The 144179-nt window shown below is 43.6% G+C and overlaps 1 protein-coding gene across 4 annotated transcripts; it reads right to left on the bottom strand.

The window, feature by feature from the left end:
- Nucleotides 1-63312: 63312 nt before the first annotated feature.
- TMEM260 (transmembrane protein 260) lies at nucleotides 63313-118916 on the bottom strand. Of its 4 annotated transcripts, XM_075614760.1 has the most exons (16): nucleotides 118537-118916; nucleotides 113087-113118; nucleotides 111318-111469; nucleotides 89703-89880; nucleotides 88440-88553; nucleotides 85288-85467; nucleotides 84329-84369; nucleotides 81513-81599; nucleotides 81171-81282; nucleotides 79623-79795; nucleotides 76605-76776; nucleotides 75002-75150; nucleotides 73030-73206; nucleotides 72649-72702; nucleotides 70519-70609; nucleotides 63313-65940 (listed from the first exon to the last, which is right to left on the bottom strand). In XM_075614760.1, exons 1-16 carry the CDS (start codon nucleotides 118700-118702, stop codon nucleotides 65668-65670), a joined length of 2151 nt encoding a protein of 716 aa, XP_075470875.1. In that variant the 5' UTR covers nucleotides 118703-118916; the 3' UTR covers nucleotides 63313-65667. The 4 variants fall into 4 exon arrangements, with proteins under 4 accessions (XP_075470875.1, XP_075470876.1, XP_075470878.1 ...); XM_075614761.1 differs by lacking the exon at nucleotides 85288-85467; XM_075614763.1 differs by lacking the exon at nucleotides 111318-111469 and having other exon boundaries at nucleotides 118537-118652.
- Between the last annotated feature and the right edge of the window lie 25263 nt (nucleotides 118917-144179).

Below are 144179 nucleotides of genomic sequence, written 5' to 3'. Positions count from 1 at the left end.
AAACCTAGTGTTCGAATTCGCCATAAAACCTGCATTTAAAAAAAAATTATTTGCTAAATCACTGGAGTTTGAAAAGAACGTTTTTTAATGTGTTTTTTTTTTTTTGTTTTTTTTAAAGAATTGAAAATGAGTAAATATCCCAACATTTGTGGAGAATTTTTTTTTGTGTGAATATTTAAAAATGTTATGTATTAAACAAATTGGAAGAAGAAAAAATGAAAAGTAAACACATTGGCAAAATTGGAGCATCTCACTTGAATTTTGAAGCTCCTTCAAAATATTCATGATTAAAAAAAAAATGTATCAAGAATTCGAGAGAAAAATTCATGAGAAGTGAATTTCTGTACATTCATTCTGATACATGTCCACTGCACCCTCTGGCGCATCGTACTAAAATTCGTCATCGTTATCGTTTCATTCAGATACAAACTTGCCATGTTTCAAACCCATCCCTGAACACCTGATCTGGCGGAGAAGATGTTTCCAACTCTCTTCTGGTCAAGACCACTTTGAATTCTTCAGAACTCCCTACTGGCATCCTAACCCAGGGGTGGGCCACTCCCGTCTTCAGGGGCCCCCATACAAGTCAGGTATTCAGGATATCTCTGCTTCGGCACAGGTGGCTCAATCAGTCCCAGCTTCAGCACAGGTGGATCAATCAGTCCCAGCTTCAGCAAAGGAAGATTGAGCCACCTGTGCTGAAGCAGGGATATCCTGAAACCCTGACCTGTTGGTGGCACTTGAGGACAGGAGTTGCCCACCCCTGGCATAAGCCCTTTGGATGTGCATTGGGGCGTCTTTGGTTAACATTGTATATTTGAGGTCACCTTCCCAGTAGCACCCCAGTTGGCACCATTAAATATAATAACAATAATAATACGGAACTGATTTTTGAGCTTGCAAAAATGGAGTGTGTCTAATACTAACCCAGGCTCTCGGTGATACTCTGTCTTTCCGATAATAAAGGTATGTTGCCCATCATACATGTTTATGTCCATTTTTATTTGCAATTCACTAGATTCACGACAAGGATACCAACGGCCATTTTAAATGGAAAATGAAGCGAGGTACTTCATTATGGATAGTTGCATTTCCTACACATCAATTGACTATGTGTCATTCCAGTAAAGCAAACATGACAATTAAACCCCACTTAAGAAACACCTAGTGATATCCTTTATTGTGATTCACCAAACCCATTGGCAAAGAGTCCCATTGTCTGTGTATTGAGTCACTTGAGAATCCATGGTATGGTGTAATTTCCAGATCAGTGCATTGAATGAACTGCAGGCTGTCTGTTCCATCTGCCAGGGGGAGCAGAGTGAGGCATAGAGAAAGGAGCACTCAAGCACCAGCACCTCTTTCTACTCGTACTCTTAATTAAATTGTAGTACTGCACCCTAGTCTATAGACAACTTTAGATGCAAGTAACAGAGCTTGGTGGTAGAGGTGGCAAACCCGTATATTTAATATCTGGGGAAAGATTATACCTTTTTGGAATCATATGTTTGAAATTGTTGCATTTTAAGTTAAATCCTTTCCTGATCAACTTTTAGCAGTTCCTTCCTTGCAATGAGAGGAGGGAGAGGAGGAAAAGAGAGGGAGAGGAGGAAAAGAGAGGGAGAGGAGGAAGATGAGGGAGATGAGGGAGAGGAGGGAGAGGAGGAAAAGAGAGGTAGAGGATGGAGAGGAGGAAAAGAGAGGGAGATGAGGAAGAGAGGGAGAAGAGGGAGAGGAGGGAGAGGAGGAAAAGAGAGGGAGAGGGAGAAGAGGAAAAGAGATGGAGAAGAGGGAGAGGAGGAAGAGAGGGAGAAGAGGGAGAGGAGGAAGACAGGGAGAGGAGGAAAAGAGAGGGAGAAGAGGAAAAGAGAGGGAGAGAAGGAAAAGGGAGGGAGAGGAGGAAAAGAGGGAGAGGAGAGAGGATAGAGAGGAGGGAGGGAGAGAGGAGAAAGAGGGAGAGAGGGAGAGAGGGGGAGAGGGGGAGAGAGGGAGAAAGAGGGGAGGAGGAGGGAGAGAGAGGGGGAGGAGGGAGAGAAGGGAGGGGGAGGAGGGAGAGAAGGGAGGGGGGAGAGAGGGGGGGAGAGGGGGGGAGGGAGAGAGGGGGAGGGGGGGGAGGGAGAGAGGGGGAGGGAGAGAGGGGGAGGGAGAGAGAGGGGGAGGGAGAGAGGGGAAGGGAGAGAGGGGGGGAGGGAGAGAGGGGGGAGGGAGAGTGTGGGGGAGGGAGAGAGAGGGGAAGGATAAAAGGAGGGAGAAGGGGAGGAAGGTTGAGAGAGAGAGAGAGAGAGAGAGAGAGAGAGAGAGAGAGAGAGAGAGAGAGAGAGAGAGAGAGAGAGAGAACGAATAAAAGGAACAAATGTTTTAAAGAAAGAAAGGTGATTCTTAGTCAATGTTCTAGTTAATGAAGAATATTAGTCACATATTACATTTGTACTATTTGATTAAAGCAATGAAAAGAATATGATGAAGATCTACTTGGTATAAAATAAAACACAATGTAAAGTGATGTGCAGAAGTTTACCGGTGGCTGGTGCCCTACACGTCGTGAAGAAGAACAAGTTAGACTTTGCTCAAATATCTTCATCCATCCAAGAATCGCCTATGGGATCCCGCAGAGATCACGTAAACAATACAGGAGTCATATAAGGTTTTCTGTGTAACAGCAGGAATTCCGTATCTGCCATGTGTTTGATCCTTTGCATTAAACACAGTATAGCAGCACTGTATGGTCTTTTTAAATCCTATCAAACAATGCATTAGATTGTGCAGGAACCATACACTTTTTTCTTGAATGTTATCTGCTGACATTAAGTGGAGAATATCTCATTGGCACAGACTGTGCAGTAAATAGCAGTGTGTGCAACTGGTTGTGCCACTGCAACAAGGGGTTCCTTTATGTAGTACAGAAAGCTTCCTTAGGTTAGGGCCGGGGTGCTCAACTCCAGTCCTCAAGCGCCCCCGGAGCCTCTGATCGAGCCACCTGTGCTGAAGCAGGGACTGATTGATCTACCTGTGCTGAAGCAGGTATATCCTGAAAACCTGACCAGTTGGGGGGGCTTGAGGACCGGAGTTGATCACCCCTGGGTTAGGGCACAGGAGCCGGGGCAAAACTGGGAAGATAAGGGCATTCCTTTAATAAAGTAAATAAATAAAGAAGCGAGACACAAAGTACTAGTACAGGGGTGCGCAAACGGGGGCGGCGAGATTTTCGGGGGGGGGGAGGGGGCACAGCGCTTACAGAGGCCCAGCGCTCTTCCCCGCAACATTTAAATGAAAAGCCGGGGGGCACGCTCCTACTATAAGCGCACGCGACGCAGTCAATGCATTTGTTTTGACGCCCATCTGCCCATTTCTACAAAATGTCCTTGGCTAGCAGATGACCTCCAGCGATCGCACTACACAGAAAGAACCTTCCGGATAGCTGCAATTAATACGGTTTCACTTAATGGAGCAATCCATGGATAACTCACCCACAAACATTTTGTAAAGAATTTATCGATTTAATTGTCTTCCCTAAAGAAATGTAACTGTGGTAAAAGAAAATGTTTGGCTGCTTTCATTTCCTCGGAAATGAAGCATTTTTTTTATTTTATTTGGGGTCTCTGAAATTGGAGGGGGGGGGGGAGGACGGTTTTTATCAATCAAATGTTCCCTCAACCCTTAACCTGCCCATAATTATCAGAGAGCCATTGCTTGCATCTCTGGCACACAAGGGGTTAAGATGCAATTGAAGGTAATCAACTTATGAGTTAAACGCATTTAAATCCATATTACAACTCGCCAGTTGAACACCTGGACAGCCAGACAGGTAAAGATAAGGTAAGGGCCCACCTTTTTAAGGGGTGCTCTGCCTACGACACTTTTCTGCTCATTCACGTGATGTCACATGGATTAGCGCTGCTTAGTAAATAGTGCCCTATATCTGTCGTTTAAAAAAAATTAATACCTTAAATCAATACTAAGATCATTTGAGAACATAAATTGGTTTAAGCAATGCAGTCATTATTTGAGTTGAGGTTTAAATAGCAAAGAATAACAAAGGACACTTAAGAGGGTGTGATACCCGTAATCTGCACAAGGATGGAAGAGGAAGAAGTGGGTTTGCAGGTGCTGATTGTTGGCTGCCAATGAAATAAATGTTCTGGCTACTGCAGGAGTGCTAACCTGGCAAGATAAAACTAGCAGCATTCATGTGGAAGGCGGTTTTTCCGAACATTATACGGCACAGTATTTAGTCAAGTTAGTTTCTACATCACCTATTACAGCTGAACGTGTAACTGCAGCAAAGATAAGAAAAAGGGTGGAAATAATTGTCAGAGGCGTCAGTATTGTAAACGAAAGCATGTCAGGCAATCGTCAACGCAGAGTTAAAAAATACCGCTACTGCGTTTCATTTAAGAAAACTAAAATCCAGATGATTCACTTGGGACTTTATTTGAAACGTTTATTCTACATTCATTCTATTAAACCACAAAGAGGGGGGTTCGCGCTAAAACTAAAACAAGAAGCAAGTCTATCGCTCGTGACGCGCGGATTCCGAGATCCTAGTAGATCCCGAATGCCGCTTTCTCTGCCCAAATGATGTAATGGAAAGGAAACACCCATAACCCCCTTATTTACACTGTGTCCCCCCCACCCCCCATCCACATTCCACCACCTTCCCTTCTTCATCCTGTAACACTCCCACACTACCGCATACCAAAAAAAAAACCCCAGTAAACTTTGGGTTGGAAAAAAAGGTATAACTGCTAGTGTTAAAATAAACTAGTAGTCCTCTGCTAGTAAATATAAAAACTAGTGGTCCATACCTCTAGTCCAGGGGCGGCTAACTCCAGTCCTCAAGGGCCACCGACAGGTCAGGTTTTTAGAATATCCCTGCTTCAGCAGTCGAAGGCTGAGCCTCTGATTGAGCCACCTGTGCTGAAGCAGGGATATCCTGAAAACCTGACCTGTTGGTGGCCCTTGCGGACTAGAGTTGGACACCCCTGCTCTAGTACCATCGCCCTTGGAAGACTGATACCAGCAGAACGTATGAGGTGAAACAAAGCTTGGCGTTTTACAAGGCAATTTACTGAAGTTGAACTGAAGCAAAATGTTGCAACAGAGATAAACACAAGAAGACAATTTGTATTGGTCCTGCCTACATCATAGTTAGAGTTTGGCTGTGAAATGCCACAAAATAATATCATTTGCACAATGCTTGCCGTTAACATTCTGGCTAACATTAATAGCTATGTTAATACACTGTTAGCAACTTTAAAATGGCAATGCAAGAACCAATTCTTAATGGGTCATAAACCAAAAGGTAAATTAGTCAATGCAATAGTAGAAGAGAGGCCAACTCCTATCCTCAAGGGCCACCAACAGGTCAGGTTTTAAGGATATCCCTGCTTCAGCACAGGTGGCTCAATAAAAGTCAAAGACTGAGCCACTGATTAAGCCTCCTGTGCTGAAGCAAGGATATCCTGAAAACCTTACCTGGTGGTGGCCCTTGAGGACTGGAGTTGGCCAACCCCCTGCAATAGTATTAGAAAAATGTGGACGTGAGTACAGGTATTATAAGTCAGATATTAATATTTCTTTCTGAGACCCAAGAGTTTGAATTCCACACATGGATAAGATTGTCTGTGGATAACGTATCACTCTAATGGGATGGTTATTTCAAGCAGCCTATCACGGAAAACTCCCTTTCACGTAAATAGGAGTTTTTAACCAGAATTAATAGAATCAGCCCCAAAGTTCACTAAGAACAAGTTATACATTACAAATATCCACATACAGTAGTTCCACAAAGATGTGTTTTAAATGGGATATAGTTAAACATTGGTTACCATGTCTCTTTTTCTCCACAGAAGGATTACGCTGAGTTTTAGTAGTAAAGCAACGTTTTAGTGGACATATTGGTTCTGGATAAGTGTAGATACGTTGACAACACGAGAATCTTTCATGGCTGTATTAGTGTCCGCAGGGTTTTTAGAACCTCTCTTCTTCATGTATACAGTTTAGCCGCCGGGAGACTTTAGTCAATCTCTTTAAACTCGGTTTTTAGAAGACACCCGCGTATCCCTTGAGAATTCCAGAGGTGACGTCTCCCTGTCATGTTATAGGTTAAATAGAATGTTATTATGAAAGTGTTCTGATTGGTTAGGTTAAAATATAGGGGCGGGCCTAATTGACAGTTGGTTAAGAGCCGTGAGGGCAACCATTTTGTATTAAACTTTGACTAGACAAGTTTCTCTCTCCCTCCCCCGTTATTTTCTTTAAAAACAAACAAATAAAAAACAAAACAAAATGTGTATTATATTATGTGTTATATTGGCACTACAGTGGGACGCCTTTCCAGCTGGAGAGAAGATGTTAAGAAATGGTGTTCGTTTGGCCCTGCTTGGGGCCTTTACAGAATAGGTTGCTCTAACCCAGGGGCGGCCAACTCCAGTCTTCACGGGCCACCAACAGGTCAGGTTTTCAGGATATGCCTGCTAGTGTGTGTGTTTAAAATGTTAATAAACACTGTGGCTGTTTACATCCAAAATGGGGGCGGTGTTTTATTTGGATTTGGGTGAGGTGGCCTTTCTTTACTCACTGAGCCGCTCCTTCTCCCGGGGTGGCATTTGGGTGAGGTGGCCTGTCTTTAAGGACTCCGACAGTCAAGTATACAAATACCCACAGCGCATTCACTGTGTTTTCTTGCTTTAAAAAATAAAATAAAAATGATTACCCTAGTGGAGAAAATTGTGTATGTTTTAAATTGATTGCTAAGCATTTTAACTCATCATTGCCTCTAACATCCAACTCCCCTCCCACTCCAACCCCACTGGGGCCAGCTGTGTGTCTGGACCAATCTCCACCCTATGTAACAATCACTCCCCCCCCCCCAGAAAAACCTTAATGGTTTCAGCTGTCAGACTGGGCCATATTCTAACCTTATCTATTCTATTCTATTCTAGCCACACCTTATCCCACAATGAGCAGCCACCTCACTGTACCTTGTTTCCACCTTGTCCCTCATTCCCTCCAGACTAATCTCTCACGAGCAGGGCCCTCATTATCTCTCTGTGTCTGTTTGTGCATGTTTGTCCTCACCTGTATGTAACTGTTCATGTGTTAGTAACATACATAATTATGCTGGCGCTTGACAAACAATAATAATAATACTATAATTGACAGAAACGTGCTAAATAAACTGTTACAGATAAAATAGTCCCCATTACTTTTCACCATGTCAGCAAGTACAGTGCAGCATTAATCTTCAGAACAATCTGTATAACATAATGGTTGGTCATTGGTGGCCGCCATGAATCTTCTCTCTGGACACAGGTAGCACAACCAGTGCTAATACAGTTACATACATGTATTCTTGTTCTGTGCAATAAATGGAAAATGGTCCCAGATGGATTGGGCAGGGGCTTAGTTCCGGGATTATGATGAGACAGTGGGTAATTATTGAGTGGCATTGCTTCAGCACTGATTAGTATCTGCAAGCTTGTTCCCTTCCTTCAGAGCAAAGCATTGATAAAGATAAACCATGCTGCTCTATCTCCTTCATGTAGCACAAAACAACACATTTCAATCTAACAGGATCAGCGCTCCACTTTGATCACAATCTGTTACCTAGATGTCTTTTCAAATTAATCAGTCCTGTTTGTTTAGCTGCAGTCAGTTTGTACTTCGAAATTAATAAATGTACCAGGAGCCACAGAATACATAATTACATTCTACAGTTTAATCTCTACATAATAATAATTTTGACCTTAGACTGCAGTCTCCGTTACAGCCGGTTCATGCTGAACAGGCACGGACCCACGCTACAGCTTACCAACAGTCCAACCTTGAATCATTACCCATGGCCGTTCTAATCAGTAGCTGCTAAGAGCAGAGCAACTGCTAAATGAGAATGTTTCATTATATCTATGCAATTTGCAAATGTGTGAGTATAAATAATGTCACTTAAAGCAGCAGTCCGAGCTGCCTTTTTTGTTTTATTCCCCCCCCCCCCACCTTTATTATGTGCATCAATACAATCCACACAATGATGAGCAATTAGCAAAGTTGCCGATTGATCCGTTCTCCTGGGATCGATCAGTGAAGATTTGGCTCGAGGGGTTCATTAAATGGCTGTCAGTGCCGCAGAAGAGGACCAAAGATGCAACGTTCTGTGGGGAAGATCATGTGACCATCACTAGATACAATTGGTGCACTGCTACAGAGAGGGCAGGGCTCAAAAAGGGGTGTGCCAGAGCATGTTTCAGAAGAGGAAGGGGATGTGACTTTATAAATGGTTGCTATAGAAACAAAAAAGGCTTGTTACATTATAATACATTAAAAATGTCATTCAGAGTTGTTGTTTTTTATGCTACAAATATTTTCTCATAGTACAGAACTGATTAAATAAAAAAATAAAAAAAACACCTGTAGGATATTGCTTGGTCTGCAGCTTTAAGTAATCATTCTTTGTGTTAGGTTTGGATCATAGAAATCTTGACATATATATTTAGGACACATTGGGGCAATGAATCAAAACAGGTTTTGGTATAAAGAGAATGTTCAGATTAAATAGGAAAATGCCGCTATTAAGCCCTCCCAATTCTAGTCCCCCTGTAAGAGAAAGGGGTTAACATCAGCACCAAGGTATAAGGTAAGTCAGTTTGGGCATACATGTGATATGCTGATGGTTATATGGAGCAATAGAAGGAGTTGGGGACGAGTTACTAGCTTCACTTGTTTTAACAATATGTGTCATTTTAGTGTGACTTCACTTTGCATAGGAATACAACTTGATGGTTGTCACTTTTAACACATCTGCACAACAATGGAATATTATTCCAGTAAGGGACTAGGTTTATTTGTCATATACTCAGCTCGGTATACAGTACACCCCAACTGTACCTTGGGATTTCAGAGCACAGGTCAATGGATTTTCTCCCAGTCCAACAGGAGCAGACTTTGTGCGTGGTTACTATTATCCCATGTGGATATAACTGCAGATAACACACCAATGCCTTTAATGAGCTGGTTCAACTCAACTGGATGGGAGGCCGGGACTTAGATGGTCCCTGAGGACAATATGGTTTATCTCCTGCAAATATAACAAATAGCAAACTGAAAGACACCATCAGGAAAGTGCTGTTTGGGGCAGATATACTATGTTGCAGTGAGAAGCTGGAGATCTGTAGCGCACCATGGGATCTTCTGTGGCCCTTGACACTGAGTCACAGTAGGCAGAGGAGGAAAACAAAGTTAAATACGGAAGGATGGGGACGAATAAACAACAGGCCCCTCAGACAGCTTAAAGAGTTAATATTCTTACACAGTAACCAGCATGTGACCAGGAACACCCTAAAGAAACTGATGGCGAACGGTTCGGCTCCTCACTCCTTGTGCGTGGAACCGGGGCCGGACCGAGACTTTATTGTGCCCGGGCAGACACAACATTTGGCGCCCCTACTCACCGCTGCAGGTCCAAGAGGCTGAGGATAACGCAGCTTGGAGGGGAAGCGGAGGTGGAGGATCGCGCCTTCAGCAACCCCTACCTGTTGTTTTGGCGCCCGGGAAAGTACCCAGCCAGCCCGCCCCTTAATCCGACGCTGAGTGAGAACACTGTGTGTATAATATTAGTGGTGTAAGACCTGCTGATTGGGTCTTTCTTGACGTGTTTGCAGGCTTGAAATGTTTTGACCAAAGGATTGAACTCAATGACCCATTCTTATGAGAAGAAAAAATAAAGAAAAACATAGTACAGCTCAACCCCCTTATAACGCTGGGCTTTGGGTCCAAAGAATCACATCGCGCTATAAGCGGATCGCGTTAGAAATAATGTACAATTGTATGCGTTGTACAATAAAGTATTTAAAACCCCAATAATCGTGTTGTAAAGTATTCATCAGTACGAAAATTGGGAGCTACGCTTACATCGCGTTATAAGCGGATTTGCGTTGTAACGGATCGCGTTATAACAGGGTTGAGCTGTAATGTACTAAATAATGTGGCATATTGGATGTGCGTCGGGGCTGGTTTGTTTATTGTAGTATACTTGCACGGTGAGGAATTCACTAATTTACCTGACATTCTCAATCTTACAAGCACCCGTTACGCACATACACTTTAACATCAGAAATCTCAAAGGAATCAGCTGTATGAGACCTATATGAATATGCTCTGATACATTATGCAAAATATTATGCAATATACACATATTTGGCTGCTGAAAGCCTGTTGTGCACATTGTAAAACGTATTACTCCCTTTTCTTATTCTGGCGGTACCTGTTGCAGCAAAGATTTCAATATATTTCTGTAAATACAAATTAGCGCTTCCTCTGAAAAAAGGCAATTACATTCAAGACATTAGCACTGAAACACACGGACCGCGGGTATTACTGATGGATAAACCTAATAAAAACATCAATCTTTCAGCTGCATTTGCAGAAAGCTTTTTACTTGCATTTTGGCAGCTTCAAAGAAAATGGTTAGCCGTTTTAATTTTGATAATAGGAGTACATTTAATAAGACAATATTAAGTATTTATTAACAAGAACATTGCCAATACAGTGGTTAAAAATGTATTTAAGGACCTTTTTTTTTTTTTAAACTTTTTTTTTCGATAGCTGCATCTCAATCGTATTAGTATTTGTTCTGCACTTGTGAATTTGTTTTCTGCGTGACTTTCAACAGCATTCTTGGCGGAGCCCGCGGAACCCAATGGAATCACTAATAATTAGCATGTCCCAGTGGTATATTACTTGTGAAGTGTGTTCAAGTAATGTTGAGTGGCTGTGAGAAAGGTGCTAAAGTGCATACAAGGTGAATAGTGACATTGGGAATAGGAACCCGGGATTAAGTGAGACAGAGACGTTCCTCTATGAAAAGAGAGGGGGGAGGGATAGAGTATATAATGGTGTATTGTATCTCTGTTTATTGAAGCCATCATGGGAGAGGGCGCTCATGTCTCTCTGCTTTTGTTTTTCTGTCTCCCTGGCTCTTTTATTTCCACTGGCTCGTTAGGAAGTAAAGAACATTAGAAAGTGAAGTACTTCACTCGCCATTAAACGGAGAGCGATAGATGGCAGGACAGAGTTGTGATGATAGCGTAGAAATGCGGGTGTCTTGTTTTTGGTTTTTGGATGCATAGTACTTGTGAGGTTATCCCTATAGATCCATATATATGTAGCCCCTTTCCCCTCTAATGTGAAGGGTCTACTAGTGCTGGCGGTACCTGTCGGCTCACAGGAATCTGAGCCTCCGCTACTGGGAGCCTGGTGTAACCAATATACTGAGTGGCAGCGCCTCTACCTGCACGGCTTCCCAATTGGATGGGATAACCCCGAGCAGGAACTATTAATAACAGCCCACAGATTATAAGAATAACAATAATAACATTTAATGTGAGCAATAACTATAAACCACATGCAGGCAATAGCAATACGAACGGTTACAGCTAAACCTCGCCCTGCAGGGCGTTGTCCCACCACAGTGTATCCCCACACCATGTCCACAGTACCAGAGGTGTCCCTTGGTCACTTCACCCAATAAGTGTCCCCAAAAGATGCCCACCCCTCTAGGCGTGATCAGCGCCTTATTATACCGGTATTGGTGCACGTTGGTGAACGGTACCTGCCGAGTGTGTCCACACCCGGGCGCGCTAACAACGAGAAGCAGGGGATCCGCCGATCCAACGATATGCTCCGCTGGATGGGATGCCTCCCTCTGGAGTGACTTCCGCAATGATGGTCGCTCCCTCTCTGGCAGTCTGGTCACAGACTGCAGCAGCAATAGTTCAAATGAAACCACTGTGGCCCTAAGCTGGCTAATCACTGAAAGGGCAGGATCCCTAACTGAAGGGGCCTTCCCTAAAGCAGCCAAAATCTAGGGTGAGTTGGGGCCTAGGGGATCTCTGCGCTCTCTTCCTTCTTATGTGCCAGAAACCGACATACGCCTGGAAGTGTTTCTAACCGTTTTTCTTGTACTATTAAAATGACATACTTCACTATGAGCCTTGCACTCTCTTCCTTCTTATATTTTCTTTAGTGTACCTTGGACCCTTGGGTTGGATCCTCAGAAGAGAGCTGCATCCTCTGTTATGGACTAAGTTCCTTTATTTGGATTCTCAGTTATGTATCTCTTGACTGTGGGGTAATAATAGTGTTTTTCCCAAACACCCTACTCTAAATACAATATTGTCAACTCCCCATGGGCAGGAGCGCTTAACTGACTCTTAATATTTGTATATGAGGCAAGGGGTTTCACTCCTTGTATTTTTAATTATTATTATATTGCATTATTTGCATCATTTACTATCAGTAAGTATTGTTGACTGAATTTGAACCCTCCAGAGATACTTACCTGCGTAGGTGCTATGTAAATGTCCCAACACGCGGGCCTATCGGAAGCTGCAACGGATGATGTCAAGACTTCCTATTGGCCCGTGGGACATTTAAACACTGCCATTTCTTTAGGCACACAGTTCCCTGGCTGCATAGATACCGGCACCCCCTACGGAGCTCCGGAGACACACTGCTTCCATCCTGTAATACAAAATAAATTAAAACTTAAAAAAACGAAACCTGGATTGGTGCTTTAAATAAAAATCCCACTTTGTCCAAATAACCCTCTTTTAATATAATAATAATAAACCATATCAACTTCTTTCCCATGCTGAGGAAGATTTAATTTCGTTCTATTTTAGAGAAATAAAGGCGCCGAATCATATTCTGATGACAAAAAAATGTCCGCAGTTTTAAATCTTCTGGTGAATTTACTTTTGAGCACTGCAGCGTTGAATTTGCTGCAGTATTAATTCCTCAGTGAAACTCATGAACATTTAGCAGACGCAATAAATGTATGTGTGTGTCGTGGTATTTTCTTGTACCCATTGCTATTATCTTAGCTAGGAATAATATAGAGCCATATTTACTAAGCAGTGCTATGCCACAATACCGCTTACGCCCCGCTCACTTGCTCGCTGAAATCAATCTTCCAAATGTTACAGACGGCGGGTGGAACATTGCTGAGGGTTTTCATTTATTCCAATATGCACCTCTGCGTAGCACGATGAGGGGAATTTTATATCCGCTGAGCGGCAGTTTGGGACGTTTTCAGAACGAAAATCCCAGTTCAAGACGATGGAGATTTTCGGCCAAAAACTACCTGGACCACTGCTTCAGCTGATATAGAACAGGGGTAAGTCAATTCCAGTCCTCCAGGGCAACCAACGGGACAGTTTATCAGGATATCCCTGCTTCAGCACAGGTGGCTCAATCAGTGGCTCAGTCTTTGACTGAGCCACCTGTGCTGAAGCAGGGATATCCTGAAAGCCTGACCTGTTGGTCGCTCAAGGACTGGAGTTTGCCACCCCATGCCCTATACCCTTAAATCCTCTTTTCCAAACAATCCCCCGATACGTTTTGAGAAACTACGGGTGAGTTAAGAACTGATCAGAATTGAAAACAAAGTGCAATATTTCGCCTCAAACCCTTAAGAAAGTTCCTCTCACTGGGGCGGTGGATTGTCAAACACGTAACAAGGACAAACGCTATTTAAAGTGCTACAAAAAAAGACAGTAGTATTCCAAAGAAGTGAGTGACGGACTGTTTTTAATTGAAAATAACATGGCTGTGGGTGCTTGGTACATGAATGAATGGTGAGAGAGTAGAAGACATGTTCAAGACCTTCCTTGATGTTTCGTTAGTAAAAGTGTATACGGCACTTAGGATAATTTATTAGGATCTCGCCGCAGGCCGTACATAGTGTTACAAAGTAACTGACTGGAGAAACGAAAACGGAACGTGAAAGTCAAAGGGTTCCACATCCGATATTTAAATATATTTGAAACGAGCGAAAGCCAAATTAGCAAGCAAATCGGCCACGCTTACACGTGCATAGAATCCACTGCTTAATATCATACCCTATCTCAAAGGTAAAATTGTAATTTATCCCTGAGGGTCAAGTGTTACCCATTGGAGCGGAGGTGATAATGTGCTGGAAAAATAAACCTCATATCAATTGTACTCGATTTCATTTGCTTCTGCAAGGGGCACGGTTTTAAATGCAATTTGCAGGGTATATTGTATATCTTTTACAAACAGGAGGAAACCGACCCCCGTCCTAATATTTATCAGACACACGCCGTCCATCTGTTGGGGCTAGGTCGAGCGGGATTTTCTGCTAATCCTCCAGGCCCATCTGCGGGGAGCTCGCACCGCTGACCAGAAATCTAAACAAGATGAGGTTTATTTAATTTGAAAAAAGAAAGAAAAAAAAAACTGCCCCAGAGGTTACTGGAAATCAGTCTGAAGAAGTAATAGCTTTTGTATAGCTGCGTTCTGGAATAAGGGGCAAGAATTGTCATGCATCACAATGTGATTTTTTTTTTCTTCTGTGCATCTTAGGAACAAACTCGATATAAGTGTGACAAGGGTGGAAGCCAGAAGGGCTCAAATCCAGTCCTCACCCCCACCCCCCAACAGGTCAGGTTTTAAGGATATCCCTGCTTCAGCACAGGTGGCTCAATCAGTCCCAGCTTCAGCACAGGTGGCTCAATCAGTGGCTCAGTCTTCGACTGAGCCACTGATTGAGCCACCTGTGCTGAAGCAGGGATATCCTGAAAACCTGACCTGTTGGTGGCACTTGAGGCCTGGAGTTGCCCGCCCTGATGCAGATCATGTGCCCACCTAGCACTCTAACTGCTTACACATCTAAAGAAATATGTCAGATCAGCAGGGGGTTCTGGGTCACCAAAATGCTATTTTAATTGAAAAAGTGGGGATTTGTATCTGCAAGGCTCCACAGAGGGTTTTAAGAGGCCGCTGATGTTAAACGTCCGTGATACGGACACCAGTGGGGCGCGTAACATAAAGGTTTAACACCTTCAGCGGTCAAAGATTTCTTATTTATAACAAAACATCCGCCTGGGCTTACATTGTGATGCTGTTCCCTTGTCCGAGCCTTTGAATCGGGGCTTATTAAACCCTTACTGTGGACATGAACTTCTCAGTCATTCACCCCCAGCCTGCCCAGGAATGATTCACGCGGAGATGAAATACAAGATTATTACTACCGAAGGTATGTTCAAGGCAGCACCCTTTGCCGCCGCGGTGCGCATACTTCCTGCGCTGTGCCCCACCCCCTGCCTGCTCTCCCCCTGTGTAATGCCCCCCCCCCTTTCCTCTAATGCAGCTTCAAATGACCCCATGGGGCCATGTGACGTCCCCTCATGTGACCCAACGCCGCATCTCCATGGCAACAAATGTCAAATGACTCCGCGGGGTCATATGACATCACGTCACATGACACCACGTTGCCATGGAGACGTGTGGACTAAAGCTGGGTAAGTAAGCCGTGCCCCCCCCAAAAAAGTCTTGCGCCCCCCCCAGTTTGCGCACCCCTGCTTCACAGTAGCAAAACCAAAAAAAAAGCTTTAAAAATAATAAATGGACAATAAACTGGAATAAAAGAACTTGACTGTGAACTTGTGAACCATGGCTTCTGCCTAAAATGTCATAAGCCGCTCTCCCCTATTGGCCATATTCCCACTGGAAGCCATATTATAGAGTCATGTTCCCACTAAGGGAAACTGTGTTATTATGTAACTTTTTCCATAGCTTCCCTCCTGACACACAAGTTCACGTAAATGTTATTTTATTCATTATTACTATTTCATCATGTTTAATCTGCAAAGTAGCGTATTCTTTCTTTCTATAACGCCAAGGCTACACATAATAAAGCCTGCACGTGGCAAGAAGAGCCACAAACACTATAATGACCACGTGCCTCCTCTTCCATGTAGATCAGTTCCCTAGCTCCCTGGGAAATGGTTAAGAGGGCATTTTCCCATTACAAAGATGGCCATTGGGCAGCTTCCTGCCGGTGAGCCAATCAGTTAGGACGACCTCATGAGTTGCCAGAGGGGGGCCATTTTAAGCTCCCGAAAATGCTTGTACAACAGAGTTGAGCATCTCCTACACTGGGAGCCTCCTGCTGGCGAGACAGTGGCAGTCCTGTATCAGAAGAGAGACGAGTTCAACCAATGCCCAGTACAGATAAAATATGCGCCATAGCATTTCAAAGATCTTAACATTGAACCCTAATAATTCTGGGTTTGATATACACTTGCATGCAGCCAAAGTGCCGTGCTACGCATGTTCCATAAAGGCCCCGTTCCCATACGACAATTCTTAGCAAAGCTGTAAGCAGTGAACATCGGCTTTGCGAATTCCAGGTGTCCCCAGTGAGTTGTGCATGAGAGGCGAGGGGAAGCAGAGCAGGTCACACACACCAATGTTTGTGTGGTTTGGAGGAATGTGTGATCAGAGGGGAAAACTGCAGCTTAGGATCTTCTGATGGACCAGTATTTGCCTGGGTGTAAAACAAACACTTTCATGTCAAATCAAATGTAACTTTCCAGAGATAAGGTTTGCCCTGAGCTGCCTTTGATTTCCCTTCGATAATCCCCCTTTAGTGTACTGCAAAGTGGCAACTGATTGACAGATATTGGGACATCTCCCAGGAGTGAGCAAGCTTTCGGTCTCAGCGGTGCATTGGAGCTTGATGCTTGCAGTGTATAATGTTAGGGGCAAAGGGGCTGATCAAAGCAGCGACACTGACATTTTCTGCAACATCAACAAATAAATAAAGGTTTGGTCCTCGTAATCTTTGCTATTTGTTTTCCATGCACCCGCTCATCATAGCAACACACGCCTAGAAACACAGACGAGAACAGCTGCAGGTGCTCCTACAGTATCCAAGCGGGTTTGGACCAATATTGGCCAAGCTTGAGAAATCTTTCCCGTTTTGCTTTGTCAGGGGTGTTCAACTCCAGTCCTCAAGACCCTCCCCCCCCCCAAACAGGTCAGGTTTTCAGGATATCCCTGCTTCAGCACAGGTGGCTCAATCAGTGGGTCAGTCTTTGACATTTCTTTGATATCCTGAGAACCTGACCTGTTGGTGGCCCTTGAGGACTGGCGTTGACAACCTCTGCTTTAAGTGAATGTATTCTGACAACCACCGAGGAACATCTCTCATAGGGGGCGATTCACTAAGCAGTGATAAATGGCTTTTAAGACCGATACTGCCTGCTGCGCTATTCACTAAGCAGTGATAACAGCGCTTTATCCGCCGTAGAAGGCATTTTTTCAGCCAGGGAAAAAAAATACATCTGATCAGGCAAAAAATGGCAAACACGCCGTATTTTGCCAGTCAGCGTGATTCACTAAGCAGTGATAAGTGAATCGTACCTTAAAAGCACGCCAGATTTTTGCACCAGCTAAAGGCTGCGCAAAAGAAATGGAGCCATGAAAAAAATCATTGTTTACTTTTTTACGCCACACAATTAATACAACAGGCCGGCGGGTGTCCCCGGGTGATCTCTGCGGGAGTCCGGGGCCCTCGGGTGATCCCCGCGTGAGTCCGGGGCCCTCGGGTGATCCTCGCTGGATTCCGGGGCCCTCAGGTGATCCCCAGGTGAGTCTGGGGCCCTCGGGTGATCCTCGGAGGAGTCCGGGGCCCTCGGGTGATCCTCGGAGGAGTCTGGGGCCCTCAGGTGATCCTCGCAGGAGTCTGGGGGCCCTCGGGTGACCCCCACGGGAGTCCGGGGCCCTCAGATGATCCTCGCAGGAGTCCGGGGCCCTCGGGTGACCCCCACGGGAGTCCGGGGTCCCCGCGGGCCTGCAGTACTAATCCTGTGCCCAATTAAACACAACAGCCAATACTTTAAAATAAATACGCCCCCCTACCCTGCACCTAATACATACAGTACAATAATGGTCAAAATGACTATTATCCAGATATGAATAATAATGCATTTGCCCATTAAAAATAAAATATTAACAAGCATAAATAAAGTAAATAAATCTTGCATTCACCTCTGCCAGGCTGCCACGATGAAGGCTGTCCTCATCCTCATCACCGTCCATGTCCTCCGTTGCCACAAACAATACAGTACAATCAAATATACAATCTAATGGCCCCTAGCCCTTAGTAACCACTATGGTAATTAAGGGGTTAACCCTCCCACTACCCACCCAGGAGATCTAACCACCCTCCCCAGGCAACTACCCCCATATAATATGGGCATGATTTAGCAAGAAAATGGTAAAGGAATAAAAAAACAGGCCCAAATAAAAACACATTACATTGCAAAATCAACACATTACTAATGCCAATCATTCAATTGAATGGCACAGTGGGTACATCATGCCCATATTATATGGGCATGATTTAACACTATGCCAGTCAATGGTCAACCTAAACAAAACAATCACAAACAAGAACCAATGCATTCCAAACAATCACAAACAAGAACCAATGCATTCCAAACAATCACAAACAAGAACCAATGCATTCCAAACAATCACAAACAAGAACCAATGCATTCCAAACAATCACAAACAAGAACCAATGTATTCAAAACAATCTCAAACTAAAAACAAATAAAGATGTAAACCGAACAAAATTACCACCAATTAGTTAATCAATCAAATCCAAAATAAAGACCAGAATAAACAATTAAAACACAAAAACAAAACCATGAATAAGTAAAATAAATATCTAAACAAACTGCACCATTCAAAATCAAAAGTCAAAAAAGAATCGAACATTAAAAAGCAAACACCATTCAAATGCCAGAAATTAACTATTTAAAACATAAAAAATAATCCTGAACACACTACATCAATATGCAATATAAATAGCATTTAAAATACTGTACATACAAGCAAGCATTTGCCAAAACAACCATTGCTTCTTACTGTATGTATGTATGTATGTATGTATGTATGTATGTATGTATGTATAGCCCTAAAGGGCCATACATAAATACATTTGGAATGATTGTGTAAAAAAAATGCTAAACACAAAAAAAAATACAATAAAAAAAACCTGTAAATTAAAATAACATACATTCAAATTTACATAGTTATATAGCAGATGAGGTTGAAAAAAGACTTCCGTCCATCAAGTTCAACCTATGCTAAATTTAGACAACAGATTCTTTATCCTATATCTATACTTATTGATCCAGAGGAAGGCAAACAAAAAAACCATAAAGGGGAAAAATTAATTCCTTCCTGACTCCAAGAATTGGCAATCGGATTAATCCCTGGATCAACATCCTTCCCATGTATACTTATTTGGTATATCCCTGTATACCTTTCCCATCTAAAAAGGATGTCCAACCTTTTTTTGAACAAATCTATTATATCTGCCATCACAGTCTCCATGGGTAATGAATTCCACATTTTAACTGCCCTAACTGTAAAGAACCCTTTCCTTTGTTGCTGGTGAAATTTCCTTTCCTCCAACCTTAAGGGATGGCCCGAGTCCTTTGTACTGCCCTGAATATATTTGTATATAGTTATCATATCCCGTCTTAGACGCCTCTTTTCTAATGTAAATAAATCTAATTTAGCTAGCCTCTCCTCATAAGTTAGAATGTCCATCCCCTTTATTAATTTGGTGGCTCTTCTCTGCACTTTCTCTAGTTCCATAATGTCTTTTCTTAGGATTGGTGCCCAAAATTGTACTCCATATTCAAGGTGTGGTCTTACTAATACTTTGTAAAGGGGCATAATTATGTTTACTTCCCTTCCATCCATTGCCCGTTTGATGCAAGATAAGATCTTGTTTGCCTTTGCAGCTACTGCATGACACTGGGCACTATTGCTAAGCCTGCTGTCTACAAGCATTCCTAAATCCTTCTCCATCAAGGATTCCCCCAATATATCTCCATTTAATTTGTAAGTCGCCTTATTATTCTTGTATCCCAAATGCATAACCTTACATTTATCTGTATTAAACCTCATCTGCCATTTACCTGCCCACGTTTCCAGTCTCTCCAAGTCCTTCTGAAGAGAAATTACATCCTGCATTGATTCTATTACCTTACACAATTTAGTATCATCAGCAAAGATGGAGACTTTGCTCTCGATCCAAACCTCAAGGTCATTAATAAACAAGTTAAAAAGCAGGGATCCCAGTACCGATCCCTGAGGTACTCCACTCACGACTTTAGCACAACATGAAAAAGTTCCATTTATGACAACCCTCTGTTGTCTGTCCTTTAACCAATTTTCAATCCAGGTGCATATATTATTACTGAGTCCAACTTTCTTTATTTTGTACACCAACCTCTTGTGTGAAACCGTATCAAAAGCCTTTGCAAAATCTTAGTAGACCACATCAACTGCATTACCCTGGTCTAAATTCCTACTTACCTCCTCAAAGAAACAAATAAGGTTAGTTTGGCAAGATCTATCCTTCATAAATCCATGCTGACTATTACTAATAATTTTGTTTTCATTAGGTATTCCTGAATATTATCCCGTATTAAACCTTCAAGTAGTTTCCCTACTATTGAAGTCAGGCTTACAGGTCTGTAATTTCCCGGTTGTGATCTAGCTCCCTTTTTAAATATAGGCACCACATCTGCTTTATGCCAATCTTGTGGTACTGAGCCTGTGGAAATAGAGTCCTTGAATATTAAATTTAATGGTTTTGCTATTCAATATTTTTCCTTACCTTTAGATGTCTTCACCCTCCGATTCCCGTGGTCACCGAAAGCTCTCGAACCAATCCACAATCCCAAACAGCAACAGGCCACAGGTAAAAAAAAAAAATCCAAAGTCCTTTTCTTCTTTCTTTTTCTTCATCTGTAAATTGTAATCCAATTTTGGGCTTCTTCTGGGGTCTTCCATCTTCTTCTTCAGCAGGCACGCCCTTGTATTCCTATTGGAGGAGGAGGTCCTCCCTCCTCGGCTTCTTGCCGGCAAATGAGACTGCAAAGGCTTTTATAGGTCTGTGACGTCACATTTGAGTGCAAATGGTTCACACACCTCTGATTGGCTGTGAAAACCATGTGTTTTTTTTTTGGTGATGTCATGTAACGAAAGTGAAGCCAGCCAATCAGAATAGCTGTGCTTCCTTTCCCTTTAACATGGCATCACCAAAAGCAACATGGCTGTCGTCACATGGTACTTCAGCCAATCAGATAGTGGGAACTATATCTCAAATCAGATTCGTTGGTGTACACCGTGACAGATTTTTTGGTGAAAGGATGTGACGTCATCCAAAGGGAGTCACATGGTCTACAACAACCAATCAGATTGGGGATACAGTTTCACAATCTGATTGGCTGAAGTACCATGCGACGGCAGCCATGTTGCTTTTGGTGAATTCATGTTAAAGGGAAAGGAAGCACAGCCATTTTGATTGCGTAGTCGGGCATTTTTTTGCACGCACCAAACGCACTTCACTTCTTAGTGAATCCCGCGTCTGGCTTCATTTTTTATCGTGGGATCACAAATTTCCCAATCAGTCGCAAAAGCGCACTGCTTAATGAATCGCCCTGTAGACGGACGTTCACAGAGGTACACAATTGGAAACTTTAGAAGGTGAAATTATAACAAGGCTTATTGTGCCTTTTCCTTAACATCAGGAAACCATCCAAACAAGGGGGAAACACAGCTTCTATTCACTTGGGAGTTGTTCTAGTGAAATAATATGCAATTCACAACTCCCTTAGTTAAGTATGTATCCCAGCCCCAAAACATATAGCATGAAATAAGCAGATATAAGAAGTCTCTTAAGAATGAAAGTCTTATCTATTCCTTGGAGGGAAAATCTCCTCTGTTCCTGGTTCAGCTCCCTTCCCTCAGGGTGTGTCAGCTTCAGGTTTAGAAGTTTTCCCTGTGTCTTGAAATCAGCTGTGCTGTGTCTTCTGGCAGAGCTCAAGACATGGTCAGCTCCAGAGATCTGTGTTCTCTTGGTCAGTCTCTCCTGGGAGACTCAAGAACCTCTGCTCTGTCTCCAAAGGTCAGCTCACATGTGAGCTAAGGAGTCACTTCCTGTCTCAACAGACAGGTTTTTGTAAGCAATCTAAATCAGGCAGGTGGTGTTTATTAATTGACTACCAGCAGTTAACCACCACACTGCTAGATTAAAGGCACATTACTTGAACAGGGATTACTCCCCTGTTACACGCCCCCATTGTCTTTAAGGAATCAGTGTTTTATACTCGATTTGGAGGAGAGAAAAATGGAAACAAATAAGATAACATCACATGGATTTTACTTTTTTAATCAGAATATGTGGATTAGCGTACTGTACCAATTCTATAGTGTGAAGTTGGCTTATGCACTTAATTATCAGTTATTTTGATATTTGCTTGCTGAGTAATTATGATGCCATTATTATTGAAACAGTTAAACGTTAGCAGCTGATTTGACTGCCCATTTATCTTCAAACGTCAAGAACCGCTGAATTAGTAGCAACATGTTTTTGGGTACAAATGACAGCTTTTACCTGATAATTATTTTTATAAAAAAAAAATGAAAAAAAGGAATGTCTGTTTTTTGTTTTACATTTGATAACCAATTAATGTGTAATTTCACGACTTTCCAATATACTGTACATTTTAAAATATATATACGCTTCAATACTTCTTCAGCAATAATATGTGCCCTTTACATTGGAATACGTTGGCTGCATTTACAGATAAAGACATTGCACGCTTGAAACGTATGTAAACACATTCTCCACCACAGCCATTTCTTTACTTGTGCCTTTTTTCCCTGTAGAGGTATTTCGATACGTGTGAAACACTAACCTGAACGCATTGTGTAACACTGCACTGCTGCCTTTCCTGTAATATCAAGTAACTCAATAGATCATATGACTTGGAACATTAACTATTAAGCACTAGTTCAGGGGGTGGCCAACTTCAGTCCTCAAAAGCCACCAACAGGCCAGGTATTAGGGAAATCCCTGCTTCAGCACAGGTGGCGCAATCACCTGTGCTGAAGCAGGGATATCCTGAAAACCTGACCTGCTGGTAGCCCTCGAGGACTGGAGTTGGCCAATGACTGAGCCACCTATGCTGAAGCAGGGATATCACGAAAACCTGACCTGTTGGTGGCCCTTGAGGGCTGGAGTTGGCCGCCCCTGTACAAGTTGAAGGCAAGCAAGACGTGATGTGTTTCCTAGCACTGCAAGATCAACTTTGTTCTAAGAGTGGATAACTGGGCATAGCAGAGTAATATTAGGGTAAGAGGGAGACAAATGGGACAAAAAGAACAGCCTCAAAAGCTTTGTTATTCTACAGAGATTAGTGCAATTACATTGGGCCAAAACCTTACAGCAAAAACGGGGGGTTGGGGGATTTTCTATGTGTTGCGAGAGAATCACAAATGGAAGGGCTCCTGGTCCTGGTCCTCTCCCAGCCTTCATCATATCGGATACCTGTAGAGCAGGGGCGGTAACTCCAGTCCTCAAGGGCCACCAACAGGCCAGGTTTTCAGGATATCCCTGCTTCAGCACAGGTGGCTCAATCAGTGGCTCAGTCAAAGACTGATTGAGCCACCTGTGCTGAAGCAGGGATATCTCTAAACCATGACGTGTTGGTGGCCCTTGAGGACCAGAGTTGGCCAGTCGAAGACTGAGCCACTGATTGAGCCACCTGTGCTGAAGCCGGGCTATCCTGAAAACGGGACCTGCTAGTGGCCCTTGAGACCTGGAGTGTGACGGCCTTGCTCTAGATGCTCACTGGGGCCCTCACATCAGTCAGGAAGGACGCTGGGAAGCGCTGGTTTATATTACTGAAGGTGATGGAAATGAAGTCAGCTTCATCTTCATTTTCCTTCATATTGTAATTTCAGCAGAAAAAATCCATTCTACCCTTTAACCTTCTTTTTTCAACCAGTCCAATTGTTCCCAAGTTATTCGTTTCAATAAGAAATGCTGACAGAAAACACATCCAAAAGGACTCTTACCCCCCATCTTTATTACCCCCCATCTTTATGCTGGGAGATACATACACTGTGTACATTGGCTCCGGCATAAACCCAGTTTCAAACGTCACTCCATACTGCATACGTATGAACTTTGGGCTCTTTAACCCATCAAGCAAATTATACTCCCTCTCCTTTATATGAAGTCCACCAAATAAGAGAATGAGCTGGAAGATTGGCCGCCGGCGTGACGCCCACATTCCTTGCATATCTCCGTAGTGTAGTCCATGTGCCATATCTGCCTTAACTTGAAGACAGTTGTACTATGTTGTTACTATGTGACTGTCACCTCTTCATTGGCTCTGGTTGGTTACTGTCACTCCTTTGGCTGAGAAGCCCATCATCGCCTGGGCCACTGACGCCTAGCCTAGGGGTACTCAACTCCAATCCTCAAGAAACCCCCAAGCCCCCAACAGGTCAGGTTTTCAGGATATCCCAGCTTCAGCACAGTCTTTGCAGAAGCAGGGACTGATTGAGTCACCTGTGCTGAAGCAGGGACTGATTGAGCCACCTGTGCTGAAGCAGGGATATCCTATAAACCTGACCTGTTGGGGTGGCTTGAGCGCCCCATGCCCAGCCTATGAGCTACATACTTCATAAGGTGTTACAGGCCCCTCTAGCAACAAAGGAGTACATTGGACATGTGGTATTTTGGTTGGAGAAGAACCTCAAGGCGTTAGTGGCGTAGTGCTAATAGAAACAGAGCGTGTTACCATTGTGCCAGATTTGCATGGCATTAGTCTAGCCCTGCTTCCCCTGGCTGCTCTGCACCCCAACACTCCTTGTGACACTGTGTCTCTCCTGACGACTGCAGGACAGGGGTGTGGTAGCAGAGCTGGGTTGACGATTTGTCTTTCCTTTATTCTGGCCCTGCTCTAGCCCCGGCTATTGTTGTTTTTGTAAATATGGCACGGACAGCTTATGCCCCCCAGAACAGAGCAATCTGCAGCCACTGGCCCACCAAGCTTACACCTTCATTTTTGGTATTTGAGGCACAGGGTGTTACAGCTGCAGACCAAGCAATATCCTATATGTGTGGGTTTTAAAAAATATATATAAATCAGTTCTGTACTATTAGTAAATACTTGTAGCATTTTTTTGTTAAACAACTCTGAATAACATTTTTAATGCATTATAATGTAACAAGCATTTTTTGTCTCTATAGCAACCATTTACAAAGTCACATCCCCTTCCTCTTCTGGCACACCCAATTTGAGCCCTGCCCTCTCTCTTGCAGTGCACCAATTGTATCTAGTGACTGCCTGGTCACATGATCTTCCCAACAGAACTTTGCATCTTTGGTCCTCTTCTGCTGCACTGACGGCCATTTAGTGAACCCCCGAGTAGAATCTTCGCCGACCGATCACAGGAGAACGGATCAATCGGCAACTTAGCTAATTTCTAATCATTGTGTGTATTTTATTGAAGCACATATTAAAGGGGAAAAATAAAATTCAAACAAAAACGGCAGCTTGGACTGCTGCTATAAAGTAACGTACTCATGTTCACAAGGAGAGCTGATGCTGGAATTCCAACCAGATTCACTCACTTCAAGGGCTGTGATCTTAAAACTAAATAATTCATTTAGTCTGCATATCGCTGGGCAGTGAGATCATGGCATTGTAGGACCATGTGTGCGTTTTACACAAATATATTGCCACGCCTGTATAACTTTAATGTCAATTAATTTGGAAGAAGTTAGCTAGAGGATCAGATATTCAGGACCCTTTAATATTTACATGGAAGTGATTTCATACGGTCATGATATTCTGTGCCACCACTGGGTATCGGCCAGCAGCTGCTCCCTCAGTACAACGGAGGCTTAACCAGAGCTTCAAATTACACTCCAATATTAAGTTTTAATCAGTGGGAACCGTTTATGTGTTTTATATTATGTTGTTTAAATAATTCCGAGTGACAATGCATTTAAATGCCGTTTTAATCTCACGCTAAAGAAAGGCTTCTCAGATCCTCTGAAATATATATATATATATATATATTTTTTTTAACTGATTTGGGACGCGCTTTAAAAAATATTGGATATTAATAGCATGGCCAAGTCAATAGAACAACTTTATGGATTCTCCATGTTTGGATTCAGCTAAATTAACAATGTGACCCAATTTCAAAGAGCACAAAGTCATGGTAGTTGGGAGACAGGCAGCTGTTGTGAAGCTAGTGTGGTGTTCAGCACTTTTGTGCAGTGTTTTTGGACTGAAAGGACTTGCAATAGGAGGTAGGGGTGCCAGGTGGCATCTCCAAAAATACTCGATACAACGGTGAAACGTGTGACATGCTTGAGCCACATACACACTGCTCTCACCTCTCTCTGCTCCATGTGTGCAACTACAACACACATCACTGCGAAATGCTCAAAGAACTAAGTTGGTCATCAACTAGTCTAGGCGCAAAGTTCACCTTTCCTGTCTCACCCTCAAATACTTTCTGGGCAAGCTACCCAGCTACCTGAACAAGCTCCTCACCCCTACCACATGCAGTACCTATCACCTGAGATCAGACTCCAAAAGACTATTCATGGTCCCAAGACTCAACAAAGTATCCGGACGTTCCTCCTTCTCCTTCTGTGCACCCCAAAACTGGAACAATCTACCAGAGACTCTCATATCCACCACCAGCTTAAGTTCTTTCAAATCTAAGGCTGTCTCACACTTTAATCTGGTCTGTAACTGTTTCATACGCTCATAATATATATCTTCTTTAACTGTGCATGCAATGTCTTGTATATAATGTACACCTTGTTCATTTATGTAACTGTATTTGTAACCATGTATTATTTGTCATCTTAACTCTGTGCCCAGGACATACTTGAAAACGAGAGGTAACTCTCACTGTATTACTTCCTGGTAAAATATTTTATAAATGTTGTTTCCTCCTCTCCTTGGCCCCACCCCCAGGCTCCTCACACCTCCACCTGATTGACGGCATTACCCAGCAGCAGCTAATCAAGTTGGAGGAAGCTGCCCAGCCCCCTAGCAGCAGCCCTGCTCTCTCCCTGCTCAGAGAAATCCCGCGGCCCCCCAAGCCGGTCAGGACACTATATCCAGAGAGGTAATATACATGTCCAGTATTACTTCTCATTTTTTTTACTGGACAGTGGCCAAATACACCACAGCCCAGTTGAATACTGGACACCAGGCAACCCTATGTTACACATAAAAATGACTTCAGAGAAAACAGACGCTCATCTATACCATTGCAATAAAGGTGAGAAAAAGAAATAACCAGTACGGTTTCCTAAAGCTCCCACATGTAATCTTTCACGTGTCGCTCTTTAGACTTGGCGTGATGTGGTTTGCTAGACTACGAGCTTCTGGTTCCTCTGCGGCTTTACGGCTCACGTTTCCGGCACAGGCTGGACTGCTGGAGTCTTGTTGTGGTCAACAACCATAATTGGCACAAATACAAGCCGTAGCGCAAAAAGGAGGGTTGGCACACCCCCCCCCCCCCTGTACCTCCAGATCTTGAATAAGGCTCAGAAGCAAGAGGGAAAGAAGTGCCAAGACTAGGTCAAATATTTGGAATAGCAATATCTTCCCCCCAACACCAGACTATGGTGCACATATGTGGGTATATTCAGAAAGCCTCTTCCACAGCCGAATACTTTGCCTACAACAGAAAAATGTTTCATGTTTCTTGTGCATGTGATACATTAAACAGAGGGCTCAACTCCAATCCTTAAGACCCCCCGATAGGTCATGCTTGCAGGATATCCCAGCTTCAGCACAGGTGGCTCAATTAGTGGCTCAGTCAAAGACTGAGCTACTGATTGAGCCACCTGTGCTGAAGTAGGGACTGACTGAGCCACCTGTGCTGAAGTAGGGACTGACTGAGCCACCCTGAAGCAGGGATAGCCTGAAAACCTGACCTTTTGGGGGGGGGGGGGGGGTCTTGAGGACTGGAGTTGAGCACCCTTGCATTAAAAGGACAAAGAACCAGAAAAGTGGCATTAAGAAAGGATTTATTTAAAACATAAATGAATACAAATCTATAATGCTGAGGCTGGCACTAAAACCACAAACTGATTAAAAGATGTGTATGTTGTATCATATGCGTGTAACACTCAATACAAATTTAAGTTATCAATTAAAAAATTTTAAAAAATGATGTAACTTTCGATACAAATATGAGTTTTGTTCCATAATTTACTTGTACATTGCAAATATAATTACGCTGCAAACCTATTGTGAAAAGTGCAGCATTATGCACTCTTTAGTCTATTCAACAATGTCTAAGTGTTTCCAATTATATTTTTAATTTCGCTTCTAAGTTTGTGTCTCAAGGTAACACATCAATGTATAGGACAGGAGTCGGCATGTAATCGCCCACTTCTTATATTGTACTAATCACTTAATTGCACGGTCATTTACAAGGTTATTACATCATTATATTTTCATTAAAAAGGTGAAGGAGGGACATTTCATCTCTGTAATTATTTATGAATGTGTGGTAATGAGAGACAAGTTGTTGTTAAACCTGCAATAACAATTAAAAGTATCCGATGCAGTCTTAGCGTAGGTAAAACACAAATATATTGCTGCATGGACAATTCCTGCCATAGACCTTACAGTCGTGGGTTGCCAGGAGACCTCCCCAGAAACACTGGACATACTGGTGAAAGGTGCGACGTGCTCGATGCACGCACACCTCTCTCCGCTCCATGCGGTTTCCTCCTCTCTTTGGCCCCTCCCATAGGTTCCTGCCACCTCCTCCAGATTGGCTGCTGCTGGGTAGTGCAGCCAATCAAAATGGAGGAAGCTGCCCAGCCTCCTAGAAACAGGCATGCTCTCTCCCGGCTCAGGGAAATCCCACGCCCCCCCCCCCCCCACCTCAAGCCGGTCAGGTCACCATGTCCAGAAAGGTAATACCGAACACATACATGTCCAGTATTACCTCTAATGTTTTACTGGGCAGAATGTCCAAATACAGGACAGTCTGGTTCAATACTAGACACCTGGCGACCCTATGTTACACATAAACATGATTTCAGACCAAGAAATGTTGATGCATTACAAAGATATGCATAGAGCAGGCTTTGGCCGCGTTCATGGTGGCAGCGCGGGCGCTACCGTGCGCACTCCTGCAGCCCCAGCGATCTGTGCGCTTGGCTGCAAGAGATTGGGGAAGCGATCCGGGGCATGGCTAGCGCGCGTCACGGAAGCGTCACGAAGCTGGTTCGTCCTCATTGGCTGAACCAGCTCACGTGACGCTGACGTCACGCGGCTGCAGCCTGATAAGACAAATTTACTTGTCTCCCAAAGCTGCAGCAGCATCGACGCGCCACATCGCTACCTTCAATAGAGAAGCATAGAAGCGTCCCGGAAGCGCGCATGCCGCGGCGATGCCGCTAGCAAATGTTGACAGGTACCAACCTACCAGTGCTTCATATCCATTTGAACTCATTTTTGTATTGTGCGCTTTATTCCTGGATAATTAGCCCCAAACTGAAGTTGACATGGCTACCAGATATCCCTGGACACCAAGGAACCATATCTGCAATCTCAGGGTAAGACAGTTTCTCCATTAAGCCTATTTGAAGTCTTATGTTGCCTGTTGGGGCGATGGTAAGAGGTTACATAATGCGTATTTAGTTTAATTCGGCATTGGTGCGTTGACTAAACTTTAGACCCAATAAGGAGGGCTCTATGTTTTTCGAGTGGGTATACATTCCACTGAAGATGTAGGCGGGAGCTACTCCTGAGGAAGCTGTCAGTTTAGAACAGCGAAACGCATAGAGTGTAGCTCATTTGCATGATCCGGAGAGAGAGGAGAGAGAAGCACCCTCTGACGCGCGCTGACGGACGAATTGGTGAAACCGGAAGTGACGTCGGAGGCTGTGACGTACGCGGATACGATCGTAGGCTCAGACTGACGAGGAGGTGGTGAGATCACTACTCACCACACTGAGATACCGTCTGCTATATCTTGCCTTTTGATCTTCACCTAAGTGTAAGGCTTCATTTGTGAGATCCCTCGATAAATTGTATTTTTAAGTTTGATCTTTACCATGGGCCTGTGTTTCTATCTTTGAGATTCACTGGAGCACCTGCATCGTACCAGTCAGAGACAACATGGCCACTGTTTGGGATTCTGCCTTAGTATTTCTGCTCTATTGTGAGTAGGAAATGTATAGGGTTGTTAATGTATAGGTGCTTGCATTATTGCACTATGTGATTTTTTTTCTTTTACATGGCTTTCACCACCGCTCCCCTATGGTCTGGAGAACAGAAGTAAGAGGTTGTCATGTGAACGCCCTACTGCAAGCTTTTGGCTTTTTAAGTAAAAAATGAACGTAATATCAAACACAGATTGGAAGGGAGAGGGGGGGAGGGGAGGGGCAAGACTAGAAATCTGCTTTTAAGGGTGTCACATTGAGCTCACTTGTAAAATAGATCAGTTTGGGGGGAGCTGCACCTTAAATTGGACTAAGTCACTGATTGAGCCACCTGTGCTGAAGCAGGGATATCCTTAAAACCCGCCCTGTTGGTGGCCCTTGAGGATTGGAGTTGGCTACCCCTGGGCCAGAAGAACTAAGAAGATAAAATAGAGAGGAACATATTACCTTAAACTGAATCGATTTTTTTTTTATATCATAATGAAAAATATTTCATCTTCGTAAAAAATTTATGGAGGTCTACACAGGCTTGGCCTCCTACAGTCAGAGGACCCCGTGGATTGAAAGTTGGAGTATGTATAAAAACACAGCGTACAAACACAGTCACCTGCTAATGTATTTTTCCAGCTACGCGGAGGCTAAAAATGTTATTCTTTCAAGCAACGATATATTAAAAGGCTGCATTATGCAGGTAGGTTCGGAATATGATTATACTTATTAATTATGGATCCCGGGGGTACCTTTCAAAATGCACTGCAACATTTTATTTTCATGTCAATGTTTCAGCCCAAATTAGACCTTTCATCAATCACTGTTTTTTAAACACCTACCATTTTTGCATTTTTTGAAAGGGGCAGATAAATAGTCCAGACTTGAAAACAGCTGCCTTTCCATTACCAGAAGTTACGGCATTGAATTAAAACACAAGTACTTTATTGCTCCGAGGTGGAAGCTGCTACATGTTGGCTTGTCGGAATGAAAAAAAACCCACTGGAGAACGCAGAGTACATACACATATATTATTATTAAAGGCTCTTTTCATTCTTTTCTTATTAGGTAATTATGGGAACCATTTTTGTAGAATAGACCCTTAATTAGCAGCTGGTTCAAATGAAAAAAAAATTGCATATCTTTCTTTCCATTGTACTCATTGGTGACATGTATAATTTTACTTTCGTTTTTCTGAACCAGTCCAATAATTATGAAGTTAGGGATATTGAAGTCCTGCAGACAGGTTAAGACATTAAATATTTGTAACGTCACCGCTAAGATATGCTCAGAGTTCACTTGAAACAGGAACTAGAATTACTTTGTCAACCTCTTTAACAGGTTGAAGAAGAAAAAAAATGAAATTCTGGTACCCAGATTGTGGAAGTCAGTGAAGTACTAAGAAAAAGTGCTGCTTACTGTATATACTGCTGCTTACTGTATATACTGCAATGATCCCGAAGTTCAACTTCTGCTCACTCGAACTACTGATGGAAGGGTCAGCACCGATCAAAATCTATATCCCAAACTGACAGATTTAGTTCCAGAGAGGCATGAAACATGTTACAAAGCCGCTCGGCGCTGGCTCTCACGGTTCAGAAACGTCCCCATTCTGTAAAAACATGGGGTGTTAAAACCCTTTATGCCCATATTAATTGGGGTTGTATATAACACTTTTACCAATTGGTATTTCAGTCGAACGGCAACCGACTTTTAACTAATTGAACCGGAAAATGGTAATATGTATGTAAACTATAAACACGAGAACTCATCCTTTAGCGACATGTAGATTTACAGTAATATGGCAAAGCTTTGGTGAATCTATAACAGTCAGCGTCTACTGCAACTGGATGGTTACAGAATGGAATGAATTAGATTATTTTACCTCTCCTATATTTTGTGTTATTTTTGACTAATGAGACTTTCAAATACCCCTTACTCATGAGAATACTGACATTGAAGTATGTAACTATAGTATGTATTTTGTCACATTGGATGTTGGATGTAGCATGGAGTATTTTTGTTTGTTGTTGTATACATTTGGTCACACTCAGTAGCACTCCTTTTGACACACACACACACACACACACACACACACACACACACACACACACACACACACACACACACACACACACACACACACACACACACACACACGGTTAGAGATTGCTGGGATTGTATGTTTATTAATTTTAACTAGTATCAGTTGTTTGTAGGTTCGTGGGCCCTCCTCCCAGGGTTTAAGCTCACCCCGCCCCACTTTTTAAGTAGCAGGTTTTTCCATGTTCCTGTGCAGGACGGGTCCACTGAGGTCCTTCTCCCTCTACTGCGGAGGTAAATGAGAATTCTCACAGGTAGTGTTAGGACCTGCATACTGGTCATGCCGTGTCGTGGCTGCATACTGGTCATGCCGTGACGTGGCTGCATACTGGTCATGCCGTGTCGTGGCTGCAGGCTTATAGCGCTTTGGCCAAAGGGTACGTCACCTAAAAGGGCTTCTACTTGGGTACTAAAACATCATAGTTGTGAATACTGAACTTTTAACTAAATGACCCTTATCATGAGAATACTGACATTGAAGTATGTAACTAAGTATTTTGTCACATTGGATGTAACTGAGTATTTTTGTCTTTTGTTGTATACATTTGCCCACACTCCATAGCACTCCTTTTGCATTATATATATGTAAGGGGGTCACCCCCGGTTCCCCTGATTTTCCTTTGCCCCCTGCCTTACCCCTGTGGCAGTGGGGGAAGGGGACGGCGACTTCTCCCGGCGGGCACCGCCCTCTTGGTTTTGGCGCGAGCTTCGCCCATGCACAGTAAAGATTGCGCACGCGGTCCCCATAGAAAAGAGCTTTGCCAAGGACTACAATTCCCAGCAGCCTCTGGGTACTGCACTTTCACCCTTGTCACAGGCAGCATTGAAGCCAATAGAGCTGGCAGATTCTCATGCTGCAGAGTTGCAACAATGTTGTGTGCAGACAGGGTTTTTGTCAGTTGCAGCACGTTAGGCAGTCAGGAAGAAGCAGAGCAAGGAGGCAGACAAGGGAAGGAGGTAGGGTACGGGAGAGAGGGCCCAAGATAGCTCTAGTTATCCCATATAGTGAGTGTTGCCAGGGATGCCCTAGAGTAAGGGACCCTGTCACTCAGGTTAGTCAGTTGTTAGTGGGAGTCAGGACTGGGCCTCGTTAGGGGAGTAGGCAGACGCTTAACCCCTTAGGCCCCAGATAGACTCTCCCTCTCCAGTGTATGGTGTATGTAGGATTGGTTGCTGTGTGTGGTTGCTGCATGTGCTGGGCGCAGTGTGTGCAGCGTGTGTGAATGTCTGCAGGCTGACGGTGAGAGCTGTGTGTCTGCTGCAGGCTGTTAGGAGTAGCGAGTAGCTAGATGTTAGGGAGGATTAGGGACTTGGGTAGCTAGGGGAGAGGGGCAGGTTATTACTCCGCAGGCCCTAGGAGATTTCCCCAAGCCACCCCAGGTTGCGGTTCATCAGGGACAGGCCCTAGGTTAGGGTTCCTGTCACGTTAGGGTTAGTTAGGGATAGATAGGGATAGCGGCGGTTGCTGTTCCCGTGATTCGGTTGCTGTTACCGTGAGACGGTGGGACCCTCGTTGGGGTTCCTGGAGAAGTACCTGGATAGGATCAGACGGATGCATCGCACGTCTGACCCTTTGAGAAGTGTTGCAGGCCCGAGCATCGGAGTGCTCGGAAGGTACCTCTGTATTATATGTGCACCAACAGGCCTATTAGTTCATAGTGACTGCGCAGTCACCCACGACCTCCGTAGGAGTACGGGACATTGGGTGTGGGGGATTACAGGACACTGGGTGGGAACGCCAGACATTGGGCCTGAGGTGATAAGGTTATGATGTTATGTAATGTGTGATATGTGTGTTAGTAAAGTCATATAGTTAATATACATGCTGTCGTGTAAGTGATTATTATTGTGATTGTCCTGCGAGGAACCACTCCCCCTCTGGTGGGAGCCATCGCAGGTGGAGGCGCTGTACCGAGAAGATGTTGTAAGTGATCACCCCTAGTATAATTACCCCAGGTTCCCCGTGGCGGAAGCTCAGCCCTCCTGTGAGCCAACAGGTAATGCACCACACCTATGGTAACACCGTATGTTCCTTGCACCCACATCAGATCTGCGATTGGGGGGGGGAATACCCGTTACATATATATATAATGTGGTCGGTTCTGGGAATAGAGATTGCTGTGATTGTGCGTTTATTGACTTTCAAATGGGTGCAATGGGTCTCCATTAGGGGCAATCTCTGTGGTTCTAAACTTATTGACATTAGCAGGAAACGTACAGGTAATACGCTCTATCGAAGCCTCTCCACGTCTTCAAACCCTTGCTGGCGGCACAGGTGTTAGGTGAATGCCCAGTTTCTTCTTAAACACAGAAGTTGTTTGTAAAACAATTTTTAAAGCTGCGGTGTTAAATTAGGTCTAAAAAAAATCAGAAAATAAATACAAGTGGTATTAAGAACAAATTGGGCGTGCATGAATGGAAGAGGCTGGAGGTAATTAGGACAACGTTTTCTTGGATCAAATGTTGTTTTTGTGAAATGTTGGCAGTGCACACAGTATATAAAACTTCAGTGTGTTAGAATCGTTCATATTGAGAAATAGCTGCATGCCAGCAAAATCTCCTCTTAACAGACGAGAGATAAAAGCATTATTAGACATGTACAAAGGAATAGAACGCTTCCTCATTAGTCTACAAACAAAACTGCTATTCAATCATATTGTAAGACACTGAATCTTGGTATATAACCATCTCCAAATGTAAACTTGACTTGTCCTTCTTACACAAAATAATGCATATATGCCACAAAGACAATACATACGCCATTCTTATTTCATTCACATCACACACCAAGTAGCTCATTCGCTGGCATGCAATAGGAACTCTTCTCTGTGTGTGAAAGTAATTTCAGAAAGTAATCTAGTTTATGGAAATCAAAAGGCATCAAAACACAAAAACACAGTTTCCCTGTAAGTGCTTTGCTTCAAATATTTGACATGGAAATTTGTATAATCCCTCTGGGCCCACATTGGTTTCACCAGTGTTAACATCTTTTCAAATGACTTTTACAAAATGTTTATTTGGAATGCCAGCCCCCACACAAATAACTTGGTGCATCAAGGCGTCTGATTAAATCCGTTGTAACGATGCCGATCTCAGATGCTTCAGGAGGTTAAAAAGTGTGAATTTCGACTAGATTGAAGCTATCATTTCCAATCAGTATGACCATGTGGAGGACAATGCAATTTTCATATTAAATACTTCCTTTTATTATTATTCTGCCGTCTGCATATATATGTGGGTAATCCGATGTATGATATGCAAAGTTATACAATAACATTGTCTACAAAACAACGACGGTTACAGAACCATCTGCCATTGTATTTTTCCATGGCTAGAAGAACATTTTAGACTTTCTTTAAACACAACTTTCCATAAGCGGTACTATGTTTTTTTTTTTATCATATTTACCTTATGACTTATTTCCCACTGTACCCATAATTCAATGCAAATCTAAACATGTGCAAGACACATGGACATTCTAAAGAAAGCAAAAATCGGCTAAACATAGGCCCAGAAACGCCTAACTCTGTTCAAGTGGAGTTAATATCGCTCCCGGTAAAAAAAAAAAAAAAAAAATTACGGGTTTAATTACCGCAAATTTTAAGATGGAATTCATCAACAGTGCAGTAATAATTTACAGTGCGCGATTGTCGGGCCAAAATCACGATACGGGAGTTAATACTGTAATGCATTAATTACCGCATCGCGATGACAGAAATACAATTTCTATCATAGGCTTCTGTAATAGCTATTATTTCGGATGCCTATGATCGAAATAACACAAACCTGTTTCATGCCAGGTATACCACATACATCTAAAGGGTTAATACTTAAAAAATAAGATTAAAAAAACAACAAAAACAGTACCTAAACTTATTGGCTAGCTTAGTGGCTAGTACAGCATTGTGTATTTTTGGGGTTAATGCCCAAAAGTACTATTAGCCACATTTGGCTAATAGGGCTATTGGACATTAGTCTAGAGGGGGGTGGGTAGGTTTCTTTGGGCGAGTAGGGGTATGGAATAAGTGAAGAGAGTAGTTGCCCTGGGGGAGGGTGATTATGCCTCCCGGGAGGGTGAGGGGGGGTAGAGGGTTTAACCCTTTGCTTACCTTAGCGGCTAATAAAGCATTGCATGGTGATGCGGTACAAGCCACTAAGGTGGCCAAGTGGGTTAGATAGTGTAGTTTTATGTTTATATTAACCCATTTGTGGTTAGCTAGTCATGGAGACCCATGACTAGTTGACCAGTGGGCTATCAAGGGGTTAATATGTACCGTAATGTATTTTAATGACTATTTTATCAACTGATTCACGTTGGTTTATCTATTCTTGTCATATATATATATATTTAAATCTTGGATGTGAGTGTCTGGAGACCATTTGATTGGTCCGTCCGTCCGCCCGCCCTCGGCTCTCATTGACCGGTGTGTCTTCTCCCCCTGTGTCCTGCCCCCCCACGGCTCTCATTGGCACCCCAGAGCACACACTCTCCTCCCACAGGCCTCTCCCTTCCCCCGGCTCTCACCCTTCCCCGGCTCTCACCTCCCTTCCCCCGGCGCTCTCCCTTCCACACACCGCTACCACTCCACATCCCCCCCCCCCCCCCACACACACACACACAGAGAACGCTCTCTGCGGCTCTCACTTCACACAGGCCGCTCCCCCAGCTCCCCATCCCCGAGAGCACTCCTCTGGCTCTCTCCACCTCTCCCGTGAAGGGCATGTTCAACGGCGGGGCACAGCACCTCCTCATCGGAGCGTCTCAGCCTCGCCGTGGGTCACGGACATGCTGAGGAGCCCGAGGTGGAGGAGGAGGAGGGCAGACAGTACCCGGAGGAAGAGGAGGAATGCGGCCGGGTGCAAGGTGAGGAAACGCAGGGGAATGGGTTCGTTCACGCGTCTCTGACTCCCCCCCTCTTCTCCCTGCCCTTTTCACCCCCCACCCTGTCCCTGCCCTTTGACCCCGCCCCCCACCGCCTCCCTGCCCTTTGCCCCCCCACCCCAAAGAATGAGAATGTTAGACTTTGCCAACCTGTGTCCTCTGGCTCTTTACTCTTCCAACAAATAGATGTATTTGTTGCTATGTCTGCAATAGCCGACTGTGATCTGAAGAACATTTAATGATTTTTCCTTTAATGATTCAGTCAATTATTTCCTCTTGGTAACCAGCAATTTGTTAGGTGCTGAGGACAAATGACCCTGCTATGTTCAATTATTAAACAAACCCATATTTTCTATAGAAGTATTAGAAAGGGGTACGGGGAGTGGAGTTACGTTTGATTCTTTCTATGATAAGCTGCTTTCTCACCTTTGTTAGCGTGTTACGTATTATATTTGTGAGTTAGGTCAGGGGTACTTAACTCCAGTTCTTAAGACATCCCCCCCCCCCCTCCACAGGTCAGGTTTTCAGGATATCCCAGCTTCAGCACATGTGGCTCAATCAGAGGCTCAGTCTTCGACCCACTGGTGCTGAAGCAGGGATATCCCGAAAACCTGACCAGTTGGGGGAGGGGGCTATCTTGAGGGCTGGAGTTGAGCACCCCTGAGTTAGGTAACGTCTTGGCTATGTCACGGGGAAAGGCTAAAATATCCTTCAGCACAATACAGGTGTTTGCAAGGGTTTGTTCAGTGATAGCACCCAGAGCAGACAAAGGGGGATATTCTAGTAGCTGCAAGTTTGTCCCGTTCAGAAGTTGCAGAATTTCTTTTGACAACAAGCCATATTCTGTAATAGAAATCGCATCTATTACATCGGGCCTAATAAAATTGTCATTCTGCATGTTTAAACAGCCAACCCTCGTGGATAGCACTTTGTTTTGACATGGAATTAACAGCAGCGCAACCAACAGCACGAAAACGGGTACAAACAATCGATAAATGTCAATATTGGAAATAACATGTTTTCAATAAATATTGCTTAAAACCATTGGAGTTTGTATTATATTTCCCTGAACATGTTCAATAAAAATCCCTATGTTTCACAACATAAAGAGCTTCATATTTAGATTGTAAGCTCTTCGGGGCAGGGACTTCATCACACCCATGGCTCCACAAAGAACTAGCCTGAGGACCAGCATCACCTGCATGATGGCTCCGCCAGTGCCCCGTACAATAGGCCTACCTTCCTTGCTCATCCAACGTTCCCATATATGCGAAACTTGGTGGGATCTGTCCCTTATACAAGATGTCATCCTTTCCATGGAGAACACATACCATGGTTTGTATTTAATGCCCATATCAGGGATTGTTTGTTTCCTCCAGAGAGCCGCCATGCGGCATCTGGCAGCCAGGAGGATGCGTGTCTTCAGTTGGCTGTACTATTTGGGCAGGTATGGTGGAAATCTTCCATACAGCGCTACCCAAGGATCCAGGGGAAGGGTTACGCCCAGCAGAGGACTCATCAGGGGAATACTTGTCTCCATAATGGGGCAAGCAGTGGGCAGTGCCACCATATGTGAGAGAGGACCACGATGTCCGCAGCCACGGATGCAGAGAGGGCATGTTGCTCTGTTAATGGCATGCAATCTTACAGGCGTCAGGCACCAGTGAAATAGCATCTTATAGGAGTTTTCCCTTGAGGTTGTGCAAATTGAACTCTTAGCCACAGTCCCCCATTACCTTCTCCCACTCTTCCAACTCTAGAGTCTGGCGTCTCCTAGTTCCTCCTCGCACGTCAGCATATACGGGCGATGCGCTACATGTTTATTGTAGATCAAGGTCCAAAGAGTTTTTATTTTTATTTAAACTATTGTATTAGAGCAGAAGTGGCCAACTCGTGTCCTGATGGGCCACCAACAGGTCAGGTTTTCAGGAATTCTCTGCTTCAGCATGGGTGGCTCAATCAGTGTCTCAATCGAAGATTACCCTGCTTCAGCACAGGTTGCTCAATCAGTGGCTCAGTCTTTGACTGAGTCACCTGTGCTGAAGCAGGGAAATCCTGAAAACCTGACCTGTTGGTGGCCCCTGAGGACAGGAGTTGGCTACCCCTATATTAGAGGAAACGCTTGATATGAAGATAATACCATGCAGTAAAAAAATAAATAAAATGGTTATTTTATTTCCTGTGATTTGCAAACTGTGAGATGGTAATCAATTATAAACGTATAATGAACATCTAAAGCTCGTGAGCGTACAAAGCTAATTAACAAGTTGTATTGCAGGCGAGAAATATAATCAAGTCTATTGAATGTGACATTCACACATTGTGAAAAAAAAAAGTAAAAACGAACCAAAAAAATGGGGCCAAGGGGTCTGGTCCGGGGAAGGGGAGAAGGTTTCTCGTTGCCACAAAAGGTCTACACTTTTATGCCATTTATAAATATTAACATGGAGCGCGGACAAAAGAACAATACACAACCATAATGAGAATCCTGGAATCCCATCACATCTGACACCAGCATATCAGCTTAAGGATTAACTTTACATTTAAAAAGACCCAAAACCGCTCAATGATAACATCCGTTATAAAAGAAATGATCCCTGTTGCCTGACTTTTTTTTAAATTTCTTTTATTTATAGGTTAGAGCAGGGGGGCTCAGCTGCAGCCCTCCAGCCGCCTCACTCCACCCCCCCCCCCCACGTCAGGTTTTCAGGATATCCCAGCTTCAGCACAGGTGGCTTAATCAGACGAGCCACTGGTTGAGCCACCTGTGCTGAAGCAGGGACTGATTAAGCCACCTATACTGAGGCAGGGATATCCTGAAAATCTGACCTGTTGGGTGGGCTTGAGGACTGGCGTTGAGCCCCCCTGAAATTAGAGGATCATTCCATGGTGGAGAGTGAAGCTAAGGCCTCGGCGGCGCCGAGCAGGCGGGCGCGCTCACGCTGGCCGCTATGAAACACATTGTGGCAATGTGTGTGGCCAGCGTGAGCAAGCGCGGCGCATTGATGCTTGCAGAGCAAGCAAGCTTGAATTTGCCGCCCGCAAGCGGTTCGCCCAATGAGGGCGAACAAGCTCCGTGACGTCGTGGCCGCGCCCCCAGACGAGCGCGCACCTAGCCGGCCACAAAATCGCCCGGCAAGCAGGGCGCGGCGCATGAGCGCCAGCGCACCCGCTCCCCGCCTGGCCGCAGCCTTAGTCAGCTTTCCTTCTCCGCTTTCCTTTCTGGAAGCTTTATTCTGCTAATGTTTCTTGTATTATCCTTCTAAACCCAAGTAACAAAAAAAGGCTCCTAGTTAAGATTGTACGTTCAGCTGCTTTTTTTCCTTCATCTCTTCAATGTATTTATTATTATTATTGTTTATTTGTAAAGCACCAACATATTTTGGAGCGCAGTACAATGGGGGGTACACAGTTATGTATATTACATAAACAGAATGACAAACCGAATAAGGACAGACGAGCGCAAACACATACAGGAGGGAATGAGGGGCCTGAGCCGGAGAGCTTACAGTCTAGAGAGCATGAGGGACAATGTTGGAACAAAAGGTAAAGTGGCTGCTCATTGTGGGACGGAGTATACATCAGGATGGAGTATAGTCCAGCCCAACAGCTGATCCCATTTAAGGTTTGTGGGTTTGGCAGTTAGTGTGGCGTTTGGTCCAGTCGCACAGCTAGTCCCAATGGGGTTGGAGGGCGGAGTTAGGGGTACACAGATAGGCTTCCTCGAAAAGGTGAGTTTTAAGGGAGTTTTTAAATGTCTGAAAGCTGGGGGACAGTCTGATGGTACGTGGGAGAGAAATCCAGATTGGGGGGGGGGGCAGCACGGGAGAAGTCTTGTAGGTGGGAGGGAGGAGGCAAGGCGGATGTAATGGGCAGAATGTAGGGGGCATTTAAGGATATGTTTGTGGATGAGGGCAGAGATGTAAGGTGGGGGGAGGGAGCAGCGTTGTAACAGCTTTGTAAGTAACAAGGGTTTTACATTTCATTCTAGAGGCTATAGGAAGACAAGGTAGGGATATGCATAGTGGAGCAGCAGAAGTGGAGCAGTTACAGGAACGGGCCAGTGTGCAGGAAGCGATGGTCAGAGACAGGCCGAGGTCAGAGGCAGCAAGCGATGGTCAGAGACAGGCCGAGGTCAGAGGCAGGAAGCGATGGTCAGAGACAGGCCGAGGTCAGAGGCAGGAAGCGATGGTCAGAGACAGGCCGAGGTCAGAGGCAGGAAGCGATGGTCAGAGACAGACCGAGGTCAGAGGCAGGAAGCGATGGTCAGAGACAGGCCGAGGTCAGAGGCAGCAACCGATCGTCAGAGACAGGCCGAGGTCAGCGGCAGCAAGCGATGGTCAGAGACAGGCCGAGGTCAGAGGCAGCAAGCGATGGTCAGAGACAGGCCGAGGTCAGAGGCAGCAAGCGATGGTCAGAGACAGGCCCGAGGTCAGAAGCAGGGTTGCCACCACTCCGGGTTTGACCCGGAGACTACGGGTTTTGGGCACATACCTCCGGGCTACGTCTGTATCCTATTAATCTCTAGGTGGCGGCAGGATTCGGCAGTGTCTCCGGCATCTCCCCCTGTAACTCCAGGGAAGATGGCCGACGCCGCATTGACATGACAACGGGACGCTACGTGACATCACGGCGCTACGCAGCATCATGTTGCCATGACAACTTGATCCCACGTAACGTCATGCCTTCACGTAGGGTCCCGTTGTCATGGTAACGCGTTATCATTTGCCGTTGCGCAGCCATGTTCACTGGCGTTGGAGGGGGAGATGCAGGAGAATGCCGGAGACGCCGCACCACCACGCCACGCCGCCCCAGGTAAGAGAGAATTTGTTTTTACATTTTTCTCCAGGTTGGCCTTCAGTAGAAGGTGGCAACCCTGGTCAGAAGCAGGCCGGAGACGATGGTCAAGAGACAGGTCTAGGTCAGAAGCAGCAAGCGATGGTCAGGAGACAGGCTGAGGTGAGAAGCAGTAAGCGATGGTCAGGAGACAGGCTGAGGTGAGAAGCAGTAAGTGATGGTCAGGACACAGGCTGAGGTGAGAAGCAGTAAGCGATGGTCAGGAGGCAGGGTGAGGTGAGAAGCAGTAAGCGATGGTCAGGAGGCAGGGTGAGGTGAGAAGCAGTAAGCGATGGTCAGGAGACAGGCTGAGGTGAGAAGCAGTAAGCGATGGTCAGGAAGCAGGGTGAGGTGAGAAGCAGTAAGCGATGGTCAGGAGACAGGCTGAGGTGAGAAGCAGTAAGTGATGGTCAGGAGACAGGCTGAGGTGAGAAGCAGTAAGCGATGGTCAGGAGACAGGCTGAGGTGAGAAGCAGTAAGCGATGGTCAGGAGGCAGGGTGAGGTGAGAAGCAGTAAGCGATGGTCAGGAGACAGGCTGAGGTGAGAAGCAGTAAGCGATGGTCAGGAGGCAGGGTGAGGTCAGAAGCAGTAAGCGATGGTCAGGAGACAGGCTGAGGTGAGAAGCAGTAAGCGATGGTCAGGAGGCAGGGTGAGGTCAGAAGCAGTAAGCGATGGTCAGGAGACAGGCCGAGGTCAAGTACAACAGAGGGGCAACAAAGTAGATGTCCAAAATAGGGTCTGGTGATGAGCAAAAACAAGCATTTTAAGAGTGAGAACCACAATAAACAGGCAGGGAGTAAAGGGGAGGTTTATAAGGCCTGGCTGGGGCTACGGAAACAGGCGTTGGTTATAAGTAATCAGTAGTTTCCAGACTACTCTCTGCAGGAACAGCAATCCAGCCTCTGAAGACGTAGTGGCAGATAGGTAGTGCACAGAGACCAGGGTTCACAGCCGGCCAGGGACATCCCTGACAGTTTATTTTGCTCCTAGGAAACATTAAGGACATTTGTAATAGATCAAAGCAGCAGAACATGTGATTATTTATTTTTTAAATAGGTGGGAACTCCGGAGCGGAACCCCATTAATTTCAGCTCCGGGGACCCCCTGCTCCCCGAGATACTTACCTCAGTAGGGGGTGCCTGTAGCGGTTTGGGAACCCCCTGCTTCGAACCTTTAATGCTATTTTAAAAGTAGCTGATTGGCATCTATAATATAATCATAATAGATAATATAATCGATAAAATAATATCATCATAATGTCTGTATTTAAAGGGCCATGTGACAGACATTCTTTGTAGTGAGCAAAATTCAAGTTAGCTGGTGAATTTATATTGGATAAGGAGTTGTCAACACTTGGGCAAAAATTGATGAAAATGTGTATTTTTTGCGAACTTATACAAAATGTTTGACACCTTACTAAGATGAATTAAATGTGCAATACTATTACAATGCTCTGAACTTACCAACTGTGTGTCAGGTTCAGTTCATTACAGAGAAGCATTGCAAACTTGTTTTGATATCAAATGCTTTGAATTCTTTGGCAGGGTGAAGGTATTCGGGGCGAGTGCAAGAGTTGTGGGAAAAAAACGAAAAGATGCAATACCAAGAGCAACGCACCTTTGTGTCATGTAGGTCATTAAAAGTACATGGAAAAGAAAGACGATATGGTTGTCAAAGGTGGTGGCAGGTATTGTAAAGGCTAAAAAGACAGCGGTTAGGTAATATAGGCAGACACTAAAGAATACAAGTACAGGACAATATCAGGTTAGGCAGAAGGAGGATAAGCAAATAATCAGGTTTGCAAAGGCCCACACAAGAGAAAATAACCCAGGGGGCAAAAAAATAAAAAAATACACCCACCCCCCAATACATATAAAATTCAAACTTATCTTGGGGATGTTCTCAGGTCAGACCAGGGGCTGCAGGGGGGTGGGGGGGCTGGTGGCTACAGGGAGTGGGGGGGCAGTGGCCGGTCAGAGCATTTGCCACCGGGCCCGGCTCTCCCCAAGATGCAGGCTCCCTCACGGTCTGTCCCACGCCAAGGTGTTTGATGGTGATCGATGGTCACATGCGTCGGGTCTCTCGGACGACAGCACGCGCTGGAAGCTGAGCCCAGCTGACTTCCAGCACGTGCCGATATCAGAGAGACCAGGCGCGCGTGGGCATCAGACACATCGGCGTGGGACAGACAGTGAGGGAGAAGACTGCAGCTGGGGGAGAGCCGGGTCCAGCGGCAACTGCCCTACCCGGCTGCCAACCCCCCCCCGCCCCGCAGCCACCAGGACGCTTGTCCCGGCACTGCATGTTCGGAGAGAGGTAATACCGGACACATATGTCCGGTATTACCTTTCATTTTATACCGGACGCAGGGGCAAAATACCGATCTGTCCGGTTCAAAACCGGACACCTGGCAACCCTATCTCACAGCTGAAGGTGGAGGGCAATGTTAGGGAACATGAATAGGCATGGCAAGGAGGTGGGCATGGGTCCATTTACAGAGGAGAAAGTCCTAAGGGCACTTACAGAACTAAAAGTGGCAAAAAACAAACAGAAAGGTTCCCTCATGAATGCACTCAGATAGATATAGTGAAATTTGTGAAATATAATTAAAATCAATTTAATGAATAATAAAAATATGTTTGTACAGAGGGGCGTGGTAAGAAGGCCCAAGACCACCCCCTAATGACATACCAAAAGAAACTTCCACATCAAGTCAGTAGGGAAGAAGACCTAAGGAAACACTACAAATGGCCATATGGTATATAGGCTATAGTATGTAAGGATTAGTTCCAACAGAAAAAAGTACCTGCGTACAATGACGCAGTACTATTATCTAAAACAAAACGGCAGTGTAACAAAATATTATCTAACGGTACTAGAGGAATATAATTAAATAGCACAAGATAAATACCAAAAAATGGCCAATCTAAAGTACAAAGCTAGTGTCACATATTAGTGTAAATGTATAACGGCGTATAGTCACAACACAAGCACACAACTAAAAGTGGACAAGTCCGTGCAGCCAGATGGGATACATCCACGGATATTGGGAGAGATTAGGGGTGTGCTGGCGACGTAAACAACAGAACTATTTAACCAGTTCATATTAGTGGGCGTTGTTCCAGATTACTGGAGAAGCGCAAACATAGTCCAAGTTCACAACAGCAGACGTAGGGAACAGGCGGCTAACTACAGGAAAATGGGCTGGACAATGCATCAAAATACTGTTGAAAGAAATATTTGTTTAAAGCTGCAGTTCAAGCAATATCCTACATTGCGTTTTTTAAATTAAATCAATTCTGTACTATGAGAAAATACTTATAGCATTTAAAAATAAATAATTTTAATAAATGTTTAATGTATTCTAATGTAACAAACATTTTTGTTTCTATAGCAACCATTGACAAAGTCACACCCCCTTCCTGTTCTGAGAAACCCCCTTGTGCCTTCTCTCTAGCAGTGCATCAATTGTATCTAACGCCTGCCTGGTCCCATGATCTTCCCCACAGAACTTTACATCTTGGGTACTCTTCTGCTGCACTGATAGCCATTTAAAGAACCCCCGAGCCGAATCTCCAGCGACTGATCACAGGAGAACGGATCGATTGGCAAACTTAGCTAAATCACTTATCAGTGTGCAGATTGTATTGATGAAAAAACAGAAAGTGAATCCCTGTGCTTCTCCCATTGGGCTAACAATAAATAAATATACATAGTGCAAACTAAATCTGTAAGACAAAGGAGACTTTTGGTTACATCCTTTCATCAAATAATGCCAAGCCTGCTAACCAACGTCAAAGTAAGTCTCAGTAGCAGGTCCCTGTGCTAAATGCATACAAATGTTCTGTGAAATATACCCTGAAAGGGTTAATATACTAAGCATAAGCTATGTAACTTAGTGCAGTTAACAACTGGTATATACAGTACCAGTGAAGCTACTTACCTGTAATCAAGTAGAGTGAAAAGTGAATTTGCAGGGACCTTACTGGGAGATGATATACCTTGAAAAAGGAGGGACCGGCCTCCCACTAGCTGCTCAATAAAGCAGGTTCAGGTGGATTGGCGAAATACATTATTCACACCCTAATAGTGGTGCCCTCTAGGAGCGTGCTGCTAAGGACATAATTCGGCCCAACAGCAAATGTAAAACAAATATATATTCACCGCGCTTCTCCGTGTTAGGAGCATGCAGCTGGTGAAAGGATTGGCCATACATGTGAAAAAAAAACAGAAAGTGAATCCCTGCGCTTCTCACTTTGGGATAGCAATAAATGGAGAAATAAATATACATAGTGCAATCTAAATCTGTAACACAAAGGAGACTTTTGGTTACATCCTTTCATCAAATAATGACAAGCCTGCTAACCACGTCCAGGTAAGTGTCAGTAGCAGGTCCTTATGCTAAATGCTTACAAATGTTCTGTGAAATATACCCTGAAGGGGTTAGATGTACATCGTGCTTAACACTATGATAGGTCGCGGAGGGTAACACCCATAAGACCACGATTGGCTGCTTCATGTCTTACAGCATTATTTTATTTGATTGTATTCACCTGCGCTTTGGCGGGGTTTTTTTTCCTCTTTAAATTGCATGTTGAGTCTTCTGCTCCCCACTCCTTGACTAAGCGCCCCAGCGTCGTGAAACGCGTAGGAGGGAGAACATGGGGACTGCTCGTCTCGCTTGTGTTTTTCAATAAAGGTTTCTTTCCCTGACCGGGAGGTTTTGACCATCAATCATTGCCGTGTCCTTGCTGTGACTCCGGCTGCCTCTCTCGTCACTGGATACCTCGGGGACCTGTACTGGGACCAGTGCTCTTTAATATCTTATTAGTGACATTCCACGTGGTCCTCCAGGGAAAGGATGCCTTTCTGCAGATGACACAAAGATCTGGGTTGACACTCTTGGGGTTAAATAATGTTTAATGATGTAGGGAGATTAGAGGAATGATCAAGTGTGGCTACCACCATTTCATGGCGCAAAATATTCAAAATAATGCAGAATACAGGATTAATGGCGCTAGAAGGTCAACTAATATAGAGGAAATTGACGTGGGACAGCAGACTTAGGTAAGCAATGTAACAGAGCTATGCGGAAAGACAGCGGGGTGTTAGGGTGTATAGGGAGAGGTATTAGCAGCGGGGTGTTAGGGTGTATAGGGAGAGGTATTAGCAGCGGGGTGTTATGGTGTATAGGGAGAGATATTAGCAGTAGGATGTTAGGGTGTATAGGGACAGGTATTAGCAGCGGGGTGTTAGGGTGTATAGGGAGAGGTATTAGCAGTAGGGTGTTGGGGTGTATAGGGAGAGGTATTAGCAGCGGGATGTTAGGGTGTATAGGGAGAGGTATTAGCAGTGGGATGTTAAGGTGTATAGGGAGAGGTATTAGCAGCAGGATGTTAGGGTGTATTAGGAGAGGTATTAGCAGCAGGATGTTAGGGTGTATAGGGAGAGGTATTAGCAGCGGGATGTTAGGGTGTATAGGGAGAGGTATTATCAGCGGGGTGTTAGGGTGTATAGGGAGAGGTATTAGCAGCGGGATGTTAGGGTGTATAGGGAGAGTTATTAGCAGCGGGATGTTAAGGTGTATAGAGAGAGGTATTAGCAGCAGGGTGTTAAGGTGTATAGGGAGCGGTATTAGCAGCAGGATGTTAGGGTGTATAGGGAGAGGTATTAGCAGCAGGGTGTTAGGGTGTATAGGGAGAGGTATTAGCAGCGGGGTGTTAGTGTGTATAGGGAGAGGTATTAGCAGCAGGGTGTTAGGGTGTATAGGGAGAGGTATTAGCAGCGGGATATTAGGGTGTATAGGGAGAGGTATTAGCAGCGGGATGTTAGGGTGTATAGGGAGAGGTATTAGCAGCAGGATGTTGGGGTGTATAGGGAGAGGTATTAGCAGCAGGATGTTAGGGAGTATAGGGAGAGGTATTAGCAGTGGGATGTTAGGGAGTATAGGGAGAGGTATTAGCAGCGGGATGTTAGGGTGTATAGGGAGAGGTATTAGCAGCGGGATGTTAGGGTGTATAGGGAGTGGTATTAGCAGCGGGTTGTTAGGGTGTATAGGGAGAGGTATTAGCAGCAGGATGTTAGGGTGTATAGGGAGAGGTATTAGCAGTGGGATGTTAGGGTGTATAGGGAGAGGTATTAGCAGCGGGATGTTAAGGTGTATAGGGAGAGGTATTAGCAGCGGGATGTTAGGGTGTATAGGGAGATGTATTAGCAGTGAGGTGTTAGGGTGTATAGGGAGAGGTATTAGCAGCAGGGTGTTAGGGTGTATAGGGAGAGGTATTAGCAGCGGGATGTTAGGGTGTATAGGGAGAGGTATTAGCAGCGGGATGTTAGGGTGTATAGGGAGAGGTATTAGCAGCAGGATGTTAGGGTGTATAGGGAGAGGTATTAGCAGCGGGATGTTAGGGTGTATAGGGAGAGGTATTAGCAGCGGGATGTTAGGGTGTATAGAGAGAGGTATTAGCAGCAGGATGTTAGGGAGTATAGGGAGAGGTATTAGCAGCAGGATGTTAGGGAGTATAGGGAGAGGTATTAGCAGCAGGGTGTATAGGGAGAGGTATTAGCAGCATGGTATTGGGGTGTATAGGGAGAGATATTAGCAGCGGGATGTTAGGGAGTATAGGGAGAGGTATTAGCAGCGGGGTGTTAGGGTGTATAGGGAGAGGTATTACCAGCGGGATGTTAGGGTGTATAGGGAGAGGTATTAGCAGCAGTATGTTAGGGTGTATAGGGAGAGGTATTAGCAGTGGGGTGTTAGGGTGTATAGGGAGAGGTATTAGCAGCGGGATGTTAGGGTGTATAGGGAGAGGTATTAGTAGCGGGGTGTTAGGGTGTATAGGGAGAGGTATTAGCAGCGGGATGGTAGGGTGTATAGGGAGAGGTATTAGCAGCGGGGTGTTAGGGTGTATAGGGAGAGGTATTAGCAGCGGGGTGTTAGGGTGTATAGGGAGAGGTATTAGCAGCAGTATGTTAGGGTGTATAGGGAGAGGTATTAGCAGTGGGGTGTTAGGGTGTATAGGGAGAGGTATTAGCAGCGGGATGTTAGGGTGTATAGGGAGAGGTATTAGTAGCGGGGTGTTAGGGTGTATAGGGAGAGGTATTAGCAGCGGGATGGTAGGGTGTATAGGGAGAGGTATTAGCAGCGGGGTGTTAGGGTGTATAGGGAGAGGTATTAGCAGCGGGGTGTTAGGGTGTATAGGGAGAGGTATTAGCAGCGGGATGTTACGGTGTATAGGGAGAGGTATTAGCAGCGGGATGCTAGGGAGTATAGGGAGAGGTATTAGCAGCGGGATGTTAGGGGGTATAGGGAGAGGTATTAGCAGCGGGATGTTAGGGGGTATAGGGAGAGGTATTAGCAGCGGGATGTTAGGGTGTATAGGGAGTGGTATTAGCAGCGGGATGTTAGGGTGTATATAGGGAGAGGTATTAGCAGCGGGATGTTAGGGAGTATAGGGAGAGGTATTAGCAGCAGGGTGTTAGGGTGTATAGGGAGAGGTATTAGCAGTGGGATGTTAGGGAGTATAGGGAGAGGTATTAGCAGCGGGATGTTAGGATGTATAGGGAGAGGTATTAGCAGCGGGATGTTAGGGTGTATAGGGAGAGGTATTAGCAGCGGGATGTTAGGGTGTATAGGGAGAGGTATTAGCAGCGGGATGTTAGGGTGTATAGGGAGAGGTATTAGCAGCGGGATGTTAGGGTGTATAGGGAGTGGTATTAGCAGCGGGATGTTAGGGTGTATATAGGGAGAGGTATTAGCAGCGGGATGTTAGGGAGTATAGGGAGAGGTATTAGCAGCAGGGTGTTAGGGTGTATAGGGAGAGGTATTAGCAGCATGATGTTAGGGTGTATAGGGAGAGGTATTAGCAGCGGGATGTTAGGGTGTATAGGGAGAGGTATTAGCAGCGGGATGTTAGGGTGTATAGGGAGAGGTATTAGCAGCGGGATGTTAGGGTGTATAGGGAGAGGTATTAGCAGCGGGATGTTAGGGTGTATAGGGAGAGGTATTAGCAGCTGGATGTTAGGGTGTATAGGGAGAGGTATTAGCAGCAGGGTGTTGGGGTGTATAGGGTGAGGTGTTGGGGTGTATAGGGAGAGGTATTAGCAGCATGATGTTAGCGTGTATAGGGAGAGGTATTAGCAGCGGGATGTTAGGGTGTATAGGGAGAGGTATTAGCAGCGGGATGTTAGGGTGTATAGGGAGAGGTATTAGCAGCGGGATGTTAGGGTGTATAGGGAGAGGTATTAGCAGCGGGATGTTAGGGTGTATAGGGAGAGGTGTTAGCAGCATGATGTTAGGGTGTATAGGGAGAGGTATTAGCAGCGGGATGTTAGGGTGTATAGGGAGAGGTATTAGCAGCGGGGTGTTAGGGTGTATAGGGAGAGGTATTAGCAGCGGGATGTTACGGTGTATAGGGAGAGGTATTAGCAGCGGGATGTTAGGGGGTATAGGGAGAGGTATTAGTAGCAGGGTGTATAGGGAGAGGTATTAGCAGCGGGATGTTAGGGTGTATAGGGAGTGGTATTAGCAGCGGGATGTTAGGGTGTATATAGGGAGAGGTATTAGCAGCGGGATGTTAGGGAGTATAGGGAGAGGTATTAGCAGCAGGGTGTTAGGGTGTATAGGGAGAGGTATTAGCAGTGGGATGTTAGGGAGTATAGGGAGAGGTATTAGCAGCGGGATGTTAGGATGTATAGGGAGAGGTATTAGCAGCGGGATGTTAGGGTGTATAGGGAGAGGTATTAGCAGCGGGATGTTAGGGTGTATAGGGAGAGGTATTAGCAGCGGGATGTTAGGGTGTATAGGGAGAGGTATTAGCAGCGGGATGTTAGGGTGTATAGGGAGAGGTATTAGCAGCATGATGTTAGCGTGTATAGGGAGAGGTATTAGCAGCGGGATGTTAGGGTGTATAGGGAGAGGTATTAGCAGCATGATGTTAGCGTGTATAGGGAGAGGTATTAGCAGCGGGATGTTAGGGTGTATAGGGAGAGGTATTAGCAGCGGGATGTTAGGGTGTATAGGGAGAGGTATTAGCAGCGGGATGTTAGGGTGTATAGGGAGAGGTATTAGCAGCGGAATGTTAGGGTGTATAGGGAGAGGTATTAGCAGCGGGATGTTAGGGTGTATAGGGAGAGGTATTAGCAGCATGATGTTAGCGTGTATAGGGAGAGGTATTAGCAGCGGGATGTTAGGGTGTATAGGGAGAGGTATTAGCAGCATGATGTTAGCGTGTATAGGGAGAGGTATTAGCAGCGGGATGTTAGGGTGTATAGGGAGAGGTATTAGCAGCGGGATGTTAGGGTGTATAGGGAGAGGTATTAGCAGCGGGATGTTAGGGTGTATAGGGAGAGGTATTAGCAGCGGGATGTTAGGGTGTATAGGGAGAGGTATTAGCAGCGGGATGTTAGGGTGTATAGGGAGAGGTATTAGCAGGAGGGTGTTAGGGTGTATAGGGAGAGGTATTAGCAGCGGGATGTTGGGGTGTATAGGGAGAGGTATTAGCAGCGGGATGTTAGGATGTATAGGGAGAGGTATTGGCAGCGGGATGTTAGGGTGTATAGGGAGAGGTATTAGCAGCAGGGTGTTAGTGTGTATAGGGAGAGGTATTAGCAGCGGGATGTTAGGGTGTATAGGGGGAGGTATTAGCAGCGGGGTGTTGGGGTGTATAGGGAGAGGTATTAGCAGCAGGGTGTTGGGGTGTATAGGGAGAGGTATTAGCAGCGGGATGTTAGGGAGTATAGGGAGAGGTATTAGCAGCAGGATGTTAGGGTGTATAGGGGGAGGTATTAGCAGCGGGGTGTTGGGGTGTATAGGGAGAGGTATTAGCAGCAGGGTGTTGGGGTGTATAGGGTGAGGTGTTGGGGTGTATAGGGAGAGGTATTAGCAGCGGGATGTTAGGGAGTATAGGGAGAGGTATTAGCAGCAGGATGTTAAGGTATATAGGGAGAGGTATTAGCAGCAGGATGTTCGGGTGTAGAGGTAGAGGTATTAGCAGCAGGATGTTAGGGTGTATAGGGAGAGGTGTTAGCAGCATGATGTTAGGGTATATAGGGATAGGTATTAGCAGCAGGATGTTAGGGTGTATAGGGAGAGGTATTAGCGGCAGGGTGTTAGGGTGTATAGGGAGAGGTATTAGCAGCATGATGTTAGGGTATATAGGGAGAGGTATTAGCAGCTGGGTGTTAGGGTGTATACGGAGAGGTATTAGCAGCGGGTGTTAGGGTGTATAGGGAGAGGTATTAGCAGTGGGATGTTAGGGAGTATAGGGAGAGGTATTAGCAGCGGGATGTTAGGGTGTATAGGGAGAGGTATTAGCAGCGGGATGTTAGGGTGTATAGGGAGAGGTATTAGCAGCGGGGTGTTAGGGTGTATAGGGAGAGGTTTTAGCAGCAGGGTGTTAGGTTGTATAGGGAGAAGTATTAGCAGCGGGATGTTAGGGTGTATAGAGAGAGGTATTAGCAGCAGGATGTTAGGGTTTATAGGGAGAGGTATTAGCAGTGGGATGTTGGGGTGTATAGGGAGAGGTATTAGCAGCGGGATGTTGGGGTGTATAGGGAGAGGTATTAGCAGCGGGGTGTTAGGGTGTATAGGGAGAGGTATTAGCAGTGGGATGTTAGGGTATATAGAGAGGTATTAGCAGCGGGATGTTGGGGTGTATAGGGAGAGGTATTAGCAGCAGAGTGTTAGGGTGTATAGGGAGAGGTATTAGCAGTGGGATGTTAGGGTGTATAGAGAGGTATTAGCAGCGGGGTGTTAGGATTTATAGGGAGAGGTATATTGAGAGAGGTGTGCGAGGAATGGTGCCAGCGACCCCAGCGTCTAAACAAACAACCGAAACCTTCCGCAAAGTGAGATTCTGTTGATTCTGCTGTATACCATTTAAAGCACACGCCTGTTTGACTTTACCATCATGTGAGTGTGATACCAACCTCACAGTGCTCGGAGGAAAATACAAACCAATATCATACCATGGGCGTTCCTCTGGTGCTGGGGGGGGGGGGGTGGGTGTGTGTGTGTGTGTGTGTGTGTGTGTGTGTGTGTGTGTGTGTGTGTGTGTGTGTGTGTGTGTGTGTGTGTGTGTGTGTGTGTGTGTGTGTGTAACTTTCTGAGACATCTTGGACATAAGTTATTGTGTTATGCACATAATAAACCCTTTTTATGTTTCACAGGCCATCAGTGTATCACAAGCTTTTTCAGCATTGAAAGTGTTACAAGCTCATGGTTTTAATCTTACAAATGTGGGGAGTTTGTTTACTGCTAATAACTGGATTCCCAGCATCATTACAGCTTCGCTACATTGAGTTCTACAGCAAGTAAATCATTTATGCTGCAGCTTAAAAAAAGTGTTAAAATATTATCTTTATAAAAAGGTAATAAAGAATATAAATATAAATTAAATGTGCATCTCTGTGGGGAACGATCCCTGCAGTTTCGCTACTGAGTTTGAAACTTCTAAGTAGAAGGCTTTTTTCAGGTCATAAGAACAGTAAGTCAATCAGTTCGTCTTTGGATATTGATTGTACGGTTTGAGGTCATGCTTACTTGTAATGATGAGTTAATTGCATAAATACAATTAATCAAGCAATGTCCTTCCTTCTAACAGTGGCATCGTATATTGTTGATGAGCAAGGGTCTTTGAAACATGCACGTCTTCAAACCTTTTAGCCCTGTTCTACTTGACCTTCATTCTAGGCAGTAGTTCACTCAATTCGCCTCCTCACTTTTAAAGCTTTACACTCTTCTGCCCCTCCTTACATCTCAGCCCTAATTTCTCGCTATGCACCATCCCGAATCTTTCATTCTGCTCAAGGAGGTCTTCTCTCTACCCCTTTTATATCTAATGCCCTCTCCCACCGACTGCCCCGCACCTCTGGAATGCCCTTTCCCTCAATACCGGACTAGCACTCTCTCTCTCCACATTTAAGACTCATCTTAAAATCCCCCTCCTTAAAACATACGAGTAGATCTGTGGCGGATACTGTACACCTCATACATTGACCGTGGCCCCTTGCAGATGCACTTACCAGAACAGCTTCCTACTGTCTTTGTACGTTCTTCCTACTTACCAATTAGATTGTAAGCTCTTTAGGGCAGGGACTCCTTTTCCTAAATGTTACTTTTATGTCTGAAGCACTTCTTCCCATTATGTTTTATTTATATTATTTGTTATTGATATGATTATGTCTCTTATATTACCGCTGTGAAACACTATGCACATTAATGGTGCTATACAAATAAAGATACTGTATACATACAGTGAATAAAAGGACAGTGTAGCGCTCCTACTAAATTAAATAATAACATGGGTGCCATTACATACATAGAGTAGTTAGGTTGAACTCCAGTAATCTCACCGTTGTAAAGGCTGCTTCTCCTACACTAGCCATGGCTGATTTTCAGATGGCAAACAATTCCAGCCATCACTTACACTAAAACAAGAAATGGATTCAGGTCAAATATCTTATCCAACACTGACTTACCTACAGCCAGATCGCAATCCCTCCGGGGCCAGGAAAGTCCATACCATCTTTCCCCCCCTTTGTGCTGTACATTTTTCACATCAGTGGGTAGTACGCAGTTGGGCTGTAGTACTGTATATTCAATATCTACATTGGTAAGTTTCATTTTCCTGTAATAAGAATAGCTGCTCGTCGTCGGGATCAGAATCTTGGATTTTCGGCACACCTGCTTCATGGAGCATGTGACTGATACTGTGCACAATAGTGCGGCAGCCTTACACAGCAAGCATACACCTCTCAGTCTGCAAACATATCTGTGCAATGCATCGCCTTATTCATTTCATGTTTATTTTTTTTTCACAGAATGAAGCACAACAAAGATGTAATTTTGAATGTAGAAAGAACCGTTTAAGTCCACCATTAAATATGCCGTAAAGCCATCTTCCCCATTTAAATCTTCCCAATCTCCACCACTTCCTTCATTCGATAAAGTATTACATGGCTGAATGCATTTAATTTATCACAGGGGGTAGGCAACACCAGTCCTCAAGCACCACCAACTGGTCAGGTTTTCAGGATATCCCAGCTTCAGCACAGGTGGCACAATCAGTTCCAGCTTCAGCACAGGTGGCTCTGTCTTCGACAGCCACTTGTGCTGAAGCAGGGATATCCTCAAAACCTGACCTGTTGGTGGCCCTTGAGGACTGGAGTTGCCCACTCCTGCTATAGCTGGTTATCCTTCTATTTGATCTGGACGATACCCACCTGACAAGAACATTTCTGGAGGTCTTCTCTGCCTTGCACACCTAGAATGAGTCCTGTCTACCAAGTGCTATGATGTCCGGTATAAAGAACTGCACCTACAGCTTAATGTCTGCAAAAAAATTTGAGTGCTGCAAACAATGACCGTTTTTGTCGTCTTAATGCCCCCTGTATGCAACCGAGTGGAAACGCTACTTCCATTCCTAATCTAGAAACGAAATTAAAGTTGGTGAAAGACGCATGACAAGCCTGCACTTGTGTTCCTCGCAGAACAGGAATAAAATTGAAACCGCGCAACGTTGCAGCACATTTACTAAGTTCCTAATTAACTCTGGATAGATACCACTACACATTCTAAAACACCCTTTAAGTGTACAGTATGCATGAACAAAATGTAAAGCATTGGAAAGCAGAATATTAATTGCAGTATGTATCCAATATCAGGCCACACTCTTAGAAGAGAGACCTTCTTTTTCAGTGATGCAGAAGAGGCACGGGTTCAAAGGCGGCTTATAGCTGTGGTGGTGGCAGCACCAGTCTACTAAGGAGAGGGAGTCAAATATGTTCGGAAACCTGCTGCCAATTGGCAGGAATGCAGTGTTGGCTAGAAAAACACAGACCCTCTTGCCAAAGACAAGGTCATGAAAAGCAGTTCGGATAGAAAAGGGCAAAAACACAAAGGCCTGGGTTATACATCATATTTCTATGTAGAGGCGTGAGACTTTCTATGCCGTGCTAATCAAACAAGGTTTTCCTTTTCTAGCTCTTTTGATGTCGGCAGAAAATTAGGTGTTCTTACTGTGTATATACAACAGATTATACCAAACGGTTTCTGTTTTACATGCTTGGAGCAATAAAAAAAAACCCCCACAGGTTTGGAAGTATTATTGAATGCTTTAATGCAGGGGCGCGAGAGTTTTTTTTTTTTTGGGTGGGGGCCCGGCTATTAGAGGCAGCCGCGCTCTTCCCCAAGGTATTTAAATTAAATGCCGGGGGACCGCGCGAGACCTCCTCAACTTCTTACCGTGACACAGTCAGCTTCAGCGACGCGTCGCCACAGCAACGCGGCATCAAATGTCACGTGACCACGCGGCATCATTTGACGCTTCTGACCAGGTAAGGGGGGGGGGGGGGAGAGCAGGCAGGGGAGCGCAAGGCAAAAAGTTTGCACACCCCTGCTTTAGTGGCAAAGTGTAACACCATTGGGTTCCAGGTATCAAAGCAACATCAGTGTAATACTGCAGCAAATAATTCCTAATATGTACCAAATACAAAAATCCTATTGTTTCCAACACGTTTCTGCCCGAGGATTACTGGGGCAGAAATTCCCCATACGTTCTGCCCACGGCATCGGCCTTTCCTCCCACCTTATTACCGCCTCACTCACGGCTGCAACACTGCTCCCACTTTGTGGAATTCCCACCCACGCACCACAACTCTGTACCCACACGGCAGAATATGTTGGCGCTTCACAAATAAACGATGATAATAATTGCTCCAGTTTTGCCGTCACCATAGATCCCCTTTGACCTAGTTACGATGTAAGCCAGTTACAGGAAGATTATGGTGGGTACACTAGTAAGATCTGCCTCTGCAAAGTACAGTGAGAAAAGGCAATTAGCCAGCCTGTTTCAGACAATTAAAAAGAAACATTCTAAATGTGTCTCCTACTAAATGTAAATAGTGGTTTGTTTATTATTCAGGAGCAAAGAGACAGCTGTGCACCAACACCAAAGGTTTGATCTTGGTTTCCCCCTCTTCATTTTCCACCCACACCCCCCAGTCACAAAAAAAGAAAAAATACATTACATATTACAAAAATACATTAGCAGAAATACTTATAGAAAGAGAGAAATGGTGAAACAAGGAGAGGATGGTGAAACCGCATCACATTACAACATGAAATCCACAGATGGGCGAAACATTTGGGAGTGAAATCGGGTATCTGTGCATAGTTTTGCTAACCGCTATTTATTTTAATTACCGCGGTCTCTGCGGAAATGCATCATTAGATAATCCTAAAATTACAATTGAATGTAGTCTCTTTTTTTGTGTGTGCCGGTGGTTTCGGTAGCAGGGTTGGTTTTTCCTTCAGAGTATACTTTTAAAGTTGTTCTTTCATCATCGTTAATTTACACTATCAACGTTTTGTCAAAATTTATTTCAAATGCACCTGACCATGTAAAGTTTTTATTTTCATGTACCATTATAGGATAGTCCAACCTGTCAGTTTGAAAGTAACACTAATGATGAGAAATGTCTCCTATGTAAATTAAATGTAATTGTTGATCAATTTCATTACTGCAAAACACTACCAAATATGGTAAGTTCGGCTGCCAGTATCTCCAATATAACCTGTACTGTCGTTTTGTGGAAATTAACAAATATGGAAATATGTGCATCCACCTTGGGTACCTTCTAACTCTTCCCCCTCTCTTCCTGGTATTTCTGCTAGTTGTCGGTGTGAAAATTTGGTCCGTACACCCTCTTCCTGGTCTAAACCCAGCCTGTTCTTCCCTGCAGTTCAATTCTTTGCGTTTAAGTAGTCTGCTCCGGATAATAGACGTCAAAAGCTTTGCAGCTGTTGATAGCAAGATTATGCCCAATCCACAATCGACTAGTACATTAAGCGACAAAGACTTAGGTGGTTTGGCCGTGTGGATATCACCAGACTACCATACCAGCGCCTCAACACCACACGACCCATAAGCTGGAAAGTGGACAGAAATGCTCCAAAGAAAACGTGGTCGAACTAGGTGGCGCAAGATCTCAAACCGCTCCACTTCACAGTAGCCGAAGACCAAAAAGCCGCCCTAAATTAAGATCAATGGCGCAGAAATCACTAGAGACGTATTGAACATCCTGCCGCTGGCCTCCACAACGCATAGCTCACCTTATAAAAGAAGCAATGTCGTTTACGGAGTATATACCATATTCTCTTCCTTGGACATCCTCAGTTTCCTTGAACTTGTCAGCCTGTCTCCCTCTCTCCTATTACAAAAGCTCATCGCATCAGCTTGAGAACCTGGAACCTTTCTTGTATTCCCCTTATTTCTAAAATGTTTTAGCAGGAAGTAATACATTAGTTACCTTTCGTTTTCAAGTATGTCCTGGGCACAGAGTTATGATGACAAATACATGGTTACATCAAATGAACCGGGTTATACATTATGTATAAAGACATTGCATTAACAGTTTAACTGTTTCATATGCCTAAAAGATAAAATATGTTACAGACCAGATTAAAATGTGAGACAGCTATAGTTTTGAATGCACTTAGACTTGTGGTGGCTTTGAGAGTCTTAGGTAGATTGTCCCAGGTGTGAGGTCCACGGTAAGAGGAGGAGCGGCCGGATTCTTTGTTGAACCTTGGGACCGCGAAAAATCGCTTGGAGTCAGATCTCAGGTGATCAGTGCTGCTTGTGGTAGGGTTGAGGAGCTTGTTCAGATAGACGTGTACCTTGCCCAGAAAGAAGGCAAGATGAACTTTGCGCCTGGACTCAAGTGATGACCAACCTAGTTCTTGGAGCATTTCGCAGTGATGTGTGCTGTAATTACATTGGAGTTCCAGTGGCACTCTTGAGCACAGGTAGCAGTTCTGTCATCCAACTGCATTGGTCATATACTATTATGATAGCCCAGCAAAAAAATGGATGTAATTTTCACATAGTGGGGAAAAAAGTTGATCGCAATAAAATAGTAATCAAATTCACGGTAAGGAAAAAGTAACAGAAATATCAATGAAAAAAACAATTAATGGTAATTAAGGCAAGAGAAATGTGACTTCTCTATCAAAGAAACACAATGCCCCCATCATGTTATTGTTTGCCCGTTTTCACCCCTCTAAATGAATATGGAATATTTAATGTAGACACAAGGATAAAGACTGCGGATTATTTATTTGTTTGAAAATATTTCTATGCCTCAGAATATTTCAGCACTGTATTATTAATAAAAACTCATTTGTGCAAAGAACAATTAAATCCAGCAATTTAAAACATTGCATTCATAAACCGGAAACCTGCAAATACCCCAAAGACTCCAGTGCATTGACAAGGCCAAAAAAATCCCTAAAGTTACAAATCTAAAACCTACATTCTGAGCCACATTCCAAAATGTAAATAAAAGCCTGTGCATGCAGCTACATATTTTTACAAACAAACCTTATCGGTCTCTTAGAAGTCACAAATGCACACAGCACCTCATCTGCTATGCCCTCTGCTGGGTACAATACACAAGGCAAGTCAGATTATTTCCAATTAAATGTTGGCATCATCAGACTACATCTGTTTTAGGAATGCAAAGCGTGAAAATTGTTGTAGCAGGTTTAATACTTGATTCAGCCAAAAATCTATATATTGCTCGAAGGATTTGCCTTTGGTAATGGTTTTCAATGCCATGCATACTTGTTAAGTGGTCAAGCTGAAAATCTGCTACCAAACTCCGTACGTGCCAAGAATAATTCCATGCTATGAAAGAATTTTTAATTTCTCATCCTGTAGGAGTAATTACTTAGCATAATACCGCTTTAAATGTATTTTAGAGTCGAAATGCTAATGAAGCAATAATAAATTCCTCAGTCGAAAGAAACCACACGGGTTCCATTGTCACATGAAGAAAATACTAACCAGATATTGTATGATGTTACTATTAAAATAACGCCAAAACAGTTATTTCCTTTTCAAAATATTTTTTTTAAGTTCACAACAAGAAAGTCAGAGTGTTGAAATCAGACTAGCTGAAGTCATGGTGGTCAAGAGCAGGGGTTCTCCAGTTCAAAGGCCAACAACATGTCGGGTGTTCAGGATATCCCTGCTTCAGCACAGGTGGCTCAATCAGAGGCTCAAAGACTGAGCCTCTGATTCAGTCAAAGACTGAGCCTCTGATTGAGCCACCTGTACTGTAGCCGACAGGCATTGCCTTAAAACCTGACCTGTTGGCGGCCATTGAGGACTGGAGTTGACCACTCCTGGTCGAGGTGCCAAGTGAAGACTGGTTTAGAATACAATCGGAATCAATAAAATAACAGCTCTTCTTCAGGAAAAGGCCTGCTAACCCCTTAGAGTCGCAGGTGTTGGCAGAAGCAGCTTGTACTATGTGCAAGGTACACGGCCTCTGGGGATGTCATTAAGATGTGCCTACTATGATTAGTGCCTACCACAGAATATCAATGGGGATTTTATATTTATCAGTATTTTCAGTGTAAACATCAAGTTGTACCTATTCTGTCATTACCAAGGTTAGTTAAGGAGCATATGAACACATACGGTTGGTGAGTTTTTGATAAATCTTTATTTTTTTTCCAGGATAAAGTCTTTATTTACAGCTTTCTGTGTTGTCACAATATTTGGTATAACCATTTATTCTCCAAAATACCTTAAAGGAGCAATTCAAGATGGAATTTAAAACATAATAATAATAATATAGAATTGAAGTAAGTAGTCTCCCCGGATCTGAACCCATTAATTTCAGCTCCGGGGACCCCCTATTTCTGGAGATATTTCTCTGAAGTAGGTGCCGGTAGCTGCTCCGGCTCAGCAACAGGGCTTTCAAGTTTGAAGCTCCCGCGTCACATGGGTCAATAGGAAGCTGCCGCACCGATGATGTCACAGCTTCCTATTGGCTCGCAGGCCGGGAATGATCTGAACAGAGGACATATTGTGAACCGTGGTAGCTGAGGAGAGCGGCTACCGACACCTAATTCGCAGCGAAGCATCTCCGGAAGCAGGGGGTCCCTGGAGCTGAAATTAATGGGGGGTTAAGCTCCGGAGACCCTCTGCTTCAACTAATTATATATACAGCTCAACCCTGTTATAGCGCGATCCGTTTATAACACGGTCTGAGCATGGCTCCTGGTTTTTTTTGCATAACATACAAGCTCCACACACCCAGACACATAGACACAGAGCATGACTTCAGCATACCCTGGTTGGTAACACATTGTTCCATATCATGACACAAACTTTAATAGCAGAGAGAGAACTACATGTACAGTGTTCTCCCTATGCTGCTTCCAATAAGTGGGAACACAGCTTTAATGTAAGCATAGGGTGGATACCGCTCAGCCTCAAATACTGATAATGTACTAGAGGGGTTGCTCAGGGAATGTGCATAACATATATACAGGCAAGAGAAAGAATCCCTATAGAAAGCACTCTTCCGTTACTAATTTTAATGATAAGCAAACAGAGAAAAACAAAAAGAAATATACTTCTTAAAACCTAATTGACGCTGGGTGCTATATTGATATCTGCTTTAAGGTCCCACAGCATGTATTGGTTACTGCGCATGCGTACTGTTGCGCGCGTCCCTCAAACCCAGCAATCTCGATCACAGACTATAGCGCATGCGTCATGTATTTCAAACTGAAATAGTCCATTGAGGCCTAAACATCTTAATGCGTTGTCCGTACTTGCGCAATACAATTAAAAGTACTGCATCGTGCCAATGCAATCACAGAAATAAAGGAACTGGGTCTATGGGTGACAACTCCTCTTAACACAGCCTTGCCCTGAGAGTGAGGTAGTCAGTCAGGGTGTAGTGAGTGACAGAGGCTGAAGCCCATATATTAGGTCACATCTAAGTGCTCCTTGACTCTGTAGTCTGGTGTTTCAACTCCCACTGGACACATTCCCTGTAAAAGGAAAAGAGGCATACCTAATACCATATTACACTGAAAAGAACTAATGCCTGCCACCAAGTGAACCAGCAATCAATAGATTGCAACCAAACCATGAACAATATTAAAAACCTTGTAGAGCACCTGTATATAACTACAGAAGCTTACTATTAAAAATTGTATAACTGAATCGAACAGAACATTACACCATATTTAGCATTGCGTCATCTGCTAAGGAAACAAAACATATCCAGAAATCAAAGTAGAAACAGTATGACACAATCATCCCAGTTGGAACCCATCATAACAGTCCTATCTAATAAACATATCCAACAGGAAATGTGACTCACTGGAGTTCAGGTGTCCATCAGAGTCTGTACCAGAAACAGGGAGCACCAATAGGGGTGGTAAGTACCAAGTGACGTCTGTTGTGGTCAATATATAGTGTGTCTAAGTGTCAACAACCAAGCCAATGTCACGGTACTACATACTCTTACCTGTACGTGGGTGAGTATATGAAGGACCTTTCTGCACATTCCCACACTGAGCACATGCTAGACAAGGAAATGTCCCACAGATAGCTGCCCCTTTAAACCGTGACTCTGTAGGTTTTCCAGAGCCCAAATCTGACCTGACCAGGGCATCCCTTATCTACATGTTCTGTATTACCCTTCAGAGAAATAATGCCTCTTGAATTTTTAGAATCTACACCATTTTTGTTTCAAGCTTGGGGGACCCCCAGTTTCTGATATACTTACTGGTTTAAATCTCCCTCAGACGAGACAGGTCAATAAGCCGCAAGATCAGTTGTGGCTTCCTATTGGATGTCCATTGAAATCCACAAAACCAGGAAGTAATACCGGAAACTTTATTAGTATCTTGGAAACCAGGGGGGGTCACTTAAGTTGAAAATGGGGTTCAGCTCTGGAGGAGCCCCTGTTTCCAACCCTGTATAAGAAAAATGGAGAATAGGTAGGGTGGATTGTTCATTTAATCAACACTTCTAGAAATGGGCCAAACATCTAGGGACCCATTTCCTTCACATCCTCGGCAGAAGAGCAAATCTTGTACCTTGTTCCTCAAAGTCTCCCAAACAGGGGTTGCTTTCCCACCTCGAGAGCGGCTACATTCAAATTACTTGGCGGTCAAATGGTTATGCGGGTTTTCTATCTAACCCGACTAGGATTGTGAATAGTTCAGTGGTGGAAGTAAAAATCGAGCACATATCAAATCTGTACCAATTCCAGTTCTAGTTTTTATAACCACACATCACATCTGCATCTATTGTGGGCGAGTTATGACTCCATTCAACCACCTATTTTATATTGATCCACGCTCTTTTCTGCCCTTTCCGGTGCTCGCTATACTTCCATAAACTGGTATTAATTTCAGTTTGACTTGCCATAATCAGTAGGCTTCTGTTCACATTTATTGGAGTCTCATTTGTCTTTGTTGCCGCTCAGGTTTACTTTACATTATTTTGTTACTCTCCCTCCCATGTAATGGTCTTTTACAATGAGGTCCTACTTATGACACTTGGGTATAAAAATAACCCCTAAACCATGTAGGTTGCCTAAACCTGTATTTGCCATGTCACTGGCCAGTAGTAGCCCCAATATTTATAGTTTTAGTTGTCTTCAATAAGTAACCGTCTACAAAAGACAAGTCGTGACCCCAAATGTAGTCAAAGTATTAAAATGAATACAACCTCATTTCCAAATCAAGTAAGATTAAATCAATAAATGCTGGTAAGCGGTATCTGTTTATATAGTGTACATTTATTGATATAATTCTTGTGGCCGTGATTACATTTAAACAATCCTCAATAAAAGGGCAGGAAATAATTAAATGTACAATGGTCTCCATGGTAAGGTAGCAGCTGTTTCTCAGCTGCCATGATCAAAAACGCAACAACCTGTCAGCATGAAGCTCCGTTTTCCAACTAAGAGTTTTTGTTTTTCCTCCATTTCCCATATCATATTTAACATTTGATGTGCCGGGGGAATGTATACTTAATGCACGCCCTGAGATGTGAGGCAGTTCTTAAATGCATTCTCAGAATTGTACACTCCGTTTGACAGTCAATGCTTTTGTTTTAAAGGGAAACCATATTTTTTCCTCTTCCCTGTGGTGAAATTACTTTCAAGTCAGTGCAAGTCTCTGGCCTTTCAATAAAAGTCTTTGCCAATTAGTACTCAACAACTTCTATCCATTTTTTTCTTTGCTTTAAGATGAGTAGCAGCCTAATAAGGCTGTGATAAAAGGGCAAAAGGCACCAAGAGCCAAAAGGGGATTAATGAGCTCCTCCATTTATTTGTCTTCCTAACAGCTGAACTGTTACAACTATTGACACTCATCAAAAGGTCCGGCTCTGAACCCTGTCCAGGCTCTGCAGGCTCCAATGGACATCTTCAAATCCAGAGAATGGTAGGGCAAGAGCTTCCCCTGTGTGATGCCAAAACCAACAAAGGACCGTGGATCAGGTAATGAAACTTCAGCTTTTTCCCCTTTGAGATTTATTTACTGGCAGCTGACAAGGGGCAAATTCAGATCGAATAGTGCAGTCAAAGCCTTGTCAAACCTTTAGAGGCACCCTCGTCTTGAAGCACCTACATGACTGGCATTTCACTCAAAAGCCCTCGGCACTGGTCCTTAACAGCTTATGACATCACAAAGGACACTCCAGACAGATGCCTACATGGCATCCTGCAGCATTTTAAAAGAGAATTAGTGGTTTTAATTATGGTCGTAGTATGAAAGGGAACCATGCAAGCTCCACAGGAGACCTTTGATCGGGCCTTTTTGCTAGTACAATGCCACGGAACTGTGACTATTCCTAGTAAGGGGCCTTTTCTTGCTGAATGACTCACCAGTGATCTTTGAATGCAGACAAGCTTCTAGCCCTCCCTCTTCATTAGTGAGCATTTCTATACAGGGCCTATACAGTGCTTGGAGTCTAGGAGCTATACAATTGGGGGGAAAGAATCCCTACAGATTCTGTCCTCTACTTAGGAAGTGCTGAAGGACTCGGAGTGACTTTATTCATTAAAACAGGTTGCTATTAATTAACTGTCATAATAAAATAAAGAACTATTATTTGCATTTCTCTTGTACGTTCCCTTTAGTCGTACGTATAAAAGATGCCTGGAAAAAAAAATGATTGTAAGAGAGCCTCAGAAGTCTCCTTTTACATTAAGGCAGCAGGAGCAGACTAATTATTGGAACTAGATCAACAAAAGAACAAATACGAATAAAAGCATAAATATGAACGTAATTAAGAAAAAGAAAAAACAAAAAAAAATGGTTTACTTGGCAACAAGTTCATGCAACGGAGATGAACAAACACTAACCCCCGACTTTTCTTGTTTGTTAACGAGTGTGTACCATCTCGGTACCAACAATAATCATTGCACTCTGATTACCAGAATTTGCTATCTTGTTTTTTTCCTAATGTTGATAGGAATCTAAGTTTGCCCAGCATCTTTATCAATAGCTCAGCACAGCTGTTTAACCCATTTAACTCTGTACGTTTTCATTCTTCTGAATTTCAACATCTTCAAAGATCCATGAAAACACTTCTCCTAAAAATGTAATTTTATACAAGATCAGTGATTTTGGCATACAGTATGGAGAGAGAGAGAGGAGAGAGAGAGAGGAGAGAGGAGAGAGAGTTTCAGGGAACATTGACAAAAGTAAAAATAATTGTATCCGTACATGGTCAAACATTATTTTTTTTATATAGTAAACCAAAGTATAAAGCAGGGCGCTCAACTCCGGTCCTCAAGACCCCCCAACAGGTGAGGTTTTAAGGATACCCCAGCTTCAGCACAGGTGGCTCAATCAGTGGCTCAGCTGAAGACTCAGCCACCTGTGCTAAAACAGGGATATACTGAAAACCTCCCCTGTTGGGGGGTCTTGAGCACCTCTGTTATAGTCTGCACATTTCCACCAGGCAATGTAGACATTGCAGTAAACTACTGTATATAACAGTGAACTTAATCTGCTGTAACTGGTGTGACATAATTCCCTGACAAATGAAACCATCATAGCGTTTGAGGAATTGACCTTTTCAGTGCAGTGAAATCTCATCACAGAACAATGTCAATGCAATACTGTTATGTGTGTTCCCCTTGCAGGCTTTTTTTCATCTTTCTCAGTCTGAGCAGTTCCTCTCGCAGGTGGGTCACTGCTTGCAGTATTGCATCTCTCTGGTTGTCCTCATTTGCGTTTGCTGCGTACATGGTAAAGTGTTTGATAGTTTCAGTAAGAAGCACTTCATGGTCAATGCCTGTTCTTTGTAGGTGTAACATTCTTTCACAGGCAATGGCATAGTTTTTGTGCCAGTTCACTGGGTGATTCTCTTGAGCGTTTATAACATCTTTGTACAACTGAAAGAGGGGGATAATGATACATAACATATCAGGGAAAAGGTATAACAAAACTTGATGCAGAATCAATAGGGGTTCAAGTGCAGTTTGCAAGGCGACATGTTTGTGCTAAAGTCTCATGTATAGTAATGTGTAAACTTTTTGCTAAAGTTCACGAAGCAGGTGAAATTTTCCCTTTTTTCGCAGAAAATGTCAAAAGTTAGAGTGGGTAAAAAAGGGACTAAATCTCAGAAAGGTCTGCCATCCTGCCTTTCCCCATTATCGCTTAGCACACAGTGCTTCCACTGCAGCCAGGGATTCTGGGTAATGACATGCAAATGAGCACAGTGTGTCACTCTTTACTTCTTATCCCTTTAAACATGGATGAAAATCTAAAAAGCCGCAAAAGACATTAGCTAAGTTCCATGACCCTAAATTCAGGTCACATGCCCATTTATATACTGACATTTTTGCTTGACGACTTGAAAATTGGCGAAATTTCAAGCAATAGGAACATTTGCAAAAAATGTACGAAATTTAAGGTGAGAAAAAAAATATATATATTTATATTTCCCGAAGCACTTTGGACGACATAAGCACTTCTCTAATCATGATATAAACTTTGTAACTCTTCGTAAGACCGATATCATGATCATGCCTGAACACCTTCACAGGCGCAGTGCAATGTGCATTATTACCCCCATTGTCATCGTTGTTTATTTCACACCTTAAACATTTTAAATGCAACATCAAAGCAAAGTATCTGGACCCCCATTTTTATCTCTGTGGCAAAAATCAATGAGCATCTCTATAAAAACCTGAGTCAATATACATTTGTTAACTACTAAACTACAATATATAATACAAATACTCAAAATATGAAACATCTAAAAGGGAATTTGTGAGCATATCTGAGATGCAGGAAAGCGGCAACGATGAATTATGTTTCTATAATTAGAGTTAAAGCTGCAGACCAAGCAATATCCTATGTGTTTAAAATAAAAAAATCAGTTCTGAGAAAATACTTGTAGCATTTTTTTAAACCACTCTGAATTACATTTTTTATGTATTATAATGTAACAAGCATTGTTCATTTCTATAGCAACCATTTACAAAGTCACAGACACTGAGTCAATACTCCTCAGCAGTCATTTAGTGAACCCCAAGCCGAATTTTCGCCGATCGATCACAGGAGAATAGATCGATCAGCAACTTAGCTAATTACTTATCATTGTGTGGATTGTATTGATGAATATATTAAAGGGGAGAAAAAATAAACAAATAAAACGGCAGCTTGGACTGCTGCTTTAAGTTCACTACTGCTTGTATAGGATATAAGAAATAAAAACACAATATAAACATACAGGAAACTATACAAGAAAAAGAAGGTGATTAAAGTGACTGAAGGAAAAATGACAAATGAATTAAAAAAAAATTAAAAAATGGATTTTAGGTTGTCCATATACAGCTCAACCCCTTATAACGCGATCCGTTACAACGCGAATCCACTTATAACGCGATGCAAGCGTGGCTCCCAATTTTCGTTTTCATGAATACTTTACAACACGATTATTGGCATCTTAAATACTTTATTGTACAACTAGCTGAGAGACCCGGCGTTGCCCGGGATGTAAATGCGTAATAGGTAGTATTATTTATAAATTGTGGAACAATAGGTGACTGTTTGTTGTAAAGGTTGGATAATAATATTGAAAAGAAAGATGGAAGAAAATGTAATACGATGTTGTATAAAAATGGTTTATTGTAACCACACCACAGTACAATGTATATTTTGGTGCCATAAGTGATGTAAAAATCTGAGTCGTGTGTCCTGCTAGGGTGTGAGGCGGCGGGTGGCGCGTGGGTTGTGAGTGCTGTCTGTGAGTGGGGGTCCTGCTAGGGTGTGAGGCGGCGGGTGGCGCGTGGGTTGTGAGTGCTGTCTGTGAGTGGGGGTCCTGCAAGGGTGTGAGGCGGCGGCTGGCGCGTGGGTTGTGAGTGCTGTCTGTGAGTGGGGGTCCTGCTAGGGTGTGAGGCGGTGGGTCAGTGATGTCAGGGGGTAGGGGCGGGAGGCAGCAGGTGTGTGTGGCGGCAGGTATGTGTCGAGTGTAGCGGGTGTCTGTTGAGTGCGTGCAGCGGCTGTGAGGCGGTGGGTGAAAGGCAGAGGCGGCCGGAGTAAGGGCGGGTGAAAGGCGGGGGTGGGGAGGCGGTAAGGCGGGCATGAAGGCGAAGGGCGGCGGGAAGGGGAGGAGGGGGGCAAGGGGTGGAGGAGGGGGGCAAGGGGTGGAGGAGGGGGGAAGGGTTAGAGGAGGGGGGGAAGGGTTAGAGGAGGGGGGGGAAGGGTTAGAGGAGGGGGGGGAAGGGTTAGAGGAGGGGGGGGAAGGGTTAGAGGAGGGGGGGGAAGGGTTAGAGGAGGGGGGGGGAAGGGAGGGGGGGAAGGGTTAGAGGAGGGGGGGAAGGGTTAGAGGAGGGGGTGGAAGTGTGGGAGGGGAAAGGGTAAAAAGAGGTGGAGGGGGGGGGGAAGAGGAGCGGAGGGGGGGGTGGAAAGGGGAGCGGAGGGGGGGTGAAGGGGAGCGGAGGGGGGGTAGGGGAGCGGGGGGGGGAAAGGGGGGGAGGGGAGAAGTGGTGGGAAGGGGGAGGAGGGGGGAGGTGGTGGAAAGGGGGAGAAGGGGGGAGGTGGTGGGAAGGGGGAGAAGGGGGGAGGTGGTGGGAAGGGGGGAGGTGGTGGGAAGGAGGAGGAGGGGGAAGGTGGTGGGAAGGGGGAGGAGGGGGAAGGTGGTGGGAAGGGGGGGAGGTGGTGGGAAGGGGGAGGGTGGAGGTGGTGGGAAGGGGGGGAGGTGGTGGGAAGGGGGGGGAGGTGGTGGGAAGGGGGGGGAGGTGGTGGGAAGGGGGGGGAGGTGGTTGGAAGGGGGGGAGGTGGTGGAAAGGGGGGGGGGAAGGGGTGGGAAGGGGGAGGAGGTGGGAAGGCGGGGGGTGGGAGGCGGAGGGAAGGCGGGGGGTGGGAGGCGGTGGGAAGGGGGGGTGGAGGGGAGGTGAAGGTGGGGGGTGGAGGGGAGGTGAAGGTGGGGGGTTGGAGGGGAGGTGAAGGGGGGGGAGTGGAAGGGAGGTGAAGGGGGGGGTGGAAGGGAGGTGAAGGGGGGGGGTGGAAGGGAGGTGAAGGGGGGGGGGGTGGAAGGGAGGTGAAGGGGGGGGGGTGGAGGGGAGGTGAAGGGGAGGTGGTGAAGGGGGGGGGGGGTGGAGGGGAGGTGAAGGGGGGGTGGAGGGGGGGAGGTAAATGGGGAGGTGAGGGGGGGGAGGTAAATGGGGAGGTGAAGGGGGGTGGAAGGGAGAAGTGGAGTGAGGGGAGGTGAAAGGGGGTGAGGGGAGGTGATGGGGGGTGAGGGGTGGTGAAGGCCGCTCACTCACCCGTCCGGCAGGTCCCACGTGGATCTAAAGGCGGGAGGCAGCGTGTTGTGGCCGCTCTCCCGCTGTGTCCCGGGCGCTCGCTCGCTCCCCCGCTGACTGTAGCGGCGCCGGGGGGGGGGGGGGTATCGGGGAGACACTGACACTGGAGGGGAGGTGGAGGGGAGGTGAAGGGGGGGTGGAGGGGAGGTGAAGGCCGCTCACTCACCCATCCGGCAGGTCTCACGTGGATCTGAGGCGGGAGGCAGCGTGTTGTGGCCGCTCCCCCGCTGTGTCCCGGGCGCCACCATCTTGGGCACTCGGCGCCGCGAGGCAGCCTGCCTGGCCACTGGCTGTTCCCCCGCCCGGGTAGCGCCGGGGAGGGGGGGGGCATGTATATGTGTGGGGGGGGAGAGGTGGGAGATATAGAGGGGGGGTCTCGCACGGCCGCTGACACTGGGTGGGGGGGGGGGGGGGGCGCTGAAGGGGTAATAATAGTGTGTGTGTCCCGCTGAATGTAGCTGCGCCGGGGGAGGGGGGGGTCGGGGTGAAAGCGCGGGAGACACGGGGAGAGGAGGAGGTGCGCGCGGGTGCTGCTAACTGTGAGCCCCGCTAATGTATGTAACAGTGTGTGTGTGTGTGTGTGTGTGTGTGTGTGTGTGTGTGTGTGTGTGTGTGTGTCACTGTGTGTGTGTGTGTCACTGTGTGTGTGTGTGTCACTGTGTGTGTGTGTGTGTGTCACTGTGTGTGTGTGTGTGTCACTGTGTGTGTGTGTGTCACTGTGTGTGTGTCTGTCTGTCTGTGTGTGTGTGTGTGTCTGTCTGTGTGTGTGTGTGTCTGTCTGTGTGTGTGTGTGTGTCCCTGTGTGTGTGTGTGTGTCCCTGTGTGTGTGTGTGTGTGTGTCTGTGTGTCCTTTGGCCCGTCACTCCGCCTCAGGCCAATGAGAGGTGTGCGGGGGCGGGCCAAGGGACCAATCAGATTTCCCCTAGGGACACCGGACATCCAGGCAGGCAGGCAGGCAGGCAGGCAGGCAAACATACAGTGCTTTCACTAATATAGTATAAGATACATACAATGGTACATTATTTCTAACGCGATCCGCTTATAGCGCGATGTGATTCTTTGGACCCCAAGCACAGCGTTATAAGGGGGTTGAGCTGTATTTTGCATCAGCGTGACACTATTCTCTACATAAACCAAAAGAAACTGAAAACATTTTACCTTATACGAAAAAAGATACAGTTGAGTTCTCACAGCTGGAGACACATCAGCAGTTTCTGCCAATGTAAAGATGAAGAAAGCGGTCTTTATTCTAAAATAAATCAAGCATGACAATGGTGAAATACCTGTACCAATTTTTCTTCAGCGTACCAAATTGTAAGAAATTCTAACAGGAGCCTCCTATGTTTAGGTGTGTATATTATGTCATAAGCAGTCAGCTATGATAGGTATGTACATTACAGAGGGTGCAAACTATCTACCCACTTGGAGATATTGTTGCTAGAATGAGTGCGCAAGAGGACTCTAAGGTTTCAGAAATAATTCAACTTTGTCCTGTAGCAATAAGCCAGGTGTGGCCAACTCGGGTCCTCAAAACCCCCTCCCCCCAGGACATCAGGATGTCCCAGCTTCAGCACAGGTGGCTCAATCAGTGGCTCAGTCAAAGACCGAGTCACTGATTAAGCCACCTGTGCTGAAGCAGGGATATCCTACAAACTTGACCTGTTGGTGGCCCTTGAGGACTGGAGTTGGCTACCCTGCAATAAGCAATATGATGATTGAAATCCAAAATGGGTGCACCTGACTGCAGGACCACAGTTTGAGAGCACAATAATCTCTCTTTATCAGTTAAGGACAGGTGTGTGCAGCGCGTACAGAGGCCCCGCGCTCTTCCCCATAGCATTTAAATTAAATGCCATGGGAGCGCGCAAGGCCTCTGTTTCCTTACCTTGTCTCCGGTGGCGGAGACTTCTGGCGACGCTTCGCCATGGCAACGCAGCATCAAATGACGCTGCGGGTCGCATGACGTCGCTCTGCCATGGCAATGCGGGGACACAACGTCAGAACGCCAGAGACTAGGTAAGGGGGGGGGGAGAGCAGGCAAGTGGACGCAGGCAAAAAAGTTTGCGCACCCCTGAGTTAAGAGACCGCAGGAAACAAGAGTTGGGAGACTGATAACGAAGTACATGAGGATCTGCTGAAGTGGATTTTTCTTTCCGACAACACCTGCTGAGAAAATGGCTCGGTTTGGGTGCTCAGTGAGACTGTGAGCATAGAGAGGGAAGCTGTATGGACAGATGGAAAGGCAATCTAGCTGAACGAAGAACAGGTGCGAGTTCTGTGAGGATCGGGAGAGGTGAGCACTGGGAGATTTGTAAGACGCAGCAAGACTGTGTGGAGAGCACTACTGAGAACAACAAAAGGAATCGGGGGTCAAGAAGACCACAGAGATATTGTGAGGGAATACTGAGAAGTAAAGGAAGCCGAGAAAACAGAGCGTGCGCAGGAACACAAGCATGAACTAGGGAATAGAAATACTTACATGGAAACCTTTTGAATACAACCACGTAATTCTGACATGCAGACTGTAGCTTGCAAGTAGCAACCCACACTAAACGCGCCTGCAGCAGGAGCAGCACGGTCACAAAGCCATGCTGGAATTATTTTTTAAAAAGCGGTTAACTACGGCTATAATAAATATACATACCTGTAGGTTGTGCTCCATGATAAAATACCAGTGCAGGACACTTTACAGATCTGGATTACAATTGTATTCCAGCCTTTAAAGAGACAATCCAAGCCCCCCCCCCCCCCTCCTCATTTAAAAAAAAAAAATATATATACAAGATTGAAGTAAGGGGGCTTTAGCGCTGAACCCCATTCACTTCAGCTCCGCGGATCCCCTGCTACCAGCGATGCTTACCTTCGTAGTGGATGACAGTAGCCACTCCAGGGCTCACATTATGGCCGATTATCAAAGCTCCCGTGCCCTGCGGGCCAATAGGAAGCCGTGAGGTCATCAGGTTCGGCTTCCTATTGGCCCATGTGACAGGGGCTTTAAAGTGCAGAGAAACCAGCGCACCCTACGGAGGTCAGCATCTCTGGAAGCAGGGGGTCCCCCGAGCTGCCATTAATGGGGTTCCCCTGCATTTAAAAAACGGCTTTGATTGCTCCTTTACGTCCACAATTTTCATCAAAACTACCCTGATAATGAAGATAGTTTAAATCTGAACCACAAATATAGATAGATAGGATATACACACGTTTTCTAATACATCTATTTCTTAAATAATCTTCATCAGAAACAAAACGAACAGTGCTGATGTATCTACAGAATGAAAGGCCACATACCTTGCTTCCCACATCTCTTCATTTGCTATTGCTTCCCATGATGAAGGATCAAATCTGTGAAAAAAATTTCATTTTATTTAGTCACACAATATGCATTAAGATTAGATGAACCAAAAACCAAAGTTGGAGTGAAAACATCAAGATAAAACACTGAAACCTTATGCTTCGTGCTCACCCAACCTCAGTGAAATACTCAGATTTCCTTTACTATTGATTTTGCAATATGATTGCCATTCAAACCTCAGATTTTAATGATCGCACCCTTCAAGAGTTGGCCGCACTATCCCTTTTGATGTATGCGACCCAGGTGAAAGCCCGATGAAAGATCAGATTTACGGGAAAGGCTGAAGCGCTGCACACAACGTTACATGCAGTATATACCTTCCGTATTCTTCTGTCCAGTTATACAGGTTTCCTGTGAGCCTAATCCATTCGTCTGCATTGAAAACTGTATTTTTAGGAACCAGTTTCTCACAAGATCCCCACGGCCATGGTATATGGCTTTTTTTCCAGGTTGGATCTCCTTCGTGCAATCCTATGCAGACAAATATTTCCTTACTGTGGAAATCAAATAATATAGTATTACACATTAACGCAGCAACACTGCGTTCCCCCTTTCTTTGCTTTTCTTATTTGTCTATGTAAGGCATGTGACTATGTATAATTCTACATTCTCACCTAAACTGGCAATCGTATGGTGCGCCTGTTACACATCTGTAGAAGTTCTGATTGTGTGGCTTACATAATGGTCGCCTTTCAGTTTCAATCAATCTTTCAAATCTGTGTAACTCAGCAGCTACAATGTATCCCTGTATTACTAAGGTAACATTGACTATTGTTACAGGTTACAGTTTAAACTGCTGAAAACATTAACATTAAATTATCACAAACGGGAATGTGTCACAAAGATCTTGCACTGCTGGGGAGGTGGGCTAAAGCCTGCTATAGAAATCAAAGGATGCTCAGTATATTAAAAATGGCATTAAGAGTTGAATAAAAAATAAATTAAAAAGGCCACTATTATCTAATATAGGTTGGTAAGGGAATAAACCCTAAAAGGGTGCTTCAAATCGGTGTCGGTTGAGGACCGTTATCACAGTCTTCAAGGAATCAGTGCTTTATTATATTTCATGAGCAGTGTGAAAGGTTCCCCCATTTGAATTCACCAGTTCATAAAGACAGATGTATGGTGTATACTACTCAGGCACATTTGGGGTTAACCGCTAATGGGGAACGCGTCAGAGAATTGTTCTGTCTTTTTAATCAGGGCTTATATGCTGCATTAAAGTTTTTCTGTTGCACGCTGCCGCCAGCCTGGTATTTTTTACTGCAGTGCTCCAACCCCCCTCCCTCCTCTTCACTATTATCTAATACTACAGAACTAATATGTAAAAAAAAAGGGGGGAGGGGGGGTGAGGGATGGACTGGGCGCTTCCCAAGTGATTAGTAATACACAAATACACCTTACACCAAAAAAGCGAATAAGTGAATAAAAGTGTATATAGCAGCTCAACTTCCTCTGGTGGGACAGTTCCAAGCCCCAGGATATGGAGTTTTCTTTGCTTGGAGGGGAGGAGGAGCGCAGGAAGATACCGTGGTATATATGAAAAAAATAAAATATATATAGTGCAGACTGTAATCACTGCAGTGATTACAGTCTGCGCTATATATATATTTTATTTCTTTCACATATACCACGGTATCTTCCTGCGCTCCTCCTCCCCTCCAAGCAAAGAAAACTACAGAACTAATGTCTTACAAAATAAATAAAAAACTATACAGTAAGATTTCACACGTTTCTCCGCTTTAATACGGTACACAACTTTATGCTATATGCTCTACAAAGAACTCTGTCCAAACAAAATACCAGCAAGGTAATGTTTAAGTAGAAACGGCTCATATCGCCAAAACCAGTTTATCCAGCGGAGACAGAAAAAGGCTTACTCCAATTTTGTGACCATTTGAATCCACTACTTCATAAGATATAGATATAATAAATGCAAATTTATTTTTGTTGTTTGAGCACCTTTCTTATGAAAGGAGACACATTACAAGCTAAACAGAACTTTTATTCTTACAGCAACATAACAATAGCTATTTACGTGTTCATAATTATTTCTGTGCCCTGATAGCTCTGAAGAATTGTTACGTTTGAAATGTTTTGTTAATTAGATGAATGGGAATTGTTAATAGGTTCACGCTATTCATACAAAAGATCCTAATGTGATAACTTTGCTCTTATTATACTTGAAATTCTATAAAGCACGTTTGAAATGAACAAATTACAAACAAACAATCATTGAATGCAGAAAAATGACACGTTTTTCACATCAAGAGCGCACACAATGCTTACTGTTCATTTACTTTGATAAAACGATGAAGGTTAAAGGTGACTGTTCCATCAGGAAGTTCTGTTTCTACTGGATTCCAGCGGTTCCCAGGAAAATATACATTTGGTATTTTCTTTGCAACTTTTGGTAAATACCAATCATATGTCATCATCTGCACAGCAAACAACGGTAAAATGTCAAACAATGACAAATATACTGATTTTAAGGATGTACAGTAAAAAACGAAGTTTAGCAAGAGGCCAAGCAACGAAGCTTCAGAGAATAGAATCACGGATGATATGAAAAAGTTCCTCTCTGCAAGTGTGGTGGATGCATGGAAGAATCACCTGGTGAAGATTGAAGGAGACAGATATTGCAAGTATTACAGGAAAACCCTAGAGGTTATGGAAGGGTATCAAATCAAAGATTAATTTATCGTAACCCTTATTAACATCTCTATGCTCATAACCTACTCACTCCCGCCTGAAACCTTAGTCCGCGTTAACGCCCAGTGATCTGAATAGCAGTTTACCCCGGATCAAGCTCCAATTCACCTTTCTAAAGCTTAGTAAATCCCCCCCTTAGGACCTCTCGGAGGCTGCACCACACTTGTCGAATTTGCTTTCTCTAAACATCATACTCTCTAACACCCTTCAGAAATGTAAATGTGGCATGAAAGCGTAATTCTTGACGGAAGTGTCGGCACCATCGTCTAGCCATGGGGTGGGCAACCTATTTTTCAATGTAGCCACAGGTGTGGCGAATCAGAAGTGGAAATAGCCACACCATGAAAAAATTGGAGGTACAGTATTATGTTGCGCATGCGAAAATTTTAAACACACACTGTTTGAACAAGTTTATAAATTCTCAGACTGCAACCCCCCTCATCCTGACCCCCCCTCATCCTCCTCTCACCACCACTACCCTCATCTCATTTAACCCCCCTCATCATCATCTCCACCAGAACCCTTCATCTCCCTCTTCCTGCACCCTTCATCTCCCCCAGTCCCTTTCAGCAGTCACCATCATCATCAAGCCACCCCCCCCCCCCATGCCTACTTGATCGCGGCAGTGGCGGCAGAAGAAGCGGCGGCGATGGAGAAGCGGCGGGCCTAGCCAGGAGGAGGGGGAAGGCGCGTCATCGTCTGCTGCTGGAGCGGGCTTGGAGGGGAGGGAGCGCGTCACACCACTGGAGCGTGCTCCTTCCCTACCAAGGAAGGGAAGGGGGGGGGGGTTGAGAGGGCCGTCGCGGGCCGCACAGGGAGTCCCGGTGGCCCTGTATGTTGTAGTTCCTTCATTCGCCAGTTTCACTGCCAATTCACCCCAAGTGGCGAATGGCGAAAGGGTTGCCCACCCTGGCTCGAGCTTCTGTAAACCCCGCGCCCCCCGCAGTCAGTTTTGCGCCCCCCCCCCCCAAGTTTGCGCACCGCTGCTCTAGCCTCTGTTCTGCCTCCACCATAACACCCACTGCCTTTTACAAATGTTGAAGCGGTCTAGCACTATTTTGGTTATTGGTTTGATCTTTTCAAATCCTTTTTCAAAATCCGTTTTGCACTAGAATAAGTAAAGATTAACAGCGTGTCTGTAGATTCACTCCTATTGAGGACTTGCGTGACATTCGCTTACCTCTTGATCCACGAGAGCAAGGTCAGGTCTCAGTCCTTCACAGTAATGAAGGTAACGTAATGAATTGCCTGGCAAGTCCCCTCTCAGCAAGACGATTGCATTAGTCGGCATTGAGAACAGAAGATTCCTTGCAAATTTATCAACCACATAATTGTTGCTTTGATCAGAAATGCTAAAAACAAAGCACCAAAGACGACATCACTGTTTTTGCTTAAGAAAAATACTTTGCTATGTGCTTTTCATAAGGTAATAACAGTTAGCTAAATTGTCCAAGTATTATCCCACTTCAAATTATTGTTACATTGAATAAATATATTAGCAATTTAGACTATTGTATGTTTGGGAGACTAACAGGTTTAAATAAGCAATTCAAGTATCTTAAATAAAACAAATTAAATATATACTTTTTTTTGTTTTAATATATGCAGCCTTTGATTACCTTTATTTATCTAAGCTGCCGATCGATTGGTTCTCCCGTGATCGATCAGCAAGATCCTGTTTCCCAGGGTTCACTACATGGCTAAAGACAAAAAACAAGCGCAAAACGCAAATCGTGAAGTATATCAAAATCAGTTTTAGTGTTAAAAAAGGGTAAGTATTCTGCGTACATCAAAATAATAAAACATAAGCGTTTCGTGTATCAATACACAAGTTACCACACAGCTGGCATCATAGTTGACGATAGGAGTTTCCCCAGGTAACTGGATCTCAGCACTCTCCAGATGTCATCTGATTTCGTGCCTGTGGTTCGTCACCAGTGTCCCGGTCGGCTCCCGATCACGTGTTGCAGGAACTCTGTTGGCGCCTCCGTGGTAATGGTAAAGAAGTATCTTACTTCAAAAGACACACTACGTGTGTATAGAGACACAGTTTCTGAGTCCACTCAAACAAAGTATCAGTATTCGAGGATACAATTGCGTGTTTCAGGCGTCTGTGCCTGAGAGTCCATCAGCGGACGCGTTTCGTAGCTAGATGCTACTTCTTCAGATCCCTGAAGTAGCATCTAGCTACGAAACGCGTAGGATTATTACTTTTATTGGTACCTTTTATGCCTATTACTATTATTCCCTAACAGTTTTGTTGCTTAGTAATCAGCACAAACCCCATTTTTTCGTGTATCACCGCTATACCGCTCGGGTGTCCCCTGTTGGAGGTACGCCCCTCGTATGACGTCACACGTATGCGCGTAGCAGAACGTCCCTGTCAGCAGACGGACTCTCAGGCACAGACGCCTGAAACACGCAATTGTATCCTGGAATACTGATACTTTGTTTGAGTGGACTCAGAAACTGTGTCTCTATACACACGTAGTGTGTCTTTTGAAGTAAGATACTTCTTTACCATTACCACAGAGGCGCCAACAGAGTTCCTGCAACACGTGATCGGAAGCCGACCAGGACACTGGTGACGAACCACAGCCACGAAATAAGATGTCATCTGGAGAGTGCTGAGATCCAGTTACCTGGGGAAACTCCTTCTATCGTCAACTATGATGCCAGCTGTGTGGTAACTTGTGTATTGATACACGAAACGCTTATGTTCTATTATTTTGATGTACGCAGAATACTTACCCTTTTTTAACACTAAAACTGATTTTGATATGTTTTTTGTCTTTTGTCTCTAGTTCTTGGGAGTGCTGAGCCACTCTGTCACTGTAGCAGCATACGCAACACACCAACGGTTATGTATGGTTTTAAATAATTTTTTGTCACTTCCACAGTAGGGTTGTGCTTGAAACCATTGTTTGAGTAATTTATAAAGGAGGGTTCACACCAAGTAGTGGTATTATTTTTGATATTGATCTTTTAACACAATTGGGTTGTTTTTGGGTTGCGCACTTTATTTTATTATTTACTGTTCACTATATGGCTGCCTTTCAGTTTTAAACACATGTTTTAGTTAGTGTAACTCAGCAGCTACAATGTATTCTTATATTTCTAAGTTAACATTATCTATTGTTACAGTTTGCAGCTCAAACTGCAGGGAATATTGGCAACAAATTATCACAAACAGGAAGTTGTTGCAAAAATCTTGCACTGCTGGGGAGGTGTGCTAAAGCCTGCTATAGAAATCAAAGGATGCCCAGTGTATTAAAAGCTGCAGACCAAGCAATATCTTATATGTGTGTTTTTTTTTTTTTTTTTTATAAAATCAGTACTATAAGAAAATACTTGTAACATTAAAAAAAAATCAACTCTAAATTACACTTTTTATGTGTTATAATGTAACAAGCATTTTTTGTTTCTATAGCAACCATATACAAAGTCCCATCCCCTTCTTCCTCTGAAACAGACTATCACACCCTTTTTGAGCCCTGCCCCCTCTCTAGCAGTGCACCAAGTGTATCTAGTATCTGCCTGGTAACATGATCTTCCCCATATTTTTTTGCAATCTTTGGTCTTCTGCTGCACTGCCAGCCATTTAATGAACCCTCCCAGCTGAATCTTCACCGATTTCAACTTAGCCAATTACTTATTGTGTGGATTGTATTGATGCACATATTAAATGGAGTTTATTTCATCGTGCGTCTCTTTGCGTCAATATATCAAGGTCTTTGCCCCAGTGTGTGTGTTAAGTGTGTCAGCTTGCGGTTGGGGGATTGTCAACAGGGGAAGTTAGGGAGGAGTTAGGGAGGAGTTAGATGACCCACGGATTACAATAACATGCATCAGGTTCTTAGTCTCTGTGTAGAAAGTTTTATTTTGCATTTGCATCAGAAAGCTCTGCCAAGTCTGAGGTGGGGTAAACTTTTCTGGCTAACAATTTGCATCCCACGGAGGTCTCTCTTACATTGGACGTTAAGGCAATTAAAACAAAATCAAGCAATGCGTTAAAAGAAATGTAGTTCTGCGCTTTGTCAAATACCATACAGGGGGAGATGTATCGACACAAACAGATAAGAACCGGCTTGGGAAAGGGGTGCAATGCAAATGCATAAGGAGCAAGTATTTTTTTTGTTTTCTTTTACATAGAGTCAAATCAAGTATACATTATATCGTATATAAAATTATTTGTTACCTGTAGTTAACACTAACTTGGTTAACAATGACCACAGCAGTAAAAATCCATTCTATATACTGGGCCAAGTGATCGTTCTCCAAATGTCTTTTAAGATTGCGGGTGAATGAGGCCAGACCGAGGCCTGCCAAAACCGCAACCACCGCATTGCTCTGCATCCAAAATCTCTCCACCTACAACACAAATAACTTGGCACATTCATCCCACTGCTGTGGTGCAAAAGGATATATTGTTTTAGTTGAAGCTCCCGGCCACAGGAATCTTATTTCCAATAAACAACCTTCTCTCGCTCACCTCTCCATTCTGTTGGCTTGTTGTTAAAGTTCACGTAGCTTACAAGGTTCTCATTCGCTTCCAAATGCGGACCCTTTTCTCGGATCTCACTTTTTATAATCTGCCCATGTAAACCCACCAGTTATTTACACTTTGGGCCTGATTAAATATGGCCTTGAATGGCAGTTTTCAGGGGATTGAGGTACTAGATGAAGCCCCGTTCCTCGACCTTAAACCCCAAATCAAACATAGTAGCTCTTACGAATGTATAGGCATTTACAACATGTTTAGGTGGGTCACGGACAATTTATATTAATTAGATTAATATTTATTAATTTACTGGTAATTGAAATTGCATTATCGTTCCTTAAAGGGATTGAAGCAGGGGGTCTCCAGAGCTGAAATCAGTTAATTTCAGCTCCGGGGACTCCCTGCTTCCATAAATACTCACCTCCGAAGGGGGTGCAGGTATCTCCTGTGAATTCTGCAATTTAAAGCTCCCGCGTCACATGGGCCAAAAGGAAGCTACACCGGGTGACATCACGGATTCCTATTGGCTCACAGGCTGTGGGACCGTTCAAAAGCGGCCATAATGTGAACCCTGGAGTGGCTACCGGCACCTACTATGGAGGTATGTATTTCCCTGGAAGCAGGGGGTCCAATGGTTCAGCTCCCGAGACCCCCTGCTTCAATCTGCATTCAAAATAAAATTTGAACAAATGCATGGATTGTTGCTTTAACAGCTATTCCAAATTAATGACTACAAACAAGCTATAACAGCTATCACACTTTAGTGAGGATTTCCTGTAGCAATTTGTGTTAAGAATGTAGTTTGTGTCAGAATACAGCAGTACAAAGTAGTGGGACTGCGAAGCACCACCAGTAATGGCAAAGAGAAAAATAATGATCGAGGGGACTCCCATAAAAAAGTATCTTTATTGGATCACAGGACCCCCAAAGAGGTAAAAAAATAAAACACACCAATGCATTGCACGCACAATGCGCTTTATCAGGGTGTGTCAGAATACACACAGCTTCTTTAAGTGGGAGCGATTTTATTATCATTTTGGACAAATATTCCTCCTTAACACATGCCACGCTGCTCGCTATGCCCTTATTCAATACGCTGTAACCTGCTTCCCTGTGCTGGAGAACATTGTAGCTGCCCTTTTCAGAAAACCATTTCAATGAGTTCTGCGTCTGTGTATTTTACTTAAAGGGCATGTCAACAGTATAATAACGTCATAAACATCATTAATACAGTAAAGGACTTACCACACCCAGGAACAGTGGTTTGGTGATATCTAAGTTTGCCCTCCAAGCGAAGAATAAGGAATAGCTAAGAAGCATTTTGGTAAATAAACATACCACTGACATCTTCTTGTCTCTGCAAAAAGTCAGTTATTTAATGGATGGTTTACAAACTATGACAGAGGTTAGAATTTTCTTCCAAAGCCTGTTTTCTTAGAATGCACTCAATTTCTATTAGCAACATATATACTTGTCAAAACAAAGTATTTTAAACTCTTTCAAAGCAATTGTTCGACACCATTAAGTTGTTTGCTTTGGGAACGTTCAGTCCTGCTATTTTAGAAAGGGAAATATACGGCTACTTACCGAGTTATAAAGCAGAGCAGTAACGCTAGAAGGGTTAGGCCTTGTGCCAGAGGCGTAAGTTCTGTTTTCATGTGATTTATTTGAACACTGTGAATAAAATAATGTATACAGTATAAGACTAGATGACATGATATATATCCGGTATATGCGTCCTTAAGCCTCTTGCTGCCAATGGAGCTGCAATGTGTTGCAGTCCCTACTGGTAACCAACAGCTTAAAACATGGCGTGCTGTTTAGGGCAACGGTGGCTAACTCCAGTCCTCAAGGGCCACCAACAGGTCAGGCAGGATATCCCTGCTTCAGTACAGGTGGCTCAGTCTTTGACTGCTGAAGCAGGGATATCCTTAAAATCCAACCTGTTGGTGGCCCTTGAGTACTGGAGTTGACCACTCCTGGTTTAGGTGTTTACTAGTACCAAACGTGTGCTGCTAGTAAGGGTTTACTCCAATTGGTCTCAAAACCGCCTTCTTTTTTAAATACTTCCCACTTTTAGAATTTTCAGATGAGTACAGTACAAAAATGTGTATAACATGTGCATGAGTTACAGAAATATAAGTATATTATGGGTGTATGTATACATGATCAGTTCATATACTATTAACTAAAATTCCCTGTGTAATCCCCGACCACCACTTTATTGCAATTCATGCCACAGTACATCTCACCACTATACTAGTGATGTGCCTTCTACCCGGAAATTACCCGGTACACCCGGCGCTTTTTCAGCTACGCGGAAATTACCCTGACCCGGCAGCTGGGGGCTGGGACCGGCACTGGGTCGGAACCGGTGTCAGGTAATTTCAGGGCAGCTGAAAATAGTCCAGCACTTACCTGCAACCGGCGACAGAAGGTGAGGAAGACCGGTGAGGAAGACCGCGGCGACATCTGGGAGCAGCAGCAGACGTCCTGGTGGCGGTGGCTGCAGCCGAAGTCCTTGTTCAGCCGGCGGGAGCAGCAGGATCAGAGCAAACAGCTGATGCCTGTGGGAGCCGGGGAACCATGTGACTGGAGCAGGAGCGTTCCTATTGGACAGCCAGGGAGGAGCCGGCTGTCCCATAGGAACGCTCCTGCTCCGGTCACATGGTTCCCGGCTATCATAGGCATCAGCAGCTTGCTCTGTTCCTGCTGAATAAGTACTTCGGCTGCTGCCACCACCACCAGGACGTCTACTGCTTCCCCCAGATGTCGCCGCGGTCCTCCTCACCCTCCGCAGTGGTCTTCCTCAACCTGCAGGTAAGTGCCGTCCGGGTAAAATTATTCATTTTGCCCGAGTACCCGTTACCCTGTTTTAGGAAAATATAGGACCTGGTACAACACTACTCTATACCAGGGGTTCTCGTGAGACTTTTTTTTGGGAGGGGGCGCAACTCACTTGGCTTCAGTCCCCGCGTCTTCATGGCAATGCAGCGTTAAATTACGCTGCAGGTCACGGCCTGTGACGTCAGATGACCCTACGGCGTTATTTGACGCCGCATTAAAGGTAAGGGGGGATGCACCACACAGGGGGAGAGAAGGCAGGGGGGCTCAGCGCAGGAAGTCTGCCTACCCCTTGCTCTATACCTTTGAGACTCGCATAACAATTTCAACACTGAATGTGCATTGGAGCTTCTGTGTTTATTGTAACAATTTCAACACAAGAAATTAAAAAAAAAAAATCCCACAAAATATATTTGTCAAATTATGTCAACACTGAACTCCAAATAAAAGTACAGATTGATGTGACTGATCAAAGCCATATGACGTTTGTGTGTGTATGTGTGTATGTGTGTATGTGTGTATGTGTGTATGTGTGTGTGTGTGTGTGTGTGTGTATGTGTGTGTGTGTGTATGTGTGTGTGTGTGTATGTGTGTGTGTGTGTATGTGTGTATGTGTGTATGTGTGTGTGTGTGTGTGTGTGTGTGTGTGTGTGTGTGTGTGTGTGTGTGTGTGTGTGTGTGTGTGTGTGTGTGTGTGTGTGTGTGTGTGTGTGTGTGTGTGTGTGTGTGTGTGTCCTTTGTATTGAAACATTGGTGCAGCGTCCCACACATTTTTGGTTGATACATAGCAACAGAGTAAACAAAATGAACAGGTTTTATGATTTTTGCCAGGTGCAAGTTAGCAGATGATTTGGACATCGCAGGTTCAACTCTTTTTTGGGAGCATAGATACAATTTTTTTTTAGTATACACTTCCTAGATCAGGGTTTTTGAACCAAGTTTCCAAGGAATGCGTGGGTTCCCCAGGCATCCCTAACGGGTTCACTGCAATTTTCAGGTAATGTTTAAAATTGTACCAAGTACAGAAGAATTTACAATACATCTGATCTAAGACGCGCTATTAGAGAGGGTTGGGGTTCCTCAGAATTTCACATAGGGTTTCGTAACCAAATCAAGTTGGAAACCACTGGCTATATATTCGATTATAACAATCTTCTGTAGCCATCCTTTTCAAAAAGTAGTCTCACAGCAAAACTTTATTTATTTTTAAAAACAGAAGTACAGATTTTTACAATAAAATTTTTTTTTAATTAATAATGTCTGACTATATACAAGTTGATATATATTCGACTAAAACCCCTTTTTGATGCTTGGGACGCATGTGGAGAAATAAAAAGTTAGTGCATAGGCGCATGCAAGCACAATATCATTTCCGTGCGGCAACTTTACGCCAATACCTAGGCCCCCCCAAAAGGAGTAATTCTAAACACACTGAAACGGACGCACATGCCTTTATTGAGCAAAAATTCCAAATTGAAGTCACTAGGGACATTCGTCCGAAAACGGTCCAAAAAACCGCTTTAGATTACATAAAATGTAATAATTTAATATTTACTTACATTAACACTTCTGTCATGCTGGATCCAGTCTCTGATTTTGCCTGATTAAAAAAAAAAAAAAAAAAAAAAAAAAAACTTGTAAATGTTTCTCTAAACACAATTAATGGCAAAATTAAAAACATGATTGCCAATAAGAAAAACAGATTGTGGAACATACTTAAAAATACAAAGCACAAAATATGAAAAAATAAAACTACTATTCAATTCAATATAAATTTAATTCAGGTAAACAAAAAAGCACACAATTGCAAAAGATTTTCACTAAAAAAAATGTTTATTTTTCCTTGATTGATTCTTCTCAAATAAACTGCTAAAATACAACCAAGGAGCATGCAAACATTTACCAACTCGGCATACAAAGGGAAAATGCTACGGATTCATATGGACTATGCAAATAACACTATAATCCTTTATTCATTACACAGCAATACCGCTTCCACTGGACAAGATTGCAGTGCCAATCATATTGGCGGTTTCACAGCATACAGAATAAGCGCCTATACCACAAAACCAGAATATCTGCATCTGCATGAAACTATACAATAGATGTAATAATGCAGACCCCTAGCAGTTAGCCAAGTATTATGTTCAATAAAGATGTGCAAATGTTAGTGAATATACACCCAACAATAATTGTGCGCTCAATTACCCAATAACTAATATTCTTCCTAATAAACAATCATAAAAAGGATTCCTTCTATTTTCAACAACAAACCTGGATGCATATTTTGTGAACATAATGGTTTACTAAAGGACGTTATTGAAGCGGTCCTTAGACACACTTTATTTACAGGCATTGCCCATCAAAGGTAAGATCTGGAGTACGGATTTGTGTCCAGCCACTGTATTCAGCTACTTATCAGATTAACCACTTGAAATAATGTCAGAAATTCCATTCATTATTTCATCTAAAGTTCTCTTGAACTTTGAAGTTCTGTAAACAAGAGAAGGCAGTTTACCAGACTAAATGTTCCATACTCTTCTCGAAGTAAATGCGTAAGAAACCCTTGAAAAGTCGTCTGGTCTCCCCAGGTCCAGCGTGCTTGACTGAAGTATGCCGAGGCAATTAGGTATAAATATGGCAACAAACCCGCCACGAAACATACCCCTAACTTCAGCATGTAGCCCAAGGACAGCTCCTGCATCAGAACAGAGCATGTGTTACTTCTAACTCACCAACTTTTATAACCAATACAGAAAAAAAACATCAGAAACATGTTACACGAAGAGACTATCCCAATTCGTAGCATATCCCTGCACACACGGTCAAATCTTGTGAGTTCGGGGATTAGTTAGAAATTGCTACTAATTGATCTCTTTTGCAAGGCAGAGTGAAAATGTAAGTGAAGCAAATAATATTAGCGATGACTGCCTAGTATCATATTCCCGACGCCTCTAACATTTAAATCGCTTCATGACATGGATAGGTAGGTGGTGCTCTGCAAGACGAAGATAACCCATTCGGAAAGGATCAAAAAAGAAGAAATTGGCTGATATTACACTTTGCAAAATATCCTGCAGCCACTCATCAACAAAATTAGGACAAGATTATGTGTGTGTGTGTGTGTGTGTGTGTGTGTGTGTGTGTGTGTGTGTGTGTGTGTGTGTGTGTGTGTGTGTGTGTGTGTGTGTGTGTGTGTGTGTGTGTGTGTGTGTGTGTGTGTGTGTTTAAAGTGGCTCAAATTGATATACAGAGCTGTGGCATCAAGTACTCCACAATTTACAGTTTAATATTATTATAGTGTAACGTACATTTCATATAAATAGGAGGTCGTTTGAGTGGATAAGCAAGCAAGGATGCCAAACAACTGTTTGAAGTTAAATCAGTTCCTTCATTTAAATACAAGTTTGAAGAAAGTTCTCAGTTTTTTTGCCAGAGTAGGTGTCACTGCAGAACAGGGGCAGCCAACTCCAATCCTCAAGGGCCACCAACCGGCCAGGTATTGGGGATATCCCTGCTTCAGCACAGGCGGCTCAAACAGTGGCCCTATTCAAGATCCTGTGAAGTTGTTCTCCCCACGTTGGAAAATGTCCCTTTTGCTTAAATAAATGGGACTCAAACCTTCTGCAGCTTAGGGAAGACTATCACAGCATAATTAATGGGGCCTTGTTCTTTAACCCTCCGAGAGTGCTGTGGTTGGAACATGACAGAGTCTATCCAGTATTTTTCCTCCAGTCCAAGTGGATAAGTAAGCAGCACTTATGTTTTAAATGCATATTGGAATAAAAAAAAAAAAAAAAAAAAAGATATAGCAAAAAGTAAAGGAATTTAATGAGTAGCAAAAAAAGGTAATTTTAATGACTTAAAGAAGTCACAGTAGCATCCAACGTTTCGGTGCATACAAGCACCTTCATCATCCCCGATCCCTGATGAAAGTGTGTGTATGCACAGAAACATTGGATGCTACTGTGACTTCTTTAAAGCCGCAGTCAAGCTTCCCCCCCCCCCCCCCTTTAATATGTGCATCAATACAATCCACACGACAAGTAATTAGCCAGGTTGCAGATCGGTCGGCGAAGATTCGGCTCGGGGGTTCACTAAATGGCTGTCAGTGCAGCAGAAGAGGACCAAAGATGAAAAGCTCGGTGGGGAAGATCATGTGACCAGGCAGTCACTAGATACAATTGGTGTACTGCTAGAGAGAGGGCGGGGCTCAAAAAGGGGTGTGCCAGAGCCTGTTTCAGAAGAGGAAGGGGATGTGACTTTGTAAATGGTTGCTATAGAAACAGAAAAAAATATTACATTATAATACATTAAAAATGTAATTCAGAGTTGTTTTAAAAAAAATGCTACAAGTATTTTCTCATAGTACAGAACGGATTTATTAAAAAGAAAAAAAAACACATGTAGGATATTGCTTGGTCTGCAGCTTTAAGTAATTAAAATTAATTTTTTTGCAACTCATTGAATTCCTTTACTTTTTGCTGTGCTTCACTCCATTTTTCTATGACTACATATCTTGACCAGATTGTTTTTGGCATAGCACCTACAGTATTTTTGTTACCTGACATTGTCTTACTCCCCTGCTAAAGGCATCTCAAGCTGCTGGATCTGATCCTATCTCTGTGAGAAATTCAGGAGCTCATGCTCGTCCTTAGAATCTGGGTATTTCTAAGTTAATCCCAAATCGTTCAACATTACAGAAAAGGACATGGAAATGGGATGGTCCAAATTAATTTTTTTGCTATTTTTAAAGCTGCAATCCTGCCCAACTTGGTTTATTATTATTTTTTTAAGCACTGGAACGGGGGGTGGTTGGGGGGGTGCCCCTCCGGGCTCAACCATGATAACTCTCCAATTCCTAAAATACTCACAGTGGAAGTAACCGGTGTTCTCTTGGCATTTCAATAGCCTTCCAATAGGAAGCAGCAACAGATGACATATGGCCTGCATGACTCGCGAGTTTTGGTAGCCATTTTGATATCCGTAAAGGAGAGGAACACAACGGTAACGCCATCGGTGAGTATCGCAAAAACTGGGGGGTTGCGAGAGCTGAAAATAACACAGCCCAGCTCCATCATACATACATTGTAAGCTCTTCCGAGCAGGGACTCCTTTTTCTAAATGTTACTTTTATTTCTGAAGGACTTCTACCCTTTATGTGTTATTTGTATTATTTATATGATTGTCACGTGTATTACTGCTGTGAAGCGCTATGTACATTAATGGCGCTATATAAGTAAAGACACACAGGCAGAATTGCGGCTTTCAGCTTTGCAGAGATTTTTTAAATGGTTGCCATTTTATATTCATTTGATGCGTGTGTGTGTGTGTATTTTATATAGTATGCAGAATATTTATACAGTACCTACATAACGCGGGTTCTTCTAAAATAAGATGTATTTTGCTAGTTCTCACGGCTTTGTGGAGCACTATATTGACCAAAAGCGGTTTAGTGCTACAATCTTCCAAATTCCACACAATACTTTTCCCCCACATCATTTACTTCTATAAGGATGCTGCTTAGAAATAACACAAATATGGTACTGTATCGAGTTGTAAAAGCATATTTAATTGTGTGACGTGCAACAGTGGGGTGGCCCCGAGTGGTATAATACAGAATGTTTCACATCTAGGTATAGAAGTGTGTACGCATGTACAAAAACAAACCTTTGCTTTAAACTGGTGGCAGAAAACCCACAACACGATGCATATGATGTAGAACACAATGGTGTGCTGATTACACAGACTAAGTCCACAGCAAAAGGCACCGACCTGAGATATCTGAAAAGAAACAACACTGGCCGGTTACTGCGGGGCAGACCCCGAGCCCATTCTGTACGTTGCCCTTTGTGCCGTCCAATCACAAGGATGCTTGACTTCTATTGCAAATGTCTCTGACAGGTCAATAACTATATACACCAAGGAAAAAACTATAAGGTAGAGGTTATTTCTGTTTGAAATCCTCCAAAACAGGCAGAGGCAAAAAAAATCTATTGCCAAGGCAGTGTATAGTGCTGGCATACTAGGACAATGAAATAACTGGAGAAAATCAACCGTATGGAAACTTGAGACAATCAGCGTGTCTTTTCAGTACAGGGCTCTGTTTAATGCAGCAACCCCATCCCCTTTTTTTGGTTGGGGGGGTTGGAATTGGGGTTCCTCCGGACCTGAAACGCGCTAATTTTCAGCTCATGGTAGCCCCCAGATAATTGCCGGTGAAGTTACTGTTATTACACCCTAGTTTTTTAAAAGGGAATACTAATGGCCGTCCAATAGGAAGCTGCAACTGATGTGGCCGGAGGTTTGACGGCCATTTTGTTTCCCTGGACGGAGATTGAAACCCGGTAACTTCACCAGTAAAGTCCCTCAGGAAACCAGGGGGTCCCTGGTGCTGAAAGTTATGGTACAGCTCCTTAAAACAATGGGGAGGTGAGGGGGAAAAAACAACAAGAAATTAATAGGGGGCAGTGGGATTACCACCTTATGTCATGGAACAGGGGCGGCCAACTCCAGTCCTCAAGAACCACCAACAGGTCAGGTTTTAACGCTATCCCTGCTTCAGCACAGGTGGCTCAATCAGTAGCTCAGTCTTCGACTGATTGAGCCACCTGTGCTGAAGCAGGGATATCCTTAATACCCAACATGTTGGTGGCCCTTGAGGACTGGAGTTGGCCGCCCCTGCGAGGTGGCTCAGTCACTGGCTCACTCGTTGACGACACACAACAGCTTGTGGGGCATACAAAATAAATATACTTTGTCATAGAAAATAGAGGTGCAATGTATTTAACTTCAAGCAGTTCCGGCATTTCTTTCTTTTTCCTTTTAACCATTTGTATGCACTTTCTGCATTGTGAGTCCATCAATATGTAGAGAGAAATATATATGAAATTTCACCTTACAGTGTTATTTATTTAGTCAAACAAAGGTTACCTTTGCTCTGTCTTTTGCAGTCTTTGCCTCCTCATACTGTACTACAAGAGCCATAAGCAGCGCCACAAAAAGATTGTTCAGGCTGAAAACCTCGGCTGCAATGGACCACTGCCATGTTAGACGGGAAAACGAAAACAGCCCCGAAGCAAGGATTCCTGCAGCATATGAGCCAGAAAGCCTGCAAACACAGATAACACCAAATCTCCTTTTACAACGAAAAGGGTCTACTTTGTTGTGCATTTTTATAATATAGCAAAAATCATTAGTTACCAAGAGCCACCATATTGGGGGAAGTCATATTTCCACACACAGTTTTAAGGCATACAATATTAATTAGGTAGGTACAGAAAAGTGGGTAAGGGAGAGCAACGGTTTCATATTCTATTACCTTCGGTATTCTTTGCAGGATAATAAGAGGATCTCAGTTCTTGCAGCTTTCAAAACACTTACCAAGTTAAATGAAAGCATCAGATACAGAAACAAGAATAGAGCATAAATACAGGAGTAATATACTGTAGGTCACAATGAGTAGTAAAACTGTAGCTCAGGATGAAGAAGAAAGCCAGTAATTCAATGAAACCGATCACCCTTACAGTATGAATTTTAGGTAGATCCGTTGTAGGTTCTGATGGCTTTTAGCAGACTAACATGAGAGATCTCCATAGATTAAATAATAGCATACAGAGCCGTCTAAACCTCACAAGTTTCATCTTCTAGTGAATGGTCTCTCTAAATTACGGCCACAAATGATGGTCTAGGGCAGTGGTGGTCAACTCCAGTCCTCAAGGGCCACCAACAGGTCAGGATTTAAGGATATCCCTGCTTCAGCACAGGTGGCTCAATCAGTGGCTCAGTCAGACAGCCACTGATTGAGCCACCGGTGCTGGGGCAGGGATATCCTTAAAACCTTACCTGTTGGTGGCCCTTGAGGACTGGAGTCGGCCTCCCCTAGTCTATAGATTTAGACCATTCACTTTTGGTGTAGACTCATCCACAGACTACACATTTTACAAATTCATTAGTATGTTTCTCCTAAACAATCAGCTAAAATCATGAAAGTGTGCAACATTAAAGCCTGCTCCACTTAGTTAATCTACCCATACGATTGAAATCTTTGTTCTGTTCATACCAGAATTGTATTATGATGTAAAAAAATATGTTTTCCTATAACTCCAAGACTAAAGAAGCCTAATGCTTCCAGATAAAAGAAACTGATTGATAGATTGATAGAGACAAAACCAAAAATACTTATTTTTAGGAGGGGAAGGGGGGGGGGGGAGGAAATCGACAAAATCTACAACATACCAATTGTCTCTGTTGAATTCATTTAGAATTTATGGACATGGGTTATTTTGATCAATTAAGATTACCAATCTGTGCATTCTAAAATGACATTGGATTTTGAACTCTGATTTCTGAAACGTGACAGTTACACAGTAATAATTCCCAGAGGGCTGCACATGGGTTTTATTCTTAGTTTTCCCATTATAAACCATTGAGTATGGTTAATTTCTTTCACAGTACTCAACGCTAAATGTGGCAGTAGGAATCCTCAAGGCCATTAGTACTTGTATAGCTCAGATGTGGTCATCTGCCAATGTTCACTTTCTATGGTAAGGTAACCTATGTTCAAGGTTGAGGCAAAATGTAAAAATAAAAAAAATTTAAAAAAATAAAAAATATGGCTCAACTAGGTCATACAATATGGTGGCTGGTTAACTAGGTCATACAATATGGTGGCTGGTTAACTAGGTCATACAATATGGTGGCTGGTTAACTAGGTCATACAATATGGTGGCTGGTTAACTAGGTCATACAATATGGTGGCTGGTTAAACTGAGCTTTGAAGCAGCTTTTCATAATATGTAAGGTGTCAAGTGAACCGTTTAGATAAATCCTGGCTAGTGCACATCCCCGAATGCAGAATCTGGATTATTATTATATGCACATACACACATTATCACGAGTAAGACTAAATTTGTAAAGCTTCCAGTGACTGAGCTCCTGATTAGAACCAACGCTACCACCACCCTAACACCTGTCACTAGTTTTAAATACCTGGGCTTATGGTTTGACTCCCACTTAACATTCGGGATGCACATTGATACCCTGACAACCAAGACCTATGCCAAACTAGGGGTACTTTACAGGAACAAATCCTCCCTAAGTCTCCTGGTCAGAAAGCGTATTGCACAGCAGATGCTAATGCCAATTATTGACTATGGAGACATAGTATATGGCTCGGCTCCTCAAACCCACCTTAGCAAACTTGACACCCTCTACAATTCAATTTGTCGTTTTGTTCTCCAATGCAACTACAACACACATCACTGCGAAATGCTCAAAGAACTAGATTGGTCATCACTAGAGTCTAGGCGCAAAGTTCACCTTTCCTGTCTCACCCTCAAATACTTTCTGGGCAAGCTACCCAGCTACCTGAACAAGCTCCTCACCCCTACCACATGCAGTACCTATCACCTGAGATCAGACTCCAAAAGACTATTCATGGTCCCAAGACTCAACAAAGTATCCGGACGTTCCTCCTTCTCCTTCCGTGCACCCCAAAACTGGAACAACCTACCAGAGACTCTCATATCCACCACCAGCTTAAGTTCTTTCAAATCTAAAGCTGTCTCACACTTTAATCTGGTCTGTAACTGTTTCATACGCTCATAATATATATATTTTCTTTAACTGTGCATGCAATGTCTTGTATATAATGTATACCTTGTTCATTTATGTAACTGTATTTGTAACCATGTATTATTTTGTTTTACTCTGTGCCCAGGACATACTTGAAAACGAGAGGTAACTCTCAATGTATTACTTCCTGGTAAAATATTTTATAAATAAATAAATACCGGCGCAACACTCAGATAAAAGAAAAACATACATTTATGTCCACAATGCAAACTGGACTGAAACTTTGGACCTGTGTGCATTTTGGACATAATAAATGTACCTCTCTCCTTTATCCGAGTGTTGCGCCGGTATTATATATCACTCGTGATCTAATCTGACTAACCCTCATCTCCTTTACCACGCACCACGACTGCCTCCCACTGTGTGCTGCAATCTTCTAGATATAGATATCTAACACTTTGGTTACATTATTTTGTACACATTAACTTATCCATTGTACTAAAAGTTGTATTTCATTTTTGGGGATCTTTATTTATTTTTATTTTTTAGGAAACCTGCATAACAAACTAAAATAAACACTTAGCAGTACATAACTGTGCTAGTTATCACACTACACACACTTGTAATCTTGTGAAGTACTTGCAGTACTTGGAGGAGAAACCTTTTTGGAAGGACAGATCCTTGTCAGGACTGCCAAGGTGTCACTCCTCTGCCCTTTCTACCCTCTGCACTCTAACACACACTATCCCATGGGGAAGAAAAGAATCACAAGAGCAGAACACTCATTGTCACAGAAGGTTGTTAATTATTTCCAATTCAATAGGATCGTTCTATGATTTTGACTGGGCTGAGCAAGAGGCCGGTCTGTACTAGAGATGGAGAGACAAGGGTATTAAGAAAAGAAAAAGGGACACAAAAAGGAATGGAGGTCAGCTCTTTTAAAAGGTTGCATTGTTGACTACAGCAATGAATTTATCATGCGCCAATACTGTGACATCCTGCTGTCATTAAAAATCAGAAAGGTGCTTATTTCCCTTGTTTGTAGATATCCCTATTGTTACACAACACAGCATGTTTCCACACTGAGGTTCGACGCCTCAGAACATAATCCAATGTGTTACACAGGCAGTACCAATATAAAAATTGGTATTAAATTTAAAAAAATAAACACCTTGACAATGGTTTTATTGGCTTCTTTAGAAAGAATATTCACCATAGAAGTAACAAATGCACTTATTTGAATCGCAAGACACAAGAATATGGGTTCCTTTTGTCTGGGTATGCTGAACTTATACCCATCGTCTACTTTTGTTTATCTGTTTGACGAATGATCACTTCATATTTCATTTACAAAGAACAAAAAAGTTAACTATATATTTCTGAGGACTGACACGGTCGTATCACTAAACTTTTTTTTTTTTTTTTAAAGATATCTAAAGCTTTTATTAACAGAAATGTTAATTAGTTTTGCCAATATTTGTACATTGAGACACACACACACACACTTCAGGGGGCATCACAATACTTTACAGTTAAAGAACAAATTCAAGTGCTATACAATTATTTTTTAGACAGGAAATGCCAGAAGAAATAAGTCTCTTACACCGTAACAGTGGGCAAACGGATATACACCTGTGCCCTGGCGATACGGAGTTCCAGACCTCTGAGGATGCACACAAGGCCCGCCCACCCAGCAGAGGGTGCGGTACCATTGGCACAGAGGGGCGGTACCATTGGCACAGAGGGGCAGACCTCCCCTCCCCCCAGGACCACAGACCATAGCCAGCATCCCTCCGAGGCTTCAAAAAAAAGATAAAAGATCATAGGCTTGGTGAAACTGTTTGTTACTTTGAGCTCATGCTGTTAGAATTAATGCAATATGTATTTGTGCACCAAAACAAAACTGTAAATGCACAAATCTCTGTCTCAGCTATAATGTGCCCAATTTGTTTTATGGAAAGAAAAAAAGAATCTTACTATTGCATGTCTGAGATCAGATGCATTGTAAGGAACCCCAGCCTCGCTAATTATTTTGTATTTGGTATAGTTTCCAAATGACCTGAAAATTGCACTGAACCCTTTAGGGATGTCCGGGGAATCTAAGGGTTCCTAGGAACCCTGGTTGAAAACCCCTGCTTGTAGCAGAGAGAATGAGGGCATGCTTGTGTGCTCTTCCAATAACTAGAGCTGGAGAGGTTTACGAGGAATCTCCTTTGTACTGCAGCCTGCGTTACTGAACCCAGCTTCAGGTTCAAAGTTCTATTGGCGGTATTGGCCCAGAAGACGTCTCAATTCACTGTTGGTTGTGGAATCTTTTAAAGGGATGAACGTTTTTCATAGTTTCTCAAATCTATGTACTGTACACTACAATACCACCTAAATAACTAATTGGTTCCTAAAATGCATCACAACCTACAATTAATCTATACTTCCTGTGCCATAAAAAAAAATGTAGTGATCCTGTGGTCCTAAACTTCAAAAGATAGTAAGGATAACTCAAATATTTTATTTGTATGTATATTGCATCTCCTTAAGTGGTAACACGCGTTATCCCTTATTTAATAGGCCGTGGAGCAGTCTTCCTCTCTCATTCAATTAAACACAGTTTTATTCTGCACTGTTTCACAATGTCTTAAATGGGAGTGTTTAATGCAGGGGTACCAAACTCCAATCGTCACGGGCTACCAGCAGGTCAGGTTTTCTGGATATCCCTACTTCAGCACACGTCGATCAAATCAATGGCTTAGTCGAAGACTGCATCAACTGTGCTGAATGAAGGATATCCTGAAAACCTGAGCTGCAGCTAGCTCTTGAGGACTGGAGTTGGCGAGCCCTAGTTTAATACTACCATTTTAAAGTTGGAAACTGTCTTAACTCACACACACATTTGGTTCACTTCCCCTCACTTTCTATTCATTGAACTGAATGTTGTAATTGAAATAGTTCTATTTTAAACAGCAATTTAAAGGCTGCAAAATGTGGCTGAAAATAGAGATTAGTCTTTTTCCCCCCGAACAGAATTTAAAGCCACTAGCAGCACTGCAAATTCTGAACAAGCCCAGGGGCTTTAAAAAAAATAAAAATGTATTTATAGATTAACAATTAAAAAAATCTTTTCAAAACATCAGCATTTATCTCCATTACTACCATCAATAGTGTACAGTTCCAGTAGCAGAAAACTCTGCAGGGAACAGATTTAGCAATTTAAATGTTTTATAAGTTTTGGTAATTGAGGAAACTTTTCATAATCTGACATTTCTTAAAACCACTTATTAGAAATTATGCAGCACAGTAGCTGTGGAAATATGAGCTCACTTCACAATTATAAAGTCAGCCTGTGCAGCCCTTTCCTATTGTATGAAGTGGCATAAACCCCACGGCAGCCTATCAGCTAACTGGCAGGCAGGGGGCTGCTCTATTCAAAGTGAGAGATACAAGCTGCAGGGCACAAACCTGGCAGCTCCCATCTGACCCCACAATCCCCTACTGGTGACAGCTCCAAGCTCCATAGCAAATTAGGCCTTCTCATATTACAATTGGAGAAGACAGATTCCATTAGCAGTATCTGAAATTGAGTGGAGAGCTGCACTGTTATCAGACTTGACTCATAAGCACTGCTATTAATCAGAGCTATGATAGCATTTATATATTTCAAGCTATCTGCAGCCACTGTGATATTCTGCTACAAAGGGTTGATGGGACTTAGGAAAGGGAACAATGAAGCTTTCGGGAAAAGCAGAGTAAATCAAGAAAGTCTATGACTGCCGCACATTCTGAAGGGATTGCGGTTTACATAAATTTTCTCCCCATTGGAGATTGAGCTCTTCCTCATCTTACACATGGGATTTAGTTGTCACTCAATGGTAACAGCTGTGAAAAGGTGAAGCGGCCCACCGCTCCGAATATTGCCTTTGCTTTTAAAGCAATTAACCCATGAACAGGAGGATACCTGGTGATATCAAAGGGATTAGACTAGGCAGTGCATTATTAACATTTCCTTGAACTAATTCTAACTCTGACTAGCTGTCAGAAAAGACTCGGCATTTCTAAAGCATTTGTATACTACATTTTTTTTTCCTTTTCTGCAAAATTAAGTAGTGATATCAGCATGCAAGGAGTATACTGTACACCGTTATGAAAATGAACTGAGCTTTCAATGTCGTCAAAGCAGATTTAATGCAATTTTAATACAGGCAGGATATGAAAATGATTAATTAGTTAGGGGCAATGAAAGATACTCTTCTAAATGGAGATTAATTCGTACTGTAAGTGTGTTTTATTCTTCCCTTGCTGCACCAAAACACAGTAACCATGTTATTTATGCTACACTGCTGTTAATATTCATGCTATGATATAAGGTCATTATTCAAGGTAATTTCCAAAGTTGCTGTGCAACGCATCATCAAGTCACTTGGGCAAGAAAGATGTTAATTAGGGTAATAATGCCTTTTTTTTTTAATAGAGATTTTTACATATTAAATGTATTCAACACTTATTGTTTTGAAGATACTTTCACCTAGTTTGCCACGATTAACATTTAGCTAGTTAAATAAGTATGATTTGTTATTTTTAAAGATTAATATATAACATAGTATAAATACAGTTTATTAGGAGATATATAGATATATCTATATATCTATATCTATATATCTATCTATAGATAGACTAAACTGCGCGATACTTGCTCTAGACAGCAACAGAGTAATAATTCATCAGTAATCCATCTTCAGAGCTCCAAATTCTGATGCAAGATAGTGATGTTTTCTCCAAAAGGCAACCTCTATACTTAAATATATATTGTACTGTATTTAAGTTTATCCAATGATTTGTATAGTCTTTATTAGTACAAATTTACTTTTACCACAAATAATTTGAAATGTAAATAAATATACTTTGTAGCAGATGTAAAAAAACAGCAATAGCACTGCTAATGTGTGTGAATAAACACATAGAAAAGTGAATACAAAACCAGTTCAGCACAAAAAGTGCAACACACACACACACACACACACACACACACACACCTCAGTACAGGATAATACCTAGCTATTCTACTCTAATCTAATCTCATTTTGTTTCACCGGAACTAGTGCACCAAAAACTCAAATAAGCACAACGCTACAACACGTATTTACAGGCTAAGAGGAGCCAGGTTGATGGCAATTCGTATCACTTCGGCATGTTGTTGGAATCTGTGTATGTTTCCATGTATTTTTGTTTGCCTCATGCACACAGTGCAGCACAGAACATTTAGCTTCTGATGTGAAAGACGGCGTATAAGGAAGTAAAAAATGTACACACACCCACACACCCACACACACACACACGCACGCACACACTTTATACTTGAATAGAACTCATCAGCTGGGCCAGGCTTGGTTGTACTGAGGACACATCTAACACCATGGAGCTGTTAGGAATCATAGTTATGATACAATATGACAATACAATTTTTTTTAATCCTTCACTGTAATGTCTACAGCAAACGTGCCCTGCTGGTGCATTTATGTTCACAGTAGAAAGGTCTCGGAGGTTAAGTTCAGGTCACAAGACAAATTAAATTGTAACAACCCAACTGACATTGTATAAAGTCTTCTTCCACTCAATCAATAGGGCACTGTTAGCCCTATTACCATAGAGATGGCTTGCTCTTTACTGAAGGGTGTCTTTTGTTTGACAAGACAGATTTGCCACTTGAACTGTGATGTTCCCTAAGGACATGTACTTCATCAATTATTTGTATTCTGCATATTAAAACATTTTCATATTTAAATCTGTAGGATGCATAGCGTGAGCAATTGTTGTCGGGATGGACAAAGGAAGGCTTTCAGATAGAACACCAAATTATCTCAACTTCTAATAAACGGTGCTTTGGAGCACGTTCAGATACACAAAAGAAAGATGTTGTTATGCCAGTTAATGTAGATTGAAATTCTGCTACAAAAATATAGAGGCTTCTCTATGACATGTGGGCTCCAGAGAGCCCTGTTAAACGTTTCTACAAAATTCAGATGATGCAGAACATGACTGTATATTACAGGTTTCAATTAAAATATTACTTTAGCAACAAACTATTTGTGAAACTTGATAACAAACCACCCTAAGGCTGCGCTTATAGTACGTGCGACGTGTCAAAACAAATGTATTGCCGCCGTCGCGTGCGCTTATTGTAAGCACAACGCAGCGACGGGAGCCGCAAAATTTGGAAGCCGGTCAAATTTGATTTTTCAGAGGCTGTCGCCACATGTGACAGCCTTAGAACCAATCAATGGCCAGGTCGCTTGCGACGTCGCTGCAAAGCGAAACACAACTTTTGCGGGTGGCGACGGCTGACGTCATCCGTCGCACGCACTATAAGAGTGGCCTTATGTAGAATAACCATTTTTAAAATATTCTTTGCCTTCAAAATAATATACACGCACGCATGCAACCCCCACCCCATCCTACACATTGTCAAAAAGTATTAATAACATTCATATCAATGAAAATAATTTGCTTGTATGTCAAAACAGTGTGATTTCAGTTGTATATGTAAAATCTCACCCTTCATAAAATACAGTAACATGAGTATTACAGGAACACGCTAGCAGTTTGATGTTTAATTTGTTGCATCATGACAATTTTGTAACTTATTTTCTGCAGTGGTAAAATAAAATCATACATTACAAATGAAATATCTGAATGGAAACTGCACATTGAGTCCTTAAAGCAAGGTTACCCGTACATGCTAAAATAAATATATAAATGATACAAGATTCATGCATTCTGTTATAATCTATGTCCTACTTTCCTCAGCGAAAAGGAATTAGAAATTGTTTGTATCTTGCGCTATAATCCTTTCAAATACGGGTCAGACTAAGGTTATGAGTCTGAAGATCTTCCACATCAAAGCTGAGCAAGGTTAACAAAATCCCAGGAACATGTGATTCAAATTGTTTTCTTTTTCAGGGGTTAGAGGTCCATTAAAAAAAAAAAAAAAAAAAGAAAAAAAAAAGGAACAGTTTTCCTAAAGGCGAGACAGACCGAGCCACGCTGAGAGCTAATGAAACAGTAACGCAGCACCACACATTGCAAGAAAGATAAACGGACCAGAAGGAAGCAAACAAGGGGGAAGATTTAGAGTTGGCCAACGACAGTCGTAGCGCAAACTCATGGCACAGGTGCTCTATGGCGTCTTGCGTAAGGGGTTGCCAGGTGACATCTCCAAAAATACTGGACACAATGGTAAAATGTGCGACGCGCTAAAGAAAAGTCGGTGCATAGGTATGTTATTAATAAATTATCTGACGTTAGTGTTTTTTGTTTTTTTTATATATAGATTTCACTCCAAGTGTGCACCGTTTCATATTCTATTTGATGAAAAAAATTCTGGGGACTGAGCACCCTCTCCAGAATTGACAAAATAGAATACGAGATGGTGCCAATTGGTGCAATTTAGAAAAAAATAACGTAGCGGTCAGATCATATATAAATAAACCTGCTGTCATACTCAGCCCCCCCCCCAATACTTCTCATTTTCTCTCCCCCTGAGAACAACGACAGTGCGACAGACCCCACACAGCCTCCCCTCTCTGCTCCATGCTATTTCCTCAAACTTGGCCTCACCCCAAGGCTCTTGACACCGCCTACTGATTGGCTGCTGCTGTGTAATGCAGCCAATCAGGATGGAGGAAACTGCCCAGCCCCCTAGCAACAGCCCTACTCTCTTCCTGTTCGGAAAATCTTGCGGGCCCCCCTAAGCCGCTTAGGCCACTAAGTCCAGAGAGATAATATCGGACAAATTCATGTCCAGTTTTACCGCTCATTTTTTTTTTTTTACAGGCCAGTCCGGTTCAATACCCGACACTTGGCAACCCTTAGTCTTGCACCTTGTAAAAAAGAAGACCCCGATTTAGGGGCTTATTTTATATCCGGTGATGCAGCCGAATGGGCCATTTTCAGTTGAATTCCCTATTAGCGTCAAAGGGGAATTTTGTCTGAACACGGCTCTATCGGCCGCTTTGGCAGGTATAGAATAAACTCCGTAGAGTTGGCCAAAAATAGGCACAAAACAGTATTTGCGTTAGGCAGCTCGGTCGAACGACCCAACCAGAGCAGTGGCGTCTGGCAAATTTATTTAAATGACCCCTACGTGGGCGTTCACATGTTAATGAGCACACGCTTTTACCTAATTATGTGCCAACAGGTTCAAACTTTGCTACGCTATAAGAACCCACGATATCAAGCACTTTTGTTTTTGGAAGCCATGGCTGCAATCGCGGCTTTTTTTTCCCCGATACGTGGGCGCTACCTGCCAATGCTTGGTCACTAAGGAAAAAAAGACATAGATCTTGCAGAAGTAGAGAGATCAGTTATAGTGTTAGAATTAAAGTATTTGGTATCTAAAAGAAAAACCAAGAGCTGGAGGAAACCCAAGACCCTCCTTTTTATTGGTGCATATGATAAGTTTATGAAATGGAGAGAACATTCAATCTTATAAAAAAAATTAAAAAAAGGAGTCCTTTATAATAAAGAAAATGAAATGACTAAAAGACCTGGGAACCGACCATTCCAGAGTACGATAAAAAGCCTAGAAAGTATTACATTCCAATGCTTATAAACGAAAAAGTTTGCGAACCCTTTAGGATTTTCACGTATTTCAAGCCTAACATGTTATTAGATCTTCATCCAAGTCCTAATAATAGATACAGATAACCTGATCAAATAAATTACACACAAACATGATGCTTTTTCAACATTTATTTATCCACAAATTAGTCAACATTCAATAATACCCATGTATGAAAAAGTATGTGAACCTGTAGATTCAGTACCTGGTGACGCCCCCTAGAGCAGCAATGACTTCAGCTAAGTGTTTTCTTGCATGGACAGCTGGCTTCAGGTCCTGCCACAACATTTGACTAGGCCATTCTAAAACGCAGAATTTCTTCTTCTGCAGCCAATCTTTAGTAGATCTGCTTGTATGTTTAGGATCATTGTCTTGCTGCATGACCCACTTTCGATTCAGCTTCAGCTCACGGACGGATAGCCTGACATTCGTCTATAGAATCTTCTGATACAATGCAGACACATGGATGTGTCAATGACCGAACGCCATCCAAGTCCTGAGGCGGCAAAGCAGCACCAAACCAACACACTCCCCCCACCAAACTTGACAGTTGGGATGAGGTTCTTCTATTTGAACGCAGTGTTTGGTTTTCGCCAAACAATGTTTCTCATTGAGACCAAAAAGTTCTACCTTTGACTCTTCTGTCCAGAAAACATTGTTCCAGAAGTCTTATGGATCATCTACAATAGGTGCTCTTTGGTGAACTTCAGACGGGCAGAAATGTTCTTTTTAGAGTCCAGTGGTTTAACCATTCTTGTTCAATCTTTTTCTGATAGTTGAGTAATGAACACTCACATCAACCAAGGCGAGAGTGGTCTGCAGATCCTTGGCTGTTAATCTGGTTCTTTGTGACTTCCTGGATGATTTTCCGGTTTGTTTTTGGAGAGATTTTGGTAGGACGACCGCTCCTAGGTAGTGACCGTGATCTTGAAATATCTCCATTTGTAGACTGACGGTGGAGCTCCAAATCCTTAGAAATGGTTTTGTAAATCTTTCTAGACAGATGAGCATCAAAAAGTGCTTTTCTGAGGTCCTCAGAGATTTGTTTTGATCGTGACATGATGTGTTTCCACAAACCTGTATGTTAAAGATCAAACTCAAAAGTTTCTGATTTTTATATAGGGTGGGGCCTCCCAAACTCAACCTTGTAGATATACCGAATTATTTAAACACGATTCTAATTATCCCCTTTAATTTAGCTGATAAAACCAGGGTTTCACTTACTTTTGCACATACCCAGACTATTACTCATGGTTTATCTAATTTATACATCGTTTGGTTTCAAAAGACATGGAATTGGTTAATATAAACCCTATTGAATATTTAAGACTGATTTTGATTCAAATGAGGAAAAAAAGGGTTTCAAGCACACAGACTGTTCAAGTGATACACCTAGTGAACACTCTAGTGATAATAAAATTAAATATATTACATATGGGAGTAGTGCAGCTCCAGAAAAAGGACTCACTCCGAAGTCCAAAACAGATACACTGAAGCAAAGGATCAAGAGCACAAATACTCCCCAGGTATGTGAAAAACAAGAACCACCAATAGTGCAATTTCTTTTAAACCAATAAAGTGTAATTACTGTTAGAAAGTATCTCCCTCACAATTGTGAAGATAAATAAGGGCGGTGCAGTTATTTAGAGTCACCAACTCATAGAAGATTTCTTCAGGTGTTTGTTGAAGGGCAACCCTCAGGAACAGGATAGGAAGGATGGGGAGGTTCCCATAAGTCAAGAACAGAACAGAGAGGACACAGATAGTGTAGATTGTTTTATATTGATAAAAATCAAAGTAACACTTACATATGTGCAGGCATGTGGACCACCCTGGGTCAGATAGTGGATAAGGATAGTGTCACTTCTTCCTGATAACACCTTTGGTGGCTGTCCACAGGAAATGATGTCCAGGTACAGGAAGGGGAAAAAAACAATAAGACTTGGCTCACGATCCTCAGAATAGTTCTCCACACAACTGCAGGAGGCTCCAGATGGTCTGCACACTCACCCTACGCATTTCACTGAAAGAGCTTCCTCAGGGGTCAATAGTTTTGATTCAAGAAGTTTATCATGGAAAAACGATGGAGTTTCTGTAATTATTGGAGGTCGTGTGTGTATACTGTATATACATACTGCCGTATACACTAGAATGATGCACTGCTCCAAATATCAATTTTAATAGCAATCAGCTCTTGTGGGATCAGACTACTGTGATACTTGTAGGTCTCTCCAATGTTACTTGGCAGGGAAAGTTCATATGTGCCACATATAGCATTTATATATGCCAAATACTTAATGCAATGCTCTCTGCTAATATTAATCAGGGCACTAGATGGCTGTGTTATGAACTTTCCCTGCCAAGTAACATTGGAGAGACCTAATAGTATACAGTATACTGGCTTGCATCCTACAGGAGCGGATGGCTATTAAAATTGATATTTTGAGTAGTGTATCATTCAAGTGTATACTGCAGTATATATACATAAATGCACTTTTTTTTTCCTCTCTCCATACTCAGGGAGGGTTTCCAATAACCATCGTTTTTCTTTTAGATGCAACTTTACCCAACTAGAGGCATCTCCCCCATTCTGGGTATTAAGTGACATTTGGCAATTTGATTAGGGAGTCTATTAAGCAACTCCTATGTTTCAAAAGGTAAATGTATTTGGCATGCCTGATGTACTCAATGAGAACTTTAAACTTCCTCTCTGTTTTATTTGTGATTTATTTTCCTCTCTGGCTGCTTGTTTCTGCTATGCAGACTGAAGGGAGAACCCCAAAAGTACACTAGAGCAGGGGTGCCCAACTCCAGTCCTCAATTGCCAACAGGTCATGTTAAAGATATACTTGCTTCAGCACAGGTGGCTCAATCAGTCCCAGCTTCAACACAGGTGGCTCAGTGACTGAAGTAGGAATATCCTGAAAACCTAACTTGTTGGTGGCCCTTGAGGGCTGGAGTTCGCTTCTGCTGCCCTAGGGGCATGTACTCATTTCCTGAAGCGCTATTATAAAACTGACAATTAATTTGGTAGAAATGCAATGTTTACGCACAAACATGATTACAGATAGTTAACGCTGTTGGTTAACTTGAGATCTCATTGTAGAGGGAGAAAGGGGGTGGCCCGGGATTAAAGGGGTTACACCCCATTTGGCCATCCCCTGACCTCACCCGGGAGTCAAAGGGTTAACTGGGCTAAGACCCAGAACAGTGATTTAACCCCTGTAATGACATGTACATGTGTATTCCCCTGTTCCATTGTAATGTCTGGTTTAATCAGTGTCTGCATCACACACACACTGGAATCCATCCGGGAGCACAAGGGTTAATAGTCCTTTAATGATTATAGCTCTTTGTGAAGTTTTCCCGCCTTTTCAGGCACCATTTTGCAGGTCCCCATTGGCCGCCATTAGGGCTCCATGCATTCTAATGGAGAATCTTGTTGTTTTAGTCCTGTTTCCTGTAAAGACCAGCAGGTGGCGTCCGAGAGGGAGAGCAGCGGTTTCCCATTGAAAGTCAATGGGCCCATCGACTTCAATGGAGGTTCCTCGAGGTAACTTTCGAAGAACAAGTTGGCTGCCGTCCAGACCGCAAACCGCAAAGCGGATACATTTTCAATAGGAGTGCTTTGATCACTTACAAGTCAAGGTCAACGTCAAGTGGCGTGGGAATAAACAGTTCTAGGGCCCCTAGGAATAAAATTCTTTTTGCCCCTAGTTCCTAGGCTTCCCCCCACTCGACCACAACCGGGTCCCCAAATCCTGGACCCCCGATAAGGGTCGAATCGAGAAGAACGGGTCGCGTCATAGGCTTTGCCGGCGGCGGCAGAAACGGCTCAGAAAAATGACTAAGTGTGAAATGCTGTATTTTGGTACTACATATCTCCGGTTCCGGAGGGCCCAGCGGATCGAGGCTTGGGGTGTCTGCAGTCACTGCTCCGGCATCACTGCAGAACCATCCTTGACCCTCCTGGACCAACCCGACGGAGTATGGACCCCCTTGAAGGTTCGGGACTTTTCCCATAGACTTCAATGGCGGAGAAACCCCATTGACCTCAATGGTGGCAATTTACCATTGAAAGTCTATGGCGGAGAAGCCCGTTGTTTTCAATGGGGATTTAGTGAAAAGCTGAGATTTCTTTTGTAGCGGAGATTGTTGTATTAAAATGAAAAATGATTTAATGTGCATTTGTGTACTCCGGTTCCATAGGTCGTAGCAAGTCGCTTTTTGGATCATATGGTGTCCCAGTTCCGGCCATGACAACTGGGAAGTTTGGTTCTGCTAGACCCAATAGAACCGGATATTTTAATACGTTTATGTTTTATGTTTGATACTGTGTCCCAAGGTATGGACAAAGACTCAGAGAAATTCCTTTGTCTACCAGGATAGCAGATGGCCCCAGAGGCGCCCTAATGTCTAGGATTTAAGTATTGCTCAAAGGGTCTTGTCACCCTCCCTGATGATTTAAGGGCGGAGGAGGCTCAAACCAGAGCATTCTCCAAGTGTCCCAGTTATCACCTTCCAACAAAGGTTATCTTGCTAGAGATCCAGATGGGTAGACTGGCTGGCATTCCATTTGCCTGTGGGGGGCTACAGAAATGAGACCCCAGAGTTCTACTGCGCATGTGCCAGCTAGCAGGGGGGCCTGTCCTAAAATGTGTTCCCCCATCCAAGATTGGCTGGAGATAATTGAAAACCAATCACAGGTACTTAAGGTTAAGGATAGAGGGACAAAAGATATATAAACTGCTGTTCCCCATATGTCCTTTGTTAGTCTTCGTTCTTCGTTTGCTGATATGGTTACCTGATATCACCTGAATGATTACCTGATTGCTGAAGAGAAATGCTACATCTAACTTCTCATTCCCCAACCCCTAAGTAAGTGTATTTCTTGTCTGTTACTGTATTATCCGTGTGTTCACCTATCCTAAGGAATAAAATCACTTTATTATATCTAAGACTCGTTTCAGTTCAGACCCAGTGATAAATATATATCATCTGTTATATATATTTATGTGACCTTATACAGCCCGCCATAATCTCACCGTGACACTCATTACTATTATTTTTATGTATTTTTTAAGAATGGATGTTTGACTCTTTTGTGCCAAAATCTAAGTCTGCTCTGCCATCAGTATTTCAGAGATTACTGTCCTACTTACGACAACGCATTATATATATTTATTTATTTTTACAACTGTGTGTAAATTGTAAATTAGGCCCAATATTCACCTATATCTAATGACTGTGGACAGTGAATATCATGTTTAACAACAAGGGAACAGTTTTGTGGGACACCCCCACCTCCCTTGCTTGCTGAGAGCAGGGGCATCTCCGAGTTAAACGGCTGCTACTGCATCCCCTGGGGCTGCCCTTGCTCAAGAGATAAACACAAGGAAAATCATCCCTGGCATTATTGCCTTTATTCCTGGTTGTAAGACCCAGTGACCTTGGGAAACCACTATCTTCCTGTTCCTTAGATGCTATAAAATTAAAATAACAAGGTCTTTGGGAATTTAATTTCTTGTGAAGTACAGGACATACAAAAAAAAACCAACAGAGAGAATCCCAACAGAGAATGAAAGCATATAGGTACCTCCCATTCGAAGAGTAAAATTATACCACAAAAAGCCTGGTACCCCACCTAAGCCCGCTCTTCAACCACGCTTATAGTCCCGGCGACGTCGCGTCAAAACAAAAGTATTGAATCCGTTGCGTGCACTGATAGTAATAGAGATGCGACGGAGCGACGCCTTGGTCACGATCGCTGAAAGTCAATTCAATTTGATTTTTTCAGCGACCGCAGCGTTACGTCAGGGTCGCCGTAACAAGGACTAAGCGCGGCCTTACCATGCACCTCACAACTGGAACAATCTACCGGAGACTCACAGCCGCCACCAGTCTAAGTTCTTTCAAAACTAAAAGCTGTCTCACATTTTTATGTGGTCTGTAACTTACATATGCCTATAATATATATTCTCTAACTGTGCATGCAATGTCTTCATATATAATGCAGAACCCTGTACATACATACATACCAATTTATGCTTTCACAGCAATAATCTAGCAAATATAAAAAGATATGGGAACAAAAACTTGTCATAAAATCTTATGGTAGATGGTAAAAAGGAAATGTATGCAAGTATTTATTTATATAGCACACAGTGTACTCTTTACAAAACAGACAATACAGTACAAGAAATTATAATACAATAAGGAAGGAAATCTCTGCCCCGGAGACCTTACAATATAAGTGGTATGATGGAAGACTTACAGAGACAGCAGGTTAGGGAATAAGTGCAGTAGATGGCAGTGCTTGGCTATAATGGTTGGTAGGAGTGACTGTGGGTGTGGGACAGTAGCCATGAGTTTAGGCTAGTGCAGTGGCGCGCAAACTTTTTTTGCTGTCATTTGACGCCGCGTTGCTATAGACACGAGTGACGCCGGCAGAGTCCAGGTAAGTTTTAGAGTTGTTGGGGCCTCTCGCGATCCCCCGGCATTTAATTTAAATGCCTCTGGGAAGAGGGCCAGGCATCTGCAACCACCCGCGCCCTCCTAGACAAATCCAGCCCCACTGGGGGCACGCCCCCCACTTTGCACACCGCCGGGCTAGTGAAATGCTTCATTTAAGAGGTGAGTTTTTAGGTTTGTCTTCAAGTTGGGCAAAGCACAGCCAGCCGCAGCAGTTGAAAGCAGGAAGCCCCAGGACAAAAATGTGTCTACTGAGGGGTCCACCCAGGAGACAACTACCCAGGCCCAGCAGCACAGCGGTTAAGATCAGCACGCCAGTCCCCCCTCTCCACCATGCAATCCCCGGACGGAGGAGATAAATGGACTGTGTGAGACCGGAAGAATCTGCTAAACATTTGCTTTTGTCATATCAGCACCAACCACAATAAATCAGGCAAAGTCTTTTTTTAATTACACAAAGTTTTTTATTGTCACATTGTATATTTGTGCATGCTATAACACAGCGGTGCGCAATCTGTGGGGCGCGACCCCCAGGGGGGGCGCGAGACTGCCGACGGGGGGTGCGGGGTTTACAGAGGCCCCGCGCGCTTCCCGAAGGCACTTAAATTAAGTGCCGGGGGAGCTGCAGGGCCTCTGTAAACCAAACTTACCCGTGGCTCCGGCGGCTTCCTCCCGGCGTCGCCATGGCAACGCGGCGTCAAAATGACGCTGCGAGGTCATGTGACGTCACGTTGCTATGGCAACGTGACGTCATTACGCCGGTGCGAGGGTAAGTTGGGGTTGGGGGGGCGCGGGAGTGAGGGGACAGCCGGCAGGGGGGCGCAGGGAAAAAAGTTTGCACCCCCCTGCTATAACATTGCCATTTTTAATATATAATGGCACCTTTATTAATTGCTCCTTTGCACATCTCTATATTTTTTTCTCTTTGAGCCATATAAAGTGTTGCTTTTCCGTTGTTAGTTTGATTTAATTAGAAAATCAGCTAGCAACCAGCACATCTGATACAAAACACTGAGAAATATTATAGTACGATAAAGTTCATAATATCTTGACTATATAGTGAGTGCTACAGTGTAAGCAACACTGTTCATATAATTTTTCACTCAAATCCCTACTCCATAGAGCTTACAATCTAATTTCGCTGCAGTTGGAACAGGTATACTGCCACAAGGGCAATGAAACTTGATTTAGCCACTTCAACGGTAACGTTTTCACCAGACCACATCTTCCTATACGCAATCTACAATTAGGTTTTTTAGGATTGTGGTATCATATGAAAAATGCTGCAGCTATAGCAGTTACACATGGAGTAAGGCCGTATCCATACTGCAAGCGACTGCGGAAGCAACAGGCCGCACCTCTGAGGCAGGCCATAGAGCGTGCAACGGCGGTTTCAGGAGACAAGTGAATTTGTTTTTGTTGCGATGGCAGAGTCACGTGAGCGGTTCAGCCAATGAGACCGAACCAGCCTCGTGACATCACAGCCACGCCTCCCGTCACTGTGGATCTCATGCCACAGATCGCTCGGCCGACAGGCGCACGTGAGGCCATGTGCTCCGTCACGCGCGCCCACTTTATCCGAGGCCTAAGGAAGATACAGTGTAGGAAATCAGTATGCTACTTCAGTGTGTCACAATAACGTATGTGATCAGTGTCATGCACAATATGCAAATAAATTAATCCCCCAAATATTATTATTAACGTAAATGGCAAGGAGGGAAGGTATTGCCATATGCATTGTAGAAGGAAGAGTATGCATTTTGTCCTGTACTACTTTACAATCCATCAATTAAAGGCATTTACTGTTATTCTAGTGGGTGGCCAAGTTCAGACAAAGTTTAAAAAAAAAAGTTCAATGAGAACCATTTTTCATGGGTCAGAAACTGTGCACATCACGAAGACATAAAAACAAACTGGCAGTCCTCTTGGCTTCTAAGGTTCGGTTGCCTGGAAGTTGATATAACCATCAAAGGTGCAGGGACAATTAGTAAGGCTTGTTAAAGTTGCAATAGACTAATGTCTTATCTGCGGTTTGTAACGCTCTTGGTGTTCTCAGGTATGTGTATATACGTTTTCCAAACTGATATAACTCGGAATGTGAAATCTACACTGCTTTGAGTAAGGACATTATCGGTGTTACACAGGAGAAAATACAGCAGCAATTTCTACACTAGGATTATGACAGCGGTGTTTTACAGTGGCAATTCAAGGCTGCAAATTTGTTGGCAATTTGTTTTTAAGCAGAGGGTCTCAAGAGCTGAACCCTGTTCATTACAGCTCCGGGGAGCCCCTGCTTCCGGAGATACTTACCTGCGACTTAGGTGCAGGTAGCAGCTCTCCTTGGCTACCAGGGTTCACAATATGTCAGCTGATATCTCAGGGCCAATAGGAAGCCGTGATGTCACCGGTGCGGCTTACTATTGGCCCATGTGACGTGGGAGCTTCAAACTTGCTGAGCCAGATGATGATCTTCCCGCAGTAAAAAAAAACATTCTGCCTGAGATCTTGTAGGTTATTTGACTTTAGGTAACCAACAATTCTATTTTTCAGCAATGTTTCCATTAATTTCCAAAAACTGATGTATACACATGATGTAAAATCAAATAAAAATCGGAGTAAAAATAAAAGTAATGAAGAAATTCACAAGGCAGCCTAAGCAGCACTTCTTAAAACAAAGTTTGTTTTTAAAATATTTACAGCCTTTGGTTACCTCTATTGAAAACTAAATACCTAAGCTATCGATCGATCGATTCATTCTCCCGTGATCGATCAGCAAAGATCCTGCTTCCCAGGCTTCACTAAATGGCTTACTGTCAATCTCAATCAATCCTTCAGTCAGTGTAACTCAGCAGCTACAATGTAGTCTTAAATTACAAAAGTAACAATCTATTGTTACAGTTTGCATTCTCAAACTGCTTGAGAATAGTGGCAACAAATTATCCCAAACTGGAAAGTGTTATAAAGATCTTACACTATTGGGGAGGTGTGCTAAAGTCTGCTATAGAAATCAAAGGATTATCAGTATATTACAACTCATTTAAAATGGCATTAATAGTTGAATTTAAAAAAAGTTAGTATTATCTAATTCTACAGAAGTTATTATTATTATTTTTAAGACATGTAGGATATTGCTTCGATTGATCAGTGGAAATTACATGGGGAACAAATAAAGAGGTTAAAAACGATCCATGTTTGGAAACGTATGAACTACACCCCTGAGAGAGACACAGGAGATATTAAGTGTGCGCTGAAATCTTCCTCTAACAATAAAGTACTCTGAAAAATATATGTTTTTTCTTTAGCGTGATCTGTTATTAATTCTGCAACACTGGCTAACGTTACAAGCATATGTGGTATTAACAGCTCCTGTACGGAAGTGATATCAAGATTGAGTAAAGGAGACAATAAAGGAGAAGCATTGGGAGTAATATAAACATGAGACAAGCAACAGCAAATAGCATACACTCGGGGGGGTTATTTTATATCAGCCGGAGCGGAAGATTGGACCTGTTCCACATTGACTTCAAGGTGGAATTTGGGCTGAAAACACCCCAATCGTCTGGTTCTGCTGATGTAGAATAAAGCCCCTTGGGCCCTTATTGACCCTTATTGATATGCTGTGCCGTGACTTTCCTGTGCTGGAGAAGGTTTTTGCCTATTGTTTTCAATGGATGGGAAATATTTGCCAGCACTGGGAAGATGGCTTCCCAGCATACTGAAGAGAGGGGACCTTACAGAGTGACGCATTTTCTAGTCTTCAGTGTAGCCAGGAGGATTTATGGAGGTTTAAGTATGAAGCTCCTTCAAAGCCAGTGATAGGCATTTTGTAACAGTATATCGGCTTGTGTCGATTACATTAAACAATACAAATAAGATAATCCAAAGTTAATTACCTGGATGTCGTATAAAAGAGGAGAGATGCTGCAGCTGCTCCAAAAAGACCACTAAGAAGATTCACCCGGTAAGCCACGGAACCGAACGGCACAAACCACATTGCCATTTTGGCCAGGACAGTAAATAGTGGGTACCCAGGAGGATGAGCAACCTGACATTATACATAATAAAGAACCATTTAGTTTCAAAATGTAAACCAAATACATAAATGAATGGACAGACAGCACATCCCATCTGCAATGGGTGTGCGAGATTACGCCCGATCGGCGCGGTCTCATTTTAATTAGTAACCCCCATGGTGCCTCTTCCCTTTTTGGATTCCGTGGTCTTTTCTGTTTCGCTTTTATACCGGCCGATGAAGGCAAAATGATGTTATGCAAAATTAAACATAGCTGGACATTTATCAACCGTTCATCAAAGATGACATGACGAGGAAGAAGGTTTCTGTGGAGAGAACTAGTGTAACGTTCTAGAAGCTGGACTGGTTCTGGAGCAGGGTACATTGGTCATAAGATGTGATAACGTTTAACAGAGCAGCATCAGTGATCTTTATACATTAAAATATAGTGTACTAAAGGTTTGAATCATCACAGGTCTCTTCCTGTGTACACATGAAGAAAAGCATTGTAGACTATAAATTAATCTACTGAGAACTTATTTTGGTCACTTAAAGGAAATATTATATGTATTATGTCGTTATTAAATATGCAGTCCAAGCAGCTTAAAAAATAATTATATTATTTTTTTGTTTTAATATAGGCAGCCTTTGATTAGCTTTATTGAAAACTAATTGACTAAGCTGCCGATCAATTCATTCTCCCGTGATCGATCAGCAAAGATCCTGTTTCCCAGGGTTCATTAAATGGCTGCCTTTCAGTTTCAAATCAATCCTTCAGTCAGACTAACTCAGCAACTACAATGTATTCTTATATTACTAAGGTGACATTATCTATGGTTACAGTTTGCAGCTCAAACTGCTGGGGACATTGGCAACTAATCACAAACAGGAAAATGTTACAAAGATCTTGCACTGCTGGGGAGGTGGGCTAAAGCCTGCTATAGAAATAAAAAGATGGTCCGTATATTAAAACTCAAAAAATGGCATTAAGAGTTGAATTTTAAAATTAAAAAAAAGGTAGTATTATCTAATACTCATATCTATTCTAGCCCATAACCGATGGGTGATACTTAGAAAATAGCCTATTTCCAGTCTTTGGTGGAGCAAACAGAATCTGGGCTATGACAAGCTCTACTAAACAAGGCAAAAACAAATGATATTAATAAATGGAAACAATTTATTGAGCTCTCACGATACACAAATATGCACACATTTTCCTCAAACTTTCACCAGCTACTATTGATGAACAAATGTATGGACCACACTGTATTGAGATTAGTGCCACACTAAGAGTCTTTCAGTCTTACCTAAAGGGATCATGACACCATAATTAAGTTTATTAAATAAAATGTAAAAAAAAAAAAAAAATTTATTACAACTGTTAACCCGATTTATTTCATTTTCCCCAGATTATACACATTTTGGGTTGATAATAAGCCATCCTACTGTATATACAGTAAAGGCTTTGCTTTATAATTTTGTTTAATTGGATTTAAAACTTAAAGTAAATTGTCGCATACTGTACTTATACGTTCGTAAAACTGTGGTTTGAAAATAAATTAATCTACTTTAGTCCATGCTTAATTAAACTTAGCTAATTCCTAAAACTGTTAATGAGAGCATTGATTAAACAATAAAACTAATACTTACTCCAAGCTCATATGCGGCTGTGATCAGCTCCCCTGTGAAAAAAGAGAATGTAAAACCAATAATTACTATTAAAAAAGGACACTCCTCCAAAGTTTTCCAAATTCAAAGGCTCGCATTGGGAATTTGCATTAATTGGACTTAATAAAAATAAATCTGGGGAGATTTAATAGCATGAAATTCTCCATGAAAGTCATCCCCCTTAGATCTGGCTTAACTGGAAGAATTGTTTAAAATGGGAAGGCTACAAATAAACAGGAATGTGTGTACAAAGGGATATCAGGCGATGTGAACATTTAGATATAGGGGTGCATTTACACCAGAGGTGGCCAACTCCAGTCTTCAAGAGCTCCCAACAGGTCAGGTTTTCAGGATATCCCTGCTTCAGCAGAGGTGGCTCAATCAGAGGCTCAGTCTTCGACTGATTGAGCCACCAGTACTGAAGCAGGGACATCCTTAAAACTTGACCGCCACTGCTGTACACTCATCAGACTGAAGTATAGACGAGAAGTGTAATCCTTTCACAAGGTTGACACCTTGGGGTTGAAGCGTATTTCTGCCTGATTGAGCCACCTGTGCTGAAGCTGGGACCGATTGTGCCACCAGTGCAGAAGCAGGGATATCATAAAAACCTGACCTGTTGATGACCCTTGAGGACTGGAGTTGGCCACCCCTGCTGTAAACTGAGCTAAAGCCCTGAAGAGCTTGCAGTCCATTTTAGCTACCGCAGGCAGGTGGTGATAAAGCAAATTATTTTAGGTCACACAGAGATTGCATTGAACACAGACCTCTTGATTCAGAACTTGTACCAGACAGCACAGTGCTTGCTTGCCACAGGCGCTAATTATCTGTAAGCCTGGGAAGTCACTGCAGCAATACTAAACTCTTAATGTAAGCAAACAATGTAGCAGCAACAATGTTCTCTAAGGGCTCTTCCCGGGTCACGTCTTTAAAGTCAATGGTAATTAGGCATTATTTAAATAAACGTAATGTTAATCATTATGGTTAAAAACACAAAAGTGGCTCACGCTTTGTACTCTGTGAATATTGACAAGCAGTAATATTTTTCAATAATAATGCGGTTATATCACCATGATTTCCTGCAAATCAGTCACATAGGCTACTTCCTATACAGCTCTCTCTGACTACTGTAAATCAAACACAGAACAAAACAAGTCTGAAAACTTTTGAACCTTCATGTGGAATCGTTGTATGGATTGCTTTCAAGAAAATAGATGTTCTTTGATACTTACATATTATTACAGGAGACACACACACAGAGAGACACAAAGACACACAGACACAGACAGAGACACACACAGAGAGAGAGAGAGAGAGAGAGAGAGAGAGAGAGAGAGAGAGAGAGAGAGAGAGAGAGAGAGAGAGCGAGAGAGAGAGAGAGAGAGAGAGAGAGAGAGAGCGAGCAGAGACGAGAGAGAGAGAGAGAGAGAGAGAGACAGAGAGAGAGAGAGACAGAGACAGAGAGACACAGACAGAGAGAGACAGACAGAGAGAGAGAGACAGACAGACAGAGAGAGACAGACAGAGAGAGACAGACAGAGAGAGACAGACAGAGAGAGACAGGAGAGAGACAGGAGAGAGACAGGAGAGAGACAGGAGAGAGAAACACACACACACACACACACACACACAGACACACAGAGAGAGAGAGACAGAGACAGAGAAACACACACACAAACACACTTCTATGGGGAATTTCAGCCAAGATCTGCACGTTATTCAAAAACAGTGCACTGAGGAATCTTAATGTATAAAATCAGTGCACAAGTTGCCACTTCTCTCTCATCACTGACATAACATATCTGTGGCTAGGATATAATAATGCAATTTTACAGCATGGTTTCCTCAGCTAAATAAGAAACTACATTTCATATTATGCATTGGCCTAGAACTAGATAATACCACCTGATTAGCTAGTTCAAAGCAGGCAACTTACAAAGGGATTCATTGAACCCCCCCCCCCCCCCCACCCAACTGTGAATCTATAAATCAGGGGTCTCAAACTCAGTCCTCAAGGGCCACCAACAGGCCAGTTTTTATGGATATCCCTGCTTCAGCACAGGTGGCGCAATCAGTGGCTCAGTCTTCCACCGAGCTTCTGATTGAACCATCTGTGCTGAAGCCGCGATATCCTTAAAACCTAGCAAGTCAGACCAGACATGACGAGATCTGGATACACTGTGCATTGTCAAAACCAGCTGTCACCTTCAGAAGGAGCAAATGAATGGCATGCACCAGTTTCCCAAAAAAGTGCAATAGGCCCAAATGAGCTTGAAGGAAGACAAGAGGGGGATTAACCAAGCTCTGGTAAGGGGTATCAGAGCTCGATCCCGTATTAACTACCATTCAAGTCAATAGCACTTCATGCCAGATCGAGCTTTGATACCACTTATCGGAGCAGTGAATGCCGGTCACAGTCAGCATATGAATAGACATCTTTCTAGGAAGCAGAATTGCCAGTAACATATCTAGCGGAATTCGCTATCCCATCAAAATATCCAAGATATTGATAACAAAATGAAATAATTTCTATATTCTTGCTGGGTCTAGTTTTACACCACACTCTTTCCTATTTTACTTCCATCATAAGGACATGCTTATCTTATGGTCACATTATACTCTTATCCCCTTCCACTCTTAGCTCAAGATACAGGTCACCCAATTCTCACTAGAAAACAATTGCACTAATTTTAGCAGAAGTGTTCTCAGGGACTTAAACCGATTTAACGTTTGCAACTGAATATCAACAAATTTGCTTCAGCCTTCACAGCTTCAGGTATACAGTTACTTTTTGCAACAGGATAGCAAAAAGATAGATTTCATAAGCCATGAAATGTTTGCACTGGCGTACAGGCATACCCCGCATTAACGTACGCAATGGGACCGGAGCATGTATGTAAAGCGAAAATGTACTTAAAGTGAAGCACTACCTTTTTTCCACTTATTGATGTATGTACTGTACTGCAATCGTCATATACGTGCATAACTGATGTAAATAACGCATTTGTAACAGGCTCTATAGTCTCACCGCTTGCGCACAGATTCGGTACAGGTAGGGAGCCGGTATTGCTGTTCAGGACGTGCTGACAGGCGCATGCGCGAGCTGCAGTTTGTCTATTGGGCGATATGTCCTTACTCGTGAGTGTACTTAAAGTGAGTGTCCTTAAACCGGGGTATGCCTGTATACTCTATTGGAAAGAAAAATATGTACAGATTGCATAACAAGTATCCCTGTAATCAAGTATTACAAGGGCTGAAAGAGTAGCTCAGTCGTAATGTTACTGCCCCTGATGTCGAGTGACCCATCCACTAGTAGTAACATTACCACTGAATCCCAGTGTCTCCTTGAGACCTTGGGCAAGTCAATCTCCCTGTGCCTCAAAATTAGATTGTAAGAACTACAGGGCTGCATATTTATTTATAAAATATTTTACCAGTAAGTAATACATTGAAATTTACCTCTCGTTTTCAATATAAGATATACCATCTGCGATATTCAAGAGCAAATATGACCATATCGGATTTTTCAATTCACAATAAAGTGGTTTGAAGAGGGACATTTAACAGCTTAATTATTCAATAGTACCTTGTAAAAATCCATCACAGGGGTTTAAAAGCATAAACAGCCATTACATTACTGACTTGCCACTAGATAGTACATTTGAATATATTGGTTCTTCTATAGACATGTGGCCTGTGTACAACTCAACCTATTAAATCAAAGATTTATATTTCACAGTGTCATGAGATTCATTCATTTGAAGTCTATGGAAGGAAAGGGTGATCCCTATTTAAAATCAATGGTAATATGTTTTTATTTAAGGGGGCTGGTACCTACAGATGTAGTCCAAGTTAAATTCCCTCTCTCAGCCATTTTCCATGGTTCCACTCCGATGTCAAACAGTAGGCAGAACCCACAGAACCAAAAATCAGTGCGGTGAGGAAAACATTCTTTAATATACATGTATGGTGTTAATTTTTTTGTATTTTTAACATTTTATTAATTGTGTCTTTAAATGGGAGTATCTAAGGGTGAGTGAGATGGGTTGATGGGTGGAAAAATGAGGGTGATGTTGGGGTGGGGGTGGAATGAGGGGGATGTGTTGAGCAGGATGTTGGGGAGATGGGAGCAGTGTAGGTGAGGATGAGGTAATCTAGGGAGATGGGAGCAGTGTAGGTGAGTGATGGATGAGGGGTGGCTACAGTAGATTAGGGGTGCGCAAACTTTTTGCCTTGCGTCCCCTTGCCCGCTCTCCCCCCCTTACCTTGTCTCAAGCATCAAATGCTGCCGTGGGTCACCATTTGACGCCAAGTCTCCCAACGCCATCTGAGACAAGGTAAGGGAACTTAGAGGCCTCACACAGTCCCCCGGCATTTAATTAAAATGCTTTGGGAAAGTGGGCAGGGCCTCTAAGCGCTGCACTCCCCGCCCCTCATGAAAATCTCATGCCTGTGGCCCCCCCAGTTTGCACACCCCTGCAGTAGATGACGGGGATGTTAGGGTAATGGGAGCAGGGTAGGTGAGAAAAGGTGAAATATCCAACATGGAAAGGGTTGGGAAATTAAGGTCTCGCTCTTCAAATAAATCTAAAGAATAGGCATTTCTTGTAATAACACATTTTATTTAGATTTACTCAAAGATTCAGACTTATTTTAACACATATATATATATATATATATATATATATATATATATATATATATATATCTATATGAGTGGGGCAGCTTGCGGGTTGTGTATTGATCCTGGTCCAGGAGGAGACTTGGGACACTGACTCTGGCACCGAGTTTGAAACAGACAAGTCATTTTATCTCCCTGTGCCTCAGGCACCAAATACATAGAGTGTAAGCTCCACAGGGCAGGGACTGTGCAAAATGTGTCTGTAAAGTGCTACGTAAAACTAGCAGCGCTATACAAGAACAAGTTATTTGATAGACCTTTGCAGAGGTAAAGAATGGGAGCACTTGCAGGCGCCAGCATTAACCCTCGTCCCATATGCAGGTTGTGTGCTCGCAGGGTTTCATACGTGACACATGGGATATATATAATATCAGTTTTATTTTTTGTAATTGCCCAACCCTACTCTCTCCCTGCTTTACTTCTCTGCTTAAAATGTTTAAATACCTTTTAATAAAGTTTCACACATTACTCCAGGGGGGCTCAATCCCACTCCTTAAGCGCCCTCCCAACAAGTATTCATGATATCCCTGCTTCAGCACAGGTTGCTTGGTTCTGCTATGTGAGTATAACAGGGTAATGAAGGAACCCAAAGTGTGTGATAAATAAGGACTCTTAGGTAGGGAGCCTGGCAATCTATGGGTTAACCCAGACAAGGCGGGAGACACCGTCCCAGTCAGGGAGAGCTCGGTGTGACTATGCGGGGCCCCGTCCCTTGTCTGCATGCAGCACGGAGAAGCAAGGGTTACTTTACCGGAATCTCCGCCGGGCACAGACGGGTGTAACGTGTTCACATACACCGCGGACACGCACGTGAACACCGCACAGCTCACCAGGCCCCGGGAGCGTCCGGCCCGCTCAACTCCTTCTCCTCCCCCGGGAGCGGTGCGGGCAGGCGGCGGCGGCGGCGCCGCTTCCATTCCCTCCCGCTAACTGTGAGATACCGGGCAACTTCCGGTGACCGAGGCTTCACGCGCCCGGCTCGTTACCCTGGTAACGGGCAGCTTCCAACGCGGGGACTTCCGTTTACCAATGCGTCACGTTGGAATGTTCCATTTTCAGCAACTTCATCAAATATGTCAAGGGGTGGAGCTGTACCCTGTTTGTATGTCATTAACTAAGTACAACTGCTTAGCGATGAGTGAGAGAAAAGGGACGTCTTTATTTTAGCAGTTCACTTTCAATGGAGCCCCCCCTCAAACTCCGAATTATGGTACATCCCACAGGCGCAGTTGATTGGCTGGGTTGGAGACCAGTGATATGCAGGAGGGGGCGGTGCTTAGCTCATTCACTTGTGAGCATGGAACAGTCCTACCTGCACACTCAGTGTAACGTGTGAGCAGGGCACAGTCCTATCATGCACACTCAGTGTAATGTGTGAGCATGGCACAGTCCTACCTGCACACTCAGTGTAATGTGTGAGCAGGGCGCAGTCCTATCCTGCACACTCAGTGTAACGTGTGAGCAGGGCGCAGTCCTATCCTGCACACACAGTGTAACGTGTGAGCATGGCACAGTCCTACCTGCACACTCAGTGTAACGTGTGAGCATGGCACAGTCCTATCCTGCACACTCAGTGTAACGTGTGAGCATGGCACAGTCCTACCTGCACACTCAGTGTAACGTGTGAGCATGGCACAGTCCTATCCTGCACACTCAGTGTAACGTGTGAGCATGGCACAGTCCTATCCTGCACACACAGTGTAACGTGTGAGCATGGCACAGTCCTACCTGCACACTCAGTGTAACGTGTGAGCATGGCACAGTCCTACCTGCACACTCAGTGTAATGTGTGAGCAGGGCACAGTCCTATCCTGCACACTCAGTGTAACGTGTGAGCATGGCACAGTCCTATCCTGCACACACAGTGTAACGTGTGAGCATGGCACAGTCCTACCTGCACACTCAGTGTAATGTGTGAGCAGGGCACAGTCCTATCCTGCACACTCAGTGTAACGTGTGAGCATGGCACAGTCCTATCCTGCACACACAGTGTAACGTGTGAGCATGGCGCAGTCCTACCTGCACACTCAGTGTAATGTGTGAGCAGGGCGCAGTCCTACCTGCACACTCAGTGTAATGTGTGAGCATGGCACAGTCCTACCTGCACACTCAGTGTAATGTGTGAGCAGGGCTCAGTCCTATCCTGCACACACAGTGTAATGTGTGAGCAGGGCACAGTCCTATCCTGCACACACAGTGTAATGTGTGAGCATGGCACAGTCCTACCTGCACACTCAGTGTAATGTGTGAGCAGGGCTCAGTCCTATCCTGCACACTCAGTGTAATGTGTGAGCAGGGCTCAGTCCTATCCTGCACACACAGTGTAATGTGTGAGCATGGCACAGTCCTACCTGCACACTCAGTGTAATGTGTGAGCATGGCACAGTCCTACCTGCACACTCAGTGTAATGTGTGAGCAGGGCTCAGTCCTATCCTGCACACACAGTGTAATGTGGCGGCCGCCTCCTTGCTGCCGCCCTTCTTCTGAACTGCAGCATCAGATGACACCGTGGACGTCATCAACGTGACGTCGCACGGCAACGCGTTGCCATGATAACGCGACGTTATGTTAATGTGTGAGCAGGGCACAGTCCTATCCTGCACACTCAGTGTAACGTGTGAGCATGGCACAGTCCTATCCTGCACACACAGTGTAACGTGTGAGCATGGCACAGTCCTACCTGCACACTCAGTGTAATGTGTGAGCAGGGCGCAGTCCTACCTGCACACTCAGTGTAATGTGTGAGCATGGCACAGTCCTACCTGCACACTCAGTGTAATGTGTGAGCAGGGCGCAGTCCTATCCTGCACACACAGTGTAACGTGTGAGCATGGCACAGTCCTACCTGCACACTCAGTGTAATGTGTGAGCATGGCACAGTCCTACCTGCACACTCAGTGTAATGTGTGAGCAGGGCGCAGTCCTATCCTGCACACACAGTGTAATGTGGCGGCCGCCTCCTTGCTGCCGCCCTTCTTCTGAACTGCAGCATCAGATGACGCCGTGGACGTCATCAACGTGACGTCGCACGGCAACGCGTTGCCATGATAACGCGACGTCATCATGTCATTTGACGCTGTGACGTCGTGTTGCCATGGCAATGATACGCGGTGTGCCGTCGCGTCGGTGAATGACATGGTGTTTCGGGAGAAGGGGGGCGACAGCAAGGAGGGGGCAGACACGTGTTTATGGGGGCGGACATTTTTTCCGCCCCGGGCGTAATAGGAATTTGCCACTGCGCATGCGTGCAGTCGCAAGCACCGCATGCGCCATGAGCGCTTGCCGGTCGCTTATGCACATGCGTGATCGGCACTCGCCGACCGCCCATGCGCATAAGCGATCAGAGCTTGCCGCCCACGTGTGCGCAGCCGGCACCGAGACAGTGTCCCAAAAAGTCAGGCAGAGGCTACACCTGAGTGTAAATGGAAAATTAGACCTGGGTTATCCTGGAATAAATCGATTACTCAGGTGTTAACGGTAATTTATCCAGTATGGTGGTAGACAACATGATATACTTCAAATGGGCCGCACATGACATATATGTGTGTATGTCTTTATGCTGTATATATCCAAGTCCCCTACCCTGCCTCCGCTGCGGGCGTCTGCCCGGCTATCGCCCGGAGCTCCGCGCGATCGAGAGCGGCCATTTTGTTAGTCGCGCATGCATAGAGCGGCAAGTCGCACATGCGCAGTCAGGAGTACGGCAGCCATTTTGGTTTTGGCTCCGTATAGAGTACAGCGGAACTACAAGCCCCAGAATCCTTTGAGGGGGGGGGGGGATTGCATAAATGGGACTGTCCCAGCAAATGGGATTAGAACAGTTGGAGGAACAGGATATCCCCACACGCGCTTCAGTCCTGACGGAGGAGCGAAAGGAAAAGGCAGTGTCCAGGGAGCTGTGCTTCCTGGACTAGGCCTAGATCTAGACTTTGCCCCTAGGCTCCAGTTAGGCCCTGAGACACCAGTAGAGGAGTGTTGCAGGGAAGGCCCCAGATAGGGACTCTCCCTATTATTATTATTACTGCACCGGTGACCGGATGGCAAAGCGGTGCTTTGCGGCCTGGGACCAGGCCACAGGACCCTGAGACATTGTGTGACACCCCCTGGCTGGAGCTCACACTGCGAGGAGGATCAGGACCCTTAGGAGATAGGGGATTTGTGTTGGAGGTCCCGCTACGTGGGACCCGCTCCAACACCCCGCACCAAGCAGCACCCTGGTACTGGAGTACCCAGGCAGGTACCCAACATGCACCTACATCTACAGGGGGTAGTGCTACCTCACATTTGGGTGGGATTGCTGGGATAGGACACCAGAGGTGATTGGTGCCACGGCACACTCAGTACTTTGGGGGAAACCACTCAGTGTTTGGGGTCACTGCCTTATACTGTTGTGTGGTGTATTACTTACTACTGTGTATTGGTTCCTGTGGGGGGTTATCCCGCCAACGCTGGGATCCCTCATAGGTGGAGGCGCTGCACGCAAGGAGAAAGAGCTCACCCCAGGCTCGTGTAGGCTTAGGCTTGTAATATAGTGTGCTACCGTGCGCTCGTCAATGATAGTTGCAGGGTGTGAGCATGCAGTTGCTATACATTTATTTATTTATAAAATATTTTATCAGGAAGTAATACATTGAGAGTTATCTCTCGTTTTCAAGTATGTCCTGGGCACAGAGTTAAGACAAATAATACATGGTTACAAATAGTTACATAAACGAACAGGGTATACATTATATACAAGACATTGCGTGCACAGTAAGAGATAATATATATTATAGGCGTATGTAAGTTACAGACCAGATTAAAATGTGAGACAGGCTTAGATTTAAAAGAACTTAAACTTGTGGTGGATGTGAGAGTCTCTGGTAAGTTGTTCCAGTTTTGGGGTGCACGGTAAGAGAAGGAGGAACGTCCGGATACATTGTTGAGACTTGGGACCATCAACAGTCTTTTGGAGTCTGATCTCAGGTAATAGGTGCTGCATGTGGTAGGGGTGAGGAGCTTGTTCAGGTAGCTGGGTAGCTTACCCAGAATGTATTTGAAGGCAAGACAGGAAAGGTGAACTTTGCGCCTAGACTCGAGTGATGACCAATCTAGTTCTTTGAGCATTTCGCAGTGATGTGTGTTATAGTTGGATTGGAGAACAAAACGACAAATTGAATTGTAGAGGGTGTCAAGTTTGCTAAGGTGGGTTTGAGGTGCCGTGCCATATACTATGTCTCCATAGTCAATAATTGGCATTAACATCTGCTGTGCGATACGCTTTCTGACCAGGAGACTTAGGGAGGATTTGTTCCTGTAAAGTACCCCTAGTTTGGCATAGGTCTTGGTTGTCAGGGTATCAATGTGCATTCCGAATGTTAAGTGGGAATCCAACCACATGCCCAGGTATTTAAAACTAGTGACAGGGGTTAGGGTGGTGTTAGAGTTGGTTCTAATCTGGAGCTCAGTCGCTGGAAGCTTTAAAAATTTAGTCTTGGTCCCAAATACCATTGTTACAGTCTTGTCAGTGTTTAAAAACAGTTTGTTTTGGGAAATCCAGTTTTCGAGTCTCAAAAAGTCAGACTGAAGTACGTGTTCAAGGTCGGAGAGGCTATGGCTGTGTGCATACAGGATTGTGTCATCGGCATACATGTGTATTGAAGCTTCCTTATAAGCTGTGGGAAGATCATTGATGAACACTGAGAAGAGTAGGGGCCCCAGAACAGAGCGTTGCGGGACGCCACAGGTGATATCCAGGGGGTTGGAGTTAGAGCCTGAGATGGACACATGTTGGGATCTACCTGATAGGTAGGACTGAAACCAGTTTAAAGCATGCTTCCCTATTCCAGAGCTCTGGAGTTTGTTAAGCAGGATAGCATGATCAACAGTATCAAAAGCCTTTGCAAAATCTAGGAATATTGCACCAGTGAGTTGTCCCCGTTCCATTCCACACTGGATTTCATTGCAAACTTTTAGCAGGGTAGTTACTGTGGAGTGTTTGGGGTGAAAGCCTGATTGGAATTGGCTAGGGATATTTGTCTTGTTATAGTAATCGCTTAGTTGGGAGTGGACACATTTTTCATGACTTTGGATAGGATTGGGAGAAGGGAGATTGGCCTGTAGTTTGAGACAGTGTTTTTGTCCCCACTTTTGAAGATTGGGACAACTCTGGCAGTTTTCCAGGTCTTAGGAATATGGCCTGCAGACAGGATAGAGTTGACTATGGAAGCAATTGGTTTGGCAATGGCTGGGGCACCAAGTCTTAGGAACCTAGATTGTAGTAAGTCAGGTCCACATTGGCTGCTTAGTTGTAATTTGAGGTACATGAGAGGTGCGTGCGCACGGCCATAAGCGTTGGTGCGGCTGATCTGTGAAAATACAAGAAATTTGTATTTTCGCGCTGCGAGCCAATCACAGAGTGGTCTAACACTGACGTCAGAGCCACGCTCCCTAGCCGCGCGCGTCACCGCTTACGCTATAGCAACTAAACGCACACGCCACGTGCAGCGCCAGGCATGTGCATCATTGCATACTATATAACAAAAAATGTTTTTTTTTCGGCGGTCACTGCTGCCGCTGGGGTATAAAGTGGATGTCCCACACGCAAAGGCAATAAAAAGATTTATTTAGTGCATATACACAAAAAAACTGCTACAGAGTGAACTCTTGATGCGTTTCGTCCCGTCAAGGACTTTGTCAAAATCTTTTTATTGCCTTTGCGTGTGGGACATCCACTTTATACCCCAGCGGCAGCAGTGACCGCCGAAAAAAAACCATTTTTTGCCTGACTTAAATTGGCTGGAGCACGCTGCACTTTCCTTCTGGATCAGAGGCTACCGACGTCATCACCTTCATTATCGACCGGAGACCCGTCGCGTCAAGACCGTGAGTGTATACTTTTGATCTCCCTCCCCTACCTCCGCAGTGAGGATTTCTTCCCCGTATATGACACCGGGTTTAGGAGGGCAGTGGCGGAGGGTAGCGGCATACTAGCTGAGTGTCCTCTCATAGGGACGTGGCAGTTAAGCTACTATATATTCCTCCTTACCACATTGTAGCCCCTACCCGTGGGTAGTCACGAGATACGGTAGAAGTGGGGTGACTTATCATATACTCATTCATCCGTGGTGACCCTGAACAGAAGGGTGTTTATTATTCTAAGCACAGTTATTTGTTCTGGACTATATGTAGTGTATGTCTGTGCACAATTAGAAGCATCAGTTTTTCTTGGACATTCTGAGATACCTGTCGTCTGCATACTATATAACAAGCCTAAGGCCTCCTGTGAGCAGACAGGTACAGCAGCACACGTAATTGCCTGCGTAGTTCCCTTAAGCCGCGCTTATAGTGTCAGCGACGCTGACGTCACGCTGTGGTCGCTGAAAAAATCAAATTGAATTGATTTCCGCCGCTCCTACTATAAGCACACGCGACGGATTCAATGCATTTGTTTTGACGCTACGTCGCTGTCGCCGGCATTATAAGCGCGGCCTTAGGCATAGGGAAAGGGGGCTACATAGTAACAAATAGTAACAAAGGATAGACAGGGAGTAGGGGGTTTGATACCTTTTATTGGACCAACAAGTCATTGATATGTTACAAGCTTTCCAGCCTCTCAGGGTCCTACATTGGGTATGGCAGAAATACAGAAACAAAATGTTTATATACAGTGTATGGAAGAGGGGGATCCGGTTGCAATGGGTGTTGTGAGGAAGTGGGAAATGAGATACGGTAGAAAAGGGTGGCCTAGTATGAAAAATGAAATGTGGAGACATAAAAGGCTTTTCTCTTGAAATGCGAAAACGGCCTAGAAAGCAAGTAGACATGAGAAGGGAGTGCAATGGTACAACATGGAGGAAAGATGGTTACTACATGGAGGAAAGGATCAACACCCTTCTTTGGGAGATACAGATATATATACACACACACACACATATATACACATATATATACACACACCTGACCCTGACCCAAGGAACAGGGAAGAAGACTGCTCACAGGTAAGTGAAAAATCTAAGAACTGTATTAAGACATACAAAAAATGAATCCAACGTTTCGAGGCCAACACAAGACCCCCTCATTAGGGATGAGTTCAAATAAAGACATACATGCACATCTATATATACAGTAGTGCACAACCCGAAGGAGGACAGGCAGCTAGGGGTGTGATATATATAAATATATATATATACACACACACACACACCCCCCCATGTAACCCCCCTCCCGCTCACACCCCACTCCCACTATCAAGTGCTTACCGGCGGTGTGGTGTAGCGTCTCCCAGCATTCTCCAGCAACTTCCGTGTCTCCCCCTCCAACTCCCTTGAAAATGGCTGCGCGGCATCAAATGACGCCGGGTTGCCATGACAACGGGACGTGCCGTCACGTACCCTTACTGAAGTCAGCTGCTTAATACTTTCCCATTCTTCCTCTTACACATGGAACTAGTAATTAGCACAGAAAAAGGACTGGGACAATATTAATAAGCGCACTGTCAACAGCTGATGGAGCAGGGAGAAGCCATAAGCTGGGACCAATGTCACGCATGCGCAGTCGGCGCTCGCGGGCTGCTCGTGCGCATTCGCGATTGACACATGGTGACCGCACACGTGCACAAACAGCCGTCAAATGCTGATCGCGCATGCACGGACAACAGGCTTTAAAACCGGGACAGCACCCCAAAAAGTGGAGACAGAGCCCTAAAAACCGGGACTGTCCCGGCTAAAAACCGGGACATCTGGTCACACTAGTCGCAGGTGAAGCCCCCATGGACAATAATGGAATGCAGGGGTTTCCAATCTTTTTTTGGTTAAGGAACCCTCTTATTATATTGTGAAATTCTGTGGAACCCCAACGCTCTCATAACATCTCTGAGATCAGATGCATTGTAAGGAACCCCGACCCTCTCTAATAGCGCGTCTGAGATCAGATGCATTGTAAGGAACCCCAACCCTCTCTAATAGCGCGTCTGAGATCAGATGCCTTGTAAGGAACCCCAACCCTCTCTAATAGTGCTTGTGAGATCAGATGCAATTTAAATTCTTCTGTATTTAGTACCTTTTCCAAATGACCTGAAAATTGCAGGGAACCCTCTAGGGATTCCCGCAGAACCCTGGTTGAAAAACTCTGATCTGAATACATATTTGGGGATTGAACTTGCAAAGTGCATATTACTGCTGCAAGACTTCAGGGTTGGCTATTCTCATTTAGTCAAAATATTTATATCTTTATATAATATGGGGCTTAAGTAATTATGGGGCAAAACAATCGGCAACAGATTTATCAAATAATGGAAAAAAAAATCCTATTGATTTCAATGTGATTGTTTTTTCTTTCATACATATGGTGTACATTTTATTACACTAGAATTGTACCCCTTTTGCCCTGATACATAGTCTCCATAGGGTACACAGCTGGTTGGATAGTCATTTAAAAGCTGTTTGAAAGTATATACCCTTATAGTGAAAGCAGAGCTTGTGTTCTATGTACTTGTCAATCCACTGAAAGCAGCGAGATAAAGCAAGTAGTGCGTGCTCCCCTATAAACTAAATGTCAGCAGATGTAAAGCTTACATTAAATCAGCAAAAGCTTTTTAATAATTAATACGCACCATTGGGTGTCATAACACCGTTGTACACCCATTTTCACCCCCAGATAATTCATAAATGTCCCTTTTTGATAAATAATCGTTTTGAGTTAAATCAAGTATATAAAAAAAATCAATTCAACCCATGTATTGTGTAACGTTATCCACATGCGTACTAACTGTACGATGAGTTGACATATATAAAAACAAAGACATCATAGTTTTTTCAAATCTATGACATAGCACTAGCCTTAGTTCGACCTTAAAATACAGGGCACTACACCTTTAGGGCATTAGAATATACACACTTTGTAATAGCAATCACTTTTCTGGATGGACAATGACATACCATACTGGCCCTGATTGAGTTAAAGGTTTTTGGCTTAGGCGTTCTTGGGTAGTGCCTGTCAGTGATTATTGCTGCAATAATACTTCCCTAAGGAATTTGATTTCCACCAGCAGAAAACAGGGAGGTGGTCCCAGAGGTATATATCCTACATCCTATTTTAAAATCAATTTCTTCTCTTAATTAGCTGCTTTGAAGCGAGCACTTGGGATATCTGTGCACACGTCTCAATAAAATAATAACAAGAGGAACCTTAATAAAATATTAACTGAATGGTATTTGCCCAGTTGGAATAATGCAGACACACATTGTAAGTTTTGCATGCGAATGACTTGCCTGTATATGCTTAACCCGCATATTATATATACCCAGCTCCATGAATAGACGGAAACTTCATTCATTCACTAATAAAGATAATCATTTTATATACGTACGATTGAGTGGCAGAATCTGTTACACATCAAATATTCTCAAAACAGAGACCATGCAAAGTAAAATTGGGGGAAATGTTAAAACAAAAGGCAATAACGCTTTTATTGAGATTTAAAAGGGTTACCTTATTTGCAACACTGTGAAACCCCCTATTTATAACCTCTTTCCACCTGTCCAAAAAATGGCGTACTGGAGGAAGGGCTACTTCCTATAATTGATATTCATGTCTGAAAACAAGATATTCACCTGTACATACATTTGTAATACAGGAATTAAAATTGCCCGTTTGTTGATTCGCCAAGTACAGCCAGAGTTAACCAGCAAGGTTAAGCCAAACGTTGTCTCATATTCAACTTTTTATCTACCCGTGCGCTTGTTTGCAGATGGACTATTATGTAAGCACACAAACATTATCGACATGTACCACTTTCGACCATCTATCTTGTGCCCTTTTGCTCTCCTTTTATTTTGCACTTGCTTCCAGCCCCCTTGTGTCCTCCAATTTTCCATTTACTGAACATCTTTGTCACTGATGTCCTTGACTGCCTAATACCACTCATCGGCAGTCAGGACACAATCCTTATTGGGGACTCCATCAAGGACTTTGGACATCAGTTGTACGCCCATAGCATGTGTAATTGGTAAGGAGAGAGATGGATTGCTTTGGCTAACCATATACAACAGCAACAATTGTAACTAGATGATTAAAGCTGGGATCTAGGGCAGTGTTTTTCAACCAGGGTTCCTAGGAATCATTGGGTTCCCCAGGCACCCCTAAAGGGTGCCCTGCAATTTTCAAGTCAATTGAAAAATGTGTCAAATACAGAAGAATTTACAATGCATCTGATCTCAGACGCGCTATTAGAGAGGGTTGCAGTTCTTTACAATGCATCTGATCTCAGACGCGCTATTAGAGAGGGTTGCAGTTCTTTACAATGCATCTGATCTCAGACGCGCTATTAGAGAGGGTTGGGGTTCCTTACAATGCATCTGATCTCAGACGCGCTATTAGAGAGGGTTGGGGGTTCCTCAGAATTTTACTTGGAGTTCCGTAACCAAAAAATATTGGAAACCACTGATGGGTTTTGTTATCTGTTTAAGATAATAAACAAAAGGCGTGTTATCATTTAAATATAATGACATTGTGGGTTGTCATTAAATATAAGATCTGATGCATTTCTTAACACGATACTGTAGTGGACGTGTAAATAACTTTAGGTATCGTGACTATTGAGACTTGTAAACAAACTGAATGACGCATTCCAAAGTATACGCAGCTGAGGTTGCTTAGCTCTTCCATAGAGGAATCCTAAATTGCAAAAAAGAATTCTTGTGACTTTCATATCATGAACAGCTGGAAGTGGGAGGACTGCTGAGGTGGTAATCTCGCTTCCCGGGGAAAGCTCAATAAGTGTCTATACAAGCAAGCTTTGTATCTCTGGAGGTTGCTATATTTCCAGCTATAAGGCTGAAACTACAACACTTCTGTAACTGGGGGAAGGGATAAGCTGGTTGGGGGAAGGAGTAAATCGTCCATCTAGGACCTGGACTCCCTGCTGTCCCAGCGCTGGCTATCTTTGTGTCACCTGATCAGTTTAGATCTGCTAGAATAGCCCTTTTGTAGGGGATAAAACAACATTGGTTTACCATCTGGCAGTTACGTAGGAAGAAGAAAAAAAAACTACTGTACATATCGGCAAAGAGAAAAACTTATATTTAAATATCTGTCTGGAAATATTGGCATTTGATAGGTCAATCCTTGTAATTCTGGGTGATTTTTTGTTCTTAGAAAATGCCAGTTGAGCGTGGTCTTTATTTGAATGCTCTCTGTGTTTCATTTAATTCGGATGTTTCTTAAGTAATTTAGGTAGAGAGTAGATAGAAAACAAGTCCTGCAGCAGGATTTCATTGAAGGCTCCCATTAGGTCCATGTAGACCAGAAGTGGCCAACTCCAGTCCTCAAGGGCCAACCGCAGGTCAGGTTTGCAGGATATCCCTGCTTCAGCACAGGTGGCTCAGTCAAAGACGGAGTCACTGAGCCACCTGTGCTGATGCAGGGATATCCTGCAAACCTGACCTGGTGGTGGCTCTTGAGGACTGGAGTTGGCCACTCATGTCCTATCCCATCAGTCTTCAGCTGAGCCACTGATTAAGTCACCTGTTCTGAAGCAGGGATATCCTGCAAACCTGACATGCTGGTGGCCCTTGGCCAGCCCTGATGTACACCTTTGTTTGTGCCACATCAGTCCAAATAAAATGGAAATTCTAACTGTTCCTAAAGTCAACAACAGAACCAGGCTGCCTGCGATAGCCGCAGACGCTTCAATGTTAATGTGACATGCCGCTCTGTGCGACCCTTTCCTACACTCGCCCAGGTGACAGCCTTCTGCGTTGACACTATGCACTATATCCGTGTGTTTATGTCTTTAGCTTTGTACACAGCTACACAATATAGATAAGAGAAAATGCCATTTCAGCGCATGTACGGACAGTCGCCATGCATGCAATGTGGATTTCCCCCCCCATCCCTTTAACCAACAATAATTTTCATCAGAAGAGTCCTGATCACAGTAAGGCTTCCCTGCTGCTGGTCTGGATCGTGTTGAAGCACTGGAGGGACAGGCAGTGGGAGCAAGAGTTATAATTTGTGCCGCACACCCCCCAGAAGCCTATATGACCCCCTGAGCATGTCCTGCTCTTATTTAGGGGTTGTACGCAACTGGAGCGTAGATCACATACCACACTAAATAGGGTGTCAACTGAATAGGGTTGCCATGTGGCTTCTACAAAAATACTGGACACAATGGTGACACACTCGAGACACACACACACACCCTCTCAACTCTCTCCGCTCCATGCTGTTTCCTTCTCTCCTTGGCCCCACCCCCAGGCTCCTGACACCGGCTCCTGATTGTCTGCATTACCCAGCAGCAGCCAATCAGGATGGAGGAAGCTGCCCATCCCCCTAGCACCGGCCCTGCTCTCTCCCTGCTCAGGGAAATCCCGCGGCCCCCCAAGCCGGTCAGGTCACTATGTCCAGCGAGGTAATACCGGTATACACATACACACCCAGAGAGGTAATACCGGTATACACATACACACCCAGAGAGGTAATACCGGTATACACATACACGCCCAGAGAGGTAATACCGGTATACACATACACGCCCAGAGAGGTAATACCGGTATACACATACACTCCCAGAGAGGTAATACCGGTATACACATACACGCCCAGAGAGGTAATACCGGTATACACATACACACCCAGAGAGGTAATACCGGTATACACATACACACCCAGAGAGGTAATACCGGTATACACATACACGCCCAGAGAGGTAATACCGGTATACACACACACACACCCAGAGAGGTAATACCGGTATATACATACACGCCCAGAGAGGTAATACCGGTATACACATACACGCCCAGAGAGGTAATACCGGTATACACATACACGCCCAGAGAGGTAATACTGGTATACACATACATGTCCAGAGAGGTGATACCGGTATACACATACACGCCCAGAGAGGTAATACCGGTATACACATACACGCCCAGAGAGGTAATACCGGTATACACATACACGCCCAGAGAGGTAATACCGGTATACACATACACGCCCAGAGAGGTAATACTGGTATACACATACATGTCCAGAGAGGTGATACCGGTATACACATACACGCCCAGAGAGGTAATACCGGTATACACATACACGCCTAGAGAGGTAATACCGGTATACACATACACGCCCAGAGAGGTAATACCGGTATACACATACACGCCCAGAGAGGTAATACCGGTATACACATACAACCCCAGAGAGGTAATACCGGTATACACATACACACCCAGAGAGGTAATACCGGTATACACATACACGCCCAGAGAGGTAATACCGGTATACACATACACGCCCAGAGAGGTAATACCGGTATACACATACACACCCAGAGAGGTAATACCGGTATACACATACACGCCCAGAGAGGTAATACCGGTATACACATACAACCCCAGAGAGGTAATACCGGTATACACATACACGCCCAGAGAGGTAATACCGGTATACACATACACACCCAGAGAGGTAATACCGGTATACACATACACGCCCAGAGAGGTAATACCGGTATACACATACACACCCAGAGAGGTAATACCGGTATACACATACACGCCCAGAGAGGTAATACCGGTATACACATACAACCCCAGAGAGGTAATACCGGTATACACATACACGCCCAGAGAGGTAATACTGGTATACACATACACGCCCAGAGAGGTAATACCGGTATACACATACACGCCCAGAGAGGTAATACCGGTATACACATACACGCCCAGAGAGGTAATACCGGTATACACATACACGCCCAGAGAGGTAATACCGGTATATACATACACGCCCAGAGAGGTAATACCGGTATACACATACACGCCCAGAGAGGTAATACCGGTATACACATACACGCCCAGAGAGGTAATACCGGTATACACATACACGCCCAGAGAGGTAATACCGGTATACACATACACGCCCAGAGAGGTAATACCGGTATACACATACACGCCCAGAGAGGTAATACCGGTATACACATACACGCCCAGAGAGGTAATACCGGTATACACATACACGCCCAGAGAGGTAATACCGGTATACACATACACGCCCAGAGAGGTAATACCGGTATACACATACACGCCCAGAGAGGTAATACCGGTATACACATACACGCCCAGAGAGGTAATACCGGTATACACATACACGCCCAGAGAGGTAATACCGGTATACACATACACGCCCAGAGAGGTAATACCGGTATACACATACACGCCCAGAGAGGTAATACCGGTATACACATACATGCCCAGAGAGGTAATACCGGTATACACATACATGTCCAAAGAGGTAATACCGGTATACACATACACGCCCAGAGAGGTAATACCGGTATACACACACACGCCCAGAGAGGTAATACCGGTATACACATACACGCCCAGAGAGGTAATACCGGTATACACATACACACCCAGAGAGGAAATACCGGTATACACATGCACGCCCAGAGAGGTAATACCGGTATACACATACACACCCAGAGAGGTAATACCGGTATACACATACACGCCCAGAGAGGTAATACCGGTATACACACCCAGAGAGGTAATACCGGTATACACATACACACCCAGAGAGGTAATACCGGTATACACATACACGCCCAGAGAGGTAATACCGGTATACACGCCCAGAGAGGTAATACCGGTATACACATACACATCCAGGGAGGTAATACCGGTATACCCATACACGCCCAGAGAGGTAATACCGGTATACACATACACACCCAGAGAGGTAATACCGGTATACACATACACACCCAGAGAGGTAATACCGGTATACACATACACACCCAGAGAGGTAATACCGGTATACACATACACATCCAGGGAGGTAATACCGGTATATACGTACACATCCAGGGAGGTAATACCGGTATATACGTACATGTCCAGTATTACCTATAATTTTTTACTGGACACAGTCTCCAAATACAGGACAGTACGGTTCAATACTGGACACCTGGCAACCTTACAACTGACCACATGGCTGGTTCAGAACTGATTACGTGATCTCTCCAAAGAATGGTCACATGATCAGGAAGTGCCTGCGGGTATGGCCATAGCAGTGGCACGGCCCTGTTGCACTGAGAGGGTTAAAAAAAGATTTGCCTCTTCTTTAGCGCCTCAGGGTACCATGGGAGCCTTTGGACTGCACTGGGCTCTGGGAAAGGTGCATTTTAGCCTCCCAGACAATATTTCAACCGCTTATATATCCTGGACTGTGCTGAAAAGGGCAGAAATAGGTCTCTTAAAGAAAGTAAAAATGTAATTGCAAAAAGAAAAAAGCGTGTTCAGCGTGGACGGCTGCAGTGCCATGGTTGAAATTTAGTACAGCATCTTAAATTACCCGTTTAAATCAAGTTTGGAGAATCTTTGTTTAAGCCTGAAAAGGTATCGCGTGAAACTTATGTTAGTGTATTACCACTCATATTTATATGCCTAATCGGGCGTAAGTGAAGTGTGCATTTTGTAATTATACTATAAGCCTACTATTTTATTTAACCATTGGTATTCTTATCACGTGGCATTTTATTCCTGTTGCGGAGAACGGCTGTAAGGTTTATAAAGTTGAACCGTACACTCTTATATTAAAAAAACAACAAAAAATGTTTTCTATACTTAAAGTAGATTACATTTTGTTTCTTTCAATATTTGGAGCATCATTTATTATAATCTTTTAGAGCCCAGGATTAGAAAACGTTCCCAAAAAGGTAATTATGCGGTGAAACCCAGGGCAGATCATGGCACTATAGCATACTCTAGTGTATTCTGGGAGAGGTTGCAGCCTGTCCCTTTACAATTAAGAATCCTTCAGCTTTGATCATCTGGCCCATTTATTTTTTTATGGTATGGTTTAGTCTCAAATAGCCATGGGCAGCATAGGCGTGAAAGAGTGCAGCAACTACTTCTGGGTAATAATCATTTAGTCTTTGACCACATCAGCCCCATTTTACACATAGCAATTACATTGTAACAGCTTTGGGGCAGAGACTCCTTTTCCTAAATCTCACTTTTATGTCTGAAGCGCTTCTTCCCACTATGTGTTATATTATTGTGTCTCGTGTATTACTGCTGAGAAGCGCTATGTACATTAATGGTGCTATATAAATGAAGATATACACACATACATAGTAAATGAGTACCACCCAGTTCTAGCAGCGATAATGTTGTATTCTTTTTGATGCTATTGTATTCAAACTAACAATGTTTGGCTTAAAATGCCTTTGTGACATTTGCGTATGGAATGACTATGCCGGGCAATGCCACAGTGTAAGATTTCAGCCATTTAAGGTGCTATGGATGGACCTCCCATGATAATATCCCTTGTTTGGTCCTGCTGTAATTTGTCGCATAATTATGCACCTGAACCAACAGGTCTGCAAATACAAGTAAAGAACATCGGCCTTTCCTTTGAAGAAACTATAACAAAATGCTTCAATAAAGTAACATTATTGGCACCATCCTAAAGCTGAAAACCAGGGAATGTCCATTTCTTTTCCAATGACTCACAAGCAGGACGTCCTATTTTTAATGGCATAATAACGGCTGTAAAATTGGCAGCATGGTTGTAAGGAAGTGAGAGTTACCAAAACATCATTTGCTGTGGCCCGTGACAGAGACACGTAACTCCTAAGAAGTCTACTTCTACTCTTCGACTGTGCCACTGATTGAGCCACCTGTGCTGAAGCAGGGATATCCTGAAAACCTGACCTGTTGGTGGCTGTTCAGGACTGGAGTTGTCCACCCCTGTGCTAGGTAGTCAGGAAATATGGGAAATCCTTGTTTAATGAAAAACCCTGTGTCTTAATGGCTTTTTAGCAACTGTGTCAACCACGTCCCAAACTGTGTCCCCCCATCCAATGAGAATAGGAACTTTATCATAGCATCACGTGTGACTCCTCTCCATATATGCTCTTTTACACAGCATAACACGATGTGCTAGGAACTTCAACTAAGTTGAGACACATTCTCCTAGTTGTCTTCGCTCGAAGTCTTGAAAGCATTATGCATTTATTTGTACCCATCCACTACTTGTACCTGATACTAGAAAACAACAGACATCACTCTGCGTTCTTCTGCCCGGGCAGCTAGCAGGGCGCTGTCTGACTGTAAACATCATCAGGGTGGTTCACTGTCATATTTGTTATCCAAGTAGAACAATGTGCCCTAGTGTTTTAAAAAAAAAAAAAATATATATATATATATATATATATATATATATATATATATATATATATATATACACATACATACATACATACATACATACATACATACACTGTATGTATTTGTGAAACAGAAAGTACTGGGTGGATACATTGTAGCTTATCTATAAAACTTCCTTTAGGACATGATTTAGTAAATAAAAATACCACTTGTGCTGCATTTGCCTGTCAGACAGGTCTGCGACCCTCTCCCCATTATCACTTAGCACAGCCGTGCACAAACTCCCTGTGCTGCCCCCCCCATATCTGCTCTACTCCTCCGTCGCGCCCCCCTATCTGTTCTGCTCCTGCGTCGCGCCCCCCTCACCTCTAAAATTGCGTCAAATGATGCAGCGGGGTCATGATGTCACATGACCCGCGGCGTCATTTGATGTCACGTCTCCATGGCAACAGGCATCATTTGCGTTTACAGGGACCTCTGTAAACGCTGCGCCCCCCCTAGTTTGCGCACCACTGACTTAGCAAACAGTGCCTCCACTGCAGCTAGGGATTCTGGGTAATGACATGCAAATGAGTACAGTGTGTCACTCTTTACTTCTTGTCCATTTTAACATGGATCCCTATAGGCTTATGCCCGCCGCATTAGGCCGCGATTATAGTAGCGGCGTGCGCGTGCAATGCCGCGTGCCTCCAGAACAAATGTATGTACCCTCATGATGCCGCACATAGAGCGCTCAACCGTGCAAGCGATGAAGCGCGGCCACGATTCTAGAGAAGACGAGAATTTTCCGCACGGCCAATGAGGGCGAATCGCTCACATGACGTCACGGCCACGCCTCCCCATCGCCTTGGACCTCGGTGCAGGTTTTGCGCGAGTGGCAGGCGCCACTATAATCGCGGACTTACACAGCTTTTCAGCACAGCCTGGGTTAAAGAAGTGCAGAGCCAGTAACCAACTCACAGACAGCCTTTTCAACCTTCTGGGTCTAATCAGCCCGAGGTTGGTTACTGGGCATGCAAAGTGAAGCTGGTACGTGGCTATAACCAGACATTAAATAAGTTATGGGGGGCGTAAAAAAAAGTGACACAGACCCTCCACTGTACATGCTAAAAATGCCCAGACCGACACGGCTGTACTAGCCAGGGATCTTGTGAAGAAAGGGATCTTGTGAAGAATAGATCACTTCATGGTTTTTCTGCAGAATGTTGTACTGTACACCATATTTTAGAACCAGTATTAATTCATTTTACCTAGCTCTATTGTTTAAGAACCACATGGATAAACCACAATTGTCCTCCTTTTCTAAAGAAAAAAAAAACCCAATGAAAATGAACTTCTATAAATTCATGAGAAATAGGCTGATAAGGAAACGGGGTTTGATAATCTCTCGTCATTAGTCAAGTGCTTATTTAATATGCTTTTTAGCATATTTACTTCTGTAAGACTTTATTTGGGTAGTAATACTTAAAGCAAATTCTGTTCACCCGTGGCAGTGTCATTACAAACTTGAATGAGCACAGTTATTGTAAATAAATAAAAACAATGGACCAGAACCAATTTTAACTAAGAAAATACTGTTCAATTAGCGCTAAGCTTTAGTTAAAAAAATTCTTTTTGCCTCTTTATTGATCAAAGTAATACAAGAATTAACTCATTTGCTGAGGTTTTTTTTTTATGGCAACTACATTTACCCGAGCATCCCTAAAGGGTTCCCTGCAATTTTCAGGTCATTTGAAAATGGTACCAAATACAGAAGTATTTACAGTGCATCTGATCTCGGACGCGCTATTAGAGAGGGTTGGGGTTCCTTACAGTGCGTCTGATCTCAGGCACGCTATTAGAGAGGGTTAGGGTTCTTTACAATGCATCTGATCTCATACGTGCTATTAGAGAGGGTTGGGGTTGTTTTTCAATGCATCTGATCTCATACGTGCTATTAGAGAGGGTTGGGGTTCCTTACAATGCATTTGATTTCAGACACGCTATTAGAGAGGGTTTGGGTTCCTTACAATGCATTTGATCTCAGACACGCTATAAGAGAGGGTTGGGGTTCCTTACAATGCATTTGATCTCAGACACGCTATTAGAGAGGGTTGGGGTTCCTTACAATGCTATTTAGTTTAAATATGAACTTGATCTGGCCTAGAAACAAGCCCTTGGCAATTAAAAAAAGACTTGTAAAGTCTGATGAAATAGGCTCAATCATAAAATATTTGCCTTTTTTTTTTATATAAACCTAATGAATAGAGGTTGGTGACACTTTCGAACCAATTCATGACATTTCTATAAAAATGTGTGACGGTGAGGGGGTAACCAGGCTAGCAATAAAGGTTTAAGCCTTGAGGTTTGGTCACCTCTGCTCCCTGTATTGGGGCCCAGGAGTGTCAGCTCTTGAGCCTAACTGTTGTATATGCTTGTTGTAAGATTATGCGACACTAAAGAATTTGTGTTTTTACCTTTCCAGGAGTGCCAGCAAGCAGAGATTGCTGGGCTTTGAGTTTCAAGGGAGATGGGGGGGGGTTGCAGAGAAAGTCTTGTCAGAATGTGCCCAGCTAGTCGGGGTACAGAGTTACTGGATACCGCTAAAATATACCCGGGAATCAAGTCGGATTCCTGAATACATATAGGCACATTGCTCTGGTCAAAATCGCCCCTTGAAAATGCTTGCGCGACTCACCGCTAGGATTCCCTGCTTCAGCACAGACCAGAAAGGTAAATGGGGCATAGGAATGCGAGGAGTCCCTGGACTTGTCAAGGGGTCCCCAGGTTAAGGGGATACCCAAGTAATGCCCAGGTCACCCAGAACCAGGTATAGGGGTTCTGGGGTACTCCAAACGTACATAATGTTGTTGTGAGGAGTTTTAAAAGTCTAAGTCTAGTTTATAGTGCGTGGGGAATATGGCTAGTAGGAATACAAGTGCAGCGTCTTATTCTATTCCCCATAACCGGAAGACTTAGGATGGTTTTAAAGTATATCTTTTATTAACAAAGTGTTTTAAAACATATATGCTTTGTGAACAGTAATATGAGCTGAGACTTTCAAGTCCAATGTTCTGACAGACCACTGGGCTACCAAACTTGGTGCCAGCCAGTCTACTGAGACATCTGACATGAAAGCCACAGAGGATGCCAGAGGTGTGAAGAACATTTGGGCAGGAGGCTTATGCTCGAGTACCCACGCCCTGGGACTACCATTTGCCCCACCAGACTGTGACGAGCCTAAACCAGCGGGTGGCTTCTGTATACCAAGTGGCAGAGGTGGCAGTCTTGCGCATGCCCATGGCAGATTCAGAAGATTCGCTTGCTCGGCTACAGGAGACTGGCATCGCTCTGGTTGGTGATAAAGTTCCCACGCTAGGAATGGCTGTAGTATTTCATGAATGAACTCTGAAATACTATATGAATCCCTCAGCCAATCCGTTCGCGAGATTCTAAGCGCCAGAACAGCAGCGGCAAATTTGAAATGACCAAAAGATGCTCTGACAGAAATAGCAAAGACACCGGCTTCAGAAATCCGAGGTGAAATATTTTCTAAGTCCAGCTTTTTGCGGCCAAGTTCTGAGAATTGAACGTAGCGGTCGCGGCTAGGATTGCAAGCTGTATTTAGTTCCAGGACGTTTGGTGCTAACCCCTGGTGAAGTGATTTCAGCACCTCCGGAGGAAGGACAGCGGTGCCGTCAGGAACTTCATGCCCATTTGAGTTCCAGGATGTTTCGGGCTAAGTCCCGGTCAACTAAAGACTTTGTTTTACGTTCCACGTAAGCTAGGAAAGTCTAGTTTTGTAGCCCAGACCCCCAGTAAGTGTGTCTTTTGTATGTATTTTGTGTTCCATTGTGTGTACGCCTATTTTATGTGAATAAATTACAATTTATTTCATTATCCTGTTTTGCTCAGTGAATGATCCCGATAAAAAGGTGTAACTTGCCTGGTCTGCCGTGACAATGTGCCGGAGTTTTTACGCAGTGAATCAGGAAACATCTTCTTTACAGAAACAAGTAGGAGATTATTTACTAAACATTAGGGGGCCTATGCAGAGAGCAGCGCTATTTCAAAACTCGCCATTTTTTGGAGAAATTCGCGCAGAAAACAGCAGAAAATGGCGAGTTACGAAAAACGCGCCAATTTTTTTTTTCTATTTCTAAAACTCGCCTCGCGGCTGGCGAGAACCTCCATCTCGCCAGTTTTAAAAATATCCTAATGCAGAGAGGCGCGAACGGCATCTAGCGGCTGTTCGCGCCAATAAAATGGAGCGATTGTCTCCTTTTTGCCTCGCCAGGAAAAGTTGGCAAGAAGCTGCCGCTCGCGGCCATAGGAAAGGAAAAAAAAAGGCGCAAATTTTTTTTAACACATTTCTGCAGCGCGCATCTCGCCAATTTAAACTCGCCACACGCATTCATGTTAAACATAGCAGAATTCGCACATTTCTGCATATGGAGAATAAAACTCTCCAAAAAAGCTACTTTTTATTAAACTCGCCAATTTTAAAATTCGCTGCTCTCTGCATAGGCCCCTAGGTGTTTATTAGAGGCAATTAAAAAAGCAGACCAATTTAATTTTAAAAAAAACTTGTAAATAACATAGCAATGGAATTGGCATCTTAAAATGATGGTAAATGTCAATTTTTAAGGAAAGGGTACATTTTATAAAGTGCAGTGCAGCCGTTCTGCCCGTTTTTGGACAAAATCCCCATTGAGGATTTTTGTCCGAAAGAGTTGTAGAATAAAACTTCCTAGTCTTGCTCTACTATAGCAATGTATTATTCATCCCACGGGCAGTACAAAGGACTCGGGGCCATCGGAGGAAAGGAAATTTCACCAGCAACAAAGGAAAGGGTTCTTTACAGTAAGGGCAGTTAAAATGTGGAATTCATTACCCATGGAGACTGTGATGGCAGATACAATAGATTTGTTCAAAAAAAGGTTGGACATCTATTTAGATGGGAAAGGTATACAGGGATATACTAAATAAGTCTACATGGGAAGGATGTTGATCCAGGGATTTATCCGATTGCCAATTCTTGGAGTCAGGAAGGAATTAATTTTTCCCCTTAATGGGTTTTTTTGTTTGTCTTCCTCTGGATCAATAAGTAAGTATAGAAATAGGATAAAGTATCTGTTGTCTAAATTTAGCATAGGTTGAACTTGATGGACCTACGTCTTTTTTCAACCTCATGTACTATGTAACTATGTAACTATTATGGGTAATAGCATGTCCCGGTATATAGGACTGTGTAAGGGTTACAAGAAAAGGCTTATGTCCCTTTTTACTTAAGAGGGCTGGAATAGTCATGTTACCACTAACCTATATACCCCAACAAGCACCAATGACAAGGCCTGGATAGAGAGGGGATAAGTTAGAAGTGTCACTTACTGCTAATGGTTTAGAGATTTCTTCACACAGCTATAACTTTGAGCATTTCTGCAGACCTTGAGAGACCCTAGAAGTCGAGAAATTAGGACACGAAAGGGAGAAGTCTCATGGAATTAAAGACTTGTGTAAATCATCCTTGTTCACAATGTAATTATATGATGACATTAGTCCAAGTAAAGGTGCACTCACGGTACCATAATACAAACACCACGGGTGCACAGCAAAAGTAGTCCCGCTGGGGGCTGAACCACCGGTATCATGGAAGATGAAGAGATAGAGGCACTCCGCTAGTGGACCGAAACGTTGATCGCACCGAAATAATTTACGACTCTTGAAGTCGAAGTGCCTCTATCTCGTCCTCTTCCATTATATGATGCCAGACAGTATCAATTGCCACTTCGGAACATAGGATATGCTATATATGGTATGGCCATCATCGTTTGAGTGTACTCAATGTTGTGTAATTATATTAAATGTAGGCTTTTTTTATCAATACCCTGTCCCATGTGTTCACTACAATGTTGACTAGTATGATAAACTGTACTACAACTGTTGAAATTTTTCTGTTCCAGTACCAGTGGTCCCTGATCATTTTATTATCTCTGACCTTACAGTTCCCTTTCCTGTTATTACCCATTTTGTTTGTCTTCTGCCTGACTGATTTGACTTTATTTCCTTCTTTGAGCTGCATTTGTTAAAACAGGTACAATCAATCCAGAAACATAAAAAGCTTGTCATAAATTCATCTGGCTGTAGAGTATAGTGAAACCTTGATCTTCTGTAACTTTGTTATTCAGCGAGGCTGTGCTCGGTGACCAGACCAGGGAAATAGCTTACTGTAACTCAGACATTTATACATTGAACCTATGATGAATGAAGTGATACAATTCAGTAGGATATATTAATATATAATAGCACGGCTTGTGTTGGCAAATAGTTTCACCACTAACATGTCCTTCAACTGAGCATCAGATTAATGATGACAGTGACACAAAGTCTGTGTCACAAGTCATTTCTTTAATGTCCTGTCCCCCTAATCCAGGAGTGGCTAACTCCAGCCCTCAAGGGCCACCAACAGGCCAGGTATTAGAGATATCCCTGCTGCAGCACAGGTGACTCCATCAGTGGCTTGGGCCACCTGTGCTGAAGCAGGGATATCCTGAAAACTTGGCCTTGAGGACTGGAGTAGACCACCCCTGCTCTAACCAGTTTGTAAATGCCCATCTTTCCCCTGCATGTAACCGAAAAACCTGGCGCCATCGATAATCCGCCCGCTCCATTTATCGGCATAGATTTGTTTTTGGTCATTACTGCATTTTTGCCCAAGACAAACTAAACATATGTTCCACCGCTAAAAAAAAAAAAAAGCTTCATGAGTAATGTCCCTGTAAAGGAGAGTAATGCATTAAATATTACTTTTAATACTAATGTCAGATTATTTCAGATATAATCCATTCTGCGTTTCTGCGATAAGAGGCCTTCTGCCCATGTATTAACACATTTCAGGTTGAACAGAGCGCTTTTTTTTTTTTTTGGCTAAACCATTGGGGGTCATGAACCTGCTGAATCTGTTTTTAGTTTAGGAAAAGTTAATCTTTTCAAATGGACTAATATGTATTTCACTGCAGTAGTTAGGGAGTGGGGGGAAGAAAGAACTGTGCCGCATGCAAATTTGTCCATTAACGAGAAGTTATGAAAGTTAAGATGCACTCATCTCAAAGCAGCTTTGCATGAAAATAAAGTAAGCCCACTCTATCCCCCACAGATAGCAGCATAATAGGAGTGGGGACTATTTGGTCCCAGATGTTGTGTCTTTGTTGCTTCTGCCACTTCCATTAATGCTGTCAACTTTTTCACTAGATTGTTTAGATTTTGTGAATCCGACAACCAAACATCGGCAATCCAAGCAGAATTTAGTGCAGTGCTGTAGGTAGGGTTGCAAGGTGACTTCTCCAAAAATACTGGACACAATGGTGAAAGGTGCGACGTGCTTGAGACACACACACACACACCACTCACTGCTCCATGCTGTTTCCTCCTCTTGGCCCCACCCCCATGTCCTAGCACCTCCTCCTGATTGGCTACTTTACCCAGCAGCCAATCAGGATGGAGGGAGCTGCATAGCCCCCTAGCAGCAGCCCTGTTCTCTCCCTTCTCGGGGAAATCCCACGCCCCCCCTCCTCCCCTAAGCCAGTCAGGTCACTCTGTCCAGAAAGGTAAAACCGGACACATACATGTCCAATATTACCTCTTATATTTTTTACTGGACAAATACAGGACAGTCTGGTTCAATACTGGACACCTGGCAACCCTAGATACAGTGGGAAAAGTAGGGGCTGAGAAAAGCACTGCAACCAAAATAAAAACAACCCAACCTTAAATAGTATATAAAGGCAGTGCTCCCTGAAATAATTCAACATGAACAACACAGGAAAAAGCAAGTCCTCAAAGTCAGAACTCGCAGCAATTCCATAGCGGGGCCTCGGGGTTAGTGAAAAATGTCACAAAATGTATTAAATATATAGCAATGGTCAGACAGACAAGACAGTAATAAAATAGCTTAAAAATCAAATCTAAACCGTCTCCTAATCAATTAAAGTAAAGTCAGTAGTGACGGCAACAAGCTGAAAACGGTAAGATATCGCTGGAAATGTGATAATACTCAGACACCATGTAATAAAGAAAAATGCATACGGTCATTTACGAGGAGTTAATGAATGACCTCTCCTAAACAATGGGATATCTGCCCAGCCGGCAAAAAATGGAGAAATAAATAACCTCTGGTAACAATAGGTACGAACCTACATGAAGAGATGTATAAAGGTCTGTCTATAGTAAACCCAGGTGGTATCTCTCTATATCTCT

This window comes from Ascaphus truei, chromosome 9 (assembly GCF_040206685.1).
Source record: "Ascaphus truei isolate aAscTru1 chromosome 9, aAscTru1.hap1, whole genome shotgun sequence".
NCBI lineage: Eukaryota > Metazoa > Chordata > Amphibia > Anura > Ascaphidae > Ascaphus > Ascaphus truei.
Note: the sequence above shows the minus strand (reverse complement) of the source record. Positions and strands in the feature narration are given on the sequence as shown.

Bases quoted from the DNA above. Each gene is read 5' to 3' on its own strand.
- TMEM260 (XM_075614760.1), bottom strand. From the start codon at position 118,702: ATGGAAGCGGCGCCGCCGCCGCCGCCTGCCCGCACCGCTCCCGGGGGA. The intron at 81,283-81,512 runs GTAAGTAGCCGT...GACTTTTTGCAG, and splicing joins CTGCTCTGCTTTATAACTCG to AGACAAGAAGATGTCAGTGG. The intron at 73,207-75,001 runs GTAAGCATTGTG...TGATTTCCACAG, and splicing joins TTTATCAAAGTAAATGAACA to TAAGGAAATATTTGTCTGCA.